At 34.7% G+C, this 144,179-nt stretch overlaps 2 protein-coding genes and 1 long non-coding RNA gene across 3 annotated transcripts; all 3 read left to right on the top strand.

The window, feature by feature from the left end:
- Nucleotides 1–42,492: 42,492 nt before the first annotated feature.
- LOC114750552 (hydroquinone glucosyltransferase-like) lies at nucleotides 42,493–120,543 on the top strand. The gene is made up of 2 exons (XM_028939146.1): nucleotides 42,493–42,864; nucleotides 120,398–120,543. Exons 1-2 carry the CDS (start codon nucleotides 42,549–42,551, stop codon nucleotides 120,538–120,540), a joined length of 459 nt encoding a protein of 152 aa, XP_028794979.1. The 5' UTR covers nucleotides 42,493–42,548; the 3' UTR covers nucleotides 120,541–120,543.
- LOC114750553 (uncharacterized) lies at nucleotides 47,147–47,818 on the top strand. The gene is made up of 2 exons (XR_003740674.1): nucleotides 47,147–47,501; nucleotides 47,629–47,818. It is a non-coding gene; the product is annotated as an uncharacterized LOC114750553 (long non-coding RNA).
- Nucleotides 120,544–135,459: 14,916 nt separating the features above from the next.
- On the top strand, nucleotides 135,460–137,018 carry LOC114750549 (GDSL esterase/lipase At2g04020-like). The gene is made up of 4 exons (XM_028939142.1): nucleotides 135,460–135,694; nucleotides 136,279–136,403; nucleotides 136,669–136,905; nucleotides 136,995–137,018. Exons 1-4 carry the CDS (start codon nucleotides 135,460–135,462, stop codon nucleotides 137,016–137,018), a joined length of 621 nt encoding a protein of 206 aa, XP_028794975.1.
- Nucleotides 137,019–144,179: the final 7,161 nt, after the last annotated feature.

Genomic DNA, 144,179 nt, shown 5'->3' on the forward strand with positions numbered 1-144,179 from the left:
AAAGTATCAGAGAGAAACTCCATAAGAAAGAAATTCAATGTTTAATTCTATTTCATATAAAGGTGTACAAAATGATATGTGTTAAGAATTATTTATAGCCTCAATCCTAATTTTAGTAATTAAATGTAAAATATTCTGAAAATTTCAAAAATTAAATGCCAAGGTTTTGACATATTCTTGACTGAGAAATGATAACAATATCCTAAAAAGATAATAATAAGTAAAACAAATACAAGAAATAAAAAAAACATTGTAGATTCCCAAGGAGGAGTATTTACATAACAATATATATATACACACATACATATACATATACATACACATTTATATCTTCAATCTAGAATAGCAAAATATAGTAAGTATATTTAAACAAAATACACAATAGATCCCTTAACCTCCTCCACCTTTAAGCTCCAATAATCACAACTCCCTTGCCCTTAGAAATACTTGCTTTTGCTGTATACCATGAAAGAAGGGGTGAGATTCTAAAGAATTATTCGCTATTTAGCTTAACCACAAGCGCAAAGGTTGTAAGTAGTGTAAAAAGTATCGTTCCCTCTGAGATTAAGGACAAACGAGTTAAAAATCAAAATTGTGTTCATGATTAGGTTAAGTGAAATTAATGTATAAATATAGTTGTTTAATTAAGGTACTTGAAAATAAAGATAACAAAATCAAAGTTAAAAACTTGACTTTGGAACAAATGAGGTTATTTCTCACTATTGTGTTTTGCTATTTAGCTTAACCGCAAGCGCACGAGTCGTAAATAGTATAAAAAGTATTGTTCTCTCAGAGACTAAAGCCAGACGAGTTAAAAATCATCATGATGAGGTTAAGTGAAATTAATGTATAAATGAAATTATTTAAGGAAGGTACTTTGAAAATAACAGTTAAGATCCAAGTTAATAACTTGATTTTGAGACAAATAAGGATCTAAGATTATTTCTCATTTATAAAACTTGATTAGAAACTTCTTATCTAATTTTTTTAATGATAAATTAAATCAATTAAAGGTTCACAAGTATTAATTAAGCTTTCTCAAGTCAAAACCAAGTTTTGTAATCTTAATAAAATTTCACAATCTCTTATTTTTGTTGAAAAGATTACACGTTGAAAACTAAAATCCTTTTTGGACAATACTAGGTCAATAGATATATCTCTATTCTATCAACAAACCATCCATTTAATAGCATAAAATTCTGGTCTAGCATATTTTTACCCAAGTTTAAAGATTGATTTAACTTTCTCAAGCTTCAACTAATCAAACAAATCACTACAAGTGGTGGCCAATCGCAAGGAAGCACTAAACTCAAAGTAAAAACAACATAGCGTTATCCTTAATACTAAAGAGAGAGTTAAAACAAGTCTTAATCCATATAATAAATCAAAATAATCCTAAAACAACTGTTCTAGCTACACATGTTCAGCAAAGAGCCACAAATACAAGGGTATTTTGTAGCCATTATAGAAACAAAGGAGAAGAGAAGAAGAAAACCAGGGAAAATGAGAAAAGAAGCTCCAAATCTCTGGTAAACTTCAAGCCTAAAACTCCTAAGCATCAAACCCTCCAAACCCTAACAGAGAACTCCTCTAAACAAGTCCCTAAATCGATGTCTAGCCAAGAATCTTGAGTGTCTCCTTTTATATGCACTAAATTTTTAGTTACAATGCAAAATGCATCATTGTGTAGGGACAAGCACCGTGGCAATTGGCTCATCTGCTGTGGCGGGTTACACAAAGAGGGAAAATCTTTGAAAGGGATTACATGCTACGATGTATTTAGCTAGGTGCTATGGTGCTTAGTACAGAATGCCTCTAATTTCTTTCTCCTTCAGAGGCCGCGTGAATTACTTCAGGTGCCACAGCAGATTAAGCGTTCTTGGCATTCTTCACTTGGTTCTTTGATTATTGCTTGCTTTGCATCCATGATCTTCCTTTGATTAACCAAAGTAGGTTAAATATTACTCCTTGTTGTTCATCTTCTAGCTCTCACCACTTCTTACACCAAGAATTTTAGAAGCAATGCAAAAATAATCCCAAAATGTTAGAACAAATCAAACTTCATATTTTCAAGTCATATTTTCCAACTTTAAGGGAACAACCCTGCACAGTTAGCTTCCAGAACCTAAAAAAGGGGCTAAAATAAGCTAAATTGGTCAGAATTTTAAGAGGTTATCATATTGCGCTTCATAAAACTTTATTAGAAACTTTTCATTTAGTGTTTTAATGATAAGTTAAGTTAGTCCAAATTTCACAAACTTTGGTTAAGCTTTCTCAAGTCAAAACCAAGTTTTGTAATCTTAATAAAACTTCACAATCTCTTGCTTTTGTTGAAAAGATTACACTTTGAAAGCTGAAACCCTTTTTGGACAATGTTAGATCAATAGATATATCTCAATTCTATGAACAAACCATCCATTTAATAGAATAAACTTCTCTTCTAACATGTTTTTAATGATCTTGTTGAGCGGTACGAGGTTTCTGTTTTATCTCTTACTGCATCTTTTTCTGGAAATATTCAGATAAAATCAAGAGTTATGTCAACTTGGCCAGACGGAAATGATTTAATTCGAATGATCATAGCCCCTTATCTTGGATGTATGGATGGTATTGCCATATATGTACTAAATGCCATAGCCTCTTATCTTGGAATAAAAAGGAACTATATATTAAATTCTTAATTTTCTTCTATTACTTACTGATGATGGAGCTTCATTAAAATCCATTCCCTCTCCTTCCTTCTCCTCCATGCAATCTGTTCGCTTTTATAATTCGTTGAACAAAATGTATCCTTACAAGCCATCGCTAATGGTGGTTTTTGGTCATGGAAGCTTTGTTTTTTTTTTTTAATGGGTTAATATAAATTTTGGTCCTTCAAGTTCGCATGAATTGTGACTTTAGTCCATTGAGTTTCAAATTATAGGTTTTGGTCCTTTAAAGGGTAAAATAGTCCAAGTCTTTACTAAATTATATGGATAAATGTTTAAAATAAAAAAAAAACTTGAGGGTCCAAAATTTATGATTTAAAACTTGAGAAACCAAAATCAAAATGTAGACAAACTTACGGAACCAAAAATTGTATTAACTCTTTTTTTTCCCCTATCCTCTTCTGCAGCTTAAATTTGTCACACTTCTCTAATGTATTTTTTTCCTTCTTATTTTGTTATGATCAAATTCTACATAAAAAGAATGAAATTTTGATATCGTTTGGGAAAAGAATAGTATCATGAGTTTTATTTTTCTTCAAAGTAAAAATACTCCAAAGATTGGTGACGTGTTCCTTTTAATTTAGATGTAAATTCCTTGGACCATGAAAAAAATCGAAAAATGCTTCATTTTTTGCTCATCAGATATCAAATTTTCTCTTATTTCACATAGAATCTAATAATAAAAAGAAATTGTTCACCAAAAAAATAATAATAAAAAGAAATTAAAAAATATATGGAAAGTAGGAGAAAATTGAGGAGCAGCAGACACCCCAAACCGGTGGATTTTGATGTGTATATGGTCATCTCCCCCCCCCCCCCCAAAAAAAATCGATGGCGACGTGATGGTTCACGGTGGCTGCGCATATCGCATAATTCACCAGTACCCATCAAAGCAATTAGACAAAATAAAGCGAAACAAAACAAGAAAGAAAGAAAGAATGGAAGAAAGTAATGAGGGGTCAAATAATGCTACAATTGGAGGCATTCTGCTGATAAAGTGGAGATGCTTGTATATTTGTTAATTATTAATTGGGAACGAATATCTATCATATCTTCACTTGTTGCAATATTATATTGGTCAAGTAATAAGGAACAACTCCCAGCTCACGAGCTTAGTTCACATATCAAGAAAGCTCTAAGTCCATAGACACTGATATTAATTAATATGATTTTGATAGCCTTTCACGAACCGACATAACAATCAACATCAACCGGCAATTTATACTTTGAAATACTCTTACCAATTAAGCAATCTTCGAAGAATACCAATTGAGATAGTTAATAGTACCTCTTCTTAATATAATATATACTTAACTAATTTAAGTAGATTAAATAAAGTAGTTAAATTAGTTATTTATCAAAAATATGTGTTAGTTTTCTTAAAAAGTACCCTCTCAAATCATTTGGATTGAAACTATCCTGTGATTCAAACTCCTTTAACATGTATGCAATCAATAGGCTTAGTTTAGATAAATAAGAGGGGGACAAAAAGGATTTGGGTCTTATATTTAAAACCAAATTTAATTCCCTATTAGCTCTTATATTAAGAACTAGATATAATAATAAAAACTAGGATTAATATAATCTTTGGTCCCCCTAAATTTGTCTCCATTTTTGTTTTAGTCCCTCAAATTTCAAACCATAGGTTTTGGTCCTTCAAGAGGTAAAATGGTCCAAGTCTTTATTGGATTATAGAGACTAATGTTTTAAATGAAAATAAATTTAAGGGACCAAAGCTTATGATTTGAAACTTTAGAGATCAAAACCAAAATGAGGATAAACTTGAAAAACTAAATTTTCTATTAACCCTAAAAGCTATATTTACAACAATTTCCCAATTGAACCATATGTGTAAAGGTGTATATAATGTAGAGTCTCAAAGTTAAAAAGAAGCACCCCCTGAGGAAGCAACTAGCTGATTATTGATCTTCCATGGAGGAAAGAAGTCCTTGCATCGCCATGGTTCCATGCCCAGGTTTTGGCCATCTAATCCCACTCGTATAGCTTGCAAAATGACTTGTCATTCACCGTGCTCGCTTCCATGTCACTCTCTTCATCCCAACACTTGGCCCTCCCTCCAAAACTATGTATTCCATCCTTCAATCTCTCCCTCCTCATATAGATTTCACTATTCTTTCACAAGTGAATCAAAATGACATCCTTGAAAGTGCCGTCCATCGAGCAACACAAATCCATCATAATGTGATGTTGTCTCTTCTATTACTTTGAGATGCTTTGAGCTCATTGAATTCTTGAACTCTTTCAACCTCAAGTCATATGTTTACTATGCTTTAGGAGCAACTTTGTTGTATTTCTGCCTCAATTTTCCCTAACATGACCAAGATCACAATAGGGTTTCTACGGGCTTCTGAGAGCTATCACAACATTTGAAACTCCCAAGTCATAAAGCTTTCTTTTTCTTTCTAGCTTTAATGAAACTAAATAATTATAGAAAAATTAACTCATGGAACTTCATTTCTGCAAGTTGCATAGCCTTCTATGGCAGGGATCTCCCTAACATAGTTCAAGAAAGATCAAGTGAATCCTACAAAACAATTCTTCACATTTGTAAATGATTCAATTTTGTAGATGGTATCATAGTGAATAGCTTCTTAGAACTAGAATGAGAGGTAATAACCATTCTGCAAGAAAATTATAATCATAGAAACCCTACAGTTTATCCTTTGGGGCCTATTTTATAGATAGAATTGGCAACCACAAACGTGTTAAGCACAGATTGTTTAACATGGTTAAACAATCAGCCATAAAACTTAGTTCTATATGTCTCTTTTGGGAGTGGTGGAACACTGTCACATGACCAACTTCACTAACTCGCCTTAGGATTAGAGATGAATGGGCACAAGTTCTTGTGCATTGTGAGAGCTCCAAGTGAGTCTACTTCTTCAGATTATTTGATGGCAAAATAGGAGGACCCACTCGATTACTTGCCAAAAGGTTTTATTCAAAGAACCAAGGACAAAGGTTTTATGGTCCTAACATGGGCCCCACAAATCAAGTCTTGAGAAACAAGTCTGGTGGTGGGTTTTTGACTCAGGTTGGAACTCCACGCATAATGGTCTTTTCTATGGCAAGCCCATGATTGCACGACCGTTATTTCTAGAGCAGAAAATGAATGCCGTGTTGTTAGCTAAAGAATTGAAGATTGCTGTGAGGCCAAAGGAGAATGAAAATAATGATGATGATGATGATAGGATTGTGGTGGTTTCTAGAATTGTGAAGTGTATGATGGAAGGTGATGAAGGTAAAGAAATCAGCAGAAGAATACAAGTGTTTAAGGATACTACTGTTAAAGCGATGGGAGAAGATGGTTCTTCTATGAGGATGCTCAATAGTTTAGCGTTCAAAATTTTGAATTGAATAATCTTAATTAGTAGCAAAAGTAGAAAATGCAAGTCTTTAATTTTAATGTATTTTATTGTTAATTATATATTTTTGCTTACTGGCGTAAAGGTAAGGCTTTCTCATATAAGTAAGACTTGTGTCAGTCTCCAACAAAGTTGTAAGATTATATATATACTACCCCCAAAACTACTTAATGAATTTGAGTAGATTAAGAAAATTAGTTGAGTTAGTTATTTGTAACAAATATGAGTTAATTTTTCTAAACTGCACTTTTAATCATCACTACCTTGGGATGAAAATCCCTTAACATGTGTGATCTAACCCATAATGTAAACCCTTCCCCCCACACTTGAACGAAGCATTATCCTCAATGCTTGACCAAGTAGACAATTAAGCACAAGGGAAGAAAGGCAAAAAATAAGAACATAAAGGGGAAATTATTAAAATAAAAAATTACAAGCTAAAACTAGACTACTTTTTCCTACTGGTAAGCTCCTTCCCCTACACTTATCTCACTAACACATGCAACAATCACAATAAAGCAAAACATGGTAAACAAGATAGATAAAGGAAAGAAACAACCTGAGGCTGTGCCTATAGTGCAATCCTTGGTTTTAATTTTGAATTTAACCCAAGGTGTAAGCAAGACAGGACATATTCCAAGTGGCACCGTTACCGGGGAGCGAAAAAATTGGTTCCCTAGGTTAACTTGTGTCAATTCATTGTTGACTAGGGTTAAGAGCCTTTTTAGGTGGCATTTAGGCAATCTATTTGCATATTTATTCATAATATGAGTTTTTCATTCTACCTAGCATCAAAATTTTGAGAAATACAAACAAAAATCTTGATTTTCTTGCTTTTCATACTTGCATTCTTGCATATAAGTTCATACTTTGCATTTTGTATTGGCTCTCCATTAGTGTATTGCTGGTTTTTCTTACACCAATTGGTTTCTTGGCTTGGTTGCTACTGAATACTTAGTTGTGTTGCTTTAACTTGTGGTTTGATATCTTGTGAATGTGCAATTTCGGTTTTAAACCCATTTAGATGCACGCACCATCTCTCCAAGTCACTTATAATTGGTTTTGAAGGTGTTCACATTAGGAAATTGGTTTTGAACTCATTTACTCAAAGTTGATTTTTGACAGCTTAAAGTTTTGAAAAATTTTGGCTCAATACCTTCAATTTTGTTTCCAAGTTTTTTTTTTTTGCATGAAAAGTGTTTATATTCAAGTGTAGTTACCTTCTTGGAACTTGTTTTGATTGGTTTAGAACTTTAGTTGCTAGAAAAATTCAAGTTGGCATCTAATCTAAAACATTTTCTGAATTTTCCTTGTTACTATTGGTGGTTCTATGAAATCCATCGTGGCACTTGTCTCCAACACATAGAAAATTTATTTCTGTGAAAGAGGACACGGGTCTTTGGTTCATCCACTGCAACACATCCTCTCTGTGAAAAGTACTGTGGTGCCTTTGCAAATCTGTCGTGGTGCCTGCACTGTTTTTAAAAAAATCTTTTTCTTTTTCATTCATTCTTGTCCATACACCTACACACACATGCCACACATACCTTACATCTTATGCATATTTTCACACACTTGCATCCATCACATCTCATCTTTTTACTTGACTCTGTGTGCTTTTCAAGTCAATTTTGTTTTCTTCTATTTTGATTTGATTTACTCTCTTGCATGCCCTAAAAGACCAAACTTGGACCCTATAACCCTAAGATTGAAAAGAGTTTGAGGAAGATAAGAAGAGCAAAGAGAGCTGAGGGGACAAGTGAGGTAATAGTTAAAGAAGAAAATATCTCTCTAGAGTCTAGTTTTTGTCGTAGTGAGAGTGAATCAGTTGACGAAGAGATAATGGTCGACATCCCACCCAATCTACCCAACCCTAACCCTAATGGTAACCAACTTAGAAATGGTGGTAATGGAGGAAATGGAGAGCATAAGAGAGTTGGAGAGAATAATGGCAATCATAGTAGAAGAACTATTAGGGAAGCTTTGACGTAAACTTTGAAATTAAATGTTTATTGATTAACTCACTTTTAAAGTTTTATGGCTTGTCAGGAGAAGATCCATACCTCCATTTGCAATCTCTTTCTATGGTGTGTTAGAGTATGAAGCCCATGGGAGCATCACTAGACCAAGTCTCATGGAAGGTCTTTCATTTATCATTGGAAGAAAAAGCTAGAGAATGGTATATGAGTCTTCCAAGACATGTGGTAGGTGCTTATCACAATTAGGGGAACTTAAGGAAAGCGTTTTTGAAGAAATACTTTCCGGCTTCTCGTACTTCATTAATGAGAAAAGAGATCTATTCAGCCAAACAAGACTATGATGAGTCACTGATGACTACTAGAATAGATTTCAAGATCTTCTTTCAAGATGCCTGCACCATCAGATACCGGAGGAACAATGGTGCAATATTTTTATGATGGATTAAGAAATCAAGAGAAGGGTATGCTAGATGCTGCATCAGGAGGGTCTTTAATTGACTTAACTACTCAAGAGGTATGGGACTTAATTAAGAAAATAGCCTTGAATCACCAACAATATGGGACTAGAGATGCAAGAACTATGTAAGAACTAGGACTTTCAACCGCACATGCTAAGAGAATTAATTCTCTAGAAGCCAAGGTGGATTCTCTCCAATCCAAGATTACATCTCATCTCTCTTTAATCACTACTAAATTGAAGAATTTGAGTGTTTAAAGGACTCCTTCCACTTCTCAAGCTTTAGTTGCTCCAAGTTGTGACACTTGTGGATTTGTTATGCATGTTAGTAGCTTATGCCCTAACACGCTTGAAGAGGTATTCGTTGTCTTTCAAGGGAGACCAAACCATGATCTAAAATCGAATCCCTACTCTAACACCTACAATGAAGAATGAAAGGCCAATCCAAATTTCAGATGGAGCAATAAGGACAACAATAATAACTTGAAGGGAGTACTTCTAGAGCCATGGTTCATCAAGAGCAGTATTCTAGAGATGATGATAAGCTTGGTCAAATTCTCAAAGGCATTTAAGTGATGAATGGTAATATCTCAAAGAATAAAGTTAGATCTGAAGTTAAATAATTGCCCTTAATTTGTCGCTTTGGGGTTACTCCGAAGATTAACTGAATTAATGCAATATAGTGCATAATCTGGGTCGTATTCACTTTGAGGAGCTGAAAACGAAATTAAATCCTAGTAAATAAATGCAAGTTACCTAAACTATAAAAAGGATTTTTAATTTGAAAATTGCTCATTAAATGCCATGAATTAAATTGAAATTAAAGTACTTTCTTTTTTTATTTTTTTAATATAAGAAATGATTAAAATGAATGAGGATGAAAGAAATAGAAATGAAACACATGAATAACAATGATAATAATCAATCCTCTAATTCAACAATACATGCAATCCTCACTCCAAAAGACACGAGAGTTAAAATAATGAATTTAGAATTATAATTAAGCTTTTAATCCAACAACCGAGCCATCTCGAATTGCCACAAAATATTTTCCTAAAATCCCAACTTACTAACTGTAACCAGAATAGTAAAATGGGATTAAGGATGATAAAACCCAGTGCTTAATTAGAACTCTTAAATCCAAAACAACAGAATTAAAGTTAGTAAGAGACAATATGATCCAATATTCCAAGCCATCTCAGAAAATCACAATATATTAGCTCTAAAATCAATACAAATGTCATAACCACGACATCATAATTGAAATCAAAGCTATAAACAGTCCAATGTCAAATGCTAAACAATAATCCAACCACAATAATCTCCAAATATAATCAGATTTAACAATAAAAATTTTCCAATAATCAAAATAACCATCCTAAGACCTAGGAATTGTTAAACAATTATTGGATAGGAAATTAAAGTAATTAACCTTTCCTTTGATGATCCAAGCTCCTGCTAATATTGCTGAATTAGAGAATTATTAAGTTCTAGCCACGGTTTGCCATAAAAAATGCCACAATCAATACTCTATTGCAAGCTTCCATGGAAGAACACTGTTCACACTAAATTCTTCACGCGCTGGCACTCTGTTTTCTACTGCTGCTTGTCGTTGGTTCTGTCACACTGAGGAGAAGAAACAAAGAAGTTGACGATGATGGATAGAGAGGAGGAATATGCTGCCACTTTGTTCATCTGCATCTGCCTTGCTTATCTGGTCCTTCTCGCCGCCAAGCTCCTTCCTCCCTGCGCCCACTCTATTTACGTTGCTCAACTCTCTTGTGCTCGCGTCTCTCCACCAAGATGATGATAATAGTAGGTTATTAATAGTGCGTTTTGCTCCCCTTTTTTAATTATTTTTTTATCATCTTTTTTCTTTTTTTCTTTTTCTATATTTTAATTTTAATTTTTAAATTTTCCTAAAACCTACAAATAAAATTCAAGAATAAGGTAGCATTAATTGTCCTCAAAAATCAATTACTCATAATTAAACCAAAATATGATAATTTTGCCCCTATAAAATAATAATTCAAAATAAAATATGTAAAATCAATTAATAATCAATTAAGGCCAAAAGGACTAATTAAGTTGACAAAACCCATATAAAAGATATCAAAATATATAAAAAATAATAATTTAGTTTGTCAACTCCCCCACATTTAGCCTTTTGCACTCCTGGGAAAAACATCAATAAAGAGGAATCTAATAAAGAGACTCAATGCAAGCAAATATAAAATCAACTAAGCATGAATGTGCAATTAACTCAAGCAACCTTTATTCCTAATCAATCAACAATCACAGAATACTTTATTGCAGAGAAATTAATACAAGAACATAGTAGGATAAAGGAAGAGAAACATAATAAAGCTCACATATAGGGTACAAGTGTTTCACTCATCTCTCAAATGGGAAAAATTTCACTCAATCCACCTAGATTAGCACCTACCATAAGCTTGTAGAGATTCTAATATCTCCACCACTAGCATACCTTAGACTCATAATCAATGGGACTTGAAGGGTTGTAATGTCAGAAAGCAAGGCCAAATGAATGAAATAGACTAACAAGTGAAATGCATGAGTAATAAAGTATCAACTCAATGTGAGCTTAAGTACAATCATGAAAGAATACCAAAGTGTAGATTTTAAACTTTTGAAATAGAAATCCTTGCTCTTCAAACCACCATTGAATGCCTTATTTCAAATTTTATTCTTTTGTTGCAACTTATTTTTTTTCCTATAACTTTCTTTCTTTGGTTTTTTCCATACATTTTCTTCTCTTTATTGCCTTTTTCTATTTCTCTTTTTTTTTGTCCTCTTTTTTTTGTCTTTCTCCTTTTTTTTATTTTTTGTTTTTTTTGGGGCATCCAAACCCACAAAGGCAAAGATAGAGACATTAATGATGCACTTTTCAAAATGAAAAACCAAATGTAACTCATGCAAAACACTTACTAAAAAGCAATGAATAGAATGAAAGTGAAGGCTCAAAAGGGTGAACAAAGGTTAAATGAAGTGGTTTGTGTTTGGGTAAAGGTTTAGAAATGAATGCCTCTATCATCTTCATAAGTGTAGGTATTATGCAGTCTTGAAAAAGAATCTAGACAAGTTCTAGAGGTTAACCAAAACTAGGTGAAAATCACACAAGATGAGAAAGAATACATGGCTCAAAAATCCTTCCATCAAGGCTTTCTCCAAGATGTTTCCTCCTTAAGGTCAAGCTATGAAACAAGGTTAATAACACTGTACCAAAGGCATTTTACTATGCTAACCAACTAAGAACAGAAATCACTCAAGTCAAATGCCATCAAACTCAGCCATGCAACATTCACAAGCATTGTGCAAAAGGATTTTAAAAGAGATGCCCAAGGATTACAAAAGTCAAGTCAGCAACAAAGAAAATAACAACTCACCCATATATTAGTGCAGAACAGTAAGGTGAATGAAAACAGGAGGACACAGAAACCAACAACAAAATTCCTAAGCAAGAATTACTCTCAAATCATGCGATGCAATTCAAAAATCAACTAATAAGGCAGGAAATAGGAGCAAATCCAAAGGCAAAGTTTTTTTTTTAAAAATTAGCTTAACAACCCAACAACAATCCCTCGGCACACTTGATCAATACATTATCTTCAATGTAAGAAAACAACATTATCCTAAACTCTCAGGTAAAGTGGAAGTTGTGAAGTCTGATTTGAAATCGAAGCACAACACATCACTATCACAAAGATAAGAGAATGGAGAGATAAGATAAGATAATGTGGAATGAAAATGGATAAGTAGAAATCAAGTGATCAAAAGAGATGACAGAATCAAGAGGAAACAAAACAAACAACTACTAAACAGAAATAAACAGCTACAACTACAACTACTAGAGAAGTTCCCTCCCCCACACTTACTCCTAACCATCTTAGTAAACAGATATCACCAGCAATATAATAGAAAGTAAAAAGAGTAGGGTGGAAGGAAACAACCATGTAATCAGGGAGGTCTTTGATCCTCGTGGTAGTGCTTCAGCAAATGGCTATTGGCTTGTGAAGTTATACTAGTCTCCTCATCTATGAGCTCTACCGTGCTAAAGGGATATAGTTTAGTAACTCTAAATGGACCCTCCCACTTGGTGACAAACATCCTGAATATCAGCTTCAGCCAGGCTTTAAACTTTAGAACCTTATCACCTTCATGAAACTGCTTCCTCAGAATATGTTTGTCATGAATCATTTTCAATTTATCCTTGTATATTTTGGCATTGTCATAGGACTCAAGTCGTATTTCTTTAAGTTCTTGGAATTACATCTTCTGATTAACCAGTGAAGATTCAAGATCTGCATCACATGCCCTAATTGTCCAATAAGATTTGTGCTTGATTTCCATAGGCAGAAGGCAAGCTTTGCCATAGAGCAACTGGAAGGGAGACATGCCTATAGAGGTATTGTAGGTAGTCTTGTAAGCCCAAAGAGCTTCCTCAAGCCTTTCGCTCCAATCCTTATAGGATGGTTTCATAATCTTCTCAAGTATTTTCTTCACTTTCCAGTTAGAGACTTCAGCTAACCCGTTCATTTGAGGGTGATAAGGGGTGGCAAGCTTATGATTGACTCTATATTTAGCTAATAGAGACTTGATGGTCCTGTTGTAGAAGTGTGTTCCTTGGCCACTGATAATTGCTCTTAGAATGTCGTACCTACAAAAGATATGAGAACGTAAAAACTTGGCAACAATAGAAGTATCATCTTTTCTAGTTGGCATTGCTTCTACCCATTAAGACACATAATCTACTGTAAGTAATATGTATGAAAACCCAAAAGACGAAGGAAAGGGAACCATAAAGTCCATGCCCCACACATCAAAGATTTCACAAAAATGCATAGGTCTTAGAGGCATCTCATACTTCCTACCCAAACCTTTGACACTTATCACAAGACTTGCAGAAAGAATAAGCATCCTTAAATAGAGAAGGCCAATAAAAACCATACTCTAAAACCCTCCGGCAGTCCTATTAGCACTAAAATGTCCCCGCAAGATAAATAATGTGCAAAGGCAAGGATAGAGTGGATCTCATTATCTAGAACCTAGCATCTGATGATTTGGTCACCGTATTGCTTTCACAGGATTGGAGCATCCCATATATAGTATCTTGCCTCCCTTTTCAGCTTATCAATATGAAATTTAGACATAGAAGGAGGCACAAGGTCAGTGACAAGATAATTAACTATATCAGAGTACCAAGGCTCATGAATAGCCAAGGCAAAAAGTGCAGAATTAGGAAATAAGTCAATAACAAGATCAAAAGAGTCAACTCCCTATATGCCTTTAGGTAACCGATTAAGGTGGTCAGCTATATGATTCTCTGCTCTAGCTCTATCTCTGATCTCGATATCAAACTCCTGTAGCAACAAAGCCCATCTCAGTAGTCCAGGTTTAGAATAAGGCTTCTTAAATAGGTAACGAACCGCTACATGATCTGTAAAAAGAACCAGTTGAGAGTTTATTAGATATTGTTTAAATTTATCTAAAGCAAAAATAATAGCAAACAGTTCCTTCTTTGTGGTGGTGTAATTGACTTGAGCGGAATCAAGCATCTTGGAGGCATATGCGATGACTCTAAACTGTTTCTGCTCCTTCTGTCCAAGCATGGCACCTACTGCAAAGTTAAAAGCATCACAAGACAACTCCAAATGTAAATTCCAGTTAGGTGCAGTGAGAATAGGAGGTGAAACAAGCATAGATTTCAAAGTGTCAAAAGCATGTCTACACTTGTCATCAAATTTAAATTCAACATCCTTTTTCAACAAGGTAGAAAGAGGCAAAGCAACTTTACTAAAATCCTTAATAAAACGTCGATAGAAACCTGCATGCCCTAAGAAAGACCTTAGATCCTTTAAACAAGTAGGATAAGGAAGGAATGAAATAACTTTAATTTTGGCCCTATCAACCTTAATCCTTTTTTAAGAGATGAGGTGACCTAAGACTATCCCTTTATCAACCATGAAATGACACTTTTTAAAGTTTAAAACCAATTTCTTATCGATACACCTCTCAAAAGCCTGCTCTAAGCTATTCAAGCACTCATCAAAACTCTCACTATAAACAGTGAAGTCATCCATAAAAACCTCCATGTTCTACTCTAAAAGACCACTAAATATTGTTATCATGCACCATTGAAAAGTGCCTAGAGCGTTACACAACTCAAATGGCATCTTTTGATAAGCAAAGCTACCAAAAGGGCATGTAAAAGTAGTTTTGTCTTGATCTTCAGAAGTAATGGGCACTTGAAAATAGCCAGAAAAATCGTCCAGAAAACAATAGTGAGACTTTCCTGAAATTCTTTCCAACATTTGACTTATAAAAGGTAATGTAAAAGCGGTCCTTCCTCGTGGTATCATTCAACTTCCTATAATCTATACACACTCTCCAAGCATTTTGAACCCTAGTTGGAATCAGTTCATCATTTTCATTCCTCACTACTGTCATACTTCTCTTCTTTGGTACTACTTGTATCGGACTTACCCACTCGCTGTCTGATATGGGATAGATGATCCCAGTACTCAACAGTTTAGAGACTTCCTTCTTAACCACATCCAGAATTAGAGGATTCAGTCTCATCTGTGGTTGCCTAACTGGTTCAGACCCTTTATTTAAAAGGATCCTATATGTGCAAAATGAGGGATTAATCCTTAGAATGTCCCCTAAAGACCATCCTATAGCCCTTTTATGACTCTTCAACACAGAAATCAATCTTTCTTCTTCAGAACTACTCAAAGAACTGTAAATAATGTAAGGAATTGAAAGACACGCAGCGGAAAATAACTTCAAAATTTTCTAATCCCTTGCCCAGATCTACCGATTGTGTTTAAGTCAAGTAGTAAGAGGTGTTACCTACGGTATTCGAATCGTTGGTGGCTCGGGGATTCTGACGTTCGGGATGCCTATGCTCTCCTTTTGTTCATGAGAAGTCGACAACTCAGATTAGCTTCCTCTACCGGTATCCACACGAACAGCGTTCCAATCACAAACGACGTGCTAGCGCCTCTTGTCCTTCTAGGGCTTTTCCAAGATTTTGTCCTCACCGTTTTTATTTTGGCCGTTTCTTATCTGCAAACCTTTTGCTTTCACATGCCTTTTTTTAACCCTAGCTCCTAAATATCAAATATATAGGATGCTATCGGTATTATGAAGGATATTAGATTTCAGAATTAATCCTAAATTAATTCTGAAATTAATACAATATCATATATTGCGTAATCTGATAAGAAATCAATTAAATAAATATGGTTTATAAATTAAATCCGTCCCACAGATTTAACTCACCTATCCATTTAATTCAAAATAAAGATATGACGGAATTATATTTGATTTATTCTAATAAATCAAATTTGAGATATTTTATTATACCTTATCAATTAAAAAGTGATGTACATTTAATTTATCCTTATAAATCAAATCTTATAAATATCTCTTATATCATATAATATATATACGCGAATTTATATATATATACACGTCCACCCTAGATTATTCATTGAATTTGGACATATCTTAGATTCAATAAATCTGGACATCATAGCTCGTGTTGGGCTATTTTGTGTGCGACCCTGTAGGCCCATATAAAGTTGGCAGTGGGCCATTCACTATAATGACTCACAAGTCATAAGCGGTCTCTAACAAGACATCACGACTACCCAAATCATATGAGGATCGATGAACGATGTAACCTTTCATACAACCATATCACGTCCCTTTTGTCACACGACATTTTGGTCATGGATGAGGCATGGAGAACGTCATCCTCCTATTCCTGACCGTTACTTTCTCGATCCCTGAGTAGTCTGAGTATAGAAATGGAACTACCTTTCCATTATAGTATGGCCATACATTTCTCAGACTCACTCATCGGGGGGCCCAGTTGTAACATCCTAATTTTTAGGCCTATAAGTATCAGAAATAGCCTGAATGAGATAGGCTACCAGACCCCTTTTTAGTAGAGGTCCTAAAGATGAGAAAGAAAGTTAAAGCAGTTTTAGGGACTAAACTGCAAAATGAAAGTTTTAAGGGGCTAAAGGGTAATCAAAGTTAGAGGCTCCAGTAAAGTCTCAAAGGCCCAGAAAGAGAAAAGAGGCTAGATACAGACCAAAGGTTAAGTTAGAAGCCTTAAAGAGATTGTTTTATGAGGTTGAGCCTAAGCAGGGGTAAAACCGTAAATTCAGAAAGTTACAGACATCAGGGGTAAAAATGGAAAGTACTTAGAAAATTCTAAGAAAATCCCAGAAAATGGGAAATAATATTCTAAGACTCTTTTGTGAAGAGAGATGACGAAAATACCCCTGAGGTAACTTAAAAGGAATTTATAAGTTTATGGCTCAATTTGAGATGTAGAGGTAGATTTAATTGTTTGAGTCATAAGAAAGCCTCAGAAAATTATGGTAAAATGGGAATATATGATCTAAGAGACTATAGAAAATTATAAAATTAGTCTCATCCCCAGAAGACTAGCAAAATAGCTTTAAGAATACTTAAAAGCCAGTTGTGTCGAAAAAGGGCATTTTAAAGAATGATTTTTAAGTGGGGTTACAGGTTGAGTTATGACCTGAGAAAATTCACAGATTTTCTCTAGAATATGAGGAATTTTATGATATTTTTGGATGAATTTTTGGAGCTCTGGATTGAATAAAATGCTCCAGTCAAATATTAAATAATTTTGTTCCCCTAAATAGGAGACAAAACCAAAGAAAATATCTAAGAGCCATTATGACGATGCTGAGTCAGCATGCTGAGTCATCAAGCGTAATCATGACACCGACGAGTCATCATGCTGAGTCATCAAGCGTAATCATGACACCTACGAGTCATCATGCTGAGTCACTAGAAGATATTTATGGACAGCATAAAAATCAAAACGCAGTATGGGAATATTTTAGACAGTCTTTTGTCTACCCGTTATAGTGAAATCTCTACTGCATGACTCAGTAAGGTTAAGTAGCCCGTCAGTAGAGCTAATTATTTTTCCCTCTGCTCCTCTAAGGTGGCACCATATATGTACTTATTAAGATGAGAAAATAGTGTCAGAACATGTCCTGGTGGTACAGAGTAAGTCAAGACCCGAAAAGTATCCGATACGGTGCAAGATTGGCTTGATAGGTGGAGAAATAATTAAGAAAATATTTTTACACGAATTTTCCATTTATTTTCTCCCTATTTTAATGCCATAAATGATGAAAGGACATGAAAGTGACAAGTGTACGGTTAGATGAGAAAAAGAAAATATTACGTGTACGGCTAGATGGAAGACACGTGTACGGTCGGATGCAAGACACGTGTGCGGTCGGATTAAAGACATGTGGCTTGATGATGTAAGCATAATGTCATCATGATGAGGTAAGCATGGTGTCATAGGACACTTGTCACCGTAAGATCAAAAAGAGAAAATGGACGGTCCAGATCGAGCCACGTATTTTTAAGATCAATGGTCCAGATTCAGTCTGTTTTTCTATAAATACCCCCTCCCCTCCCTACCATTTCGTCCAAGCATAAGGAATCCATGGGGAAGCTCTTGAAAAATGGTTTTTAGAGAGAGAAAGAAGAGGGAGAAAGAAAGGCCAAGTGGTTCCAGGCCAGATCAAGCTCTAAAACAAGGTATGTGATGGTTATAGCACCTAATTTTATGCCTATTTCGGATTAGTTACTGTGCGTATCTGATTCTGAAATTTTTCATGCTTAAAGTACACTCTGTGAGATTTAAATCCATAGGTAGAACACTTCATTTGGATATGTGTACGATTTATGGTGATTTTTCAAAGTTAGGGTTTGAAATCTGGAAACAGTGTTGAACTTTTGGAAGAGTTTCGAGTTCCGTACAGTTCCGGTACTGTTCGGTGTAGAACTGGTTCCTGAAACTATTTTTCCTTTAAATTTAACTTAAGGATATTCCAGTGAGACTTGGAAGCACTCAATTTGGATTTTTCTAGAATTAATTATGAATTTTCAAAGTTGAGCAAAAATTCTGGAAATTCTGCGTGAACAGTACCCGCGAACCAAAATTTCCAGATTTGGTATTCTTGAATCTAAGGCGATCTAAAGTGGTCTTAATTGAAATGGATCTTAAGGATGGGAAATGATAAGATTTATATTATAAAAGTTAGAAAGAAAATCCTAAGACTAAGAGAAAGGGTTGAAGTTCAAGAAAGCTAGTCTTGAACTTTATGTCATCTAATGGTCCTAATGGATTGTGTGATCATTATGGTTATGTTTAGGACCTTTGGAACATCCAAGAGGATGTTTGGTGATGTTGAACAAATGCCCACATGGTTGGAAAGTCAAGGGAGTCAAAGGAAAAGTGAGAGGAAAGCTTGAGGTGCAAGGTAGTGAACTTACCTATACTGTGTGCTTGATATGTATGCTTGCATGATGTGATTGTGTTGCCATGATGTGACTAAGCTATGATGAAATGTTTGCAAAGTTATGTTTGCAAGTTTATGTTATGTTTTGCCTTGGCAATATGTTATGGAAGCATGAAATGCTTTAGCTTACTTTCCATGGCATTTATGTGTTAATGTTATAACATGTCATGCATGCTTATGGGTAGTGTTTGCTACTGAGATTCTCCCGAATCTCATCCCTCCTTAACCAACCATTTAGGTCAATCAATGATGAGCAATAATGGCATGAGAAGCAAGGAGAAGTAAGCGGAGAATTATTCTTGTTAATGGATAAGACTGTTGATGAATGTATAATTCTCCTATTATATAATTTATGTTATGGATGCCTATGATGCCATGTATTTAATTGTAATGTTTACGGCATAAATGAAAATGTATGAGAATGAATGGGAAAGAGTAATCCCAAGTTATGTATGTCAAAGAAATAAAAAGAATTATAGTAAAGAGATGTTAAGGGATAAAACGTAGGTCCTGGAGTAGTGAGTTTGTAGCTCCAGTTTGACCTATCAAACGAGTGAGTTAGGTCATAAGACTTGGCAAGCAAAGAGATCTAATGTGTCTCTTTAAAATGAGGGGTAGTTTGCCCGATTCCGATAACCGAGAAGAAAGTTATGCCTTTCCAAAGTTAGGCAAAAATACAGTAAAATCCGAAAATGACCAAATGAACAGTAACTTTTTCAAAGGAAATTGAGCTCGAATTTCAAGGCAATCAGTTCAGAAACTATTTTTCCTCAAAATTTTATCCAAAGAGCTTTCTGTAGAACTTGGAATCACTCAATTTCAATTTTTCTACAATTAGTTATGATTTTTTGAAGTTTGTCACATTTTAAGGTGACAATGAATAGTAACCCGTAAATGAAAATTTTCAAACTTGATTTTTCATCAATTGTAGCCTTCAAAAGTGATTCCAAATGCTTCCACAAGGAAAGTTAATTGATTTAAACATGAGGTGTTACACCAGTAATATCTCTCTACGAATGTGAGGGACAAATTCCATCTTAACCATTCACATTCCTCCATATGAAAAACCACTAAGCCTGAACATAGTCTTTATGATCACTCGGTCAAAAGTGACTTTTGACTAGGTCAAAGCTGAGCGTTTCTCATGTAGGAATCCATGATAATCTCAGGTCAAAGGGCACAGTGACATGGTTTGTATATGGGAGAAGCTTATGACTTAACTCGTGCAGCTCTCTCATAGCGGGTCAGTCCAACACCTTGTACTCTTACATGTGCCTATGACTTTGATTTATATCTCTATACATCTTCAAAGTCATACTGGTCTTATTTCATCTCTGCTCCCACATAGATGACCGACTAGAGACATTTAGGATAAAATCATGAGTTATCCAAGGATAGTCATCACAGTAAACATGCAAATAATATGATAACATAATTAAGAAATTCATATATCAACAATGTTCATAACACTATGATTGGCCCCTAGGGCACAATTTCCAACATCCTCCCACTTGCACTAGGTACAATCATTAATTTGTCTAGTTCCCATTGACCTAACATGATGCTCATGCTTTGCCTGTATAAGCGGCTTTGTTAGAGGATCAGCAACATTGTCTTCTCCTGCTACTTTGCATATTTTTATATCACCTCTATCGTTGATTTCTCTGATGAGATGAAATCGCCTGAATATATGCTTGGTTCTTTGATGTGACCTAGGCTCTTTGGCCTATGCAATGGCACTGCTGTTGTCACAGAACAAAGTTATTAGATCTGAGATGGTAGGTATCACCCCAAGTTTAGTAATGAACTTCCTAATCCAAACGACTTCCTTAGCTGCATTAGATGCTGCTATATACTTAGCTTCCATTGCAGAATCCGCTATAGTGCCCTGCTTAGAGCTCTTCTAGCTTACTGCTCCATTATTCAGGAGGAATATGTATCCCGATTGCGATTTAAAGTTATCCTGGTCAGTTTGGAAACTTGCATCTATGTAATCAGTTACACAGAGCTCATCATCCAATCCACCATAGACCAAGAATAAGTCCTTAGTCCTTCTTAAGTACTTAAGGATATTCTTGACAGCAGTCCAATGGCCCTCACCAGGGTCCTGTTGATATATGCTAGTCATACTTAAGGCAAATGAGACATCCGGTCGAGTACATAACATAGCGTACATGATAGATCCTATGGCTGAGGCATATGGAACCTTACTCATACGACCTCGCTGATCAGGTGTACTAGGACACAAATCCTTGCTGAGGTGAATACCATGAGACATGGGTATGAAACCCCTCTTTGATTCCTGCATACTAAACCTATGCAGTATTTTGTCTATGTATGTGCTCTGACTAAGTCCTAGAAGTCTTTTAGATCTATCTCTATAGATCCTAATTCCTAGGATGTAGGTGGCTTCACCCAAGTCTTTCATTGAGAAAGACTTTCCTAACCAAGACTTGACAATCTACAAGGTAGGAATGTCATTCCCAATAAGTAAGATGTCATCGACATAGAGTACCAAAAACACAACTGTGCTCCCACTAACCTTCTTGTACACATAAGGTTCATCAATATTTTGAAGAAATCCAAACCCTTTGACTACTTCATCAAAACGATGATTCCAACTCCGAGATGCTTGCTTCAATCCATAAATGGACCTTTGAAGCTTGCACACCTTACCAGAGTCCTCAAAACGCACAAACCCTTCAGGTTGTGTCATGTACACATCCTCAAGGAGCTTTCCATTAAGGAAGGCTGTCTTGACGTCCATCTGCCATATTTCATAGTCATAATATGCTGCAATGGCAAGGAGGATTCTGATTGACTTGGCCATTGCAATCGAGGAAAAAGTCTCATCATAGTCTACACCATGAGTTTGAGCAAATCCTTTTACAACCAGTCATGCCTTGAAGACATTTACATTGCCATCCATGTCGGTTTTCTCCTTAAAAACCCACTTGCACCCGACGATTTTTACACCTTCAGGCGGGTCGACTAAGGTCCAAACCTGATTGTCGTACATGGATTGCATCTTAGACTTCATGGCATTAAGCAATTTTTCAGAGTTTGGTCCCACTATAGCTTCTTGATAGGTAGTCAGCTCATTATGCTCAATGAGCAACACATCACGATTGTCAAAAATCAGAAATCCATATCTCTGAGGTTGAAGCCGTGTCCTATTAGATCTCCGTGGACCTTGTGTGACTTGAGGAGTTTCAACAACTTGTTGTGAGTTATCTCTGTTTTCCATCTGTAGTTTTGTGGAGTCTTGTGGCTCTCGAACTTCTTCGAGATGTACCTTGCTCCCACTGGTTCTTTTAGAGATAAATTCTTGTTCGAGAAAGATACCATTTCTGACAACAAACACTTTGTTATCGGCGGGGTTGTAGACATAGTATCCCTTGGTTTCCTTAGGATATCCCACAAAAAGGCACTTTGAGGATTTGGGTGCTAATTTATCTGAGGCTTGTTGCTTAACATAGACCTCACATCCCCAAATCTTGAGAAAAGACAAACTAGGTTTACTCCCAGTCCATATCTCATACGGAGTCTTTTCAATTGCCTTCGATGGAACACGATTCAGTGTGAAAGTAGCTATCTCTAGGGCATGGCCCCAAAAGGATGGTGGAAGATCTGTTCGACTTATCATGGATCGAACCATATCTAATAGTGTTTGATTTCTCCATTTAGAAATGCCATTCCATTGTGGTGTTCCTGGAGGAGTCAATTGTGAGACTATCCCACAACTCCTAAGATGATCAATGAACTCTTGGCTCAAATATTCACCACCCCGATCAGATTGAAGGGCTTTAATTGTGTTGCCAAGCTGGTTTTGTACTTCATTTTGAAATATCTTGAACATTTCAAAAGATTCATATTTATGTTTCATTAGATAGATGTACCCATATCTACTAAAATCATCTATGAATGTGATGAAGTATGAATAACCTCCTCTGGCATTTGTATTCATCGATCCACACACATCTGTATGTATGAGGCCCAACAAATCAGTGGCCCTCTCACTGTGCCCAGTGAAAGGTGACTTTGTCATCTTTCTTAACAAGCAAGACTCGCAAGTATCATATGATTCAAAATCAAATGAGTTGAGAAATCCATCTTGATGGAGTTTAGAAATACGTTTCTCATTTATGTGGCCCAGACGACAGTGCCAGAGGTATGTCGGATTCAAATCGTTTGGTTTGACCCTTTTGGTGGTTATGTTACAGATATTTCCATGATTGAGTTGTTTCAAATTCAATATATAATGATCAACATGCAAATCACCATGAGCACAGAAAACATCATTACGATAAATAGAACATCTACCATTCCCAGCAATGGAAGTATAACCTTCCTTATCCAAATAAGAAAGAGAAACAATGTTACTACTCAAAGCAAATAGCAATTGTTCAAAACTAACAAAAGCCCAGTAGGCAGAACTAATTCATAAGTGCCTATAGCTAAAGCAGCAACCCTTGCTCTATTTCTAACTCGTAGGTCAACTTCACCCTTCTTCAGCTTCCTACTGTCCTTTAGACCCTGCACATTTGTACAAATGTGTGAACCACATGCGGTATCTAATACCCATGTAGTGGAAGTAGAAATATGAATGTCTATAACATAAATACCTGAAGTGATAGCCCCGCTATCCTTCTTGTTCTTTTTCAGATCTTCGAGGTAGAGTTTGCAATTCCTCTTCCAATGACCAGGTTCATTGCAGAAGAAGCAGACTCCTTCCTTTGGAGGCTTTGCCTTCTTTGGTACAGGCTTGGTTTTAGGCTTGCCTGACTCTTTGGTCTTACCAGATGAGCCATGACTTTTCCCTTTGCCCTTGCCTTTCTTCTTCATACCCTTTCCTTTCTGAACCATCAAAACAGTACTGGGCTTCTTCTTAACAGTCGGCTCAGCAGTTTTAAGCATCCCATGCAGTTCAGAAATAGATTTCTCCATGTTGTTCATGTTGTAGTTCATGACAAACTGGTCATAACTTTCTGGGAGTGAGTTCAAGATCAAATCCGTAGCTAACTCCTGGATCATGGGAAATCCAAGCCTCACAAGGTAATCAATGTACCCTTTCATCTTTAAGACATGAGCACTGACTGATGCACCTTCAGCCATCTTGCAGGAATGTAAGGCCTTAGTGGTCTCATACCTCTCTTGCCTTGCCTGTTGCTAGAACATTTCCTTGAGATGGACAATCATCTCATAAGCCTCCATATGTTCCAGATCTCTTTGGAGCTCTGGAACCATGGTGGCAAGCATCAAGCATCCCACATCGATAGAGTCTTTTTTATGCTTTGTGTAAGCATCTCTCTGAGCTCTAGGAGCATTGGCTGCTAGCTCCTCAAGAATGGGTTGATCTAGGACATGTGCCTTTCTTCCTTGCTTGAGAACAATTCTCAAGTTCCTAAACCAGTCAAGAAAGTTTGTCCCATTGAGTTTGTCCTTCTCAAGGACAGATCGCAACGATAATGTAGCAGTATTACTAGTCGTCATGATTCTACAATTAAAATATGTAATTGAATTAGCAATCTCCCACTAAATATACAACCCTCAATGTAATAATTAGTGGGCTAAGAACCATATTTGGCTTAAACTTAAGTTCGCTTTGGCAGGATGCTTAAAATTAAGTTATTTAGGTAGGTAACACCTTTACCAATTACATCAAATGTAACTCTTAGATGTTCATGGGATTATATCATCATATGATCCGGTATGTTTTAATCCCATCTAATGCCTTGAGACCCAAAACTGTTTTGTTAATCTAAATTAAGTCAAACAATAACAAACATATGTGAGTAGCACCATTACTCTTGCTTATCTCCCCAAGATAACTCAAATGCACCCACTTTGGTGGAGTCTACAAGTGAGCGATTGAGGTTTTGACAAGTGTTCATTAATTGACGACATTATGACTTAAGATTTCATTTAGAGGGCTTAATTAACTATCTGGTTTACAAGAATGCATGTATCGTGGTTGTATCTTATATAAGTAATATGCATATAAAATATACATGTAGTGATATAATCATAAGATGCATGATTTTAAACGTGACACAATATGGCTCACATATCCTAAGTCCCCTCAAGCCAATGAGAGGAGCTCTCTAATAAGAAAAAGAAAAATTACATAAAGAAACCTCGTTTTAACATTCGAGGGGAATGACATGAGAAGAGAATGTACATCGAGAGTAAATAGAGGAAGGCATGACACGCAGGCCGTATTTAGAAAAATTACAGCACTTGTAATCTAGAGCCATATTGTTCACCATACCCAAACATTCAAGAATCAAGATTCATATTATGTGAAGGGCAATAAATGTTACAAAACTAAAACATTCATGCACCAAGAAAGGCAGTATATGTTACGATTAAGTCGCGCTACGACCAGGTAGCCACGGCGGTCCCGCTATATGTCATACATGACCGATCAAAATCAAGAATTCCAATTCAGTTTCAATTTGGATTCCCTATATGTCATACATAATTGCACACATATCTTCGCACAATGATTATGCAATATGCATGTTCAATTCGAATTATAGAAATAACTAGTCATACATCACATGTATCAACAATCAAACTTAACTTAAACACAAAACGGCACGGCTCTGATACCACTGTAAAGAATTGAAAGACACGCAGTGGAAAATAACTTTAAAATTTTCCAATCCCTTGCCCGGATCTATCGATTGTGTTTAAGTCAAGTAGTAAGAGGTGTTACCTACGGTATTCGAATTGTTGGTGGCTCGGGGATTCTGACGTTCGGGATGCCTATGCTCTCCTTTTGTTCGTGAGAAGTCGACAACTCAAATTAGCTTCCTCTACCGGTATCCACACGAACAGCGTTCCAATCACAAACGACGTGCTAGCGCCTCTTGTCCTTCTATGGCTTTTCTGAGATTTCGTCCTCACCGTTTCTATTTTGGCCGTTTCTTATCTGCAAACCTTTTGCTTTCACACGCCTTTTTTTAACCCTAGCTCCTAAATATCAAATATATAGGATGCTATCGGTATTATGAAGGATATTAGATTTCAGAATTAATCCTAAATTAATTCTGAAATTAATACAATATCATATATTGCGTAATCTGATAAGAAATCAATTAAATAAATACGGTTTAAAATTAAATCCGTCCCATAGATTTAACTCACCTATCCATTTAATTCAAAATAAAGATATGACGGAATTATATTTGATTTATTCTAATAAATCAAATTTGAGATATTTTATTATACCTTATCAATTAAAAAGTGATATAGATTTAATTTATCCTTATAAATCAAATCTTATAAATATCTCTTATATCATATAATATATATATACGCGAATTTATATAGATATACACGTCCACCCTAGATTATTCATTGAATTTGGACATATCTTAGATTCAATAAATCTGGACATCATAGCTCGTGTTGGGCTATTTTGTGTGCGACCCTGTAGGCCCATATGAAGTTGGCAGTGGGCCATTTACTATAATGACTCACAAGTCATAAGCGGTCTCTAGCAAGACATCACGACTACCCAAATCATATGAGGATCGATGAACGATGTAACCTTTCATACAACCATATCACGTCCCTTTTGTCACACGACATTTTGGTCATGGATGAGGCATGGAGAACGTCATCCTCCTATTCCTGACCGTTACTTTCTCGATCCCTGAGTAGTCTGAGTATAGAAATGGAACTACCTTTCCATTATAGTATGGCCATACATTTCTCAGACTCACTCATCGAGGGGCCCAGTAATATCTCTCTACGAATGTGAGGGACAAATTCCATCTTGACCATTCACATTCCTCCATACGAAAAACCACTAAGCCTGAACATAGTCTTTATGATCACTCGGTCAAAAGTGACTTTTGACTAGGTCAAAGCTGAGCGTTTCTCATGTAGGAATCCATGATGATCTCAGGTCAAAGGGCACAGTGACATGGTTTGTATATGGGAGAAGCTTATGACTTAACCCATGCAGCTCTCTCATAGCGGGTCAGTCCAACACCTTGTACTCTTACATGTACCTATGACTTTGATTTATATCCCTATACATCTTCAAAGTCATATTGGTTTTATTTCATCTCTGCTCCCACAAAGATGACCGAACAAGGACATTTAGGATAAAATCATGAGTTATCTAAGGATAGTCATCACAGTAAACATGCAAATAATATGATAACATAATTAAGAAATTCATAAATCAACAATGTTTATAACACAATGATTGGCCCCTACAGCACAATTTCCAACAAATAATAACAGGCAATTTAGAATCAGCAACAAGAAAGACATATTTCAAATTAGGGGGAGGGGTTTCAGTTCTAAATCAGGAGGTTGCACAACAGAAGGAAATGATTCTTTTATGTCAAGTGCATTCAATGCAAATGGCATGTCCATGTGGGTTAGGTAAGGAGATATAAGCTCATCATGATGTGTATGTCCTCCACTTCCCAACTCAGTGCTATTCTTGGATGACCTACAAAAAGAAGGATTGGTATCAATTTTATCAATAGAAATATTAAGTAAATCACAAGAAAGACTAGGATTAGAAGTGACTAAGTCAGTAGCAAGCTTGTTGCTAGCCTCTTCTAATGTTCCAGCACCACTCAAAGGAGAAGCTACCAGTGTAGCTTGTGTAACAGCTCCTTTATCATCAGTACCTACAAAATCAACAAACTCGCCTTTCTCAAGGCTATCATCAAGTGTAATGTTCAAGGCAGAATCACAGTTAAGACAAGATGATGCATCAAAATCATGAGAGATGGAAAGGAGGCAATCAACTTCTAAATAGTTAACACACACCACGTCACGATAACATGAGCAAAAAGAAGAAGAATGAGGGGTAGATAAACAAGTAAATGCATCATCATGCTCAACAATCTTATCATACCAGTCATGTTTGTGCATCTTAGATTCATGCAAATCATCAACATCATTAACAACACAATCAATCAAATTAACACCCAAGTAAGAGCAATCTGCATAACCTTGACTCATAGCATCAAAAATGTTGAAGATAATCTGCTGGTCCCTAAAGCCCATGGTAATGACCCCGTCTTTCATATTAATTATGGTTTGGGCTATTCTAAGAAAAGGTCTTCCTAGAATCAAAGTGCTATCAACTTTAATCTCATCAGTCATATCTAGCACATAGAAGTCAACTAGGAACACAAGACCCTTCACTTGCACAAGAATGTCCTCAAGAAAGCCCTTAGGGTGTCTCACAGTCCTATCAGCTAAACTTAGCATAATACAGATGTCTTTTAAGGTATGAATACCCAAACTCTTATAAATAGAGGTAGGCATAACATTTATGACTACACCTAAGTCTAGTAAGGTGTGTGAAATATTTGTTTTGTCTACAGGGAATAGTGTAGGAACCCGGGTCTTTACACTTAATAGGTAGCTGTGGCTTGAAGATAGCACTAACACTAGACCCCAGCTGGATTCTCTCACTATGCGTATACTTCCTCTTGTTTGTACATAGATCTTTCAGAAACTTAGCATACTTGGGCATCTTTTTAATCAAATCAAGTAATGGCACATTAACCTCAAGTTTGCTAAACATTTCAAAAAGTTCATCATTATCTTTCTTTTCAACAACTTTCTTACTCATGAGATATGAATGAGGAAAAGGCAAGTTAGAAATGTTTACCTCATTACCTTTAGAAGGTGATCCTTTCTCTATTGGCTCTTTGGATTGAATGAAGGTCTCTTGAGTAGCCTTGGGAATGTCTTGAGTGGTTTTAGAAGGAGGAGACTCAACTTCTATCTCTTTGTCAACCGGTTCTTCATCTTCTTCATCATCTTTGAATTGCACTTTCTTAGCGCCAATATCCTTACCGCTTCTCAATGTGATCGCATTCAAAGATTTAGGATTTATCACCATGTTGGAAGGCATTGAACCATTAGGCTTAACTTGCTGTTCACTCATATCGTTTGACAACTTGTAGCATAAGAAAGTCAAATTAGAGGTTTTGGTTTCCCATTGCTACATCCTATTCTCTAGGGTTGCAAATCTAGCTTCAGATTTAGCTTCAGACTTAGATATATGCTTAGTCATTGCCTTAATGCCCTTTAGTTCATCCTTAGACTGTGGTTGCTGTGAGGTAGACATGGCTCTAGAAGATTCTCCTTATAACCCTCCATAGTAAGATTGCCTTTGGAGAACCAGATTCCCTTGAAACCCTTCTTGAACCTGTCTATTATCACCTCCTCCCCATCAAAAATTTGGATGAGCTTTCCACCCTTCATTATATGTATTTGAGTATGGGTTTCATTGCTTAGATTGATTGGCCCTTCCTTGATACATTGTGGAAACTTCCTCATATCTATGAGGGCAAGCAATAGAGATGTGCATAATAGAGTTGCAATGCTCACAACTAGGTGTAGTCATCTCCATAGAATTAGGATTCCGAGTGTCAACAGGGGGAGTGTGAGATGCAAGCTTATTCAACTATGTAGTCAAAGCAGTAATTTGAGAAGTAAATGTGTCCAACTGAGGAATGTGGACTAAAGAAGGATTAGTATGCATTGTATTGACAATTTTAGACTCCCTGATGTTATACTGTTGATGGTTCAAGGCCATTTTCTTAATAAGTTCCCATGCCTCCTTAGCAGTTAAATCAATGAGAGAACCCCTAGAAGCAGCATCCAACTTCCCCTTGTCTTGGTTCTTAAGTCCATCATAAAAGTATTAGACTAACTGCTCATCTGGAATTTGATGGTGTGTACATCTACAAAGTAAGTCTTGAAAATGGTTCTAGTAGTCATAAAGTGACTCCTCATAGTCTTGCTTTGCAAAGTAGATTTCTTTTCCAATGTGGAAGTCCAGAAAGTAGGAAAATACTTCTCTAAGAATGCTTTTTTGAGGTTGTTCTAATTATGGTAGGCATCTGCCATATGCCTAGGCAAGCTCATGTACCATTCTCATGCTTTGCCCTCCAGAGACAAGTGGAATACCTTCAAAAGAACCTCATCCAGATTAGTCCTAATCGACTTCATCCTAGAACATACCATAGAGAGAGATCTCAGATGATTGTACGGGTTCCCACTTGTCAAACCATAGAATTTAGGCAAAGAATTAAGCAGTCGACCTTTAATCTCAAAATTGACATCAACATTAGGGCATGCAACATTAAAATGATCATAACTTGTATCAAAAGTAGTGGCTTCCCTAATGGTTCTTCTTTTAGGGTTACCTCCATTATTCTCTCCTACTCTATCATATTCCCCATTATGTCCATTATCCCTTTTGTCATTACCACCATTGTTGTTACCATTAGGATTGTTAACAATTTCCATTATGACACGTAAGTCAACCACCAAATCTAGACCAGTTGAAGTGTCTAGTTCAACCTCAGGATCACGAGACTCACTATATTCAATAGAGGACAAGTCAGACTCATGTGAAAGATTGTCCTCTTTAATTATAATCTTACTAGTCCTTTCTACCCCTTGGTCTTGTCTAACTTCCCTTAAAGAACTTTGAAGCTCAGGATTGGAAGGAACTAGGGTTTTAGTCCTACCCCTTCTTGGCATAAACAATCAATCAACCAGAAGCAAAGTGCAAAATTGACTTGCATAACAAGATTCAAACAAAAGCAGATGAATGCAATGAAATGCAAGTGTTTATATATGAGAATAAAAAAGAAAAGATCTAAATGAAAAAAGGAAATGAAATGTGCAACGAATAAAAGGATCTAAAGACTTCTTTTTTTTTTTTAAGTTTTCAGTGCAATTATATGATGCTAAGTGCTAAAACTATGCAATACTAACTAAAATGCAAATGAATAAAAAATCAAGACATTTAGTTGTATTTTTTTGAGAAATTTTCCGTGCAAATGAAAGAAATGCTATGAAAAACCAAAAACAAATGCAAACTACTAAAAAAATACAAAAAAATAACAAAAATGAAAACTAAAAAGGCTCAACAAATAAACTCCAATCAAGCTTACTTGACACTTAAATACTAGGGAACCAATTTTTTTTTGGCTCCCCAGCAACGGCACCACTTGAAATAATTACCCTTAATTTGTCGCTTTGAGGTTACTCCAAAGATTAACCGAATTAATACAATATAGTGCACAATCCGAGTCGTATTCACTTTAAGGAGTCAAAAATGAAATTAAATCCTAATAAATAAATGCAAGTAACCTAAACTATAAAAAGTATTTTTAATTTGAAAATTGCTAATTAAATGCCATGAATTAAATTGAAATACTTTCTTTTTTATTTTTTTTAATATAAGAAATGATTAAAATGAATGAAGATGAAAGAAATAGAAATGAAACACACGAATAACAATGATAATAATCAATCCTCTATTTCAACAATACAGGCAATCCTTACTCCAAAAGATACGAGAGTTAAAATAATGAATTTAGAATTATAATTAAGCTTTTAATCCAACAACCAAGCCACCTCGAATTGCTACAAAATATTTTCCTAAAATCCCAACTTACTGCAACCAGAATAGTAAAATGGGATTAAAGATGCTAAAACCCAGTGTTTAATTAGAACTCTTAAATCTGAAACAACAGAATTAAAGTTAGCAAGAGACAATATGATCCAAGATTCCAAACCATCTCAGAAAATCACAATATATTAACTCCAAAATCAATACAAATGTCATTACCACAACATCATAATTGAAATCAAAGCTATAAACAACTAAATATCAAATACTAAACAATAATCCAGCCATAATAATCTCCAAATATAATCAGATTTAATAATAAAAATTTTTCAATAATCAGAATAACTATCCTAAGATCTAGGAATTGTTAAAAAATTATTGGATAGGAAATTAAAGTAACTAAACTCCCCTTTGATGATCCGAGCTCCTGCCATTGTTGCTGAATTAGAGAATTATTAAGTTCTAGCCACAGTTTGCCATCAAAAATGCCACAATAAATACTCTATTGCAAGCTTCTATGGAAGAACATTGTTCACACTGAATTCTTCACACCGCTGGCACTCTGTTTTCTGTCGCTACTCATCACTGGTTCTGTCACGCTGAGGAGAAGAAACAGAGAAGTCGATGATGATGGATGGAGAGGAGGAACACGCCGCCACTCTGTTCGTCTACACCTGCCTCCCTAATCTAGTCCTTCTTGCCGCCAAGCTCCTTCCTCCCTGCACCCACTCTATTCACATTGCTCAACTCTCTCGTGCCCACATCTCTCCACCAAGATGATGATAATAGTAGGTTATTAGTGGTTGTATTTTGCTCCCCTTTTTTAATTATTTTTTATTATATTTTTTCTTTTTTTTTCTTTTTAAATTTTTATTTTTATTTTTAAATTTTTCAAAAACCTATAAACAAAATTCAAGAATAAGGTAGCATTAATTGTCCTAAAAAATCAATTACTCACAATTAAACCAAAATATGACAATTTTGCCCCTATAAAATAATAATTCAAAATAAAATATGTTAAATCAATTAACAATCAATTAAGGCCAAAAGGACTAATTAAGTTGACAAAACCCATATAAAAGATATCAAAATATATAAAAAAAATAATTGAGTTTGTCATGAAGCAAGATTTGCCTTTATTGAAAGCAAGATGGAGCTAATAGAAGTCAGGGCCAACAACCTTAATTCTTATGTCACTTAAGTAATCTAATAATGTGAGTGACCAACAAGCTCAAAATTTAGGAACTATGCCTTCCGACACTGTTATGAATCATAAGTTTGTGAATACCATATGTCTACGAAGTTGAAAGAAAGTTGGACCTATTCAAGACTTGAGTGATGACGAAGAGGTGGATGAAGAGATTGAGGTTGAAAATCTACCCAAGAGGTCAGAAAGCTCTAAGGAAATGAAGCTACTCAAAAAGAGTCTACTAAAGAGCACAAAATCAAGGAGAACAAGAACCAACCAGAGACAAGCACTCATGGAACCTTAAGCAATGAGGGTGAGGGGGTAAATCTCAATGAGCTCCCTTTTCCTCACTCTTACTTAAAGAGCATGAAAATTAATAATGAAAAACAAGATAATGAGTTCCTTGAAACATTTAGAAAAGTTAAAGTTAATATACCCTTGCTTGAACTGATTAAGAAGATCCCTAAGTATGCTAAATTTTTGAAAGAGTTGTTCACAAATAAGAGGAAGTTTAAACCTAATGAAAGAGTTCAGTTACCCTTAAGTGTGTCTATCTTGTTTAAACCACAACTCCTAATTAAGTGTCAAGACCCTGGTTCCTTTACTATACCTTATACTGTAAGTAGGACAACCATTCCTAAAGCTTTACTTGATTTAGGTGCTGTAATTAATGTTATGCCTAAATCAATGTATGAGTCTTTACAAATCAAAAGCCTTAAACCTACCACCATGATGCTTCAGTTAGCTGATAGGACTGTGAGGTATCCACATGGCTTCTTAGAGGATATTCTTGTGAAGGTAAAAGATTTAGTTATCCCTACCAACTTTTATGTTTTGGATATGCCTAATGAACAAGGTGGGGATAGGACTCTGATTTTGAGTAGACCCTTTCTTCGAACTGCTAATACCAATATTGACATGTAAAAAGGTTTTATCACTATGTCTGTTATGGATAAATTTGCATATTTTAATATGTATGAACAAATGAAACAACCGCATGAAGACTATTCTATGTGTGATGTTAACTTTGTTGACGGGTTGTTCGTAGATAAGCTTAATAATGTTAATGAGATGCATGTTTCATCCCCTATTTTTGATTCTGCTCCCCCTCCCTTTTAAATGGTAGTGACATGGGCTGTTCTACTATTCATCAATTAGATTACACCCTTTCTTCTCCATTTGATTATGTTATTATCGATGTTGCACTTGAGAAGTCTTCTACTAACCCTCATGAGCTCGAGAAAGGCTTTGTTTTTGATGATGTTGCAGGTGTTAGTAGAGCTGAAAAGACTTCTAAGGAAAAGAAATATTTCAACCTTTTTAGGGAGCTGCGTGCCCTGAATACTGTGCAGAGACCTGTTATAGTTCCAATTGTTATCCACCCACCATCTCTACACCCTCAAATGAGATAGCTTATCAAGAGACAGTGGTTGCTCCTATAGATAGCAAGAAAGTGGATTATGAGGAAGAGAGCAAAGAGCCTACATCTCTCAAGCTCTGTTCTAAGGAGAAGAAGAAAATTAAGATACCCTCTGCCACTTTCTCTCCTCTCTCCATTGACCACTACAAGGTCACTAATTTGGTTTATGAAGACCCTTTCCTATCAACTCCTGAGGAGGCTGTGAAGATTAAAGCTGGTGTTGAGGTATGGGGTCTACTATCTACTTATCAAATGCCAAAAGCTGAGAAAAGGGCCAAATGGATGAAGTTCAGTCAACATGCCAGCATGGGAAGGTTGTGATAAAGGATGCTGAAGGCTAGTTCTTCCAAGTCAAAAAGGAGCACCGTCGTTTCTTCAAGGAGAGCTATCAGCCTCCATGACACCTCAGGTCGCTTCTTTGCTTTACCTATCTTGTTTACTATGTTTTGCTTTGTTTTGATTGATTTGATTGTTGCATGTGTTAATGAGATAAGTATGGGGGGAGGAGCTTACCAGTAGGAAAAAGTAATGTAGTTTTAGCTTGTAGTTTTTTATTTTAATAATTTCCCCTTTATGTTCTTGTCTTTTGCCTTTCTTCCCTTGTGCTTAATTATCTACTTGGTTAAGCATTGAGGACAATGCTTTGTTCAAGTATGGGGGGAAGGGTTTACATTATGGATTGTATTATGACTTGAGTTTTGTTGAAAATTTAGTGTTTTCTTAAAAAAAAATCCTAAAATTTTGGCTTCTTGTTGTGCTTTATTAGTGATATTTATGCCAATTTTTGTGAAAATTCTTAGCTTAACTCTTTGTCACTTGAATTTTTGTACTCTCATCTTTTTTTATTTGAAAATATTTTCAACTTTGATATTAATATTCTTGGGAATTTGCATATGTTTTAAGTGGATTGTCATAACTTTATTGATTGTATTCCTTTAGTTAGTATTAGAAGTGGATTGATAAATGCATTGTGATTAATGTTTTATGCATTTGGACTTGTGTATGAGCTCTTGAGATTTTTTGTCACACCTCTTTTTATATACCATTACACATCAATTGGAATTATTATAAGTCGTTTCGTAATATTTTCGGATGGAAAATTTGAAATCCAACATTTTACTGTTCATCCTGTCCATATACTGTTCATCCGAAAATGGGCCAACTTTGAAAATTCATAACTAAATCTAGAAAACTTGAAACAAAGTGGTTCTAATTTTCACATGAAACTTGCTAAGAGTTATATGGAGGAAAAATAATCATTAGATCCAATTTCATCCATAATAATTCCAGGAAATTCATCAAAGTGTACTATTTATTTGGTAAATTTTCAAATTTTCAGTATTTTTGGCCAACTTTGGAAGGGCATAACTCTTAGCACACAACTCCAAATTTAATGAATTACCTCTTTTTTTTTAAAAAAAATGAGATCTATTTTTATGTAAAATTTCATGTCCAAAATCCAACAATTGCTCATTATTTTATGTGTCATAAGTTTGACACTTTTTAGAAAATTTCTATCCCCTAATTACCATTTTCTTGATTTATTTTCCCTTTTTCCTTCAACCACATTCCTTCCACAATGCCTCAAGCATAATTCCAACATTGGAAAATGGAATAAAAATATAATTTGCATCAAAATGTCATCCATAACTTATCATAAAATCAACATAAAGTTTGGTACACTTGATACAAGTTTCTAACGTAACATAATATTCATAAAGCCATTTCATGCCAAGGCCAATTCTCTCCCTTGCTCCATGCTTGGTCCACTTCCTAATTAGGGCATAAAATAACATAGGAGGAATGAGATTTCAAAAAAATCTCAGTAGCATATGAATTATAATTATCATGTAAATCAATGCAAGTTTAATTGTGAAATGTCATGCAATCTAAACCATTCCCAACTCATAGGAATTCACACCAAATATCATGCAAGGAGAGGAACATCATATTATCCAAATTGACATACCACAAGCATTTGGCCAAAGCATAACCAATATCAATCAAACAATCAAGGTCACCACAAAATTCCTCCAATCGAAATAACAACAATCACAACAAACAAGCAAGATAAACAATCAAATTATAATTCAAAGCTACCTTTGCAAAGCTTGTCCAATTAATTCCTCCAAGGAGCAATGCTTCTCCTTAATTCCCTCTCTCAATGCCTATTAAACCAAGTATAATCAGAGGCCATATTAATCACAAAACAACTTAATTCCAATACTTAAACATTAACTCAACAATTTCCCTCCTTTTTCTTTGATTTTTAACAAATTGATTCCTTCTTTAGAATCAACCATCTCATAACTCAATCCTACACAATTTTTCATGAGGAATCTAATGGTGAAATCAGATTTTTTGAAAATCACATTCCTTCCCCATGAACTCCTCTTGGCCGAATGGGGGGTATTTATTTTCCAAAAATTCTATTTTTAATTCCAATGATTTTAAACACTTTCCAATAACATATCCCTACACAAAAACATGTTTTAAAGGCATTGGAATCATCAAATCAAGCAACATCAATCAGCTCTTGCATGAATAGTGCTGGCCGAAATTCTCCTCTTAAACCCTAACCTTGATTTCATCCATCAATCCATACATCACTTAATCTTACTTATTCTACTTGATTATTAAGGTTTCTATCCTTTCCTAAGCATCACACATCCCAACCGAATTTTGACAAAATTTTCAGCATTTTTCCAAGCCAAAATCTAGGGATATTGATGCTTAGACATACCTTAGTGTTTTCTTGAAGTAAGTTGGATGATTCATTACCTAAAACACCTTAGAATTTTCATGCAAGGGTGCTGGATGAACAATGGCAGAGTCTCCTCTTCTTTTTCCCAATTTTCCAACATTTTTCATGTATTTTCTGGGGGGTATTTATAGAAAAAATCCATCTTCCCTCTCCCTGCTGATTTGGCTGAATTAAGGGACACCTCAAGAGTCTAGGTGGAAGCCATCATGTGTGGGAATGATCAGATTTGAACATGTGGCCTTGCACTAGATTTTTCCAAGCATTTTCTCTTGATTTTCACTTTTTATTTAATAAAAATAAAGGAATCTGGAAAGTGCACGAAATTGGGCCTTTAATGGGTCTATTGTGGGCCCCACAAATGGTTTGGTCTGGCCTAAAAAGATGACCCACAAACCAAATCACTATCTCAAACCAATTAGAAACTTTATCGGTTACTATTCACTAGTAACATTCCACAATTTTTTTAGACCTCCAAAAATTTATTTCTCTTCATAATAATTTACCTTTTAATATGAGAATATGATATAAAAATTTTCAGAAGTTTTCACCACCTCTAGGTATTTATTTTGAATTTTCTCTGATTAGGCATCTATCAGTGTCATTGCGGGAAAATAAATTCCCTAAAATTAATTCCTAAGTTTTCAAGGCCTAAAAATAATTTTATAAATTCAAATAAACATTTATATGAATTTTCATCAACCTCTAGCTAATTTAAATAATTATTTTCCTTCATTTTGCTAATAATTTCTCGAAAAACCTCTATCTACAAGAAATTCCGTAATAATTTATTTTTACCAAAATTCCACCTTTCAGGCCTCAACCAAGTTTCCAAAACCTCTACTCTATACTTTTCCCATTTTTCAGGGATTTTCTGAAATTTTTCTCAAATTTTTTTGTTACCCTTCCTAGGCTGATGATTATGAAAATGTCAGTTCAGACCTCATCGGGGTTTCATATCAAAAGTTTTTTCATCTCCTCATCTAGTTCCTACATTGACCCTCATCCCAAGTTTTGATCCTTTATTGCCAGATAAAATTTTTTGGGATGTGACAGTTTTAACCCTTGTTGGAAGGTTGATTTGAGCCTTAATTTCTTTTCTTAGAGAGTCATCCACTTAGTTCGATTATCCTCCAGAACTTGTTCTGGTTCTTAGTTGAGGCTTTGTATGCATTGTTAGAGTGAGCATGATAGAGGCATTCCTTTCACTACCCTACATCCCAAACACAAACCCACAATATTAATATCCATTACTAACCACTTGAGCCTTCTTCTTTTCTCAAAGTTCCAAGCATGCATAGTATATTTAAGTTTCTAACAACACCTTACTAGTACATGTGTGATGTTGATATTTTTTTTTCTACATGGGTTTAGAATTGCCAAAGTTAATTGGAAAAAAAAGAGAGAGAAAAGAAATAAAAAAAGGGCAAAGAAAAAGAAGAAAACGTTGAGAAAAGCCAAGAAGAAGAAGAAGAAGAAGAAGAAGAAGAAGAAGAAGGCTAGAAATAAAAATGATACCAAGGAATAAAATTTTGAAATAAGGCAATTCATTGGTAGTTTTGAAGATCAAAGTTTATGATTGAAGAGAAATTAAGTAAGTATTAGTTTGAAAATCATCTTTGAATGCTTGGTGCTTTGTCATTTATTTCATTCTACGTTCATCCCATTTAGGCCTTTTATCCATCACTTCACCCTTTAAAGCCCTCTTGACTCACTATATCTTAGCATGTGTAGTGGAGATTTTAGAAGTTCAACAAGCCTATGGTAAGATGTTGACTAAGTGGATCTGAGAGAAATTAACCCCAATTTGGTAAGTTGAGTGAAGCAGTTCAATCCTTTGAGAACTCTCTCTTTTGCTCATCCACATTATCTCAATTGTATTCTATGTTAATTTCTTTGCATTGTCTTTACCACTACTTTGCTTTCTTAAGAGATTTGATCAATGAGATTATGACCGTTCATTTGAAATATGTATGGATGGATTCTCATTTGTCTTAATACCATTCTTGATTTTATTGTCTTTGTCTTTGTCCAGGAGTAAAAAGGTTTAAGTGTGCGGGAGTTGATCTAACCCATTTATTATATATTGTATTATATCATTTCATGGGTTATTATGGGTTATTATGAGCATAATTGTGCATATTTGTGTCTAATATAGTTTAGATGCCTTTGCATAGAGTAATGTCTTTTGGGTCAAAATTGTCATAATTAGTGATTAATTATTATTAATTAATTTCTAGGACAATTGATACTTCATTTAGACTAATTTTGATTGCATGACACAAGAAAAATGGAGCCAAGATCAAAGAATAAAGAACAACACAGCACTAAATGGATCCGCTGTGGCGCCTGGCACATTTTTGAACCTGTGCATTTTACTTATAAGATCTGACTCTGAATGGTTTATCCACTCAAAATCCAACCTAGACCCAGCCAGAACACCTGAAAAATAAGGCATTTTTCAAAAACCTAGCTACATTCACTTATACACAACCTCTCCCATTCATTTTCTCTCGTCCTCTTCACTCTCCTTCACAAAATCTCCATCTTTTTCCATTTCTCCTTCATTTTCCACCATGGGTAGCCCGAAATTACTACTGGTTGTGGTGCTTCTTGTTCCAATACGTGGCTAAGTGTCTGCTCTCTTGAAGATGGTTCAATTGGCATGAGTTCCAAGAGCTTTAAAGGGGAGTTAGCTTCATCCATAGTTCTAGTTATTTATTTATGAATTCCTAGGTCTTAGGATTTGTAAATTGGGGATGAACTATTTTGATTATAGTTGTAATCAATTCTGAATGATTATCTTGTGTATTGGATTAGTTAATGTTGAATTTGAGCTTCAATATATGTGGTTACATATATGTTTCTATGCAACTCTTTTGATACCCTCTTTCTTTCATGGTATTGTTTGATTGTTGAGTTAATCTGGGCTTGCATTGAACTAAGTGCATTAATTAATCCTAATACACTCACTAAGTGAGCTTAATAGGATCTTATGAGATGAGTGGCTATTGATTAAGATCCTAGATTTAAAAGGTTCTTTAAGGTTTTTCCTTTAGAAAACTTGGTGATTTTTACTTCCAAAATCATTTTGAACTATGATTGCCAAAGGTCCATTTTCAAGAGGTTCTATCACCTGTTTCAACACTTGTTTCCCATCCATTCCATCCTAATTTCCCAAAAATCCAAAATATATTTACATTGCATTCTATTTCAATTAATAGTTTTAATGAAAACCCCCAACTTTTCCTTAGTCAATTTTGTATTTTCATGGCATTTAGTTAACTTAGGATCAATAATTAAGGCTCCAACAAGTGAAACAACCTGAAGTTGTGTTTATAGTACAATCCTTGGTTTTAATTTTGAATTTGACCCCAAGGTGTAAGCAAGACAGGTCATATTTCAATGTGTAATTAATAATGATACTTTAGACAATGAATTATAAATTTGAAAAATGAAGTAAATTGAGATATTATATTTAATACTAGATCTAATCTCCAACTAACGATTATATTAAGTATCGAGGGTAGTGTGTGTATATTTGTATGGTCCCTAGGCACCCTTCGCATAAGCATGAGCACATAATTTCTTTATTATACATTCAAAATCAAAAGAACACATGTTTGAGCACTATTACAGTCGAGGTAAAATTAAAGAGATTAACATTAAAAAATTTAAAAATAATCTGAGTAACAGATGGTACCCTCATTGGTTGATTAGCATAAAGAATCTATCAAATTTGCAATATTTTAAACATAAATCAGTTTGATTATAAATGTTTTTCGTAGATTTTCATCTTATTCAAACATCCACGCTCAAGTATATTTTTCATCCTATCAAATTCAAACAGAGCTTGTCATAAACTGTACGCGTGCCAACAGTATTTCATTTGTCTTCATCCAAGAAAATACGCTTGAGGAAATTCAAGCATTTGAGGATTTCAAATGAAAGAGATCCATTGTTTAGATGTTAAAGAGATCTATAATTAAAACTTGTACTTTAATGTGTGTGGATGTCTACGTATGACATTTAATAAATTCAGCACAAAATTAAACAAAGTTATATTTGAAATTTTCAATTTCCAGTTTTAAATTATGTATAATCACTTTTAAATTTTAAATTATATAATATACATAAAAATTTTAAAATTATAATTCTTAAATAATTTTTTTCATATATACTTCAATATTTTCACATATCTCTCCTGAAAAAAAAATTCACGTATATTAAAAAATGTTTAGAGTTAAGTTGGATTTCTACTTCTACATTATTTTTAAGCGAAATGGTCAGCTTCAATTTTTTCCCCCATTAGTGAATAAAAAATTATACATAAGACCTTAAAAGATTACATATAGTTGACTAATTAAAAAAAATCATTAACAATTAAACTTAAACTGACTAGTATGCATCTATATCTACCACTCTGTGTGTAAGTCACTTGTAGGAGAAATGTTTATTCCTAAATAAGTCATTTGTTCGGTAATTAATCACTTTTTTTTCCAATTTCACCTTTATTCAATACAATAAAAAAAATATGTGAGAGAAAATGTACAGCATATATTTTATACCCTATCTTTAATGCGGACAATGTGGAAAATTTTATCAATTTAATACATTCCATTGTATGGGAGAATGGGGTACAAGTGACTTACATACCACTAAATTTGTTCCTATATACAAGTCATTTGTAGGAAAAAAATTGTTCCTAAATATAAGTCACTTGTAGGGTAATTAATGATCTTTTTTCAAATTCAGTCCTATTAAATACAATAAAGAAAATAGGTTAGAGAAAATGTACAACGCATTTTTTCAACACCATTTTTCTTTAATGGAGGCTAAGTGTGTGAAAATTGTATCAATTTAATGCGTTATTAACAAGAATGAGATACTAATGAGTTATGTCTATGGGAGTAGAGTGGTCCTCCCTCTAGTCCTTATTATAAGAATCAGCAAATTAATTCACTTATACTAACAAAACTAATTAAAAGTATTAAATTTGTCATAAAATTTAAGTAATTTTCAATATTACTCTCATTAATTGTATTAGATTAATTTTTATTCTCCACTATACCCATGTTAAATACAAGCATATAAAAAAAAATATTTAATACTCGTTCAAACTATTAAAAAGTCTTTTGTAAAAACGATCAAGAATTTCTTTTAGAAGGGCTTCTATAATAAGCACAAGAGGGAGCGCGTTAATTAAAAGACCACAATAACCTATTCCTATGTATCTATAGATAGATCTACGGCATTTAAGACTTCGAGCAAACGACGAAGCCGACATTAAAATTAAAACTGATTTAATTTAATGATTTGACCGCTATTTTTTAACCCTCATTTTGTATGATTCCAGTGTACATTATTTCTTTTAAGTGAGCTGCTTATTAACTATTTTCAGCTAATAAGCTTCATATATTAAGTTTGTCAGATAGGGGTTTGATTTTGAGGTATGCCATGACAGTTAGATAGACTTGCAGGTATCGTGGGATACGTGTTAGATTATGATTTACAAACGTGTATATATATATGTATGTATACGTATATATAGGAATGAAGTATTTTCATACTTTCACTTTTTCTTTTGTTTCCTTCCCAAGTACCTATCAAGCTACCGAACTGTCCAATTTCCATGGAGAAAAGAAATCCTTGCATCATCATGGTTCCATGTCCAGGGTTTAGTCATTTAATACCTCTGACTGAGTTTGCAAAGCGACTCGTTGTTCACCTCCCTCATTTCCACTTCACTTTCCTTGTCCCCACACTCGGTCCTCCCTCCCATCTGCACTTTCCATCCTCCAATCTCTTCCACCGCGCATAGACTTCACTATTCTTGAACATGTCGACCAAAACGACATCCCTCGAAACGCCCTGCACCCACCAACAAAAATGCATGACTGTAAAACTCGCTCTTCTGTCACTTCGTCAAGCTTTGAGCTCATTGAGTTTCCAGGCTCAGCTTGTTGCTCTCATTGCCAATGTATTCTCAGTGGATGCCTTAGAGATTGCAAAGCAGTTCAACCTCAAATCATACGTTTACTTTCCCATGTCTGTTACTTCCTTGTGTTTCTGCATCAAGTTTCCCGAACTTGATGAGGATCAAGAGATGGTTTCTGCTGGATTTCGAGAGTTATCACAACCTTTGAAACTTCCAGGTTACCAATCTTCTTGTTCTTGTTTAATTTCTTTTTTTCCTTTTGCCTCTTTGATTCTTGTGAACTTTAGTTCTGTGAACTGGTTGGGTAAATGAAAAATGTAAAATGAATGTTAAAGAGCTAATAATTACTTCATTCAGGTTGCGTACCATTAAATGGCAAGGATCTGTTCGACACAGTTCAAGAAAGATCAAGTGAATCCTACAAAACAGCTCTTTATATATGTAAGCGATTGCATTTAGCAGATGGTATGATAGTGAATAGCTTCCTAGATCTGGAACAAGGGGCAATAACATCACTACAAGAAAGTAATCATAAATAACCTCCCATTTATCCAGTGGGGCCCATTTGGAAGACCGAGTCAATTACCATAAACGAGTCAACCTCAAAGTGTTTAAAATGGTTAGACAATCAGCAGAAGAACTCTGTTTTGCATGTCTCTTTTGGGAGTGGAGGAACACTAACACATGACCAGCTTCCCGAGCTAGCCTTCGGGTTAGAAATGAGTGGCCACAAGTTTTTGTGGGTTGTGAGGGCTCCAAGCGGGTCTACTAGTTCGGCTTATTTAAATTCACAAAACGAGAACCCTCTTGACCATATGCCAAAATTTTGAGACACTGCTCTACCGGTGGGTTTTTGACTCATTGTAGTTGGAACTCCACATTAGAGAGTGTGCTCTATCAAATTTGCAATATTCTAAACATAAATCAGTTTGATTATAAATGTTTTTCATGGATTGTCGTCTTATTCAAACACATGTAGTACGCGCAAGTGTATTTTTCATCCTATCAAATTCAAACAGAGGTTGTCATAAACTGTACGCGTGCCAACAGTATTTCATTTTTCTTCATCCAAGGACATATGCTTGAGGAAATTCAAGCATTTGAGAATTTCAAATTAAAGAGATCCATTGTTTAGATGTTAAAGAGATCTATAATTAAAAATTATACTTTAATGCGTGTGTGTCTGTGTATGACATTTAATAAATTCACCACAAAATTAAACAAAGTTATATTTGAAATTTTCAATTTTCAAATTTTATTTTTAAATTATGTATCACTTTTAAATTTTAAATTATAATATACATAAAAATTTTAAAATTATAATTCTTAAACAATTTTTTTCATATATACTTCAATATTTTCACAAATCTCTCCTGAAAAAAATATTCACATATGTGAAAAATGTTTAGAGTTAAGTTGGATTTCTACTTCTATACTATTTTTAAGAGAAATGGTCGGCTTCAGTTTTTTCCCCCCTTAGTGAATAAAAAAATTATACATAAGGCCCCAAAAGATTACATGGAATTTACTAATTAAAAAATCATTAACAATTAAGCTCAAACTGACTAGTATGCATCTATATCTGCCACTCTATTACTATGTGTAAGTTACGCATAGGAGAAATGTTTATTCCTAAATAAGTTATTTTGTAGGTAATCAATCACCTTTTTTCCAATTTCACCTTTTTTTAATACAATACAGAAAATAGGTGGGAGAAAATGTACATCATATATTTTATACCCTATCTTTAATAGGGACAATGTGAAAATTTTTATCAATTTAATACATTGTGTCGTGCGGGAAAATGGGGTACAAATGTTTTACATACCACTAAATTTGTTCCTATATACAAGCCATTTTAGGAAAAAAAAAATTTTTTCTAAATATAAGTCACTTATAGGGTACTTAATTAATAATTTTTTTTCCAAATTCATCCCTATTGAATACAACAAAGAAAATAGGTTAGAGAAAATGTACGGCGTATTTTTTTCAGCACCATTTTTGTTTAATAGAGGCTTAGTGTGTGAAATTTTATCAACTTAATGCATTCTTAACGAGAATGGGATACAAATGAGTTATATCTATGGGAGTAAGGTGGTCCTCTCTCTAGTTCTTTTTATAAGAATTAATTAATTAATTCACATATACTAATAAAACTAGTTAAAAATATTAAATATGTCTAAGTGATTTCTAATATTACTTTCATTAATTATACTAGATTAATTTTTATTCTCCGCTGTACCCTCGTTAACTATGAGCATATATCAAAAAAATTATTTAATACTCATTCACGCTATTAAAAGGTTTTATAAAAATGATTACGAATTTCTGACTTCTATAATAAGTACAAGAGGGAGCGCGTTAATCAAAAGAGCGCGTTAATCTATGTATGCATCTACGGCATTTATGGCTTCGTGCAACGGACGAAGCCGACATTAAAAACTGATTTAATTTAATGATTTGACCGCTATTCCCCCCGCCCCCCCTCTCATTTTGTATGATTCCAGTGTGTATTCTCTTTCTTTGAAGTGAGCTGCTTATATTAACTATTTTCAGCTAATAAGCTTCATATATTGTAAGTTTGTCAGATAAGCCATGACTGTTAGATAGACTTGCAGATATCGTGGCACACGTGTTAGATTATTATTTACATAAATATATATATATGTATATGTATATATAGCAATGAAGTATTTTCATACTTTCACTTTTTCTTCTTCTTTCGTTTGTTTCCTTCCCAAGTACCCATCAAGCTACCGAACCGTCAACTTTTCATGGAGAAAAGAAATCCTTGCATCGTCATGGTTCCATGTCCAGGGTTTAGTCATCTAGTACCCCTCATTGAGTTTGCACAACGACTCGTCGTTCACCTCCCTTCCTTCCACTTCACTTTCCTCATCCCCACACCTGGTCCTCCCTCCCCATCTGCACTTTCTATTGAAGTTCAACTGCCCTTAATTGTCGCTTTGGGGTTACTCCAAAAATTAACCGAATTAATGCAATATAGTGCAAAACTCGGGTCGTTTCACTTTGAGGAGCCGAAAACGAAATTAAACCCTAGTAAATAAATGCAAGTAACCTAAACTATAAAAAGAGATTTTTGATTTTGAAAAGCTGTTAATTAAATACTACGAATCAAATTGAAATTAAAATATTTTTTTTTGTTTTTATATAAAAGTGATTAAAATGAATGGAAATTAAAGAAATGAAAATGAGACACACAAATAACACTGATAAAAATCAATCCTCCAATTCAACAACGCAGGCAATCATCACTCTAAAAGATGTGGGAGTTAAAAACAATGAATTAAGAATTATAACTAAGCTTTTGATCCAACAACCGAGCCACCTCGAGTTGCCACAAAATATTTTCTTAAAATCCCAACTTACTAACTGCAACCAGAATAGTAAAATGGGATTAAGGATGCTTAAAACCAATGCTTAATTAGAACTCTTAAATCCAAAATAATAGAATTAAAGCTAGCAAGAGACTATATGATCCAAAATTCCAAGCCACCTTAGAAAATCACAATATATTAATTCCAAAATCAATATAAATGTCATAACCACAACATTATAATTGAAATCAAAACTATAAACAGCCCAATGTCAAATACTAAGCAATAATTCAGTCACAATAATCTCCAAATATAATCAGATTAAGCAATACAAGATTTTCTAATAATCAGAATAACTATCCTAAGACCTAGGAATTGTTAAACAATTATTAGACAGGAAATTAAAGTAACTAAACTCCCCTTTGATGATGTAAGCTCCTGCCATTATTGTTGAATTAGAGAATTGTGAAGCTAGCCACGGTTTGCCATCAAAAGTGCCATAATCAGAGCTCTGTTACGGTTTGCCATTGCGTCCCCTGCTGTGGAGAAGGAGAAGAAGATGATGGATAGTCCTCCCTCCGTGTTGCTCTGTTTTTTTTCTTCTCAGCCACCGCCCAGCGTCTTCTCCCGTTCGTGCTTCGGTCTCCGCCTGGTTCAGCCGCTGTCTGCGTGTATCAGCTCTCTCCATTCGGCGTGCTCTCAGCTCGTGTATCTCCGCACCGCCAGCCAGCTCGCTTGCGTCTCTCCTCCTGGTTCGTTCTCTCCCGTTCTCGTTCGGCCGCCTGCTCTGTTTTTCGTTCTGTCTCCTTCGGCCTCTCTTGCGTGCGTGTGTTCGGCGTCTTCGTTTCCAGCTGATGATGATTATTAGGCTGGGGCAAAACGCAACGTTTTGCCCCAGCTTATTATTATTTATTTTTCTTTTCTTTTAATTTAATTCTTTTTCTTTTTTTTCTTTTTTTCTTTTTTTATTTATTTTTGAATCTTCCAAGAACCTGCAAGCAAAATTCAAGAATAAGGTAGCATTAATTGTCCTTAAAAATCAATTAATCATAATTAAATCAAAATATGACAATTTTGCCCCTATAAAATAATAATTCAAAATAAAACAAAATAAATTAATTAAGGCAAAAAGGGACCAATTGAGTTTGTCATCTATCCTCCAATCTCTTCCACCGCACATAGACTTCACTATTCTTCAACATGTCGACCAAAACGACATCCCTCGAAACGCCCTCCACCCTGCGACAAAAATGCATCAGACTGTAAAACTCTCTTCCATCACTTCGTCTAGTTTTGAGCTCGTTGAGTTTCCTTACTCTGCTTGTTGCTATCGTTGCCGATGTATTCTCAGTGGATGCGTTAGAAATTGCAAAGCAGTTCCACCTCAAGTCATACGTTTGCTTTCCCATGTCTATCACTTCCCTCGGTTTCTGCCTCAAGTTTCCCGAACTTGATGAGGATCATGAGCTGGTTTCTACTGGATTTCGAGACTTATCACAATCTTTGAAACTTCCAGGTTACCAATCTTCTTCTTCTTCTTCTTGTTTCTTTTTTTCTTTTGCCTCTTTGGTTCTTTTGAATTTGTTGGGTAAATGGAGAATATTGTAAAATGAATGTTGAAGAGATATAATTGCTTCATGCAGGTTGCGTAGTACATGGCAAAGATCTATTCGATACCATTCACGAAAGATCCAGTGAATCCTACAAAACAATTCTTTACATATGTAAGCGATTGTAGTTAGCAGATGGTATGATAGTGAATAGCTTCCTAGATCTTGAACGAGAGGCAATAACATCACTACAATAAAGTAATCATAAATACCCTCCCATTTATCCAGTGGGGCCCACTTTGAAGACCGAGTCAACTAACGTAAACGAGTCAATCTCAGAGTGTTTAAAATGGTTAGACAATCAGCCAAAGAACTCTGTTTTGTATGTCTCTCTTGGGAGTGGAGGAACACTAACATTTGACCAGCTTCACAAGCTAACCTTGGGGTTGGAAATGAGTTGTCATAAGTTCGTATGGGTTGTGAGGGCTCCAAGTGGGTCTAATAGTTCAACTTATTTGAATTCACAAAATGAGAACCCTTTTGACTATATGCCAAAAGGGTCTATCCAAAGAACCACAGGCCAAGGTTTTGTGGTCCCATCATGGGCCCCGCAAATCGAAATTTTGAGACACAACTCTACTGGTGGGTTTTTGACTCATTGTGGTTGGAACTCCACATTTGAGAGTGTGGTCTGTGACAAGCCAATGATTGTTTGGCCCTTATTTGCATAGCAGAGAATGAATGCAGTGTTGCTAATTGAGAAGCCTAAGGTTGCCGTGTGGCCGAAAGTTGATGAGAATAAGAATGGGATTATGGTGAAAGAAGAAGTTGCAAGGGTTGTGAAGTTGATGATCAGGAAGGCAATGAAATTTGTAGAAGAGTTCAAGTGTTTCAGGATGCTGCTACTAAAGCACTTGGTGAAGATGGTTCATCTGCTCGAACAATCTCTGAGTTAGCTCATGAGTTGAACTATATGGGTGACATGTAGAAAACTAATGACTTTTCACTAATGTCACCCAAAATTTCTATGCTTGCTATTGTGGTATTTCCCAAAAAAGGGGTATTTACTCCATTAGATATTGAACAATTTCATGTTTTTTTATAGATGATAATAAAGTTAGAAAAGAGTTGTTTGGATAAGTTAAACAATTTATAAGGCTTCAGAAGACAAATCAAGACTAGATCATTGGCCACTCAAAACGGCAGAGGAGGAGATGGCTATATTTAACCATTAATTTTTCTCCTTCGTCAACCATTAATTCTCTCCCCCCCCCCCTCCCAGGAACCGTTAGATTTAATCTTTTTCTATTTTTATTTTTTAAAATAATTATTTTTTGGGTATGGAATCTAAAATAAAAATAATCTCTTAACATCACTTTATTAAAAAATAATTTTATTTATTCAGACACAATTAACTAAAAAATCTCATCTGGACTCTTCAAATTTGAACGGTCTCGATAGGATGAGCTTTGGATGCTCATCCTAAAGATGAGCACTCTAAATCAGTTCCTTTCACACCTATCTCCTATTCTCATGCGGTAATAATAGATCCTATGTAATTAATTACTGTGCTCTAGTTAAAAATAATAATAATTACTGTGCTATCATCATGGTGAATTTCCCTATATTCAAACAAAATCTAGGCTTGTTATAATACCAGATCCCATGACTAATATTAACATTCAGTTCGTTTTGCTATTTTATATGAGGCTAACAAATTATCCATTTCCTCAAAACAAATTCCCAAAACTTTCAAAATGCGTTATTATTATCTATCACAAATACGACGTTTACCAATTCAACTCTCTTTATCTATTTTTGGCTTCCTTTGCCAAAAATATTCATACCCCTCTCTCTATATATACTTATGATACTCCATTCATCAATTCCACTGGTGATTGATTAATTAAAGAGCTCCCATATTCGAAGCAGAAAGATATGAAAAATTCAATAAAGCTGATGTTGTTTCTGTCTTTCTGCTTCGTTTCAAACCAAGCTTTGCTTGCCAATGCCTCTGTGCCAGCATTGTACGTGTTCGGTGATTCCTATCTTGATCCTGGAAACAACATGCATTTGAACACACCAGCACAGGCTAATAGGTGGCCTTATGGAATTGATTTTCATAATATAAGGGGTCGTTTCACCAATGGAAGAAATATGGCTGACTTTATCGGTATGTTTCTTGATTAATTTGTGGTTTAATTATATACTTTTTCTTAGTTATAATTTGCCTTAACTTTGAATCAGATCCATGTAGTTTATTTTGTTTAAACCGGGCCTTCAATAGTTTGATCCGTTATGGGCATCTATCTTTGAGTTTGAAAACCGTTGATTGAGATAGACTATAAGGACCTGCGGATTAATTGTTTCTTGCGTTAATTATTAACATGTTTTGAGCTATTGTAAACAACTCAAATTAAATTCTCTTTATCTTTTGGTTATGATCATGCATTCTTTTAAAAGAGAGGGCTATAATAATAAAAAGATAATTATGTGCCGAGCTCTTACATCTTATGTCTTCGAATGAATTGAATAAGCCACTAGCTAGGTTCAAATGTTGTCAAGAGAATTGAACCATGAGTATCTATCTATCTATCTATCTATCTAGTTTAACTATGAAATCTTGTAATACCCGGTAATGTCAAAATGGGTCGGGTTAGGCAACTAAATGACTATCCAATTGATACTTAATACTATGAAACTGATAGTGGAGGGGCACTATAAACGGTATAGGGAAAGATGCAAATGGAGTTTCACAAACAAATTATTCATAGAATTTCTTAACATCTCATTTATGCAATATACGTTATCCTGAAACTGAAACTCAACCTTTTTGTTTTCTACCTTTGTAATTTAATTATTTTAATGACAATAATTGTGGATGCACCTTTCACAGTTCTTTGGAACTAAACATTGATGTTTTATCAGGGAGAATAACAATATAGGTAGTTTTACTAAAAAATTTAATGTGAAATCAGTATTTAGTAAATGTCACACCTTACTTATATAGTACCTTAGCATTCATTTAGAACCATTCCAGACCATGTTGGATGGTTTTACACCTAAAAATTTCAATTTGAATGTTAATTTTCGGAAAATTACTGTTCACTGTCCAATTTTCAGATTACAGGTCCAACTTTGAAAAATCATAACTAATTCTAGAAAAATCGTATGGAGGTGTTCCAAAATTCTACAGAAAGATCTTTCAATGCTCTTTAAGGGAAAAATATTCAAATGAACTCACCCTCACTTAAAACGTACAGTTTATTGGATTAAGATTACTATTCGTTTGGTAAAATCTGGACTTTTCAGATTCTCCGCCTTAACTTTGAAAATTCATATCTCTTCGTATACACATCCAAATGAGGTGATTCACCACTCGTTTTAAAGCTTGGGATATGCAATATAAGTATACCAAATTTCGTAACTTAACTCATTCATATGATAGGTCAAACTGAAGCTCAAAACTAACTACTCCATGACCTACGTTTTATCCCTTAACATCTCTTTACTTTAATTCTTTTTATTTCTTTGGCATACCTAACATGGACTTACTTTTTCTCATTCATGCTCATACATTCCTATACATGCCATAAGCTTTATAATTAAATACATGGCATTCACAACATAATCATAACATAGGAGAATTATACATTGAATATTAGTATCAATCATTAGCATCAATAATTCTCCACTTCTTCTCCTTGCTTCTCATGCCATTAGTGCCCATCATTGATTGACCTAAATGGTTGGTTACGAAGAGGCGAGATTCGGGGGAATCTCAGTAGCAAACATTACCATACACATATACAAGATGGATGCTAGTGTATGGTATGTAGTTTTTCATAAACTTAAGTTAACTAGTGACATGCCATCATGCTTTATGCTTGGTATAAAAATGCATGGCCATGGGAACATATTAAAAATAGTATTTCCAGCAACAATCATCATGTCACAACATCATTCAAACAACAAATACAAACCAACACATGAGCATACCATGTCAAGCACATAAAGGGTAAGTTCACTACCTTGCACCTCAAGCTTTCCTCTTACTTTTCCTTTGACTCTCTTGACTTTCCAACCATGTGGGCATTCGGTCAATATCACCAAATATCCTCTTGGATGTTCCAAAGGTCCTAAACATAACCATAATGATCACACAATCCATTAGGACCATTAGATTACATAAAGTTCAAGACTAGCTTTCTTGAACCTCAACCCTTTCTCTTAGTCTTAGGGTTTTCTTTCTAACTTTTCTAGTATAAATCTTATCATTTCCCATTCTTAAGATCTATTTCTTGTCAATTAGGACCACTTTAGATGGCCTTAGATTCAAGAATACCAAATCTGAAAATTTTGGTTCACGGGTACTGTTCACGTAGAAACTCCAGAATTTTTGCTCAACTTTGAAAATTTATAATTAAATCTAGAAAAATCCAAATTGAGTGCTTCCAAGTCTCCTTAAGTTAAATTTAAATGAAAAATAGTTTTAGGAACCAATTCTACGCCGAACAGTACTGGAATTGTACAGAACTCGAAACTCTTCCAAAAGTTCAACACTGTTTCCAGATTTCAAACCCTAACTTTGAAAAATCACCATAAATCGTACACATATCCAAATGAATTTTTCTACCCATGGATTTAAAGCTTACAGAGTTTACTTTAAGCATGCAAAATTTTAGAATCAGATATACACAGTAACTAATTCGAAATAGGTATCAAATCAGATGCTATAGCCACCACATACCTTGATCTTGAAGCTTGAACTTAGGTGGACTTTCTCTCACTAGAAATAGCTCTTTCTCTCTCTAGATGCAAGGGAAATAGAGTTTCTCCTCGTGTTCATCAGCTTGGCCGAATTGGGGGGAAGAAGAGTGCCTATTTATAGCCAAAAAGTTGGCTTGAATGGACCAAAATGCCCTTGGTAGCTAGAAGAAGGAGTAAGGGCAATTTTGGAAGTTCAAGTGGACTTTTGCATCATCATTGCATCACCTTATTATATCATCCTTGCATCATGCTTCTAGAAGAGGCCATGTGTCGTAAAAATGGTGGAGGAGAAGGAAGATTAGATCATAACCGTCGGATCTAAACATAGCCCTTAAGTTTTCTCCTATTTTACTTGACCCACATTTTTCTGACTTTTTTTTATGGCCTTCCAGGGTTCAGAAAATTCTTCTGTCTACTCCATAAATTACCCTTCATTCTAGAGAGTATCTATGAATTTTCTCAGGCCATAACACTTCCTCTAAGCCTTGTATAAAAATCATTTACTAAAATACCCTTTTATCGGTATAAAATGCTCTTTAATTTATTAAAGCCATTCCACTGGCCTTTTGGTTGCAGGACTAATTTTATAAATTAGTATAACCTTTCAACCAATTAATCCTTATTTTTACATACATTTTTTAAGTCTCTTGCTATTTTAAATAATTACCTCAAACAGTGTACTTTTTACTGGTCATAACTTCATAAATTCCATTTAAGCTATCTCAGGGGTATTTTCATCTTTTCTCTTCATAGAAGAGTCTTAGAATATTATTTCCCATTTTTTGGGATTTTTTTGGAATTTTCTGTACACTCTTCCATTTTTGCCCTTGCTGGTCATAACTTTTTGAATTTACAGTTTAGTCTTTGCTTGGACTTAACTTCATATAATCCTCTCTTTGAGGCTTCTAACTTAACCTTTGGCCTATATCTAGTCTCTTTTCTCTCTCTAGGCCTTCGAGACTTTATTGGAGTCTCTGACCTTGATTATACTGAAACCCCTGAAAAACTTTTACTTTACAGTTTAGTCCCTGAAACTGCTTTGACTTCCTTTCTCATCTTTGGGACTTCTGCTCAAAAAGGGTCCGGTAGCCTATCCAATTCAAGCTACTTTTGATGGTTCTAGGCCCAAAAGTCTGGATGTTACAGTAAACTTGTCAACATTAGATACTTAAATCTTATATTTTATTGTCCAAATCATATATAAGAAAAATCATTTCCAAAAATTAAGAAAAAAAGATGATTTTTTTTTTTACAATAGAAGAGGAGGAATATAATAAAATATTTTTCAGTAGTATCAACCATTTTAATGTGTTATCCTGTGCATCGCATAGGGGAGAAGGTTCTAGTTTTCATAATAGCCAGTATTTGTTTGTAATTGTTGCAAATTTCCTCTTAGTATTAATCCAAACATATATATAGTCGAAACATTGGCCTAAATATAATAAAAATTTCAATATTTTTAACCTTTAATTGCATATATTATCCAAATAATAGAACACCTATGATGTTTGTATTTATCCATACAGCATCTTACTTGGACTTACCATTTCCTCCTGCATACTTAAACCTCTCGGATTCTGAAAGAAGTCAGACTACAACAGGAATATCTTATGCATCTGCATCATGCGGGATCTTAAACACAACTGGAGCGGTAAGAAATTAAATTGAAATGACTATTCTTATCTCATTACCAATTTTAATATTATATATATCTATCTAGTAAAAAACAGTTTCCTTATATTTATTAGATCAAGTTCATAAGTAAATTTATAAGTGCACATATGCATTCAAACAACTAATCATAGTAAAATAACAAGTGTGATTGGGAAACTTGATCTAACAAATATGAGTAATTTGATCTAATTTTTTTCGTATATTAAATGTCTGTTGATAATGAATTTTTTTTTTTTTTTTATGTTGAAGGGAGAATGCTTAACATTAGCAAAACAAGTAGGATGCTTCACATCAACTGTGAAAAATGATCTTCCACAAGCAATAAAGGATCAAGAGAAGTTGCAAGATCACTTGGCCAATTCCCTATACCTTGTCTTTATTGGGAATAACGATTACCACGATGCTATGAGTCACAACGTCAGCAACAAATTCAGTCCAGACAAGTATGCAGATATCCTTCTTGATGAAGTCACAAAACATATCAAGGTAAACTAATTATAAGTTATCTTGATTTTTGCTTTATGTAAAATATTAAAGTTTATTGAACTTTAATAACTTTGGTATTATTATGCGAACGGCAAAAGTGCACTTTAGTTCTTTAAATTTATACAAAGTTTAGTTTTAATTTATCCTCTTAATTTTAAAAATATATTTTCAGTCCTCTAATACTAACATTGTTAGTTTCCAGTGATATGTCAGCATTGAACTTAATATACCAGCATAATCTAATAATGCTTTTGTTAATATTTAAAATTTCAATGTCTGCATTTTTTGTTAACATTGTTAGGGTTAAAGGACTTAAAAGACGCTTCATGCATAAAATCAAGGGATCAAAATAAAAGCTTATTATGTGAAGTTTAAGGATTAAAGGTGCGCTTTTTCCTTATGCAAACATTGATGTTGTATACTTGTATCGTTAGATTCTAAGTTATTGTTTATAAACAACATGACTCAAATTTCATTTGAATGTCTATTCACAGACACTTTACGATCTGGGAGCAAGAAAATTTGTAGTTTCGGGCATTTCACGTTGCCAGCCTCATAATTATACAAAAGACTGCAAATCAAGATACTTCGCAGACAAACTTCCTCAAAGGTTGCAAGAGTTACGTTGTACACTCTCCGGTTCACTATTTACAGTATACGATGTCGTCAAGGTGTACAAAAAGATCACTGATAATCCACAAAAATATGGTAAGCATAGTTATTTTACTTAAGGCTTGCCATCATTTTTAATCTCTAAAATTTGATCTCCGTTCAGTTTTAGTCCCTAAAACTTGAAACCAGTGGTTTTGGTCCTTGAAACCAGAAGCCGAAAATCAGCAGGCAGATCAAAATGAAGTCAAATTTCAAGGATTAAAACTATTGGTTTTATGCTTTATGAACTGAAATCAAAATGAGATCAAATTTTAGTAACTAAAAATTATGTTAACCCTTTATTTAATTAGACCATTATTTAGATGCTGAACTCCTTTTACAATATAAAATACTCTTCTTTGAATTGTTTCACAGGGTTCACAAATATTCAGGATCCTTGTTTCCCGGAAGCTCGATCTCTCTGTAAAGATAGGAAGAAGTATCTCAGATTTGATCAATATAGTCATGAAACTGAAGCCGCATATGAGATTGCTTCAAAGGATTGCTTCTATGGACAAGCTTGTTCTCCTTACAGTATTTTGGAGCTAGCCAAGGCACCAATCATCAGTCACCATTAATAAATTGACATTGTAACAATGTGATTCAACATTATTGAAAGTGTTCTTTTCGATTTTTCAGCTCGTTTGAAATGTGAATGCAATTTTCTGAACTTTCTGAATTTTTCAAAATTATGCTTATATTATAAGTTAAGAGTTCATGAAATTCATGGAGAAGCATTACGTAAGGAAAAGTAGAATCATACATTAGATAACAATATATATAAGATGATTTGTTCTATTAAAAAGAGTTCCGACTAAATCAATTATAATAATTGCAAGTTTTAGTGGTCCACTATCAACCAGAGAGTTGAATTTTACACGAATACAACTCATGAATTCATGAAAGGATATCAAATTAGTTTGTCTAGTTTGGTAAAAAAAAATTGGCTCATAATCTGTAAGGCTGTGAGACTAAATCCCTATACTAATATGAAAATCTTGTTGATGGGTTATTTGTAAGTATATATTGTAATATCTTGAATTTCAAGGTGTTAAAAAAATCGGGGGAGAATGATAAAGAAATAATTATTAAAATTATTTAATGCCTAAGAAAATTAGTGAAAATTTATGAATATTAATTTTGAGAGTTTAGGATATTATGAAATGGTTAATTTCTCCAAAAAGTGGCTTACACATTTTGAAGGATAATTTTGGGAGTTAAAAGAACCTATTTTCTTGGAAAATTTTAGTAAAAAAATAGTTAGGAGATGATTTTTGACCCGAAATTTTTGTGGAAATTATTTTAAAGGTCACAAGAGCTATTGGATAAGGAAAATACATATGAATTAATTTTTGGATTCACTCCTTAATTTCAGGGGAATAAGAAATAAGAAATAATTAAGGGCAAAATGGTCCATTGACTTATGTGCATAGCCCACACATGTTGCCTCATCCTTATAACCATCAGAATTCATTTCCCTTCCCCGTTTCATTACTGCCCGAGTCTTAAAACAAAGAGAGAGACCAGAGGAAAACGAGAGCTCGACAAAGAAGTGCCGGAGGTGGTGATCGGAGGTATTTGGGTCACATGCAAACCGATTAATCTTGCAAGATGAGCCTCCTGATCATTCTCCTACCCTTTTCTTTTTCATTTTCGGTGTGGTTTGGCTGTAATGGAGGACAGAGAGTGTTGAATGGTGAGAGAAAGTGAAGGAAAAAGAGGAGAACCGATGGGTTCATGTTATATGGCAAGATTGAAGTATATGATACTGGTTTTTAAGCTTGCATGTCAATATTGCCTCTGTTTCATGAATCTTCCAATAGAGCATGTCATTTCTGGGTTGATAGGCATCGGGTTTGAGGTATTAGGAGAGAGGAAACGTGTATTATATGAACATGAAGTTGCATGTTGATCTTATCCTTCATTTAGTGGATCTGTGAAATATGACCTGTCTTGCTTACACCTTGGGGTCAAATTCAAAATTAAAACCAAGGATTGTACTATAGGCATAACCTCGGGTCGTTTCACTTATTGGAGCCTTAATTATTGATCCTAAGTTAACTAAATGCCATAAAAATGCAAATTGACTAGAGAAGAGTTGGGGGTTTTCATTAAAACTATTAATTGAGATAAAATGCAATGTAAATATATTTTTGGATTTTTGGGAAATTAGGATGAAATGGATGGGAAACAAGTGTTGAAACAGTTGATAAAACCTCTTGAAAATGGACCTTTGGCAATCATAGTTCAAAATGATTTTGGGATTAAAAATCACCAAGTTTTCTAGAGGAAAAACCTTAAAGAACCCTTTAGGTCTAGGATCTTAATCAATGACCACCAATCTCATAAGATCCTATTAAGCTCACTTAGTGTGTGTATTAAGATTAATTAATGCACTTGGTTTAATGCAAGCCTAGATTAACTCAACAATCATACAATACCATGCCAGAAAGAGAGTATCAAAAGAGTTGCATAGAAACATATATGTAACCACATATATTGAAGCTCAAATTCAACATTAACTAATCCAATACACAAGATAATCATCAAGAATCGATTACAACCATAATCAAAACAGTTCAGCCCCAATTTACAAATCCTAAGACCTAGAAATTCATAAATAAACAACTAGAACTATGGATGAAGCTAACTCCCCTTTGAAGCTCTTGGAACTCATGCCAATCAAACATCTTCAAGAGTTGAAGAACCCCTAGCCCTCCATAACTCCAAGCATTGCTCCAACCAGCAGCAACAGTCGAATCTCCATCGAAGAAGAGGTTAGGGATGGATTAAAGGGAAAGATGATGGAATGTAATGAAGAATTGATGGAAGGAGGAGATGAGAGGATGATTCGGCCAAAGAAAGGTGAGGAGAGTCCGAATGAGGCTTCCCTAGGTTGAAACTTAGCTTATACTGGCTACTAGAGGTGGTTTTGGATCGAGTTGAAGCTTAGGGATCCGAATCAGAATGCTGAAATTGCGACTTTTGCAATTCTGACAAATCCACCACGGTGGATGGTACTTTTCAGCCAAAAGGCAAAGCTTCATTTACTCAGGGCTTTTAGTGCAATTTCTTGAATTCTGGGGCCCTTTTCTGCGATTAATTCGATCTTTTACTGCCTTTAATGTTGGGACTAAAGTGTGATTTCCAAATTTGTCCAAATTTCTCCCAAAGTACCTACAAGGAAAATCATACATAATGTAGCATCAATTATCCTAGAAATCAATTAATAATAATTAATCTCCAATTATGACAATTTTGCCCCTACTATGCACTAATTCAAGGTAAGGCACTTTAATATAAATTAAGCACAATAAACACTAAAAGAGCTACTAACTATGATAAAAACCCTTAAAATGATATAAAAAGACAATGAAGAATTGGGTTCAATCAATTCCCCCACACTTAAACCTTTGTACTCCTAGACAAAGGCAATACAAAACCAAGGCAAGAGAATAGCATTGATACAAATGGGAACCGCTATGAATTCAAAGTAAGAAAGCAGTAGTGCCATTAACCCAACTCTTTGAACAAGCAATCATAGTGATCCAAGTTAATAAGAAGGGATTAAAGTAGAGTACAATCAACGCAATGGGAATGAGTAAAAGAGAAAACACTCAAGATATAAATTGTTTCACTCTACTCACCAAGTTGGGGTAATTCTCTCTCAAATCCACTTAATCAACCACTTAACCATAAGCTTGTTAAAATCCTACCTCTCCACTCTTAATGCATGAATGCAATGATCAAGGGGACTTTTGAGGTTATGATGAATGGAAAGAGCTAAATGGAATGACATGAAGTGAAAAGATACAAAGCGATAAAGCACCAAGCATGATCAGAAAGGGCTTCCAACTAACATTTACTTTCTCTTGAACCACAACTTTGTTCTTCAAACCACCAATGAACTGCCTTATTTCAAAACTTTATTCTTTTGGTATCATTTTATTTTTATCTTTCTTTCTTTGGCTTTTCTCAACATTTTCTTCTATTTCTTTGCCTTTTTCTATTTCTTCTATTTCGTTTCCTTTTTCTTCATTTTTTTTATGGCAATTCCAAACCCAAGAAGACAAAGTTCAACAAATCATGAATGTAATAGTAAGATGTTGTTGAATACTTGGACATGTAATGCATGCTTTGGCACTTCAGAAAAGATGAAGGCTTAAACGGCTAGCAATGGATGAAATTGTGAGGGTTTATGTTTGGGATGTAGGGGTTTAGAAAAGAATGCCTCTATCATGCTCATCAAATCAATACAACTAAGTCTTGAATAAGGACTAAAACAAGTTCTACAAAGTAGAAGATGTAAGTGGATGCAACTCACTATGAATGGAAATTAGGCTCAAAGAATCTTCCAACAAGGTTAAATCTCAGATGCTCATGCACAAAGATTAATTGTACTCCAAATTAATCACAATACATTAACTCAATCACTATAAAAGCAAACTTGAAGAATTGTGACCAGTGAAACTAAAACAATCAACTTTAAACAAATAGCAATGCTCATGAGTATCAATACAAGTTCAAAAACAGCTACCAAAGTCCAAGAATACGCAAATTCAAGTGTAAGTTAATTGAAGCAAAAATTTTCAAAAATTTTGACTCAAAATCTTCAAATTAAGTTCAAAAATCAATCAAAATTTTGAAAATTTTTAGAAAACCAGATTTTTCAATAAACACAGAAAAACACAACACAATTATTGAATATCAATCCCTCACCCACACTTAAATCTTGCATTGTCCCCAATACAAAACTCAAGTGTAACCCTAAAAAAGAGAAACCAAAACCAAAAAGGGAGGAAAGAAAAGAAAAGAAAATAAACTACTTTTACTACTAACTATGTCCCTCCCCACACTTATCTCACAAAACAAGCAAATCATTCAAAGGATAAGAGTTAAGGAAGGAAAGGGATAACCTTGAGGATGAAACCTCTTTAGACTCTCGTAGGAGAAGTTCTCATCCTGGATGAGAAACATGTATTTCTTCAGTGTGCTCACTTCTCCTTCATTGATCTTCCATGGTAGTAGTGGCGAGGGTCCTGTAAGCAAGCAGAACCAATAGCAATACCACATCCAAAAATAGGAACATAAAGAGAATCAAAATGAAATAAAGATAGTTTAGAAGTTAATCTCTCAAAGTAACTATCACAACCAAAAAAGTCAATAGCACTCCCATCAGTAGGGGTCAAACTTTTATTTAAATTTTTAAAACACTCAAGCTCATATGAAGTGGAAGCTGAAGAATCCAACTGACAGTTGTTGGAGTACAGTACATCACTATCACATTCACAAGAGGTAGTGTTTGAAGGGGGAGAAAAGGAAGAACAAAAAGATCTATGCATACTACTATTTACAATGCAAAATAAATCAGGAGGCAAATCACAAGAAAGAATTAGATGAAAAGATTCATTTTTATTTACAAATTTATCTTTCAAAATTTTTGAATCTTTCCAAAGTAATTCATTAGAAGCATGAAACTCAATGGGATTTTTAGAAAGATAATTTTTAAGGCTATGGTTAAATTGACATTTCTCTATAAGATCATCATCCAAGCAATTCACATAAATATTATGCTTTATATTTGCAGCACTTCAGTACTAGAAGGTGATGCACACACTTTACCAAGGTTCTGCTCTTACCACTTAACAAGTATATCATTTTTGTTATCAATACAATCCATGTATATAGTATGAACATTGCAAGAACAAGATAAAGATTCATTCAAATCAAAATCAGTTTCACCATCCAATCTACCACTAAGAAGAGGAGCATGTTTTTCACACAAAGCAGCAATGACAATGCAAGCAACATCATCAACTAAACAACTACTATTAGAAGTGTTCAAGTGAGAATTTTTATTTTGAAACATATAAGGGGATTCAATTATGATTTCCTCATCCACCTTATCATCACTCACATTATCAATTACTTCAACAGGAAAAGTAGTTATAACACAAGAGTTAATCTCCTCAAGAAGAGGAGCAATACTACCTGATGTAGGGCAGAAGTCCTTGTGAGTTTGTAGATGTTCTTACTGTATCTGGGCCTCTTGTACAAGTGAATCTGGACACTTCAATTCATCTTTCCTAATCTTAGACTCAATTTATGCTATATCACTCAAGAACTTGCTTAATGTACTCTGACATTCTTTTAACTCTTCCTCTAATTCCTTAGAGATTCCAGATATCTCTATCTCTGCAAGTAATCCATGGTAGTATGAATTCAAGCGACCATACGCTTCCTTTAAAAATCGTATCTGGTCATTTTTAGGAATAGTGAGAAATGGGTCAAGTTCACTAAATTGATGTTCATGAGATTGGGAAAGGATTGGTACATGGATTGGGACGAGGTTTGGTGGTAGTGGTCATATAGTGAAGAAGGTGGTTCAAAAGAGGAATTATGTGGTAAGAATAGTTCAAGGTATGAAGAGGGATGTAGATGGAATGATGGTGATGGTTCATGAAATGGATGGTGAGATGAGGAAGTGTATCGGTGGTAGGGTTCATGTGATGGAATGCTTAGCTCATGATATGGATGATGTGATGAAAAGTGTTCAAAATTTGGATTGTATAGTGGAGATGATAAGTCATAATGTTGTCCTAATGATGGATGTTGGTTTGGGTGTGAATGGAATGAAGATGTATGGTAAGGGGAATGTGGAGGATCATTCATCCGATCATAGCCATGGTTATGGTGAGGATAGGGAGTATCATGTCCTTGATAAGTCCCACCATGTTCTTTATGATCAAAATGTGCCTGAAAGAGATCCAGTTCTTGTTGTATAGCATTAAATCTTTGAGAGAAATCATCACCCATCACAAGATTGTCACCTATAAAAAAGGAAGGGTGATTAGATGGACCTAAGTTATTATTAAACCAAGCTATAAGAAAGCTAAACAATTAATTCCTAAAGAGGTTTTAAGTTTAACCTAAAAAGAACCAGGGTAAGAAGCAAATTTTTTTTTTTAAAAAACTAGACTCTAGAGAGATATTTTCTTCTTCAACTATTACCTCACTTGTCCCCTCAGCTCTCTTTTCTTTTCTTATCTTCCTTAAACTCTTTTCAATCTTAGGGTTATAGGGTACAAGTTTGGTCTTTCAGGGCATACAAGAGAGTAACTCAAATCAAAATAGAAGAAAACAAAATTGACTTGAAAAACACACAAAGCCAAGTAAAAAGATGAGATGTGATGGATGCAAGTGTGTGAAAATATGTATAAGATGTATGGTATGGGTGGTAAGTGTGTGTATGAGGTGTGTGGACAAGAATAAATGAAAAAGAAAAAGATTTTTTGTTTAAAACAGTGAAGGAGCCACGGCGGATTTGCAAAGGCGCTGTGGTACCTTTGACAGAGAGGATGTGCTGCGGTGGATGAACCAAAGAGCCACGACCTCTTTCATAGAAACAAATATTTTATGTGCTGGAGACAGGCACTGCGGCGGATTTGAAGAGGCGCCACGGCAGATTTCATAGAACCACCAACAGTAATAGCGAAAATTTAGAAAAAGTGTCAGATTAGATGCCAACTTGAATTTTTCTAGCAACCAAAGTTCTAAACCAATCAAAATAAGTTCCAAGTTAAATACACTTGAATATGAATACTTTTCATACAAAAACCCTTGGAAACAAAATTGAAGGTATTAAACCAAAATTTTTCTCTATACACTCCAAAGCTTTAAGTTGTCAAAATCAACTTTGAGCAAATGAGTTCAAAACCAATTTCCTAATGTGAACACCTTCAAAACCAATTATAAGTGACTTGGAGAGACGGTGTGTGCATCTAAATGGATTTAAAACCAAAATTGCACATTCACAAAATATCACACCACAAGTTAAAGCAACACCGCCAACTATTCAGCAACAACCAAGCCAAGAAACCAATTGGTGCAAGAAAAACCAATCAATACACCAATGGAGAGCCAATGCAAAATGAAAAGTATGCAAAGTAAGAAAATCAGGATTTTTGTTTTGTATTTCTTAAAATTTTGATGCTAGGTAGAATGAAAAACCTATATTATGAATAAATATGATAATAGACTACGTAAATGCAACCTAAAAAGACTCTTAACCCTAGTCAACAATGAGTTGACACAAGTTAACCTAGGGAACCAATTTTTTGGCTCCCCGGCAACGGCGCCACTTGAAATATGACCTGTCTTGCTTACACCTTGGGGTCAAATTTAAAATTAAAACCAAGGACTGTACTATAGGCACAACCTCGGGTCGTTTCACTTGTTGAAGCCTTAATTATTGATCTTAAGTTAACTAAATGCCATGAAAATGCAAATTGACTAAGGAAGAGTTGGGGGTTTTCATTAAAACTATTAATTGAGATAAAATGCAATGTAAATATATTTTTGGATTTTTGGGAAATTAGGATGGAATGGATGGGAAACAAGTGTTGAAACAATTGATAAAACCTCTCGAAAATGGACCTTTGGCAATCATAGTTCAAAATGATTTTGGGATTAAAAATCACCAAGTTTTCTAAAGGAAAAACCTTAAAGAACCCTTTAGGTCTAGGATCTTAATCAATGACCACCCATCTCATAAGATCCTATTAAGCTCACTTAGTGTGTGTATTAAGATTAATTAATGCACTTGGTTTAATGCAAGCCTAGATTAACTCAACAATCATACAATACCATGCCAGAAAGAGAGTATCAAAAGAGTTGCATAGAAACATATATGTAACCACATATATTGAAGCTCAAATTCAACATTAACTAATCCAATACACAAGATAATCATCCAGAATCGATTACAACCATAATCAAAACAGTTCAGCCCCAATTTACAAATCCTAAGACCTAGAAATTCATAAATAAACAACTAGAACTATGGATGAAGCTAACTCCCCTTTGAAGCTCTTGGAACTCATGCCAATCAACCATCTTCAAGAGTTGAAGAACCCCTAGCCCTCCATAACTCTAAGCATTGCTCCAACCAGCAGCAACCGTCAAATCTCCATCGAAGAAGAGGTTATGGATGGATTAAAGGGAAAGATGATGAAATGTAATGAAGAATTGATTGAAGGAGGAGAGATGAGAGGATGATTCAGCCAAAGAAAGGTGAGGAGAGTCCGAATGAGGCTTCCCTAGGTTGAAACTCAGCTTATACTGGCTACTAGAGGTGGTTTTAGGTCGGGTTGAAGCTTAGGGATCCGAATCAGAATGCTGAAATTGTGACTTCTGCAATTCTGACAAATCCGCCACGGCGGATGGTACTTTTCAGCCAAAACACAAAGCTTCATTTACTCAGGGCCTCTGGTGTAATTTCTTCAATTCTGGGGCCCTTTTCTGCGATTAATTCAGTCTTTTACTGCCTTTAATGTTAGGACTAAAGTGTGATTTCCAAATTTGCCCAAATTTCTCCCAAAGTACCTCCAAGGAAAATCATACATAATGTAGCATCAATTATCCTAGAAATCAATTAATAACAATTAATCTCCAATTATGACAATTTTGCCCCTACTATGCACTAATTCAAGGTAAGGCACTTTAATATAAATTAAGCACAATAAAAATTAAAAGAGCTACTAACTATGATAAAAATCCTTAAAATGATATGAAAAGAAAATGAAGAATTGGGTTCAATCAATCTGTTAATGGTTGGGAGTAGGATCTGAATTTTCTCTCCCTTATGCTTGCTGTTATTGCTGTTGAGGGAGATTAGGGAATGAATTAAAAGGCAATATTTGTATAAAGATATAGATATATTTGTTAGTTGCTGCAAATGAAGGTATGGGTTCAACCGAAAAGAAATGATATATATATATAAGTTATGCATGTGTATTGTTGCTGTCAAGAGAGGCCTAATTGGTTCATGAAATATTAAAATACTGAGGTTGGTTGGATGTATTTGAGTTTCTAGTTTATGACTCTTAAGCAAGAATTTATATTTATGAAAGAATGAGTTTTGGCTTCTAAACATGGGAACTAAAATTTTGGAATGTTAGGAAGAACTTAAAGTGATTAAGTTTTGAATAAAGGATGTTTTAAGTTATATTTAGAAGCAGTAAAATGATGATTTAATTATTATTCTAAGGTGGAAAATTTCCACATTTGAGTGAGGAGCTGAATAGAGAAATTATATTTGAGTTTCATGGGGATTGTCATTGAAAGATGGGTGATTAAATCCTATTAAATATGTGTGTGTGAATCTGGAAAATTTCCAGGTTTGGAGTAAAAGTTATGTGTGGTAGAGGAAGTTACATATATACATATGTGTGTGTGTGTGTGTGTACATATATAACTATATTTGCTGATCGAATTGGGGGATATGAATCTGGTGACAGAGCTTTGAAATATGAAACTGAAGCTTTGTGTGTGTGTGTGTATGGGTATATGCTTGGTGTTGAATTTGAAGTAAGGGAAACTATATATATCTATATGTGTGTGTGTAAGATTAGGAAATCTAAGACTTTATTAAAATTGTTGATGATGCTCTCTTAGATCAAGTGATTGTTCAAGTTATTTAGACCAAGTTAGAGACCGAAAATAAAGCTTTGGAGGATTAAATATGAATAGGTCTTAGAGGTTGTAATTATTGAGGTTCCAAGAAATTTTTGAAAGTTTTTAAGATAGAGTTGTAAATGATAAATTAAGGAATTGTGGCGGAATGAATTGGAAGGTGTATCTTAAATCTGGAAATTAATTGAGAGGTCCTGTTTAAAGAGTTAGAAGATTCAACTATTAATGATTTTGTACTTATCTAGAATTATGTTAAATAAATGTATGGTTTCATAAAAGTGGCTAACGTGGAATTTCCAGATTTCACAAAGATGTAACGGGGAGAAATATGTGTGTGCGCGCGCACACACACACACACACATTCTCAAAGTTTTTAAGAGGGAAATAAAGATGAGTTGAAGTAAGGAAGGAAAATTTTCAAAGAGAATAGTTTGCGTAAAAAATATTGTTTAGGATGACCAACTATTAAATAAAAGGAATAGAGTTCATTAATAGGTCAAGAGAAGTTATGTTTTGATAATAAAAGCTAAATGCACTAAGCATTGACCCTTTTATATATGTAACCATATTATAGGATTCGATATCTGCACGAGCCCGCCAAGAAAGCAAGTAAGGAAGAAATCTAGACAAGGTAAACCAAAAGAAGGACCTCTAGCTAGTGACTCTTTTCCTTATATACTTATGTAATAATTTTGCATGTCTATTTGTGTCATAGTGCCTATATTCTTTAATGAATATGTGGTGGATACATTCTGTGATGAATGATTGTGATGGATGATTCGAAATGTTTTTATGCTTGGATTGATAGGCATTGTGCAAGAAAACAAAGAGGAGCACAAAATCCTTAAAGAGGCCGAATTGAATACTTGAGTAAGAGGTAGCATTGAACTCATTTGAATGCTTTCTTACTTGTTTAAATGTGTTTGTGTTATTTGATTTATGTTGCCATCATGTGATTAAGCAAATTATGTGATTATATATGGAATTCTATGTTGAATATGCCTTGGAAATATGTTATGAAGAATGGTATAATGGCTTGATTAATTGCTCTCTTTCCATGGCCAATGATATGCACATAAAATGTTGCATGATAATGTTATTTTCATGATGACATAGCACATTTTTACATAGCTTGATTAGCATAATAATTATGACTCATTGCTACTGAGATTTCTATGAAATCTCATTCCTTTATGTTCAAATATTCATCAACTAGGGGTTGGACTAAGCAAAGACAAAAGAAAGGAGATCATTTTAGGAGATAACTGATTGTTATGCCTCTTGGAACAATGCTTATAATTATTATGAATCGTTAAGAATTATTGTGAATTATGTGGGATTAATGGATTGATTGAGCATAAATTGTCTACATTATTTGATGATATTTTCGAGGTTGTTACACTTCTTAGCTCCTTTTAGTGATAGTTGTGCTTAATTAAGTTTGAGAGTCTTTGCTTTGAATTAGTATAGTTTAAGGGTAAAATTGTCATATTTATTCATTAATTGCATTCAATTGATTTTTAGGACAATCGATACCTCAAACCATTGCTTTTCATTGCATGACACTCAAGAAGTAAAGCCAAGAGTGAAGACCAAGAAAGTGCAGCATATAAGATGGATAAAATCAATACTGCTAGACTTCGCCACGGCCAACTTATGCCTTCGCCGTAGTGAAACTAGGAATATCACCAGAAGACCTCTCGGGAAAGGTTCGCCACGGCCACAAGCATGGCAAAGCCACAACATCAAGCAATATACCTCTCGAGCTTTGTTCGCCATAGCTAAGTCATTATTTCACAGCAGCGAACTCTTCAAATCAGTAACCTAGACTCGAACCATTTTCAAAAATTTCGCTTACCCTTTCATGCAAACCGACCCAGTACACCTCACTATTGGTTTAGAAACCCTATTTTGGGGCAAGTGACATCATTCACAAAAACACACAGCCTCTATATTCATCTACTCTCACTCACTTTCTCTCATATAACCCTAATTTCTTCTATTTTTTTCATTGTCAAACCTCCACCATGGCTAGCTTAGATTTATTCCCAGTTTTGAAGCTTTAGAGTGCTATGTGTGGCTAGGTGTTTCTCTGCCTCTTGAAGGTGTAGCGATGACTTTAGTTCAATGAGCTAAGAAGAGGAGTATTTTAATCCATGGTTTAGCTACAAATTTATGAATTCCCTAGGTCTAGGGTTTGTAATTTATAGTTGACCCACTTGATTAAAGTTGTAATCAGATTTAGATATTTATTATGTGCAGTTGGATTGGTTTATATAGAACTTTGAGCTTAAATATATGTAGTTTCATATATGTCTAGTTGTGATCTTTTTGATACTCTCTAGTCTTGCGTGGTTGTGTTTGATATTGAGTTGATTTTGGATTGCATTTGATCTGTTGCATTGGCTAATCCTTTTGCACACACTAAGAGCACTTCACAGGATCTTAAGAAATGGAGTACTATTGATTAAGATCCTGGACTTAAAGAGTACTTTAAGGTTTATCATTTTGAAACTTAGTGATTCGTACTCCCACAAAAATCAATTTCAAACTATGATAGCCAGAACTCACTTTCACGAGGATTCTATCACTGTTTAATCACATGTTTTTCATCATTCTGTTTTTTCATATCCCTAAAATCCAAAAATACTTTTACAATGCAATTTAGTTCAATTAATGTTTTTAAAAATCAAAACCCCCTTTTCCTAATTAGTTTGCATTGCATGGCATATAAGTTAGCTTAAGACCATTCATTTTAGGCTTTGATTAAGTGAATGAGCCGGGGTTGCACCCTATAGTGCAATCCTTGGATAAAATTTTGACTTAACCTCTAAGGGCTAGGAAAAGGTTTTGAATCATGTATTAATGACCAAAGTGATATGTATGTGATTATATCATTAAGAAATCATGTGTTGGTATGAGTTATGTGATCAAAATGGTCATATGAAATGAAAAGAGAAGAATAACTAAGAATTGCATAAAAGGGGATAAAAGTTGACTTTTAAGGGAAAGTTTGATCATACAAAATTCTATGCAAATGGGTGATAATTTGACTAAAACTTGGTAGGCTTATAGATCATATTTTTAGCTTTAAAACAAGTGGTATTTCATTAAATTTGGAGTTTTGTATAAAGAGTTATGCCCTCTCAAAGTTGGGCATAAATTCTAGAAAATTAAAAAAATGATAATATGAACAGTACCACTTTATGTGAAATCTGGACACCAATTGTAACATCTCGATTTTTGGGCCTAGAAGTACTAGAAATAACCTGAATAGGATAGGCTACCAGACCCCTTTTTAGTAGAGGTCCTAAAGATGAGAAAGGAAGTTAAAGCAGTTTCAGGGACTAAACTGCAAAGTAAAAGTTTTAAGGGGTAAAGGGTAATCAAAGTTAGAGGCTCCAGTAAAGTCTCAAAAGCCCAGAAAGAGAAAAGAGGCTAGATACAAACCAAATGTTAAGTTAGAAGCCTCAAAGAGATGGTTTTATGAGGTTGAGCCTAAGCAGGGGTAAAACCGTAAATTCAGAAAGTTATGGCCATCAAGAGTTAAAATAGAAAGTACTTAGAAAATTTTAAGAAAATCCCAGAAAATGGAAAATAATATTCTAAGGCTCTTTTGTGAAGAGAGATGATGAAAATACCCCTGAGGTAACTTTAAAGGAATTTATAAGTTTATGGCTCAGTTTGAGATATAGAGGTAGATTTAATTGTTTGAGTCATAAGGAAACCTCAAAAAATTATGGTAAAATAGGAATGTATGATCTAAGGGACTGTAGAAAATTATAAAATTAGTCTCATCCTCAGAAGACCAGCAAAATGGCTTTAAGAATACTTAAAAGCCAGTTGTGCCGAAAAAGGACATTTTAAAGAATGATTTTTAAGTGGGGCTACAGGTTGAGTTATGACCTGAGAAAATTCACAGATTTTCTCTAGAATATGAGGGATTTTATGATATTTTTGGATGAATTTTTGGAGCTCTGGATTGAATAAAATGCTCCAATCAAATATTAAATAATTTTGTCCCCTAAATAGGAGACAAAACCAAAGAAAATATCTAAGGGCCATCATGACGATGCTGAGTCACCAAGCGTAATCATGACACCTACGAGTCATCATGCTGAGTCACCAAGCGTAATTATGACACCTACGAGTCATCATGCTGAGTTAGCAGAAGATATTTATGGACAACATAAAAATCAGAATGCAGTATGGGAATATTTTAGACAGTTCTTTGTCTACCCGTTATAGTGAAATCTCTACTGCGTGACTCAGTAAGGTGAAGTAGCCTGTCAGCAAAGCTAATTATTTTCATCTATGCTCCTCTAAGATGGTGCCATATGTGTACCTTTTATTGGCCAGAATTTTAAGAAGAAGTTGTCCCGGTGATACAGGGTAAGTTAGGACCCGAAAAATATTCGATACGGTGCAAGATTGGCTTGATAAGTGGAGAAATAATTAAGGAAATATTTTTACACGAATTTTCCATTTATTTCCTCCCTATTTTAATGCCAAGTTGATGAATGGGCATGAAAGGAATTCTTCAAGTTGTTAGAAGAATCTAGAGTAATCAAGAAGAGTATAGAAGAACCTAGAGGGAACTAGAAATCTCTAGAAGCATCTACAAGCTTCTTGAAGTCATGACTCACCAAGACACTTGTCATCTTCATAGGCTATGTTGCTTAAGATGTGTACACATGGAAAGGTGGTTGAATGGAGGGCTCGGATGAGCTCTTATTCAAGAAGGGCATGTATGGCATTATGGAAAGTATGAAGCCTATAAATACCCCCCATCCATAGTTCATTTTCGTGCAAGACCATTTTAAGAGGGGAAACTCTTGCAAAATCAAAACTAGAGAGAGAAAGAAGAGAATTCTAGAGAGGGGAAGTGACTTGGAACCAAGGTAAGGCTTCCAAACTTCTCTATGTTGGTTTATGGTAGTTATATGTTGATTTTATGATAGTTTGATGATGATGGGAAGTCATTTTCCTAAGGGGAAGTGCTGCCCAAATTTTATCAAAATGATAGGGAATAATTTTACAAAGCTAGAACATCAATCCAAAATTAAGAGAAGAGGGTTAGGTTCAAGAAGGTTAATCTTGAACTTTATATAATCTCTTAGTTCTAATGGATTGTATGACCCATGTGATTATATTTAGGACCTTGGAACATCCAAGAGGATGTTTGATGATGTTGACCAAAAGCCCTTGTGGTTGGGAAGTCAAGGGAATCAAAAGAAAAGCAAGAGAAAAGCTTGAGGTGCAAGGTAGTGAACTTACCCTTTATGTGCTTGATGTGGTATGCTCATGTGTTGGTTTGTATTTGTTGTTTGAATGATGTTGTGACATGATGATTGTTGCTAGAAATGCTGTTTTTAATATGTTTTCCATGGCCATGCATTTTTATACCAAGCATAAAGCATGATGGCATGTCACTAGTTAACTTAAGTTTATGAAAAACTACATACCATACACTAGCATCCATCTTGTGCATGTATGTGATAATGTTTTCTACTGAGATTCTCCCGAATCTCACCTATTTGTAACCAACCATTTAAGTCAATCAACGATGGGCAGTAATAGCATGAGAAGTAAGAAGAAGTAAGCGGAGAATTATTCTTGTTAATGGATGAGACTGTTGATGAATGTATGATTCTCCTATTTTGTAAACTATGTTATGGATGCCAATGATACCATGTATTTAATTATAATGTTTATGGCATGAATAGAAATGTATGATAATGAATAGGAAAGAGTAATCCCAAGTTATGTATGTCAAAGAAATAAAAAGAATTAAAGTAAAGAGTAGTTAAGGGGCAGAACGTAGGTCCTGGGGTAGTGAGTTTGTAGCTCCAGTTTGACCTAGCAAATGAATGAGTTTAGCCACAAGATTTGGCATACTTATAGTACACATCCCAAGATTTAAAATGAGAGGTAGATCACCTCAATTGGACATGTACACAAGGAGATACGAATTTTCAAAGTTGAGGCACAGAATCTCAAAGTTCCAGATTTTACCAAATGAACAGTAATCTTTATTGATTAAACTGTACGAATTGGGAAAGGATAAGTCCAATTGGGTATTTTTCTCTTAAAGAGATTTCAAAGAGCTTTCAGTATAATTTTAGAACACCTCAATACAATTTTTTTAGAATTAGTTATTTAGTTATGATTTTTCAAAGTTGAACCTATAATATGAAATTTAAACAGTGAATAGTAACTTGAGTAATTATGTTGAAATTTTTAATTCACGGGCTTGTGTCGTGATCCGCTTGAACCATAACACTTCTAAACGTATACTTTGAGGGGCTAAAGGTAGGATGTTTCACCAATGAGTATTTTTCCCTTAAAGATCATATTAAGAGCTTTAAATAGAACTTAAAACCACTTCATTTCAACTTTTCTAGAATTAGTTATGATTTTTTCAAAGTTTGGCCTTGATTAGGGATACAATGAATAGTAACCCAAATTTATGAAATTTTAAAGTTCAAAATTTTTCAACTTAAGGCTATAAGAAATGATTCTAAATAGTTCCAATTGAGACAAAAATGTGGTCTAAAAGTAAGGTGTGATATTTTTGATATCAGAGCAAAGATTCTAGATTGTTGTTTGTTACATTGTGTTGCTGGTTGTTATATGATTAGAATTAGAATTGTGTGATGTGTGTGTGTGTGTGTGGATTCAGTATTATGAAATGATTTAAGTGTAGGACTAGAAATGGCATGTTGTTAGGATAACAAGTCAGGGGGTACCATAAATCAGAGAATGCCAAGAGAAGATTTACCTGACTGGTGGTTTCTATGATGGCTAATGCTAGAAGAGGACCCTGCAATTCCTCTATAATATTATGATAAGCCCGAGGATAGGGCAAAGTCTAGCATAGCCTCCAACAGAGTTAGGAAAGGAGAGCTACAAGATGATGCTCAAAGTACAGTTAGACCTAAACCCAACCTTGACAAGGTAGGTCCAAGTAGTTTAAGGCCAGGCCCATGGATGAAGCAGGCCCTAGTGACATCACAGTAAAAAACTTACCAATCAAGAAAAAGCCATTTCTAGTTAAGAAAGATTTCAAAAATTATGATGACATATTTAGGAAGCTAATAGAGATAGAAAGGCATATTGACAGGTTGTAGAACCAGTATACTTCCATCTATTTGGACTACTTCTACTATGTTAGACTGCTGCATAACGAGGTAGTTAAGGAGAACCCCTTGAACACAGATGCAATCTTATGGGGGCAAGTACTGATAAACTCACTACCCAAGATCCATATGTGGTAAATTGAGGTCCAGAGGATTTGTGATAGTCCAGATCTTCGTACCTTCGACTAGATACTAGACGACCTGAAGAACTTTGTTCCCTCCACATTTCCTTTTTCTTTTGTGCCTTGACATGGATGATTGTATATGTTATGTGGTTATGACTGGTTGACTATGACTGTTGCAATAACTGTGCTAAACTATTGTAAATAGTTAAGTTAATATATAAAGTATCTTTTGCATATCAATAATGTCCTTGTTCCTTTTTGTAGTTAAAAAGATAAAGTAAAATGGTAAAAACAAGATGTAGAACCCGTTCATGGGAAGCATCTACTAGACTCCCTGCTAACTCTATTCAAACTATAATGAATAGGCTAGAGGAACAACAGTAAACTATGCAAGAGATACAAGCTGCACAAGTCTGCTAAGAACATAATTGGGATGCTACTATAGCTACAGCAATAATAGCACAGCTGTAACAATCCATATGAGGAGCAGCCGAGGCAGCCCAACCAGTCTAATAACCCTAGCAACCTCAGGTAGGGATTGTTGAACAGGCACAACTCGCAGTAGAGCCTAATAATCTATAGCAATGGATAGTATGTTTTGGCAAGCACCATCCCCTATCTTTTGAGGAAACTCTGGACGTAATGTTCAAAGTTTTATTTTGAGTTTTATAGCCCTTTAACTCTGTTTTTTGAGGATAGTTAGTGCTTAAGCTTGAATCTTGTTGTTTGGTTTGGGATTAAAGTAAGTTGGAGGAACAGGTGAACAATCCCTCTAAGGATTTGTTCACCACATCCAACTGAGGAGTTCAGGGAGAGTTTATTCTCAGAAAGGCTTCACCACAGCAAAGTTAGATGGATGCCGCAGTGAAGTTGTTTTAGTGAGCGAGGTTTCCCTCTCAGGAACGTCTCATCGCGACGAAGTGAGAGGGATGCCGTAGCGAAGGTTTTCTATGAGCAAGAGTTTCCTCTTGAGAAACTCTCACTTCGGTGAAGATGGGAGTTTGTCGTGGCAAAGTCTAGTTTTCACGTGAGTAAATCCCTCTCAGGATTAGTTCACTACAACCAAGTTTTTGGGTTCACCATGGCAAAAGTCTCTCTGTATAAATTTACAGGAGGGGGTCTGATATGTAAAAATTTAAATTTCTGAAGGTGGGAGTTGGAGCTCTACTAGGGTTTCAAATTTTTAGCTTGGAGGAGGTACTTCTAAGGATCCATTGCCTCAAGTAAGTGATTTTAACCTCTAATCTACTCTTTCTCTTGGAATTTTTGAGGATTCTATAGTGAAACCCTAGAGCTTTTCTAGGTTTTGTTGGAATTGAGGTTTTTGACTGATTGTTTTGAGTTTGAATGATTGTTATGGGTTAGTCTAAGTGTTTAATTAGTGTAGTTTTCTTGGGCTTGGAGATTTTAAAGTTTTGAAGTTAGGGTTTATAGAAAGTAGAGGTTTATGGTTTAGGATAACAATGTGAAGGTTGAATTTGAGTTTTGTGATTTGGGCTATGATAATGTCAGTTAAATTGAATGTTTAATTGGTTTAGAATGTTGTTAGGACTTGATTTGTTCTCTTTAGACGTTTCGATGTGAAATTCCCAGAGTAGCTCTTTGAGATTTTGAATCCTACTTGATGCTTGGAAGGGAAGTAATTTTATAATGGACTCTTGTGACTTTGGAGCATTGCGATGATGGTTAGGCCCTTTGGAGTTAGGTAGAGTTTTGGTTGAGGTTAGGAATTTTGTGTCCCTAAGTGTTGTTTTGGCCACATTATTAGTTCAAAAACTAATACATGATGGTTGTGTGCTTGTGTGCTTGTGTGCTTGTGTAGACTAGTTATAAGTCTTGTTGGTACACGGGGCAGGTGGTTTGTTAATCCTTGCTTAGGTAAGAGGTAACCATTTTCCAATTCTTTATACATGCTATCATGGTATTATGAGTAGTTTTGTTATTTTCTCACTCTAAGTAACAATTTATGATCTAAATGTATTTTATACATTAAAAAGAAAAATTTATCTTATGAGGTTTTGTTTGATGTTGAATGTTTTGGGAAATTTGGAAGTTATGCCACCTATTTAAGTACTTTTGAGATGTGGACTTACTCTTTGGTAAAATGCTTTAGCATGATTCATGTGTTGGGAAATGGTAAGAGACATGGTTAATACTACCACATGGTAAACCCTCTACTAATGCATGATGGTTGGTCTTTTACGTCCCCCATAGTGAGGAATAGGCCTTTTGGCTCCTTATGTCCCCTATAGTGAGGGATAGGCTGGTTGTGACTCTTGAAAATCTCCCAAAGTGAGGGATATGGTTGATGGGTTACATCATTACACTTGCATGAGTTTTGTGGCTGACGTTTATGAGATTACATGTTAATTACCCCGCTTGACACCTCACAAGCACCTACTAGTCTATACTTTGAATTGGAAATCTTAGTTATTGGGACTTTAGTCTCACCATATGGTTTAAAATGTTTTCAGGTAAAGGTTCTAGGCATACACCGCCAAGAAGGGACGCAGAGGCTTAAGGTACTTTAGCAGTAATTCCTCTGGCTTGTGCACTATGTATTGTTGGACTATATATCGCTACTCATAGGGCAATTTAGAAAATATTTTTTTGATATAGTAGTAGTGTAAACTGGAGACACTTTTGATTCCTTATTTGGTTGGCCAAAGCTCATTTCTTATGTTTTATGAAACTTTGTTTTATGTTATTGGAAAACAATTGGATGGGCTCATGTTTGATATCTTTTGTTACCTAAGCCGGAGGCTCGGAGGCCCAATAGATTCAAATGAATGGTTTGGTTACATGCAATAGATTTTTGGGTTTCGGCCCACAGGTTTTGATGTAGTTTCAAATGTATGTGAATTTCTTTTCTACTATGGTATTTTTTTAAGATGGTTTTCCTTTTATACAATAATAGTGGTTTTATGATGAGTTTTATACACGTATTTGAGAGGGAAGTTTACAAATTGGTACTCAGAAATAGTCCTTTCCACTTTTGCTCATATTAACTCTTTTCAATCATTTTGTTCTTCTAGTGGCAATATATATACTTCATACATACCTTCCTTGTTTGTTTGTGTTTTCTTTCTTTCCTGTACTAATGAGGGCTTCCATCCTTAGTTGGGAAGAGGAGGAATGGTAAGGACACACTAGACAAACCTAGGTGGTAGCAAGCCGCCTCAAGAAAATGAGGCCTTTTTTAGGCAAATAAGAGAGATGATGACGGCGGTGGTAGATGAAAGATTAGGAAAGTTTGAAGAGGACTTCATGAGGAATCAACAAGAGTCAGTTAATGAGGAGGACCAAGGAAATGATGTGACCATAGAGGCACACGGTGAAAGAGGACCAAGAGAAGGTGAAAAGGGGCTTAGAGGTAGTAACCGAGCTGGAGACATACCTTATAAGGAGGAGATACTTCAAGTGGAGTGATCTGCCCTCCATTACTAAATGACATCACCAAGGCATGGAGAGAGGTGCATCGTCATGATCCTCTAAAATTCGAGGAAATTTTAGAATCGTCAAATACAGAGAAATAGATCGAGCGGATGGAGACCATTTTTACTACCATTCCTTGTCTTTCTCCACTCATGGTACAAGTAGAGGTCACCTATCTTATAGAGCAAGCAAGGCATTGGTGGGATAGTACAAGAACTTCTGATATATCTCAGTTGGACTAGGATACCTTCAAGCAGATGTTCTATGATCACTTCTTTCTAAAGGAGTTGTAGATGGAAAAGCAATTCCTATTTTACTCCTTGAAACAGGAGGAGATGCACGAGGATCAGTTTATCACGAGGTTTATTGATATGGTGAAGTATGTGCCCAGGCAGACAAGAGATCATTCATTCTATCTAGCTCAATAGTTGATGAACTGCACAAGGCCAGAGTTGAAACAGCAATTAGCCCTGTTGGAAGTCAATACTTTTAAAGAGATGTGTGTGAAGCTGCGAATTGTAGCTAGATAGACCAGAGAGGTGGCAGAGGAAAGGAGGGCTGAAAACCAAGCTAGAGCAACCTGTTATCCTAAACCCACTAGAGGAGTAGGAAAAAGACATTAGTTTAGCTCAGGTAGCTCGGGAAACTCAAGAAGGAACAAGAATCAAGGACAGAATCAGAGATCAAATGCCTAGAGGAGTTTTATACAGAGGCGTCAGAATTAGAATAATCAGGCTAGTGGGGGATAAAGCACCTGCCAGGATTCTTTAGTGACCACCCCAAGTGTTACTAGATCGTGCCCCAGATACAGGGGTAGGCACGTGGGGTAGTGCTGGGAGTGCTTCTAGTGCCACAGATGGGCACATATTGCCAGAAACTATCTAGAGAGCCAGCCAATACCTCTAGTTGGTCGTTCTACTGTTCCAGGACTCGTTTACGCCATGACCAATGAAGAGGCTTCTACATACCCAAACTTGATTTGAGGTAACATTCTACTCTAGGGACATGTTATTTCTGCTTTATTTGACTCGGGTGCTACACATTCCTTTATTTTTATGGATTGTGTACAGAAGTTGAAATTGCCTATGGTTGAGGCACTGTATGATTTGAGAGTATCTACTCCTGCGGGAGTCACTGTCGTAATTACAAAAGCATGCCTAAGGCGTGCAATTTAATTTGAAAATCAAGACTCTAACATAGATTTGTTTTGTCTACCTTTAAAAGGTATTGATGTGATTATTGGCATGAATTGGTTAATGGCCAATGGTGCAATTCTCATTGTAAAAGGAGGTTAGTGATGATTCCAGTAGGTGTGCTATGAAACATCCTACCTTTAACCCCTCAGAGTACGCGTTTGGAAGCGTTGTGGTTCAAGCGATTTACAAAACAAGTCCGTAGATTGAACTTTATGATTGCTCAAAGTTGGACTAAAAATTTAAAATTTACCAGTAAACAGCAAAAAGTGTCACACCTCTCTTTATAACCCATTATACATCAATTAGAACCAGTATAAGTCGTTTTGTAACACGTCCGGTTGAAAATTTTAAAATTTAGGATTCACTGTTCATCCTGTCCGTACACTGTTCATCCGAAAATAGGCTAACTTTGAAAATTCATAACCAATTCTAGAAAAATCAAAACAATGTGGTTCCAATTTTCACACAAAGCTTGCGAAGAGTTCTATGGAGGAAAAATAATCACTAGGTCCAAATCCATCCATAATAATTCCAGGAAATTTGTCAAGGTGCACTGTTTATTTGGTAAATTTTTGAATTTTCAATATTTTTGCCCAACTTTGGAAGGGCATAACTCTTAGCAAAAAATTCCAAATTTAATAAATTACCACTTATTTTAGAGTTAAAAATGAGATCTATTTGCCTATAAAATTTTATGCTCAAACTCCAACAATTGCTCATTATTTTATGTGCCACAAATTCGACACTTTTTATAGAATTTCTATCCCCTAATTACCATTTTCTTGATTTATTTCCTCTTTTTCCTTCAACCACATTCCTTCCACAATACCTCAAGCATAATTCCAACATTGGAACATGGAATAACAATATGATTTACATCAAAATATCATCCATAACTTAATACAACCATAACATAAAGTTCATTACACATTGCATAACAATTCACCATAATACAATGTTCATAAAACTCCTTTATCCTAAGATCAACTTCTTTCCTTGCTCCATACTTAGTCCACTTCCTAATTAGTGCATAAAATAACATAGGAGGAATGAGATTTCAAAGAAATCTCAGTAGCATATGAATAATTATCATGTAAATAAATGCAAGTTTAATTGTGACATGTCATGCAATACAAACCATTCCCAACTCACAGGAATTCACACCAAATAATATGCAAGGAGAGGAACATCATGTTATCCACATTGACATATCACAAAGCATTTGGCCAGAGCATAACCAATGTCAATTAAACAATCAAATCACCACGTAGTTCCTCCAATCCAAGCAAGTAACAAATCACAACAAATAAGCAAGATAAACAATCAAATTATAATTCAAAGCTACCTTTGTAAAGCTTGTCCAATTAATTCCTCCAATGAGCAATGCTTCTCTTTAATTTCTCTTCTCAATGCCTATTAAACCAAGCATAAACATAGGCCATATTAATCACAAAACAACTTGGTTCCAACACTTTAACATTAACTTAACAATTCCCCCCCCCCTTTTCTTTGATTTTTAACAAATTGATTCCTTCTTTAGAATTAATAATCTCATGACTCAATCCTACATAATTTTTCATGAGGAACCCAATGGTGTAATCAGATTTTTAAAAATCACACTCCTTCCCCAGGAACTCCTCTTGGCAGAATGGGGGTATTTATATTTCAAAAATTCCGTTTTTGATTCCAATGATTTTAAACACTTTCCTACAACATATCCCTACACAAAAACATGTTTTAAAGCCATTGGAATCATCAAATCAATGAAAAAACAATTAGCTCCTGCATAAACAATGCTGGCCAAAATTTTCTCTTTAAACCCTAGCCTTGATTTCATCCAAAAATCAATCCATACATCACTTAATCTTGCTTATTCCACTTGATTATTAAGGTTTCTATCCTTTTCTAAGCATCACACATCCCAACCAAATTTTGGCAGAATTTCCAGCATTTTTCCAAGCCAATATCTTAATCCAATCAATGTAAAACTTAGGGATAATGATGCTTAGACATACCTTAATGTTTTCTTGAAGTAAGTTGGATTATTCCTTACCTAAAACACCTTAAGATTTTTGAAAAATAGAGCTAGATGAATAGTGACAGAGTCTCCCCTTATTTTCTCAATTTTCTAACATTTTGTTTGTATTTTCTAAGGAGGTATATATAGAAAATTCAAGTCTACCCCTTCCCCTTCAATTTGACAAAATTGGACACCTAATAAGGTGTATGTGGCAGCCATCAAGTGTCCAAAATATTCAGATCACTCCATGTGGCTTTTCTCTAGATTTTTCCACAAAAATATCTCTTAATTTCACATTTTATTTAATAAAAATGGAAGGACCTGAAAGGTGCACGAAATTAGGCCTTTAATGAGTCCATTATGGGTCCCACAAATGGTTTGGGTAGGCCCAAAAAGCTGGCCTGCAAACCAAATCATTATTCCAAACCAATTTGAAACTTTATCGGTTAATATTCACTAGTAACATTCCATAATTTTTTCAGGCCTCCAAAAATTTATTTCTCTTCATGATAATTCACCTTTTAATATGAGAATATGATGTGAAAATTTTCATAATTGTTCGCTACCTCTAGGTATTTATTCTGAATTTTCTCTGATTAGGCATTTATTGGTGTTACTGTGGGAAAATAAATTCCCTAAAATTGATTCCTGAAGTTTTAAGGCCTAAAACCAATTTTATAAATTCAAAAAAAAAATTAGATGATTTATCCATCATTCTCCCAAATTTATTGAGGCCTCTAACTAATTAAAATAATTGTTTTCCTTTAATTTCCCAATAATTTCCTGAAAAACCTCCATTTACGGGAAATTCCATAATAATTCATTTTCACAGAAATTCTACCCTTTGGGCCTCAACCAAGTTTCCAAAACTTCCAATTTACACTTTTCTCATTTTTCAGGAATTTTCTAGAATTTTTCTCAAATTTTCCTGTTTTGCTCTTCCTAGACCGATCATTACAACAATGCCAGCCCGAACCTTATCGAGGTTTCACATAAAAGGTTGTTTCATTTTCCCTTCTAGCTCCTACATTGACCCTCATTCCAATTTTTGATTCCCTATAACCAGGTGAAAATTCTTGGGATATGACAATGCTATGTGTTGAGATGTCTGGTGGTCCAGTTCTTTTATCTGTTGCCCAAGTGGATAAGGTAGTGAAAAAGGAATGTCAGGCTTTCATTGTCTTCTTTTCGATTAGTGGGAATGAAGCAAGAGGATGTGGTGAGGCAATACCCAGAGGTGTTTCCAGATGAGGTTGCAAGATTACCTCCAAAGCAGGAGGTGGAGTTCTCTATAGATTTGGTCTCGGGAACCATCCTAATTTCAAAGGCTCCGTATAGAATGTCTCCTTCAGAACTGGTAGAATTGAAAATTTGGAAAAGGGATTTATCCGACCAAGTGTGTTGCTGTGGGGATCACCAGTTTTTATTTGTAAGAAAGAAAGATGGTAGCTTGAGGTTGTGTATTGACTACCAGCAATTAAATAAGGTTATGATCAAGAACAAGCACCTGTTGCCTAGAGTTGATGATTTGTTGGACCAGCTAGTTGGAGCATCAGTTTTCTCTAAGATTGACCTGAGGTCAGGATACTATCAGTCGAGGGTGCGAGCAGAGGACATTCCAAAAATGTCCTTTTGGACTCGTTATGGACACTATGAGTTCTGGTGATGCCTTTTGGACTAACAAATGCTCCATCCATCTTTACGAACTAGATGAATAAGATCTTTCAACCCTATTTGGACAGATTTGTGGTAGTGTTTATCGATGACATATTGATTTATTTTAAAAGTGAAGAAGAACATGGAGAGCATCTCCACATCGCACTACAGATTTTAAGGGACCATCAGTTGTATGCTAAACTATCAAAGTATGAGTTTTGGCTAAAGAAAGTGAAGTTCTTAGGTCATATGGTGTCGGCTCAGGGAGTAGTATTGGATCTTGACAACGTAGACGTATGACTTAAGTGGGAAGTCCCTAGATCAGTTACTGAGGTACGGAGCTTTATAAGATTAGCTAGCTACTATTGAATGTTTATTCAAGGTTTTTCTTAAATTGCTATGCCATAGACTAAGTTAACCAAAAAGGATCAACCATTTATTTGGACAGAGAAATGTGAAGCAACATTGCAAGAGTTGAAGACCAGGTTAACTACAGCCCCAGTGCTTACTCTTCCAACCCCCGAAGTACCATATGTTCCATACACCGATACATCACTAAAGGGATTAGGTTGTGTGCTAATGCAAAACAATAAGGTAGTGGTATACGCTTCTAGGCAACTGAGGCCACATGAAGAAAACTACCCCACCCATGATTTGGAGCTAGCAGGAGTGGTTTTTGCACTAAAGATTTGGAGGCATTATCTGTATGGCTCCTAGTTCAAAGTTTTCTGCGACTATAAAAGTTTGAAGTACTTGGTGGATCAAAAAGAGTTGAACAACAACAAGCACTGTTGGATGGAGTTCTTGAAAGACTATGATTTTAAAATTAAATACCATCCTAGAAAGGCCAATGTGGTAGTAGATGCTTTGAGTAGAAAAGCGGTGCATGTGTTCCATATGAGTTTAAAGGAACTGTTCTTGCTTAAGGAATTATTAGATATTCCAATTTTGCCGTCGGGATAGGCTACTCTATGTGCAGTGCTTGGGGATTATGAATTCTATCAGGACTTTCGAGCAACTCAATAGGAAGACGATTAGCTAGTAAGGATTTGGGTTGAACTGGAAAATGGCCCAGTGCAGGACTATGAATTTGGAGATATGGGCATCCTTAAGTATAAGAACTGGATTTGTGTTCCCTATGATGAGAATATTAAGTGAACTATCCTAGAGGTGGCTCATCGAAGACGTTACGCCATCCACTCTGGTGTAACTAAGATGTACCATGACCTAAAGTAGTAGCATTTGTGGCCCAACATGAAGAAGGAGGTAGCTAACTTTGTACTTCGATGTTTGACTTGTCAGAAAGTCAAAATAGAGCATAAAAGGCCTGAAGGTTTGTTGCAAGGATTAGAAATCCCTCAATGGAAGTAGGACAGCATCTCTATGGATTTCATTATAGGTTTACCGAGGACACCCGATGGTTATGACCCTATTTGGGTGGTGGTGGATAGACTGACGAAATCTGCTCACTTTTTACCATATAAGGTCAATTATACTTTGGAGAGGATGGCCAAGTTGTACATGGATAAGATTGTCAGGCTTTATGGGGTTCTGTTGAGTGTAGTCTCAGACCGAGATCCGCGCTTTACTTCTAACTTTTGGAAATTGGTGAATACGGCTTTGGGTACTGAGTTGAAGTTCAGCACGACATACCACCTGCAGATTGATGGATAGACAGAGCGAACAATTCAGATATTGGAGGATATGTTAATGGCTTGTGCCATCAAATTCAAGGGAAGCTAGATTGATCACCTACCCTTAGCCAAGTTTGCCTACAATAGTAGTTACCACTTTAGTATCTAAGGGGCCCCTTAAAAGCACTCTACAGCTAGAAGTGTCGATTACCTCTTTGCTGGATGAAACTGAGTGAAAGAACGGTGTTAGGACCATACTTGGTGGATGCCACCATGAAGAAAATCGAGATCATTAAGTAGAAATTATTGACAGTTCAAAGTCAGCAAAAGAGTTATACTGATCAGAGGAGGTAACAGTTAGAATTTGGAGAAGATGACTATGTGTTTTTGAGGGTCATGCCTACTACTGGTATTGGGAGGTCCATTAAAGCAAAGAAGTTATCTCCTAGATTCCTTGGACCCTTTGAAATTTTGGAGGGAATTGGAGAAGTAGCCTATCGGGTTACTTTACCTCCGTACTTGTCCAATGTGCATAACGTATTCCATGTGTCCCAACTAAAGAAGTACTACCCTGATCTATCTCACATCCTAGAACCTGAGGTGGTGGAGTTGCATGACAATCTAACTTACTAGGCAGAATCAGAAAGAATTCTTGATGTGAAGGACAAACAATTGAGGAATAAGACCATTCGGTTGGTGAAAGTTTTATGAAAGGGGATGAGTCTTGGTGATGCCACCTGGGAGACGGAGGAGCAGATGCAACGCGAGTACCCCCTTTTGTTTTCTTAGTAAGTGTTTGGTGTTTGTTTGTGTGGTTTCTTGTGTGCTTGCTTGAATTTTAGGGACAAAATTCCTTAGTTGGGGAGAATTGTAATGTCCTGAGTTTTATTTTGAGTTTTAGTAGCCCCTTTAACTCTGATTTTTTAGGATAGTTAGTGTTTAAACTTGAATCTTGTTGTTTAGTTTAGGATTAAAGTAAGTTGGAGGAATAAGTGAACAATCCCTCTTGGGATTTGTTCGCCACAACAAACTAAGGAGTTTCGGGAGAGTTTCTTCTCGGGAAGCTTTTGCCACATGGCAAAGTTAAAGGGATGTCGTGGTGAAGTTGTTCTAGTGAGCGATGTTTCCCTCTTAGGAAGGTCTCCTTGCAGTGAAGGTTGTTTGTGAGCAAGAGTTTCCTCTTACTACAACAAAGATAGGAGTTTGCTGCCCCAAAGTTTGGTTTTCATTCAAGTAAATCCCTCTGGGGATTAATTTGCTGCGGCGAAAGTCCCCGTGTATAAATTAGTAGGAGGGGGTCTTATACATGAAAATTTAAATTTCCAAAGGTAGGAGTTGGAGCTGTGCTAGGGTTTCGAATTTTTAGCTTAGAGGAAGTGCTTCTAAGGGTCTATTGCCTCAAGTAAGTGATTTTAACCTCTAATCTACTCTTTCTCTTGGAATCTTTAAGGATTCTATAGTGAAACCCTAAAGCTTTTCTAGGTTTTGTTGAAACTGAGGTTTTTGATTGATTATTTTGAGTTTGAATGATTGTTATGGTTTAGTCTAAGTGTTTAATCGGTGTAGTTTTCTTGGGCTTGGAGATTTTGAAGTTTTGAAGTTAAGGTTTATAAAAAAATAGAGGTTTATGGTTGAGGATGATAATATGGAGGTTGAATTTGAGTTTTGTGATTTAGGCTATGATAATGTGGGTTAAATTGAATGTTTAATCAGTTTAGAATGTTGTTAGGACTTGATTTATTCTCTTTGGACATTTGGGAGTGAAATTGCTAGAGTGGGTCTTTGAGGTTTTGAATTCTGATTGATGCTTGGAAGGGAAGTAATGTTATAATGGACTCTTGTGACTTTAGAGTGTTGCTATGATGGTTAGGCCTTTTGGAGTTGGGTAGAGTTTTGGTTGAGGCTAGGAATTTTGTGTTCCCAAGTATTGTTTTGGCCACATTGTTAGCTTAAAAACTAATACATGGTGGTTGTGTGTTTGTGTGCTTGTGTAGACTAGTTACAAGTCTTGTTGGTGCACAAGGCATTGTTAATGGTTTGTTAATCCTTGCTCAAGCGAGAGGTAACCACTTTTCAATCCTTTATACATGCTATCATGGTATTGTGAGTAGTTTTGTTATTTTCTCACTCCGAGTAACAATTTATGATCTAAATGTATTTTATATATTGAAAAGGAAAATTTGCTTTATGGGGTTTTGGTTTGATGTTGAATGTTTTGGGAAATTTGGAAGTTATGCCACCCAATGAAGTACTTTTAAGATGTGGACTTAATTTTTGGCAAAATGCTTTAGCATAATTCATGTGTTAGGAAATAGTGAGAGACATAGTTGATACTACCATATGGTAAGGCCTCCATTAATGCATGATGGTTGGCTCTTTATGTCCCCCATAGTAAGGGATAGGCTTTTTGGCTCCTTACATCTCTCATAGTAAGGGATAGGCCGGTTACGGCTCTTAAAAATCCCCCAAAGTGAGGGATATGGTTAATGCGTTGCTTCGTTGCACTTTATGAGTTTTACAGCTAACGTTTATGAGATTACATGTTAATTGCCCCACTTGATGCCTGACGAGCACCTACTAGTCCATACTTTGAATTGGAAATCTTGGTTACTGGGACTTTAGTCTCACCTCATGGTTTAAAATGTTTTTAGGTGAAGGTTCTAGGCGTGTGCCACCAGGAAGGGACGCAGAGGCTTGAGCTACTTTAGTAGTAATGCCTCTGGCCTATGCACTATGTATTATTGGACTGTATATTGCCACTCATAGAGCCATTTTGAAAATATTTTTTTGATATAGTGGTAGTGTAAATTGGAGAGACTTTTGATTCCTTACTTGGTTGGCCGGAGGCCATTCTTATGTTTTATGAAACTTTGGTTTATGTTATAGGAAAACAATTGGATGGGCTCATGTTTGATACCTTTTGTTACCCAAGCTGGCGGTTCAGAGGCATAATAGATTTAAATGAATGGTTTGGTTGCATGCAACAGATTTTTGGGTTTTGGCCCATGGGTTTCAATGTTAGTTTCAAATGTATACGAATTTCTTTTCTAGCTACTATGGTAGTTTATTGTAACGGTTTTCCTTTTCTACCATAGTAATGGTTTTATGATGAGTTTTATACACATATTTGAGAGGGAAGTTTACACTGGATATACAAGTGGCCTAGGATTGGATAACTCTACTTGAGAAGATTGTTCAAATTCTCGAGTGTTCATTGGAATACTTGAGTAAGAGGTAGCATCGAACTCATAATTTGAATGCTTTCTTGCTTGTTTAAATATGTTTGTGTTAATTGATTTATGTTGCTATGATGTGATTGAGCAAATTATGTGACTGTTTCTTATAATAAATGATGGAGGGAGTATTTATCTATCTATCATATTTTTTTCAAAATGCTTTCATATAAAAGTGATGTAAGACAGTGAAGGGGAAAGGAGAGGGGGAAGAATAGCAGACATACAAAGAATCAGAGAGAAACTCCGAGAGAAAGAAATTCAATGTTTAATTCTATTTCATATAAAGGTGTACAAAATGATATGTGTTGAGAATTATTTATAGCCTCAATCCTAATTTTAGCGATTAAATGTAAAATATTCTAAAAATTTCAAAAATTAAATGCCAAGGTTCTAACATATTCTCAGCTGAAAAAAGATAACAGTATCCTAAAAAGATAATAATAAGTAAAACGAATACAAGAAATAAAAAAGAACATTGTAGATTCCCTAAACTCCCCAAACTCCTCCTTATGGAGGAATATTTACATAACAGTATATATATACACACACACATATACATACACATTTATATCTTCCATCTAGAATAGCAAAATATAGTAAGTATATTTAAACAAAATACATAAGAAATCCCTCAACCTCTTCTAGCTTTAAGCTCTACCAATCACAACTCCCTTGCCCTTAGAAATACTTGCTTTTGCTGTATACCATGAAAAAAGGGGTTGTTAGTGGTAGTCTCACCTAAGAGGGGAGTGAATTGGGTGAGTTATAAAAATTTTGTGAATTAAAAATAGTAAGCTAAACAGAAACAGAGAGCGTAAGTTAGAGCGATTTTATCATAGAGAGTAGACACAAAATTTATACTGGTTCAGTCTCAACAACTTGACCTACGTCCAGTCCTCAGAATACCTCTAAGTATTTCACTAAGTTCCAAGATTAATTGGACCTTCGGTGCCATAGTAAATCAATTGATTCACTCAATCCCTCCCCCTTACTGCCCGTAAGGTTACAGACCCACTCAAGAGTCCATACTCTTGAGTTTTACTTAGAAAGTGGTTAAAGGTTATATGTAAAACTCTCTTACAGAGTAAATGGATGAGAAACACTGAAGCCCAGTATAAACAACAACAGAGTATTGAATGCAACAGTAAGTTATTTGCAAAAGGTAGCTCGCGTATTCAATTATATGCATTCAATACTTCTTCATGCCTTTTATAGTTGAGGAAGTTTAATAACCATTAGACGGAAAAGCTTCTAGTTGTTGAGGGTTCAGTTGCATGTTTTCCCAGTTGCAATGGTATTCGCCATTTAATGCTTCTGACATGGTAGGCTACAGGCTACTAAATAATCGTTGGATAACGATTGAACTTTCTTTGTAATCTGTAACAATACTTCAGTCTAATAAGTGTTTCCTCCAAAATGATATTCAGGAATATAACTAATAAAATGATAGTAATATTCTTATGTTAAGAGAGAAGTAAATCAATCAGACATCAGATCCAATAACTAGAAACTAAACAACCTTGATTGAAGACATGTTCGATAACCGGTTTATCGATTACGTTATCAATTAATTAAGATGAAAGATTTGAGACAGATAACTATATTTATCGATCATGTTATGGATTAACAAATGATCGATCCAGTGATCGATAAATGGGTAGATTAACTTCGAAAAGAACATGCAGAAGTGTCCATTATGGATTAACAAATGATCGATCCAGTGATCGATAAATACTTACCAAAACTTGTGTCCATTGTCTGTCAGTTGTTCGATCATTGGATCATCAATCAATTGATTAATAACTTTCTGCAAGCTTTTTCACAAGATAGTGTTAACGATGATGGATTAAGTGATTGATCAAGACCTTCAAATAGATTTATCTATCAAGTTATTGATTAATATTTCTGCAAAGTTATCAGTTTACATATGAACTTTATCTATCAAGTGATCGATAAATCCTTGATCGATCAGGTGATCAATCAATTTACTAAAACATAAATTCCTTAATTTGTTATCATCAAAACCTTAAATCTAACATTCTCCTCCTTTTTGATGATGACAAAACACAGGTGTAAAATTAATCATATATCATTAGTTAACAGTGTAATTCTAATCACAAAATCAGTAAAATTTGCAACAAATAAGAAAACTGACAAAAATACACTATTGATAATGGATAACAGGTAAATACCAGAATTCAAATACTAGAATTCAAATTACATATTAGACGTACACGAATCATAACATAGCAGAAAGCATAAAGACATGAAGCACAAATAATAACTAAACAGATTAAAGACATGAAACACAAATAATAACTAAACAGATTTCTTCTCTCTTTTTTCGTTAGTATCAGAAGGTGGGTAAGGCAAGATGATTGAGATGGGAAGAGGAAGAATGGATGGAAGTAGCATAGAGGGAGTAGACCGAGGGACCATGATAAGAGCTAAGGTAGTAGGAGGAGGAGTGGGAGAGGTGGAAGGTGTAGATGGTGAAGAAGAAATAGGAGAAGTGGATATAGGTGATGTAGGTGGTTCTGGTTGAGGATGAGGAGGAGATGGTGGGTGTGAAAGTAGGTCTTTAAAATTGAAGGAAGTGCTTGGTACTGAGAAATTGTTACAGAGAGAGGTCACCATCTGTTTTAAGTCTCTGTTTTCTCTTTCAACATAATCAAACCTCTGTGAGACTTCTTTTTCATAAACTACCATAGCTTGGCGATGAAGATCCCAAATTTTAGAAAGGCCATCAAATTTCTTGTCTCATATTTCCCCATAGTCCTTGGTCGTGGCATATAATCTTTTCTCATACTCTTATAGCTCAGTTTGGAAAATATTTCGAATAGAGCTGCCATAAAATGAGAGACCTGAGGTTTGAGAGGGCTCTGTAGAGGATTTAGCTTCATCTTGGCCCTTTGAAGCACTTGTTATTGGTTGCTTTCCTTTCTCCTTTCTTGCCAATTTCTGGGAAGATAAAAAAGGCACAAGCATCTTCATCTTGTCGAACTGGTTAATTCCAAATGCAGGAACTTTTACTTTAACTTCCCCAGGCTCGAATGGTGCAATGTTGTGTGCTTAGAGGAAGTATGTTACCAGTTGAGGATAGGGGATGGGAGTGGATTTGGATTTATTAAGGGTAAAATCCTTCATCTCACTATAAATCAAGGCTCCAATGATCTTCTCTTCATTGATTATCCTCGCTAACAGTAGGTAGTCATCCTGATTTAGGTGTGAGAAATTGCCGGACTTATTCACCATGCTCCTCGAATAAATATAGTGGATTATTTTATAATAATCACACATTTATTTCGGAGGGAAGTTCAGCTGTCCTAGGAAACTATCACTCTGCATCAAAACCTTATATGCTTTTATCTCATTCATATCCCCTCTTTTGACATATTCAGGATTTCCCAGGAGCTCATTTATCTTGGCAGAAGTGAGGGTAATGGTTCTGCCTCTAAGTCGTGTTGTGAAATAATTATTCACTAAATTATCTTGGTCATCATACTCTTTTATAGAGTCTATATTGCAATAAAATCTTTTGACCACCTTAGGGCAGTATTCACCACCAATACTCAACCAGTTAGAATAGTGTGCCAGAGGGTTACTCAAGTCTAACTTAATTTTCTCATTCCTTTTCAGATTGTCCAAATCTACTGAGACCACAAGACAGAACTTTCTAGTTGTGAAATCAGCTTTGAATTTTCATAAGCTCACATCTTGATCTAAGTTTCCAATCAATAACTCAGATGCTTCAGAATGTATACCTTGGCTAGAAGATTGTTGAGGCACTCTCTCATCCGTTCTCTGTTTCTTGTGCCTTAGTTGTTTAGATATAGGAGCTCATAATGCAGCCTCCACAACTTTCTAAACTGAAGCTTCATCATCAAATTCTGTTTCTGAATCTTCGATCAGAGCTGTTAGTTTGGACTTTGAGCGTGGAGATCATCTCTGTGGCATAGGTTGCCCAGCTCCTTCGACTTGGCCCTCTCTTATTCTCAGTACCCCCTTTTTCTTTGAATGATCTTGCCTTACTTTGGGTCTATATCTTTTCTTCATTCCGGAGTGGCAATATCTCTGGACTGGGTTTACTTTTCTGTGTTTTCTTCTTGGTCACTTCCAGGCTATTTGAATCTCACCATTTCTTGTTGTACCAAGGGATTCTGAGGATTTGATCGGTGAAAAGAGTGTTTGAAGGGTACAGTGGAGAACAAGGAAGCTTAAGGAGTGATTTCAAGTGGAAAGGGAACATCAATTGAATAGAATAGTGAGTTTTGGACCATTATGTAAGAACAGGGGAACGGTTTATCAAGTTAGGGCTGCGATAGCTAACAGGGTTTTTTCAAAAATTGAACATTATAAACACTAAATTTATTGATCAAGTTATGGATTAATGAATGATCGATCATGTATTCAATAAATAATAAGAATATAGAAGAATACTAAAGGCAATTATCGATCAAGTTAACAAGCAATGAATCATTGATTCGATAAATGTTAAGTAAAAATGTGTATCTGGCTTGCTTTATCGATCATTTAATTGATTAACAATTTATCAATAAGCTTTTCAATAATTCTTAAACATTTATTGGTCTTAACTGTGATTTTACGTTGTTGTTGATTGATGTGTTGATCGATAATTGAGTGATCAATCAGCTTATCGATGACATTCCTTCCAACTTCTTCCTTTTGCTTCATATACCTCATTTATCGATCAGTTGATCAATGAATCAACCCTTCCTTGTAGCATGATTATCGATGTCTTCATCAATCATTCCATACTTTGTTTCCCTCTAGTGTTCTTTGACGAAACAAAGCTTCTTACAAAACAAATTTCTATACACTCTGATCTTAAGTTAGTCTCTTAATCATCAAAAACTTTAAATCTAAAGACTTAAATTAGAGAGATAATGAGAAATTTCTTACAGCTCATTGGGATTTACCATTCCTCATTCTCTTCTGAAGTAATTGAACTTCTGTTGATCAAGGGGCTTCATAAAAATATTTGCTATTTGATACTTAGTGGGGATGAATTCTACTTTTACATCTTTCTTTTGAACATGGTCTCGAATAAAATGATGTTTGACATCAATATGCTTGGTTCGAGCATGGTGAACTGGATTCTTGGATAGGCTTATTGTGCTCGTGCTGTCACACAGAATTGGAATCTCCTTCAAGTTGATTCCCAAATCTTGTAGTTGCTACTTTAGCCATAGAATTTATGCACAATAGCTGGCAATGGCAACATATTCAGATTCTGTGGAGGATATTGCCACAGTATTCTGCTTTTTTCTCGACCACGAGACAAGGCATCCTCCCAGGAATTGACATTGTCCACTGGTACTCTTTCTGTCTGTCTTATAACCTCTATGATCAGCATCTGAGTATCCCATTAGATATTTTGCTCCTTTCTTTAGATACCAGATTCCCAAATTTTGTGTTCTGACAAGATATCTGAGGATTTGCTTGACGGCTTCTTCATATGATTCCTTGGGAGCTAATTGATATCTTGCACACATTCCCACACTAAATTGAATATCTGGTCTGCTTGTCGTGAGATAGAGTAATAACCTAATCATTCCTCTATACTTGGTTAGATTTACGTCCTTACCGTTCTCATCTGCATCTAGTGAAATGGTTGATCTCATAGGAGTCTTTACACTTTTAGCATTTTCTAATCCATATTTCTTGAGTAACTCCTTGAAATACTTCATATGGGATATGAATATGCCATTTTTCTTTTGCTTGGTTTGCAATCCCAGAAAAAAAATTTAGTTCTCCCATCATCGACATTTCGAACTCACCCTGTATTAACTTAGCTCCAAAAATAATGTCATCCATGTAAATTTGAACAATCAAAAGTTCCTTTCTACTTCTTTTAATGAAAAGTATAGCATCCACTTTGCCTCTTTCAAAGCCTTTTTCTATCAGGAAATTGCTAAGGCATTCGTACCACATCTAGGAGCTTGTTTTAAACCATATAAAGCCTTTTTCAATTTGTAAACGTGATCAGGAAACTTTGAATCTTTGAAAACAGGAGGCTGTTTGATAAAAACTTCTTCCAAAATATAACTGTTCAAAAATGTACTTTTAGCATCCATTTGGTATAATTTAAAATTCTTGATGCAAGCAAAGGTTAAGAATACTCCTATGGCCTCCAACCTAGCTAGTGGAGCATATGTTTCCTCATAATCAATTCCTTCTTCCTGATTATAGCCTTTAGCTACTAATCTGGCTTTGTTCCTGACGATTTGTGCAAATTCTTCGAGTTTATTTTTGAATACCTATTTGGTGCCTATAACTGGATGGTCAGTAGGTCTGGGTACCAATTCCCAAATTTGATTCCTCTCAAATTGGTTAAGTTCTTCTTGCATTACGACTATCCAGAACTCATCGGATAGAGCCTCGTCAACATTGGTTGGTTTAATATGTAAAATGAATGCAAAGAAACACACTTTATTGAATACTTGTCTCCCGGTTTTGACCCATTTATTGACTTCACCAATGACTTATTCTAAAGGGTGATTCCTATTATGTCTCCAAGCTTTAGGCTATTCTTAATTTTCTTGTGAAAGAGGTTCATTTGAATCAACCTTGTTTTCTAAAAACTCTTCGGAAAGTACTTTGTTTGAAGATTTGTTCAAATTCAAGTTTTTAAAATTTTGAATGATCTCAACATCATCATCTAGAGGCTTTGAAATCAACTCAGTTTCAGCAAACACAGCATGTATTGACTCTTCAATAGTGAAGGTATGTTTGTTAAAAGCTCTATAAGCTTTGCTATGATTAGAGTAACCAAGAAATAAACCTTCATCAGCTTTAGGATCGAATTTACCGAGGTTTTCTTTATTGTTTTGGTGAATTTAGCACCTACTACCGAAGATCTTTAGATGAGCCAGATTAGGCTTTCTTCCTTTATATAGTTCGTACGGAGTTTTTCTGAGCAGTGTTCTTATGCAAGCTCTATTGGAGATGTAGCATGTCGTGCTCATTGCTTTGGCCCAGAACACTTGTGAAATTCCTTTCTCATTTAGTATTGCTTTTGCCATTTCCGTGAGCACTCTGTTCTTTCTTTCCACTACTCCATTTTGTTGGGGAGTTCTAGATGCTGAGAAGTTGTGATCAATCCCATGCTCTTCACAATAGTCCATGAATTCATTGTTCTCGAATTCTCCTCCACAGTTAGACTTGATTGACATGATAGAAATACCTTTCTCATTTTGGACCTTTTTGGCAAAAATGATAAATGCATTAAATATCTCATCATTAGAGGAAAGAAACAGAGTCCAGGTGAATTTCAAATAGTCATTAACTATCACAAGAGTATACAAGTTTCTATCGAAACTTTTGACTCTTGACGGACCAACCAAATCCATATGAAGCATTTGGAGTGGCCTTTCGGTTGAGACTATCTTCTTTGATTTAAATGAGGACTTTGTTTGTTTACCCTTCTAACAGGCATCGCAAATAATATCATGTTCATATTGAATTTTAGGTAAACTAATGACCAAGTCCCTTTTTGTTAATTTTGAAAGTTGATTCATGTTAATATGTGCAAGTCGTTTATGCCAAAGCCAACTTTCCTCCTTTTTGCTAATAAAAAAATTTTCATAAGATTTTGAATCAATTTGAATAGCATAACGATTACCGTCCCATGGAGCTCTCAACTTTACGTTCAATTCTTCCTTCTTTAGTGGCAAGTCATCTTTGCTTATGACTAAGCATTCCTCTGAATCGAAGATTACCCAGTTGTTTTTGTCAGTACTTTGACTTACATTGAGCAGGTTGTGATATAAGCCTTCTATGTAGTAGACATCTTCAACCTTCATTCCTTTGCCACTTCCTATTTTTCCAATTCCAGTAATTCTCCCAGATTGATTGCCACTAAAGCTCTCTTTGCCTCCTTCCCTTGGTTTGAGTGATGTGAACTTCTCGGTATCAGCTGTTATATGTCTGGAGCATCCACTATTGATGTACCATTTGTTTGTTTTGGATGCTTTGAGACATACCTGCAATAACACAATCATGTTTTAAGCACTCATATCTTCTTGGGTCCTTTTTGGTTAGTATGAATTGTCCTAGGCATATAAGTACCTTTGGGCACCCATTTTAATGTGCTATAGGTTCCTTTCTTCTTGTGATAGCAAGAAGAGGCTGTATGACCTTTACGGTTGCAATAACAACATAATGCAAAAGGGTTAGAGGAATGAATAGCACTTTTAAAGAACGTAAGATACAATCAACCACCACTTTTCTTCTTTCCTTTCATCTTATCTTGAACAGGATCATATCTTATTCTGGTTTTATCCATTGAACACCATTGAGCTCCCAGAATCACCTTAAGCATTTCACTGCCCTTAGTGAATTCTTCCAAGGTTCTTGTGAAGTCCTCGGCTTTTCTTCTATTTTGCTCACATTCCGTACGTACTGGAGGTGGAGTTGTGCTATCTTTCTGCTTCGCTTGCTGTTCCTCCAGAAGCTTTTTTTTTTCTTGTAGCTTACCAACTCCTTTGCAATTCCTACTAATTCTGAATGTAATGCATTGTATTCAGATTGAAATTCATCATATGAGGGTTCAAAAGTGATTACCTTACTTGTCTCTGTATCTTCATCTTCCTGAGCCACAAGACAAATGTTGGTGGTTTCTTCATTGTCGCTTTCTTCTTCTTTTGAGGAACTATCTCCCCAGATTGACATGACAAAGGCTTTCTTCTTTCAGAACTTTTCTTTCTTCTTTTCTTTGTCCTTCATCTTGGATAGCTGAGGACACTCTACTTTGATGTGCCCCGGCTTTTTGCATTCGAAGGGGATGATTGGTTCTTTTAGCTCATTATGAGATGTGGATGTTTTACTTTTTGATTGAAACCTCTTTCTGGCTTTGTTTCTATAGAATTTCTTGAACCTTCTGCCGATAAGACCCATTTCATCATCTTCCAGATCCTCTTCGTCATCATCTTCACTCTCTTGAGTTCTGAGAGTAATGCCTTTACGATTCTTCTCGTTCATTTCCTTTTTGTATTTCTGATTGCTCTCATACTCTACCAAACTCCCAAACAGAGCTGTGACAGAGCCAATTGATTCTCCCTTTGTTTCCTCGATGGCTTTTTTTTTTTGCTCCCATTCTTTGGTGAGACCACTTAAGATTTTTCTCACTTGATCCTCTTAACTATACTTCTTTCCAATTGCAGTAAGATGATTGATAAGGTGTGAAAATCTGACTTCTATGTCTCTGATGCTTTCTTTATACTTCATTCTGAATAATTCAAACTCTGTGGTAACAGTGTTGATTCTACTTTGTTTGATGCCTGTTATTATTTTGTGAGCAATCACCAATGCCTCCCACATTTCTTTTGCAATTTCTAGACTGGAAACTTGAAAATACTCCCTTTGGCTTAGCGCACAGGTTAGTATATTGATAGCTTTATCATTCAGTGTCACTAGCCTCTTGTCTTCTTCATCGAACTCACTGGGACTCTTATGAATTTGTTGACCGTCTATGGTTTTCATTGGGATGTAATTCCCATGTTCAATCATGTCGCAAAATCTGTATTATGTAGCTTTGATAAAGATCTTCATTCTCATCTTCTACAAGGTGTAGTTTTCTCCATTGAAGCCAGATAGCTTTGACGTTGAACATCCTTCGGGTAGCACGCTGTCTCTAAAACCTACCATTAGATTTCTCTTTGAACTGTTAAGTCTTTGCTGAAAAGACCTGCTCTGATGCCAAATGTTAGTGGCAGTCTCATCCAAGAGTGAGTTGAATTGGGTGAGTTATAAAAATTTTACGAATTTAAAGCAGTAAGCTAAACAGAAACAAAGAGTGTAAGTTAGAGCGATTTCACCGTAAAGAGTAGACACAGAATTTATACCGGTTCGGTCTCAACCACTTGATGTAACATCCTAAGTTTTATCGGGTTTTAATAGCCTCTTTTTGGTTGATTTTGAGGATAGATTAGTGATTTAATGTTGATTTTAGTGTTCGGGTTGGAATTGAGGTATGTTGGAGGAATATGTGAATAGACCCTCGCCACGGCGAACCGGGAGTTCCAGAGGGGATTGTCTTTCAGGAAGGTTTGGCCGCGGTGAAGTCATAGGGACGCCGCAGCGAAGTAGTTCAGGTGAGCGAGGTTTCCCTCTCGGGAAGGTCTCGCCGCGGCGAAGGTAGGGGTATACCGCGGCGAAGGTTTTCTGGGCGAGCGAGAGTTTCCTCTCGGGAAGCTTTCACCACGGCAAAGTCAGGCTTTCAGGCGAGTAATCCCTCTCGGGATTAATTTCCCGCTGTGAAGTTTTAGGTTCGCCGCGATGAAAGATGCAGAATCTATATAGTCGCGGGAGGGTTTGTTGGTGCAAAAATTAGAAAATCTGAAGGAAGAGAGAGAGGCTCTGCTAAGGTTTCAGATTTTTGGCTTGGAGGGGGCATTTCTAAGGATCCATTACCTCAAGTAAGTGATCTTAACCTCTAATTTACTTTCTTTCTTGGAATTTCTGAGGATTTATGGTGAAACCATAGTGTTTTCTAGGTTGTTATGGAATTGAGGTTTTTGACCGATTGTTTTGAGTTTAATTGATTGCTTTGGGTTAGTCTAAGTATTTAATCAGTGTAGTTTTCTTGGATTTGAAAAACTTTGAGTTTTTGAAATTAGGGTTTATGGAAATGGGAGGTTTGTGATTGAGGATGATAATGTAGAGGTTGATTTTGAGTTTTGTGATTTGGATTATGTTAAGGAGGGTTAAATTGGATGTTTAATCGGTTTAGAATGTTGTTAAGACTTCTATTGTTCAAATGGGATGTTTGGGTATTGAATTCCTATAGTGGGTCCTTGAGGTTATGAGTTTTAATTGATGTTTAGAAAGGAATTAAGGTTTTAAATGGATTTTATGACCTTGGAGTGTTGCCTTGATGGTTATAGCCTTTGAGTTGGGTAGAGTTTGATTGGAGTTAGGAATTTTGTGTCCCCAATTGTTGTTTTGGCCACATTATTAGTGAAAGCTAATACATAGTGGTTGTGTGTTTGTGTGCTTGTGTAGACCGGTTGTGAACCTTGTTGGTGCACGGGGCCGATTGTCGGTTTGTTATTCCTTACTCAGGCAAGAGGTAACCACTTTCCAATCCTTTGTACATGCTTTTGTGGTATTGTGAGTGGATTTATGTTTTGTGCTTCGAGTAACAACTGTGTTCAAAGTGTATATTGTATATTAAAAAGGAAAACCGTCTTATGGGGTTTAAATTGATATTGATTGAATTTGTAACTTGTGAAAGATAGGCCACTGAAAGAAGTTAATTGTGAAATGATTATTTACTCTTTGATTACGGTTTGAGCATGATGCATGAATTGGGAATTGGTGAGAGTTTTGATTATTACTACCACGTGGTAAGGCCTCCATTAATGTATGATGGCTGGCTCTTTACGTCCCCCATAGTGAGGGATAGGCCTTTTGGCTCCCTACGTCCCCCAGAGTGAGGGATAGGCTTTTTATGGCTCCTTACATCCCCTATAGTGAGGGATAGGCCGGGTTCGGCTCTTAAAAATCCCCCAAAGTGAGGGATATGGTTGATGGGATTGCATCATTGCAATTGCATGACTTGTGTGGCTATCATTTATCATATTACTTGTGAACTGCCCTACTTGACACCTCACCAGCACCTATTTAGTAGTACCTTGAATTGGAAAGATTGGTTACTGGGACGTTTGTCTCACCCCGTGGTTTACAATGTTTTCAGGTGAAGGTTCCGGGCGTGTGCCATCGGGAAGAGACGTAGAGGCTTGAGCTTGGTTAGCTTTAGGCCTCTAGCCCTTATAACAACCTTCCCGAAAGACAATCCCCCCTGGAACTCCCGGTTCGCCGCGGTGAACGAACATACCCTGTGAGGGATCTGTTCACCTATTCCTCTAATATACCTCAATTCCAACCCGAACACCAAGATCAACATTAAATCACTAATCTATCCTCAAAATCAACCAAAAAGAGGCTATTAAAACCCGATAAAACTTGGGATGTTACAATTCTCCCCAACTAAGGAATTTTGTCCCCAAAATTCAAGCAATCACATAAAACACCACATAAACAAACACAAAACACTTACTAAGAAAACAAACGAGGGTAATCGCGTCGCATCCTTTCCTCTGTCTCCCAGGTGGCATCACCAGGACTCATGCCCTTCCAGAAGACTTTCACCAATCGAATGGTCTTATTCCTCAACTATTTGTCCTTCACATCAAGGATTCTTTCCGGTTCAGCCTGGTAAGTTAGATTGTCATCCAGCAACAGTGCTCATAACAAACTATACAGTTCAGGCTTGAGTTTGGTTAGCTTTAGGCCTCTAGCCCTTGTAATTACCCAAAAACGGCGTTTAGAACTCGTTATGGGCACTATGAATTTTTAGTGATGCCGTTTGGTTTGATGAATGCACCTACGATATTCATGGACTACATGAATAGGATTTTTCGTCCTTACTTGGATCAATTTGTGGTCATATTCATTGATGACATCTTAGTGTACTCCAAGTCTCCAGAAGAGCATGAGGAGCATTTGAGGATTGTCCTAAATACCTTGAAAGAGAAATAGCTGGTGGCTAAACTTAGTAAGTATGAGTTTTGGCTCCAGGAAGTCTAATTTCTTGGCCATGTGATTTCCCGAGAAGGAGTGGCTGTCGACCCTAGTAAGATTGAGCAGTACTCAACTGGGAGAGACCCAAGACGGTGACTGAGATCAGAAGTTTCCTCAGACTAGCAGGGTATTACAGAAGATTCATCCAGGACTTTTCTCGAATTGCTCTCCCGCTGACCAAGTTAACCAGGAAGAACCAACCATTCTTGTAGGATGAGAAGAGTAAGGCTAGTTTTCAGGAGCTGAAGAGGAAGCTCACTTCTACTCCCGTACTCATACTTCCTGATCCTTCACAACCGTATGTGGTTCATACAGATGTTAGTTATAACATCCAGACTTTTGGGTCTAGAAGCATCAAAAGTAGCCTGAATTGGATAAGCTACCAGACCCTTTTTAAGCAGAAGTCCCAAAGATGAGAAAGGAAGTCAAAGCAATTTCAGGGATTAAACTGCAAAGTAAAAGTTTTTCAGGGACTTCAGTATAATAAAGGTCAGAGACTCCAGTAAAGTCTCGAAGGCCTAGAGAGAGAAAAGAGACTAGATATAGGCCAAAGGTTAAGTTAGAAGCCTCAAAGAGAGGATTATATGAAGTTAAGTCCAAGCAGGGACTAAACTGTAAATTCAAAAAGTTATGACCAGCAAGGGTAAAAATGGAAGAGTATACAGAGAATTCCAAGAAAATCACAGAAAATGGGAAATAATATTCTAAGGCTCTTCTGTGAAGAGAAAATATGAAAATACCCCTGAAGCAGCTTCAATGGAATTTATGAGGTTATTGCCGGTAAAAAGTATACCATTTGAGGTAATTATTTAAAATAGCAAGAGACCTCAAAAATGTATACAAAAGTGAGGTTAAATGGTTGGAAGGTTATACTAATTTATAAAATTAGTCCCGTAACCAAAACGCCAGTGGAGTAGCTTTAATGAATTAAAGAGTTGGTTTTGCCGATAAAAGGGTATTTTAGTAAATGAATTTTATGCAAGGCTTAAAGGAAATGTTATGGCCTAAGAAAATTCATAGATACTCTTTAGAATTAAAGGGAATTTATGGACCTGATAGAAAATAATTACAGAGGCCAGAGCACTGTAATTATAGAAAAGAAGTTAAACCCGGAATAAAAGTGCACCGATAAAGTGTTAATCAGAGTCTTGCACTTTACTTGGCCCACAAGTCGCCACTTGTCAAGCCTTTAATGGATGGTAATTAAAGCTTTCCAAGTGTCAAGTTACCAATGGAGAGGATCTTGACTTTGGAATGTAATTATATTATGAATTAAGTTAATTAAGAGAGAGGTTTCAAGAAGACTTAGGCATTTGACACTTAGACTTTCATTAAATGTGGTAGATGAGATATTTTGAGAGCACTAAGTAGCTCATCTCTCCCCTAAATCAGATGGGAATTTCGTCCAAGGCAAAGAGGAGAGGAAAAGAGAGGGTTTTGGAAGGAGAACCAAGGAAAGCTATCAACTTTGGTCATCAATCAAGGATTCAAGGTGAGATCTTGGTTCTAGATGTGTTCTTGTCTAGTTTTCCTTCTCTTTTAAGATTGAAAAATCTGTTTTCTCTCCCTTTTGATGGCTGGTCAAAATGGTTGATGAGCGGGGAAGGGAGTTTGGTTGTTAGATCTTGCTAGAACACCTCAAAATATGGTAGATCCAAGTGGATCTATGTGAAAATTGGAAGAATTACGTGCTGATTTGATACCTATTTAGAATTAGTTACTGTTCATATCTGGTTCTAAAATTTGGTATGCTTAAAGTAAACTCTGTGAGCTTTAAATCCATGGGTAGAACACTTCATTTGGATATGTGTACGATTTATGGTGATTTTTCAAAGTTAGGGTTTGAAATCTGGAAATAGTGTTGAACCTTTGAGAGAGTGTCGAGTTCCGTACAATTTCGGTACTGTTCGGCATAGAATTGGTTCCTAAAACTATTTTTCCCTTAAATTTAACTTAAGTAGCTTTCATTGAGACTTGGAAACACTCAATTTGGATTTTTTTAGATTTAAATATGAATTTTCCAAGTTGAGCAAAAATTCTGGAGTTTCTGCGTGAACAGTACCCGCGAACCAAAATTTCCAGATTTGGTATTCTTGAATCTAAGGCCATCTAAAGTGGTCTTAATTGACAAGAAATAGATCTTAAGGATGGGAAATGATAAGATTTATATTAGAAAAGTTAGAAAGAAAACCCTAAGACTAAGAGAAAGGGTTGAGGTTCAAGAAAGCTAGTCTTGAACTTTATGCAATATAATGGTCCTAATGGATTCTGTGATCATTATGGTTATGTTTATGACCTTTGGAACATCCAAGAGGATGTTTGTTGATGTTGACCGAATGCCCACATGGTTGGAAAGTCAAGGGAGTCAAAGGAAAAGTAAGAGGAAAGCTTGAGGTGCAAGGTAGTGAACTTACCCTCTATGTGCTTGACATGGTATGCTCATGTGTTGGTTTGTATTTGTTGTTTGAATGATGTTGTGACATGATGATTGTTGCTAGAAATTCTGTTTTTAATATATTCCCTTGGCCATGCATTTTTATACCAAGCATAAAGCATGATGGTATGTCACTAGTTAACTTAAGTTTATGAAAAACTACATACCATACACTAGCATCCATCTTGTGCATGTATGTGGTAATGTTTGCTACTAAGATTCCCCCGAATCTCACCCCTACCTAACCAACCATTTAGGTCAATCAATGATGGGCACTAATGGCATAAGAAGCAAGGAGAAGAAGTGGAGAATTATTGATGCTAATGATTGATATTATTATTCAATGTATAATTCTCCTATATTATGACTTATGTTGTGAATGCCATGTATTTAATTATAAAGCTCATGGTGTGTATAGGAATGTATGAGCATGAATGGAAAAAAGTAAGCTCATGTTAGGTATGCCAAAGAAATAAAAAGAATTAAAGTAAAGAGACGTTAAGGGATAAAACGTAGGTCATGGAGCAGTTAGTTTTGAGTTTCAGTTTGACCTACCATATGAATGAGTTAAGCTACGAAATTTGGTATACTTATAGTGCACATCCCAAGATTTAAAATGAGTGGTGAATCACCTTATTTGGATGTGTATACGAAGAGATATGAATTTTCAAAGTCAACGCAGAGAATCTGGAAAGTCCAGATTTTGCCAAATGAATAGTAACCTTAATCCAATAAACTGTATGTTTTCAGTGAGGGTGAGTTCAGTTGAATATTTTTCCCTTAAAGAGCGTTGAAAGAGCTTTTTATAGAATTTTGGAACACCTCCATACAACTTTTCTAGCATTAGTTATGATTTTTTAAAGTTGGACCTGTAATCTGAAAACTGGACAGTGAACAGTATTTTTCCGAAAATTAACGTCCAAATTGAAATTTTCAAGTGTAAGACCATCCAACATGGTCTGGAATGGTTTTAAATGAATGCTAAGGTACTATATAAGTAAGGTGTGACACTAGCAAGCAGGGACTGGGATGTGTGCTTATGCAACAAGGGCGGGTAGTAGCCTACGCCTCACGCCAGTTGAAATCTCATGAGGAGAAGTACCCGACCCACGACCTGGAGTTGGCAACGATAGTTTATGCACTGAAGATATGGAGACACTATCTGTATGGAGCAACCGTAGAATTGTTTTGTGACCATAAAAGCCTCAAGTACCTTCATGACCAGAAAGAGCTGAATATGAGACAACGAAGGTGGATGGACTTACTCAAAGATTATGATTTTCAAATTAAGTACCATCCAGGCAAAGCGAATGTAATCGCGGATGCCTTAAGCAGAAAGACAGTACAGGTAGCATCGCTGATGATCAGAGAGCAGAAGCTGGTAGAGGATTTCAGAGATTGGGGTCCTCTTATCAGATGCAGTTAGTAGAAAGAAATAGAGGTAAAACCAGTTTATAGCCCTGCTTAAAGATCAAATCAGAGAAGCATAGTCACAAGACTAGCTAGCGAAAATTCTCAAGGAGAAGCTGTCTAGAGGCGAGAGTAAGAATTTTAAAATTTCTGAGGAGGGGATACTGAAGTTTAAAGGAAGAACCTACGTTCCCCAAGTGTCGGAACTCAGAAAAGAGATACTGGCAGAAGCCCATAAGAGCAAATATACTCTTCATCCAGGAATGACCAAGATGTACCATGATGTTAAAGAACTCTTCTGGTGGCCTGGAATGAAGAAGGATATCACAGAATATGTGACAAAGTGTCTTACTTGCCAGAAGGTGAAGGTAGAACACCAGAAACCTGCAAGAGAGTTGCAACCCCTGGATATCCCTGAGTGGAAATGGGACAGTATATCCATGGACTTTATAGTGGGGTTACCGATGACAGCAGCGAAACATGATGCAATATGGGTGATAATAGACCGTCTGATAAGTCCGCACATTTTCTCAGTATGAATGTGAAGGATTATCCAGAGAAGTTAGCGAGACTTTACATCAAGGAGATTGTTAGTCTGCATGGTGTTCCAAGCAGTATTGTTTCGGACCGAGACCCAAGATTTACTTCGAAGTTTTGGAGGTTCTTACAGAAAGAGATGGACACCATTCTCAGATTTAGTACAGCCTACCATCCCCAGACGGAAAGAACAATTCAGACATTGGAGGATATGTTACGTGCCTGTGTATTGGATTTTGGCGGCAATTGGAATACATCCTTACCGTTAATTGAATTTGCCTACAATAACAGTTTCCATTCAAGTATTCAAATGGCACCTTACGAGGCATTGTATGGGAGAAAGTGCATATCTCCCTTATGCTGAATAGAGCTTAGTGAAAGAAGTTCTCTTGGTCCTGACATGGTGGATCAGACTTCCTGACAGATAAAGGCTATTCAGCAAAGGCTTCTAACGGCTCAAAGTAGACAAAAGAGTTATGCAGATACGAGAAGGAGACCGTTAGAATTTGATGTTGGTGATCACGTTTTCCTCAAAGTGTCACCAACAATGGGAGTCGGTCGATCTTTAAAGACTAAGAAGCTCAGTCCAAAGTATGTTGGACCATTTCAGATCCTATCTAAAGCTGGACCAATGGCCTACAAGTTGGCTCTTCCCCCGAAGTTAAGTCAGATTCATGATGTTTTCCATGTCTCCCAACTAAAGAAGTACCATCCAGATCCCACGCATGTCATAAGCTATGATGACATTGCGCTTCGGGATAATCTATCTTTTGAGGTTAGACCAGAACGAATCATTGATCAGAAGACCAAGTAGCTGAGGAACAAGCAGATTCCCCTGGTCAAAGTGGTCTGGAAGGGTCTTTCCTTTGAAGAAGCCACATGGGAGATGGAAGCTGAGATGAAGGAAAAGTACCCAAAGCTTTTCCATTAAGGTATGCTTTAAATTTCGAGGACGAAATTTATTTAGGGGGGAGAAATGTCACATCAAGCATTAGGGTAATTAGAGATAAGAAATATTCTCAAATTATTAAAGATTAAAAATAATAAGGAAAAGTCAAAGGATTTTGGTGGAAAGTAATTACAGTAATTTTCCAAGCCAATTATAGGAAATTGAATAGTTAAGGCAAATTGGTCAAATGTAAATAAGGAAAAATATTTTCGAGCCTTCAAAAATTAAGGAAAAATAGGGATAATATCCTTTGAGAGTTATATAAAATTATAAAGTTGGTTTTATGACCAAATTACCCTTAGAGAAATTATGAGAGAATTTAAGGGTGATTTAGGCCAACTAAGGGATTTTATTTGGGAAATTCCAAATAAATATTTTAGGAGGAATAAAATCCCAAGAAAATTTCTATGAGATCCCAAGGAATTATAAGGAATTATGGAATTAAATGGAGACCCTCAAGTGTCCAAGATTTTTCCAAATAAATGTGAAAAGTGGAAAAATCCCTAAAGGGAAGGAAATTAATTTTCCTTTACATTTAAATATTAGGATATTAATTTTGAGACAAAGAGGGCAATTTGGGAAGATAATAATGAGGAGAATAAATTAAGGATCTGATAGAAAATAATTATAGAGACTAAGTTATTGTAATTATAGAAAAGAAGTAAAACTCAGAGCCTAAAGTATACCGATAAAGCAAGATTAGTGTCTTGCAAATCCAAGGGATCCTATTGAGCCATGTGTCAAGCTCTTGAAGGAGAAGATTTGAACTAGCCAAGTGTCATTCCATAAATGGAGAGGATTTTGACTTTAGTAAATAATTTCATTTGGAATTATGTTAATTAGGAAAGAGGAATCAAGACCTAGTAGGGTAATGACACTTGGATTATGATTAAAGAGGGTGGTTGAGATATTTTTAGCCATTAATCAGCTCTTCCCTCCCCATTTTTAGATGCTCATTTTGTCCAAGGGAGAAAAATAGAAAAAAAGAGAGAGTTTGAGAGGAAACAAGGAGAAAGGGAGCACCTTTGATCATCCAAGCAAGGTTTCAAGATTAGATCTTAGTTCTAGAGGTGTTCTTACTTTGTTTTCTTTCCTTTTTATGGATAAAAATCTGTCTCCTCCCTCTCTTAATGTGGACCGAACTGATTAATAAAAAGGGTAAAGAAGTTTTGATCATCACACATGCTAAGACATAACAACACAAGCTAGATCCTAGTGTTTGCAAGTGAGTTTAAGTGGTTTTAAAGCATTTTTCATGGTTGTTGTTGTGAGAGTTCTTTTCGGCCAAGTGAAGAACTGGACCCTAGGATGAGTTTTTCATTGTTTTAAGGCTTCCATGATGCTTAAAATGAAGAATGGTGTAGGGTAGACTAAAAGGAACAAGTGTTGGAAGCTTAAAAAACAAAGCTGAAAATTTTGGGTCAAAACCCTCTTTGGTTCGGTCAGTTTGTTGCTGGAAGAAGCAGTTTTATTTTTATAAATCTAAGCCCATTTTTGGAATCTACATGAAAAAACATGTAGGGTTAGGTCAAGGTGTGATTTTTAGGGTTAAAGAGAACCAAATACAAAAATAGTGAACAAAGGAGGGAGCTTTATGGTTCAAGAATCATTTTGATGTATGTCCTTGCTTTTTCATGGTTGGATAATGATTATGGCTGCCCTTTTTGATGGATTACATGGTTAGGGTTTGATATTTGTCAAGGAAAAGAGGAGAAGGAAGAAAAGCTAAGACTTTTGGAGCAAGGTAGTAAGTTAAACCTAGCTACTACCACTAACTAGCATTGTTGATTATTGTATGGTTAATTACTATTATTGTGGTTGAGCTTTCTTGATTGTTATATCGCTGCTCTTTATAGAATCTTGTTTTGGCCTTTGCATATTTGAGTTTGCCAAATGATAAGCATGTTAGTTCACCAATAGTAGCTAATGTGACCATGCATAATAATGATGCTTGCCTGGTGCTCTAGTTGGTTAATTTGTTACTGGGATTTCCAAAAATCTCATCCCCCAAAAATAATGTAACATTTTATGGCCTGAATCCTCCAAGGGAAATCTACAGATTGAAGGCTAATTTGTGGGGTTTAGCCACAAAATTCGTGAGCTCATTTTGGTTATGTAAATATTAAACTAACAGTGCTGGAAGCACACTGACACTGACTGGTTCACATGACTTTTTGATTATGCTCCTGAACGCGTTTAGTCATGAAATTTGGTATGATGAAATATAACGTCCTGATCTACAATTTGATAGCTAATACGTTAAAAATGGCCTAGTATACGATTTATAATGATTTTTCAAAGTTACAGGTCAGAATCTGGGAACCAGGGTTTTTGGCAAATGGACAGTGTTTCTTTCTCAAAAACCTGACACTTTCTCATAAGGAATTGGACAATGATATTATTTTTCCTTGAAAGAGGACTTAAAGAGCTTTAAGTATAATTTTGAACCACCCCAATTGGAGTTTTGAAGAATAAGTTATGAATTTTTGAAGTTGGGCCATAAAAACTGGATTTATACCCGATGAACAGTAAAAATCCGAAAATTACCGTTTTTATGGGGAAAAAATGAGCCCAAGACCATCCAATGTGGTCTAAAATGATTTTGAAAGGAACCTAAATCAATATAATAGTAAGGTGTGACACACTCAAGAGTCCACACTCTTGAGTTTCACTCAAAAAGTGATTAAAGATGATATGTAAAACTCTCTCACAGAGTAAATGGATGAGAAACACTAAAGCCCAGTACAAACAAGAACATAGTATTGAATGTAACAGTAAGTTATTTGCAAGAAGGTAGCTCGCGCATTCAATTCTATGCATTCAATGCTTCTTCGTGCCTTTTATAGTTGAGGAAGTTTAATAACCGTTAACGAAAGAGCTTCTAGCTGTTGAGGGTTTGGTTGCGTGTTTTCCCAATTGCAACGGTATTCGCCATTTAATGCTTCTCACATGGTAGGCTACAAGCTACTGAATAATTGTTGGATAACCGTTGAACTTTCTTTATAATCTGTAACAATACTTTAATCTAATAAGTTTTTCCTGTAGAATGATATTCAGGAACTGATAAAATGATAGTAATATTCTTATGTTAAGAGAGAAGTAAATCAATCAGACATCAGATCCAATAACTAGAAACTGAATTATGTTCGATAACTAGTTTATCGATTACGTTATCGATTAATTAAGATGAAAGATTTAAGACAGATAACTATATTTATCGATCATGTTATGGATTAACAAATGATCGATCCAGTGATTGATAAATGGGCAAATTAACTTCGGAAAGAACATGTAGGAAAAAAATGGCTCAAGGTCATCTATGATTTTGAAACTCTTAAAATAGAGTATTAAGATAATCATCAAGGCTGAGAAAAGCTCGAAGAGAAATATTCAGAATATTCTTAAATCTCACTGTTGCCTCTGTTATGAAAAGAGCTGGATTATTGATCGAGTAAGTGATTGGAAAGTATTTGATCGATCAATTTATCAATAAAGTAAGAGAGAATTTGATTTTCAAAGTATATTGATCGAATAATTTATCGATAAATGGATGATAGTAAAGTTGATAGATAAAATGCAGTTTGACAAAGATTTCCATAAAGAGCATAAATCCTAAAATGATCAAGTGAGTGATCGATCATAGACTTATCGACCAGGTGATCGATAATGATGTAGTGGAGAAGTTTAGTTCAAAATCCTAGAAGCAAGTTTGATCGATCACGTTATGTGAAAGCAGAAAATTCAATGGAGTGGATGATCGATCAGTTTATCGATAAATTGATGATCGATCAATTTATTGATAAATTAATTTAAACTCTAAAAAAATATCAATAAGCAAGTGAAATATTATGCAATGTTAGAATAGGTTATCAATAAAGCGGTGATCGATAAAGCAATCGATAAATGGTGATTAAACAAAATACAACAAGAGTGGGAAGTTTTACCATTTATCTGTCTTCTTATCAATAACTCATTTATCGATCAAGTGATCGATAAATACTTACCAAAACTTGTGTCCATTATCTGTCAATTGTTTGATCATTAGATTTTTGATCAATTGATCGATAACTTTCTGCAAGCTTCTTCACAAGATAGTGTTAACGATGATTGATCAAGTGATCGATCAACACATTCAAATAGATTTATCTATCAAGTTATCGATTAACATTTCTGCAAGGTTATCAATTTACATATGAACTTTATCTATCAAGTGATCGATAAATCCTTGATCGATCAATTTACTAAAACATAGATTTCTTAATTTGTTATCATCAAAACCTTAAATCTAACAGGGGTGAGATTCTAAAGAATTATTCGCTATTTAGCTTAACCATGAGCATAAAGGTTGCAAGTAGTGTAAAAAGTGTCGTTCCCTCTGAGATTAAGGACAGACAAGTTAAAAATCAAAATTGTGTTCATGATTATGTTAAGTGAAATTAAGGTATAGATATAGTTGTTTAGTTAAGTACTTGAAAATAAAGATAAAAGATCAAAGTTAAAAACTTGACTTTAGGACAAATGAGGTTATTTCTCACTATTGTGTTTGCTATTTAGCTTAATCGCAGGCGCATGAGTTATAACTAGTATAAAAAGTATCATTCTCTCAGAGACTAAGGCCAAATGAGTTAAAAATCATCATGATTAGGTTAAGTGAAATTAATGTATAAATGAAATTATTTAAGGAAAGTACTTTGAAAACAATAGTTGAGATCCAAGTTAGAAACCTGATTTTGAGACAAATAAGGATCTAGGTTTATTTCTCACTATTATACTTCATAAAACTTGATTAGAAACTTCTCATCTAATGTTTTAATGATAAATTAAGTCAGCTAAAGGTTCACAAATATTAATTAAGCTTTTTTAAGTCAAAATCAAATTTTGTAATCTTAATAAAATTTCACAATCTCTTACTTTTGTTGAAAAGATTACACTTTGAAAACTAAAATCCTTTTTAGACAATGCTAGGTCAATAGATATATCTCTATTCTATCAACAAACCATCCATTTAATAGCATAAAATTCCGGTCTAGCATATTTTTACCCAAGTTTAAAGATTGATTTAACTTTCTCAAGCTTCAACTAATCAAACAAATCACTAGAAGTGGTAGCCAATCACAAGAAAGCACTAAGCTCAAAGTAAAAACAATATAACATTATCATTAATACTAAAGAGAGAGTTAAAACAAGTCTTAACCCATACAATAAATCAAAATAATCCTAGCATGACTACTCTAGCCACACATGTTCAGCAAAGAGCCACAAATACGAGGGTATTTCATAGCCATTACAGAAATAAAGGAAAAGAGAAGAAGAAAACCAAGGAAAATGAGAAAAGAAGCTCCAAATCTCTTGTAAACTTCAAGCCTAAAACTCCTAAGTCTCAAAACCTTAAAACCCTAACAGAGAATCCTCCAAACAAGTCCCCAAATCAATGTCTGGCTAAGAATCTCGAGTTTCTGCTTTTATATGCACTAAATTTTTAGTTACAATGCAAAATGCATCATTACATAGGGACAGGCACCATATAATCGGCAGGCTGTGACAGGCTAGCCCCCAACCCACTAAACCTACCACTTTTTTTTTTATAATCTTTCATTTATAGTTCAATTTTCATGTTACATGTCTAAACAAAAAATATTTTAAAAAATAAGCATATTGTATTTGTGATAAAAATTTAACAATTACAATCAAACATATGACAATATTTATTACGGCAAAAAAGTGTTTTAGAGAAACATGGTGAATGAACTTTTAAAGAGCATGATGTTTGCTGAGAATTAAGAAAGTTGGGAAGCTGGAGAAGTTAATTTGTTGGTCATCAAGTTTATTTTGGATGTTTTATTTATATTTTGTTAGCCATGTGAGGCTATGCTTTCATACATAATTATATATAATTATGTAAAGTACTTATAGGTTGTATTTACCTCGATAAAGAGGAAAGTAATGGCTCTATTGCTAGTAGGTAAGTGCCATCACCTTTAATGGCTGTATGACGGTAGGTAAATATTTAGCTATTGATATGGCATTAAATATTAACGGTTTAGAAGCAGCTCATCGATATCTGAGCTAGGAATTATTAGATGTTTGAATTACTAAACAAATAATTCTGTAAGTTTTTTCAAAAACTTTAAAAAATTTTAGAAAATCAAATTCCTAATACAGGATTGATCCCCTATGTTTTAGAGAAGTTTTAATAAAGTTTAAGAAAAATATTCTTTTCTCCTAGGATCAAACCTGGCTTAGTGGTTCAACAACTAACTAGTTAACATTTATGATATAGTTGAAGTTGGTGTTACAATTACTTTTATAATTAATTATTTAGATGATTGGTATGATATTATTTTACATTGCAAAGCTGCCTCTGGTAACAACAACAAAAACTACAAAGCCGCCATTTTTTGATGATTTTTTTAGTCTTACCTCGTCTTATATTCGCCTTCATTTATAAGGAACTCTTTCAAAATTTTACTTCGTTGAGGATAGATTCGTCACAGCATTACTTTAAACATTGATGGATTGGTTCACTGTCTTTAAAATTAAAAATAATTGGTTGATAAAGGTGCATAATAATGCATTTCACTTCCTTTTTATTGGCGTTTGTCTGTGCCTAGTGAATTGTATTTATTTACTTCCATCCATCAATAAATGCAAATAGTATTTTCAGTATTTTTATTTTTAAAGCATTAAATAGTAAAATCGAAAAGTTTTTAAATTTTAAGGCAAAGTATTACAAATTCCTCTTAAATAGCATGGGAGGAGTAAAAGTGAAACATCCTTACTTTAACCCCTCAGAGTATACATTTGGAAGTGTTATGATTCAAGCGATTTACAAAATAAGCCCGTAGATTGAACTTTGTGATTGGTTCTCGGGTTACTGTTTACTGATTAAATTCCATATTTTTCAGTGCAACTTTAAGAATTCGTATCTCTTAGTATACACATCTAATTACATATTGCTCCACTATCCCAATACCAATTCCTTGCCTTGATCCATGCTTGGTCTACTTTCTAATTAGTGCATAAAATGACATAGGAGGAATGAGATTTCAAAGAAATCTCAGTAGCATATGAATTATAATTTTCATGTAAATCATTGCAAGTTAATTGTGATATGTCATGCAATCCAATTCATTCCCAACTCATAGGAATTCATGCCAAATATAATGCAAGGAAAGGAACATTATATCATCCACATTGACATACCACAAAGTATTTGGCCAAAGCATAACCAATGTCAATCAACAATCAAAGTCACCACAAAATTCCTCCAAATCCAAGCAACAACAAATCACAACAAACAAGCAAGATAAACAATCAAATTATAATTCAAAGCTACCTTTACAAAGCTTGTCCAACTAATTCCTCCAAGGAGCAATGCTTCTTCTTAATTCCTCCTCTCAATGCCTATTAAACCAAGCATAAACATAGGCCATATTAATCACAAGACAACTTAGTTCCAACACTTTAACATTACTTAACAATTTCCCCCCTTTTGTCTTTTTCCACATCCATTCCATAATGTACCATGCATAATTCCAACATTAGGGAATGAGAATAAAGTATAATACACATCATAATATCATTCATAACTAGATACAACCATTACATGCGATTCAATACAATGATTAACATCGCTAATTATGTAATTAATGTTGTTATGTTATGTTGTGTTGTGTAAGGTATCAATAGCAAAATGAAACATCCTTACTTTAACCCCTCAAAGTATGCATTTGGAAGCGTTACGGTTCAAGCGGATCATGACACAAGCCCATGGATTTAAAATTTCAACATAATTACTTGGGTTACTATTCATTTGGTAAAATCTGGAACTTTCCGATTCCGTGCCTTAATTTTGAAAATTCGTATCTCCTTGTATACACATCCAATTGAGATGTTCTACCTATCATTTTAAAGCTTGAGATGTGTACAACATGTCTACCAAACTTCATGGCTTAACTCTTTCATTTGATAGGTCAAACTGGAGCTGGAAGTTAACTGCTCCTATACCTATATTTTATTCATTAGACAATTCTTACTTTAATTCTCCCTTCATTTGAACATGCAACAACTAGCCTTATGAATTCCCATTCATTCATATATCTTTCCATTCATGCCATAAACATTCTAAACAAATAGATTACATCATTGGCATTCATATACATAATTTACACAATAGGAGAATTATACATTAACCAATAGCTTCAATCATTGACACGAATAATTCTCCACTTTCTTCTCCTTGCTTCTCATACTCTCCTTCATGCATGCCTTCTCTTTATCATTTAACCTACTATGGTTGGTTAAGAGAGGGTGAGATTCGGGAGAATCTCAGTAGCAAATAATAACCACCCAAACATACATGGCAAGCTTGGCATATATAACATGCTTGCAACTTAACATCTTTATAACGTAATGACATGTTTGGCAATCATCATGTATTTATCATAAAACACATAGGCCTATGGCATATTTCAAACACATTCACAATCATAACACACATGAGTTCATAAAATCATATAATATAGAAACATATCATACATGCAAGCAAATACCAAGCACATAAGAGTAAGGTCAAGTTTGCTACCTTGTGTCCTTAAGCTTTCTTCTTACTCCTTTTTTGTTTCCAACCATTAAGGTTGCTTCCTCAACCACATCTAAACCTTGGCTTGGATACCTCAAGATCCTAATCATAGCCACAAGGGTCATATTACTCATTAGGACCAAGAATTACACAATATGGAAGACTTATGTCCTTAAATTTAATCCCTTTTTCCTTAATTTATCATGTAGTGTTTTAGCTTTGTAAAAATTGTTCCCTTAAGACAATCCTACACAATTTTACCCAAAGAATCAAAATATGAGCTTAGATTCATCAAACTCCAATTCCTTCCCCTGGTTCTAGGCCAAAAACGAAATCTGCCACTAAATTTTCAGTTTTGATTTCAATGCTTCCAACTTCATTCTTTCATCTTATCCCTACACAATTTTTCATTTTAAACACATTGGAAGCATAAAAATCATCAAAATCACATCCTAGGAACAAGAACCAGGTCTTACCAAAACATTTCCTCAAGTTACACAATCATGAAATTCAACCAATTTCAGCATAAACCCACTTGATTCGTATTTCTTTCAAGCCTTTAAACATTATTCTAACATCAATTTTATCTCCTCTCACATTTAACAATTTCGTGCAGCACCTCCCCTAAGGGTTTCAAGCTCCCAAAAATCATTAAAATCCATAACTAAGCTCAACAACAACAAGAGTAGTGAAAACTACATCAAAAACCATAAACATACCTTGTTTTAGAGCTTGTTCTTGCATGAGACCACTTGGCCTTTCCTTCTCCCTCTTCTTTCTCTCTCTAGAAATCATTTCTCTAGAGCTTCCCCAAGGTTTCCATGAGCTTAGGATGAAATCAGAGAGAGGGGAGGGGTATTTATAGAAAACAAGACCGAATCCAGGCCGTTGATCTTAAAAATGTGCGGCTTGATCTGGACCGTCCATTTTCTCTTATAATCTTATGGTGACAAGTGTCCTATAACATCATGCTTACCTCATTATGACGACATCATGCTTATATCATCAATCCACATGCTTTTAATCCAACTGTACACGTGTCTTGCATCCAAAAGTACATGTAATACCTTCTTTTCCTATCACACCGTACACTTGTCTCTTCCATTTTCCTTCATCATTAAGGTATTAAAATAGGGAGGAAATTAATATAAATTCATGCAAAATACAACCCTTAGGCATTCCTCCACCTATCTTGCCATTCTACACCGTGTAGGGTACTTTTTGGGATCCTGACTTTCCCAAGACTACTGGGACATGTTGTGGCACCATTTTCTCTCCTCAAATAAATCCACATGACATTATATAACATACCCAAAAACAGAGTGATGCTCTTCCCTTGTTCTTCCATTAAAATAATTAAAATAATTAATAATATTTATTTTGGAGTGATCTTGACTGAATTCTTTCTACCGATCCACAACTCCGAGAATCTATCCTCGGGTACCAATACTATTCATTCATCACGGGGAATTCCTCTAATTTTTCTTAAGTCAAAAGTCAACCTCTAGACATTTGACTTTGACTTTTCCCGGATAGTATATAAATAGGCTTTAAATTCAATTAAAGCCAATCTCTTTACTTTCTAGGGACGGAATTATTTTTAAAACCTGTGATAATTTCTCAACTATTTTCCCCCATTTTGTTTCAATTATCTGAGGCCTCCCTATACTTTAAATAATTCATTTTTAATAATATTCAAAATCAGTCAAAACCCTAGGAATTCCACAAATTCCTTCTAGGGGCATTTTCATCATTTTTAGCCTCATACAGGCCTCTGAACCTTATTCCTATTTTTTTGGAATTTTTATGAAGTGTTCAAGCCTTAACCTATCATTTTCCATTTTCTAGGATTTTTCTGAGATTTTCAGGCATAATTTAGTTTTACCCTTACCAGCCCGAAACTTTACGAAATTACAATTTTGTCTCTAGTTTGGCTTAACCTCAAAATTCACCTCATTGAGGCCTCCAACATAACTTTTGGCCTACATTTATCTCTATTCTCATTCCTGGGCCCTGAGATTTCTTCTGAGTCTCTAACTTCCTCTTTTCTCAGTCTCAGAAAATTTTTCTTTTGCGATTTAGTCCCTAAGAATCCCTTTGTCCGTCTAGGGAACCTCTAGGACCTCTGCCAAAAGGGGTCTGGTAGTCTACCCAATTCAAACTAATTTTAGTGCTTCTAGACCCAAAATTCGGGATGTTACAAAAAGCATTTATTGGATGAAATTTCATTGACTAATTTATAGTTGACACTTTTAGTGCCTAATAATAAATGGCATATGAAATACTCCTTCTTGTCCTTATTATAAGAGTCCTTCTAGAGGAATTTTTTATAAGACCCTATGATAGTTTCAATGGATATTAAAGTTTTTTATATACCCATATTTAATAAGGGTAGTGAGAGAATATAAATTAATCTGATGTTAGAATTTAGTATAATTAATAAGAAAAATATTAAAAATTACTTGAATTTTATGACATTCATTGATTTTAACTAATTGCATGGGTATGTGTGAATTAGTTAAAAGGTTCTTATGATATGCACTAAAGGGAGCATTTTTAGTTTCAGTTGAAAAAACAATTAAGGATTTATATTTCCAACTCCATCACATCCGCATGCACCGACCATCTATACTAACTTTTCTTTGAGAAGCCTAGGAAATTGTGTTGACTTATTTAAACAGATAACTGATGATATTAGCAAATGACATTATAAACAACGCGGTTTATTTAATAATTATTCTTATGGTCTTATTTATAAATTACTTTTAAGCTATTGGTATGTTACTTAAATCAATAAAAATCTTAAACCTCATTAACTAATCAGCTTTAAAATTTAACAACTTTCATGAAAGAAATTTAATAATATGATTATTTAATTTGATTAAATAAAATCTTTCCTATCTGCCTTATACTAATAGGATATAAGATTATGCCTATAAACCTCATAATATTGTAATGATTTTGTTTTTACCATATCATTTGCTGATATTATCAGTTACATCCAATTTCTCTCCTATTTAATTAAGTCAACAATTTACTAGAGGCTTCTCGAAGAAAAGCGGATAAATGTTCACCAACAATATACTAGTAATGCAAAAAGGAACAAAAGCATTTAATGGGTATAATGAATATGAAGTTTCATCCAGCAATGCATAAGCAAGACTAAGAGTTAGCGGAAAAAGAGTGAGAGTTTTAAATAAAATATAAATTATAGAATATTTTCCGTTTCAGCTGAAAACAATAAAGGATTTATATTTCCAATCCCCCCACTAACTTTTCTTCAAGAAGCCTAGGAAATTGTTGACTGATTTAAAGAGAAATTGAATATAACTGATGATATTAGCAAGTGATGACATCGTATTACAAGATTTATAGGCATAGCAACTGTTAAACGGCTCATTACAATATGTATAAAATAAAATAAGATAATTCTAAAGAAAACTATATTTTCATTAATTTACCAGATAACTCCTATATTTAAAATTATATATATTGGTCTCGAAGTTAAGAGGAAGCATATGAAAGAATCCATAGACCATCAATTATCGATGGAGAAAAGAAATCCCAGCATCGCCGTGGTTCCATGTCTAGGCTTCGACCATCTAATCCCACTCATAGAGCTTGCAAACGACTTGTCATTCATCTTCCTCATGTCCATGTCAATCTCTTCATCCCAACCCTTGGCCCTCCCTCCACAACCACCTATTCCATCCTTCAATCACTTCCTCCCCACATAGATTGCACTATTCTTCCACAAGTGAATCAAAACGACATCCCTCATACTGCCATCCATCCAGCTACACAAATGCATCGTACTGTCATGCTATCTCTTTGTTCACTTCATGATGCTTTGAGCTCATTAAAATCTCAAACTCGAATTGTTGCTATGATTGCCGATTTCTTCCCAATGGATGTATTACAAATTGTGAAGCAGTTCAACCTCAAATCATATATTTACTATTTTGGAGGAGCTAGGACATTGTGTTTCTACCTTAATTTTCCCCAACTTGACAACGATCACGACACTGTTTCCACAGGTTTTCAGGAACTATCACAACCTTTGAAACTCCCAGGTTATAAAGCTCTCTCTTCTTCTTTAATGGAACTAATTAATAGCTTTATTAGAGATTTTTTTTAAGCCTGAAATCTATCAGAAGTTAACTGATGGGACTTCTTTTCAGGTTGCATAGCTTTTCATGGAAAGGATCTTCCTGACACAGTTCAGGAAAGATCAAGTGAATCTTACAAAACAGTTCTCCACATATGTAAACGGTTTGATTTTGCTAATGGGATCATAGTGAATAGCTTCCAAGAATTGGAGCGAGAGGTAATAACGGCTCTACAAGAAAGTAATATTAAACTCCCACCTGTTTATCCATTGGGCCCTATTTTGCGAATCGAAGTAATTAAGCAAAACGAGTCAGACTCGAAGTGTTTAACATGGTTGGACAATCAACCATGAAACTCAGTTCTATACGTCTCTTTTGGAAGTGGTGGAACACTGTCAGTTAAACAACTTCACGAACTTGCTTTAGGGTTGGAGATGAGTGGCCACAAGTTCTTGTGGGTAGCGAGAGCTCCAAGCGAGTCTGTTTCTTTGGATTATTTAACTGTAAAAAAGGAGGGCCCGCTTGATTATTTGCCAAAACGGTTTATTGAAAGAACCAAAGATCAAGGGCTTGTGGTCCCATCATGGACCCCACAGATCCAAGTCTTGACACATGAGTCCACTGGTGGGTTTTTGACTCAGTGGTTGGATCTCCACCCTTGAAAGTATACTCTATAGGAAGCCAAAGATTGCATGGACACTATTTGCAGAGCAAAGAATGAACGTTGTGTTTATAACTGAGGAGTTGGAGATTGCTTTAAGGCCAAAAGAGAATGAAAATAATAATGGAATTGTGGAGTAAGAGGAAGTTTGTAAAATTGTGAAGAGACTAATGGAAGGTGAGGAAGGGAAAGAAATGGGCAGAAGAATTCAGGTTCACAAGGATGCTGCTGTTAAAGCTCTTAGTGAAGATGGTTCCTCTACTAAGACCCTCGTTTTCCTATCTCTTGAATGGGAAAGTTAGGAGTGGCAAGTGGAAAAATACGAGCCTGGAATGATTTTAATGATCACTTTGAGCAGTACGAGGTTTCTGTTTTATCTTTTACTGCATCTTTTTTCTGGAAATATTCATATAAAGTCAAGAGTTATGTCAACTTGGCCAGACGGAAATGATTTAATTCGAATGATCATAGCCCCTATCTTGGATGCATGGATGCTATTGCTATATATGTACTAAATGCCATAGCCTCTTATCTTGGAATAAAAAGGGACTATATATTAAATTCTTAATTTTCTTCTATTACTTACTTATGATCGAGCTTCTTTAAAATCCATTCCCTCTCCTTCCTTCTCTTCCATGTAATCTTTTCGCCTTTATAATTCGTTGAACAAAATTTATCTTACAAGCCATCGCTAATGGTGGTTTTTGGACATGGAAGCTTTGTTTTTTTTTTTTTATGGGTTAATATAAATTTTGATTCTTCTAGTTCTCATGAACTGTGGCTTTAGTCCATCAAGTTTCAAATTATAGGTTTTGGTTCTTTAAAAGGTAAAATGGTCCAAGTCTTTACTAAATTATATGGATAAATGTTTAAGATAAAAAGAAACCTGAGCGACCAAAATTTATGATTTAAAACTTGAGAGACCAAAATCAAAATGAGGACAAACTTATGGAACCAAAAATTATATTAACTCTTTTTTTTCCTATCCTCTTCTGCAGCTTAAATTTGTCACACTTCTCTAATGTTTTTTTTCCCCTTCTTATTTTGTTATGATCAAATTCTACATAAAAAGAATGAAATTTTGATATCTTTTGGGAAAAGAATAGTATCATCAGTTTTATTTTATTTTTCAAAGTAAAAATACTCCAAAGATTGGTGACGTGTTCCTTTTAATTTAGATGCAAATTCCTTGGACCATGAAAAAAATCGAAAAATGCTTCAATTTTTGCTCATCAGATATCAAATTTTCTCTTATTTTACATAGAATCTAATAATAAAAAGAAATTAAAAAAATATATGGAAAGTAGGAGAAAATTGAGGAGCAGCAGACACCCCAAACCGGTGGATTTTGATGTGTTTATGGTCATCTGCCCCCTCCATCGATGGTGACGTGATGGTTCACGATGGCTGCGCATATCGCATAATTCATCAGTACCCATCAAAGCAATTAGACAAAATAAAGCGAAACAAAACAAGAAACAAAGAATGGAAGAAAGTAATGAAGGGTCCAATAATGCTACAATTGGAGGCATTCTTCTGATAAAGTAGAGATGCTTGTATATTTGTTAATTATTAATCGGGAAGGAATATCTATCATATCTTCACTTGTTGCAATATTATATTGGTCAAGTAATAAGGAACAACTCCCGGCTCACGAGCTTCACATATCGGGAAAGCTCGAAGTCCATAGTTACTGATATTAATTAATATGATTTTGATGGCCTTTCACAAACCGACATAACAATCCACATCAACTAGCAATTTTTACATTGAAATACTCTTACTAATTAAGCAAGCTTAGAAGAATACTAATTGAGATAGTTAATAGTACCTCTTCTTAATATAATATATATTTAACTAATTTAAGTAGATTAAATAAAGTAGTTAAATTAGTTATTTATCAAAAATATGTGTTAGTTTTCTTAAAAAAATACCCTCTCAAATCATTTGGATTGAAACTATCCTTTGATTTAAACTCCCTTAACATGTATGCAATCAATAGGCTTAGTTTAGATAAATAAGGGAAGACAAAATGGATTGGGATCTTATATTTAAAACCAAATTTAATTCCCTATTAGCTCTTATATTAAGGACAAATATAATAATAAAAACTAGGGTTAATATAATCTTTGGTCTCTCAAATTTGTTCTCATTTTGGTTTTAGTCCATCAAATTTCAAACCATAGGTTTTGGTCCTTCAAGAGATAAAATGGTCCAAGTCTTTATTGGATTATGGAGACTAATGTTTTAAATGAAAAGAAATTTAAGAGGCCAAAACTTACTATTTGAAACTTCAAAGACCAAAACCAAAATGAGGATAAACTTGAAAAACTAAATTTTGTATTAACCCTAAAAGCTATATTTTCAACAATTTCCCAGTTGAACCATATGTGTAAAGGTGTATATCATGTAGAGTCTCAAAGTTGAAAAGAAGCACTCTGTGATGAAGCAACCAGCTGATTATCGATCTTCCATGGAGAAAAGAAGTCCTTGCATTGCCATGGTTCCATCCCTAGGTTTGGGCCATCTAATCCCACTCGTACAGCTTGCAAAATGACTTGTCGTTCACCTTGCTCGCTTCCATGTCACTCTCTTCATCCCAACACTTGGGCCTCCCTCCAAAACTACGTATTCCATCCTTCAATCTCTCCCTCCTCATATAGATTTTACTATTCTTCCACAAGTGAATCAAAATGACATCCCTAAAAGTGCCGTCCATCCAACAACACAAATCCATCATACCATGATGCTGTCTCTTCCATCACTTTAAGATGTTTTGAGCTCTTTGAATTCTTGAACTCACCTTGTTGCTATGATCACAGATTTGCTGTCAGTGGATGCGTTAGAAATTTCCAAGCAATTCAACCTCAAGTCACATGTTTACTATGCTTCGAGAGCAACTTCATTGTGTCTCGGCTCAATTTCCCGAACATGACCAAGATCACAACAAGGTTTCTACGGGCTTCTGAGAGCTATCACAACCTTTGAAACTCCCAAGTCACAAAGCTTTCTTTTTCTTTCCTGCTTTAATTAAACTAAATAACTATCAAAAATTAACTCATGGAACTTCATTTCTACAGGTTGCATAGCCTTTCATGGCAAGGATCTCCCTGACATAGTTCAAGAAAGATCAAGTGAATCCTACAAAACAATTCTTCACATTTGTAAACGATTCAATTTTGTAGATGGTATCATAGTGAATAGCTTCTTAGAACTAGAATGAGAGGTAATAACCATTCTGCAAGAAAATTATAATCATAAATACCCTACAGTTTATCCTTTGGGGCCCATTTTATAGATAGAATTGGCAACCACAAATGTGTTAACCACAGATTGCTTAACATGGTTAAACAATCAGCCACAAAACTTAGTTCTATATGTTTCTTTTGGGAGTGTTGGAACACTGTCACATGACCAACTTCACCAACTCGCCTTAGGATTAGAGATGAGTGGGCACAAGTTCTTGTGCGTTGTGAGAGCACCAAGTGAGTTTGCTTCTTCAGTTTATTTTGAGGGCAAAATAGGAGGACCCACTTGATTACTTGCCAAAAGGTTTTATTCAAAGAACCAAGGATCAAGGTTTTGTGGTCCCATCATGGGCCCCACAAATCCAAGTCTTGAGACACAAGTCTGTTGGTGGGTTTTTGACTCAGGTTGGAACTACATGCTTAACGGTGTTTTCTATGGCAAGCCCAAGATTGCACGGCCACTATTTGCAGAGCAGAAAATGAACGCAGTGTTGTTAGCCGAAGAATTGAAGATTGCTGTGAGGCCAAAGGAGAATGAAAATGGTGGGATTATAGTGGTTTCTAGAATTGTGAAGTGTGTGATGGAAGGTGACGAAGGTAAAGAAAGCAGCAGAAGAATCCAAATGTTTAAGGATGCTGCTGTTAAAGCGATGGGAGAAGATGGTTCTTCTATGAGGATGCTCAATAGTTTAGCGTTCGAAATTTTGAATTGAATAATCTTAATTAGTAGCAAAAGTAGAAAAATGTAAGTCTTTAATTTTAATGTATTTTATTGTTAATTACATATTTTTGCTTAGTGGCGTAAAGATAAGGCTTTCTCATATAAGTAAGACTTGTGTCAATCTCCAACAAAGTTGTAAGATTATATATACATTGCCCCCAGAACTACTTAACTAATTTGAGTAGATTAAGAAAATTAGTTAAGTTAGTTATTTGTAACAAATATAAGTTAATTTTTCTAAACTGCACTTTTAATCATGACTACCTTGGGATGAAAATCCCTTGACATGTGTATTTAATAAGGATACTTTAGAGAATAAATTACAAATTTGGGAAATGAAGTATATTAAGATATTATATTTAAAACCAAATCTAATCTCCAAGTAACCATTATATTAAGTATCGAGGGTAGCATGTGTATATGTGTATGGTCCCTAGGCACCCTTCGCATAAGCATGCGCACATAATTTCTTTATTCTACATTCAAAATCAAAAGAACACATGTTTGAGCACTGTTACAGTTGAGGTAAAATTAAAGAGATTAATATTTAAAAAATTTAAAAATAATCTGAGTAATAGATGGTAGCCTCCTTGGTTGATTAGCATAAAGAATCCATCAAATTTGCAATATTTTAAACCATAAGTCAGTTTGATTATAAATGTTTTTCGTGGATTGTCATCTTATTCAAACATTCACGCGCAAGTATATTTTTCATCCTATCAAATTCGAACAGAGCTTGTCATAAACTGTACGCGTGCCAACAGTATTTCATTTTTCTTCATCCAAGAACATACGCTTGAGGAAATTCAAGCATTTGATGATTTCAAATTAAAGAGATCCATTGTTTAGATGTTAAAGAGATCTATAATTAAAACTTATACTTTAATGTGTGTGTATGTCTATGTATGACATTTAATAAATTCACCACAAAATTAAACAAAGTTATATTTGAAATTTTCAATTTTGATTTTTAAATATGTATAATCACTTTTAAATTTTAAATTATATAATATACATAAAAATTTTAAAATTATAATTCTTAAATAATGTTTAGAGTTAAGTTGGATTTCTACTTCTATATTATTTTTAAGCGAAATGGTCAGCTTCAGTTTTTTCCCCCATTAGTGAATAAAAAAATTATACATAAGGCCCTAAAAGATTACATATAGTTGACTAATTAAAAAAATCATTAACAATTAAACTCAAACCGACTAGTATGCATCTATATCTACCACTCTGTGTGTAAGTCACTTGTAGGAGAAATGTTTATTCTTAAATAAGTCATTTGTTCGGTAATCAATCACTTTTGTTTTCCAATTTCACCTTTATTCAATACAATAAAAAAAATGTGAGAGAAAATGTACAGCATATATTTTATACCCTATCTTTAATACGGACAATGTGGAAAATTTTATCAATTTAATACATTCCGTTGTATGGGAGAATGGGGTACAAGTGACTTACATACTGCAACACCTGACTTTCTAATACTAATAGGGTCATTTTAATGTCTGTGAATCACAAACGCCAGGTTTCCGACCAAGGAAAAGATAGGGAAGTTTTTTTTTTCCCCCTTCAATATTAGAATCCGTCGATCAAACGTTTCAAACCTTTAGAATAACTGACGAGTGATCCACCATCAACCTTGCTTTCAACTTAATCTATTATTACCTAGAATGATTTCATACTGTACAATCTCATAATATTATATTAAAAAATATAGCAACCATCTTGGTTGACAACACATACTTGCATGTGGCAGTGCTCTCCTCTTTATGAAATATACAAAATAATATTTACATAATGCAAGTAATAGTTACTTGCCCATATAAGATATATAATAGAATAAATAATAACTTATCAAGATATTTTGCTGCATAGGTACAGAATATAATAGGCATCTCTGCTCTTCAACCAGCTTACCTTCTTCTTAAATAACCTTCTTATCCTTTAAACTACTAGCCTTCACTGTTCATCATAAATGGGAGGGTGAGATTCTAAAGAATTCCTATAGTAGTAATTTTTATCAAACAAATGTGCAGATTACATAAAGCATGCAAAACAAGCCAAAGTGAAACATAACCTTGCAAGCTAATGCAGTTAAGCATTTATGCACAATGACAGATAGACAAACTGAATAAATAATACGCAAATAATTGGCTGATACTGCCCCATGTCTATCAGCTACACGTGATCACGACTAAATAATCTATGCAAGGAAATAAGGATTACATATTCTCATGCTTTAAACAGCAATATGACACAAACAGATATGCAGCAATCATGCACAAGTGTAAAGTAGAAAAGAACTATTACCGGGTCTGCTTCCCTCCAAATAAAACCTTACCATTCTCCTTTCTTCCTGCTTCTTGGTGAGCTTGAGAATATATCAAAACCTATCATGTTTGTAAGGGTAGATCAATATTTGATCCAACTGTAATTCATAAATTCAATAACTCTCTTTAAATCTCAAATCTTCTTTAATCTCTACCCTTACATAACAGTTGGTCATCCTGGACAATTTTTCTTATTCAAACTATTCTCTTTGGAACGCTTCCTTCCTTAATTATCTCAACCCATACAATTACTTTACTTAGTAACTGGTCATCTTGGTCAAATATAATATATATATATATATATATATATATTATACACTTATAATCACACCAATTGATTTTATTTCATTTTTCCAAAATAATACTATAAGCTCTAGCTCTAAGCTTTTATTCACAATTAACTTAATACTTATTATTTAAATCCAAGCTAAGCAATTCAACCTCTATACATCCTTCAATCACCTTAATTTTAAATTTACAGTCCTTAAACAACCATTCTCAAATTCTATTAATTACAACTTTTATCCCATATTAATCTTTGGCTGTGTCATTAAAAGTTTCCCTGATGTGTACCTTTGAAATAATTTATAAATATCATGGTTATTAATCTACCTGTTAAAAATTTCCAACCACCATTTGGAAACCTCAATCATACCTCAAATCAACAATATGGAGTCCCTATTTAAATAACCTAAAATCATAACTGATTATAAACCATATTTTTAATCCCTTTATTCTCCTTCAATTTCATTCTTAATCTCTTTATAATTCAAACACCGAAACCAATATTACATCAACAATCCAAGCTTGTCATCCTATCTTGATCTCTCATTTTCTCTTTCCCACAAACATCTAAATATTTCATTTGCTCATATTTATTCAAAACCAAACAGTGACTCTTTAGCTAATTAACTCACCCTTTCTTCCCTATTTAAATGTCATTTCCATGAACCCATAACTCTATTCTTCTTTAATCTCCCTCGGTCTCAAATCCATTTCACCCATACCACCTCCTATTTCCACTATCTTACATGCTATACTCTCAAGTGTCATAACAGCTAACATCCACCGGTATATATATATATATATGTGTGTGTGTGTGTGTGTGTGTGTGTGTGTGTATGTAAGTTTCAGTTTGTTCTTCCCTTTTTATTCGGCCACCGCCTAGCCTATAAATATATCAATAATAACTCCACGGTTACAACCTTTCCTCAATTACTTTCAGACCCAAAACACCTATACCCGTGGACACACACACACATATAAAATCATGCCTAAACTTCCTCCCAAATAACCATTTCAATTTCAATGTTTTCCACTCCATAATTCTCACGGCTTTCCCATATATATATACACACACACACTCCAAAATCTCTGTTCCGCCTAACCAAAAATTAAGCACTCACTCTCATGCAACAACAAATAATGCAACTACATGCTTCTACCTAAATAACATAGCGTCTCCACCAACAACCATAGTCTCTGTTTTTGACAGCAATAACAGAGGAAGAACAAAGCATATATAACTACCAAAAACATACTCCTATAACTAAGTGCCTGTTTGGCAGAGCTTATTTTGGGCAATAAGCAGCTTATTTTGAGGAAAAGCTCAATTGAAAAATTTCATCCTGTTTGGCACAGCTTGTAAGGCATCGAGCTTGAGGGTTAAAAGCTATGGAAACGTACGATTGAAAATAAGCTCAGGAAGGGAGCTTATTTGAAGAAGCTTATGGACCGTTATTCTCTTTTTATTTTTCTCTCTGATAACCAAAAAATATCTCTGATGCTAAGACCCTAAGATGTCGTCAGAAATCTTCATTGTGCCACCATTGGAAATCTGAGGATGAGAATCTTGATTTTGTTGATGATACTCCCAAAGACAGCGACGAGAGCAAGAATCACAACACTCCATTTGCAAAAGTTGTTGGCTATAGAAACGGATTGAACCCCTGCAAGAGATGGAGAAGCAATCTGAAAATCGTTGATTCTGCGAATTACAAGAACTCCCAAAGCAATCGTTGATTGGAGTCTTCTTCGTACTCAGATGAACTTCCATGGTTACTTCGGACGCAAAAGAAAATTAGAGAGAGAAGAGAGGGGAACTGGAACCGAAGCAGGAGGATATGATCGAACAAAATTTTTTTTGGGAAAATCACTAACAGGTCCCACAGAAGGTAATTTATTACTCTGAGGTCCCACAAATGTCAAAATCATTAACAGGTCCCAAGGGACCTCAAAGTAATATTTTCGTTTTGTAAAATGACATTACTACCCCTCATATTCCAGATTCACATTTGCTCTGTCATTACGATTTACAACCTCAGCAGCGACTATTAACAACCTAATGAGAGGGCGTTAACAACCCTAGCAGTATCCGTTAACAACTTACTTTATAGAATTATATAACCTCTACATAAGAGTAAATTATAACCAAATAATATAATACAACAACTTTAACACTAAAATGGGAAGCTTTTTGATATCATTAAGAATTTTAACTAGATCCAATAGGATTATAGTAATATTTTAATGCGAAGATCCATTTACAACCTCAATAGCGACTATTAACAACCGAATGAGAAGGCATTAACAACCTAAGCAGTATCCGTTAACAACTTACTTTATAGAATATATAACCTCCGCATAAGAGTAAATTATAACCAAATAGTATAATACAACAACTTTAATACTAAAATGGGAAGCTTTTTGATATCATTAAGAATTTTAACTAAACCCAATAGGATTATAGCAACATTTTAATGCGAAGATTCATTTACAACCTCAATGGTGAGTATTAATAACCTAAAGAGAACTGTTGACAATCTAGGCAGTATCTATTAACAATTGACTTTATAGGATAATATAACCTCTAACAACTATATAAGATTAACTTTAAGACTATTTAGTTATAGTTTAGTTAGTTATAGTTAGAAGTTATATTATCCGATAAAGTTAGTTGTTAACAGACACTACTATGGTTGTTAACAATTCTCCTTAGGTTATTAATACTTACTGTTAAGGTTGTAAATGGATTTTCGCATTAAAATGTTGCTATAATCCTATTGGATTTGGTTAAAATTCTTAATGATATCAAAAAGCTTCCCATTTTAGTATTAAAGTTATTGTATTATACTATTTGATTATAATTTACTCTTACGTGGAGGTTATATAATTCTATAAAGTAAATTGTTAACGGATACTGCTTAGGTTGTTAATGCCTTCTCATTCGGTTGTTAATAGTCGCTATTGAGGTTGTAAATGGATCTTCGCATTAAAATATTACTATAATCCTATTGGATTTAGTTAAAATTCTTAATGATATCAAAAAACTTCCCATTTTAGTGTTAAAGTTGTTGTATTATACTATTTGGTTATAATTTACTCTTATGCAGAGGTTATATAATTCTATAAAGTAAGTTGTTAACGGCTACTGCTTAGGTTGTTAATGCCCTCTCATTCGGTTGTTAATAATCGCTGTTGAGATTGTAAATGGATATTCGAATTAAAATATTACTATAATCCTATTGGATCTAGTTAAAATTCTTAATGATATCAAAAAGCTTCCCATTTTAGTGTTAAAGTTGTTGTATTATATTATTTGGTTATAATTTACTCTTATGTAGAGGTTATATAATTCTATAAAGTAAGTTGTTAACGGATACTGCTAGGGTTGTTAACGCCCTCTCATTAGGTTGTTAATAGTCGTTGCTGAGGTTGTAAATCGTAATGACAGAGCAAATGTGAATCTGGAATATGAGGGGCAGTAATGTCATTTTACAAAACGAAAATATTACTCTGAGGTCCCTTGGGACCTGTCAGTGATTTTGACATTTCATGGGACCTCAGAGTAATAAATTATCTTCTGTGGGACCTATTAGTGATTTTCCTTTTTTTTTTATGTTTTATTTTAGTTTTAGATTTTCTTATGTTTGTTATGATTACAATAATTTTTTACAATTTTTTAAATATTTTAAAATTTAATTTACTTATTAAATTTCACTTCTTCATATTAAATTAATTTAAATTCATTATATTATCTTAATTTATTTTTATCATATATTGGTTATATTTAAAATATTTTTTATGATTTCTCTGAAATTTCAAAATTTAATTCACTCATTAAATTTCACTTCTTTATATCAAATTAATTTAAATTTATTGTATTATGTAAAATTATTTTCTTAATAATATTTCATTATTGATCAAAACTCATACCCATTTTGGTAATTTTACAGACAAACTTACTTTTACTGAATTATAATCCAAACAACCTTTTACCAATCTCACTTATACAAACTAATTTTTTTAAATTTCAATCCAAACACAATTCAGCTTATCTAATTTAGTTTTTACCCAACTTCAAATCTCCATAAGCTACTTTTTCAATAAGCTATTTTTTTAATAGCTGATCCAAACGAATCCTAAATAAACTAGAACCAAAGCTTAGCTTTGTAGAGATGAACGCCCCTATTCGATTAACTTAAAAAACAGAGCAACCATTCGGGAATATATATGCTTACATATACATACCTACATACACCTACTCCCTCTCACTAGTTTCATAACTTGACAGCACGGAGGACCAGTCAAGCATTTGACCTTGAAAAATCACCACCCAGATTTGGACACACACACAAACCGAATAGGAATGCAGAGGCAAAGAAAGGGACATGCAAGCTCAAAAACTACCACTACCCACTTCAGTCTTGTCGTGGAATAAGAGTTCACCGGTCCTCTTCCTCTTTTCTTCAATTTCTCTCACTACCCACACTTTCTTACTCAACCATTGCAGCTAAATCTAAAGACAGATGGAAAGAAATAAAGATGGAAGAGTAATTAGGAGGTTTACCCAAGCTCAAAACAGTGATTGCATGTCAGGTTCTTAATCTCCTGTGGTCTCTCGCCGGTGACGCACCGCTGGTCCCTCTCACTCGCGCTTTCTCTCTATTCTCTACGGAAAGCAGAAATGAACTGAAGGAGGTGCATCATGCATGAGTGATATGATGGTTAAAAGGGCAAGGCACACGTGTGAGGTGTGGGAGATTCTTGGACCAGTTTGCCCCTCTATCATATTTATTCCTCAAAGTTTATCCTTCTCTTATTTTTCTAAAATATAAAATATATCCAGAAATTAAACCAAAATATCTTATATGGATTTTCCTTATCCATTAGCTTCTTTGACCCATATAATAGATTTTCTAAAAATTCTGGATCAAAAGTCAATTCCTAATTATTTTTCTTGAATTTTTCAAGAAAATAGCCATTCACTCTAGAAATTAATCCTTAACCCATTTTAAGGATTTTATGCCTCAAATAACTCCTTTACCTTCACAACTGGTTATCCTAAAATTTTCAGATTAAATATAAATCTCTAAGCATTTTTCCATAATTTTCTGAGAAAATAAGCCATTTTCCTCTTAAAATTATCTATTAAAATTATTTAAGCCATTTTTGGGGAAATAAATTTTCCGAAATATCTCTAAACTTGAAAATCAATATTCCATAATTTTTTCCAATTTTATTTGGCTATTAAATAATTTTAATAAATTTTCTCTTTTCTTCTCATCTTGAGTCAGAAAATTCGGGATGTTACACATTCCACTAAATTTGTTCCTATATACAAGTCACTTGTAGAAAAAAATTGCTCCTAAATATAAGTCACTTGTAGAGTAATTAATGACTTTTTTTCAAATTCAGTCCTATTAAATACAATAAAGAAAATAGGTTAGAGAAAATGGACAACGCATTTTTTCAACACCATTTTTCTTTAACGGAGGCTAAGTGTGTGAAAATTGTATCAACTTAATGCATTATTAACAAGAATGAGATACTAATGAGTTATATCTATGGAAGTAGAGTGGTCCTCCCTCTAGTCCTTATTATAAGAATCAGCAAATTAATTCACTTATAATAACAAAACTAATTAAAAGTATTAAATTTGTCATAAATTTAAGTAATTTTCAATATTACTCTCATTAATTATATTATATTAATTTTTATTCTTCACTATATCCATGTTAAATATAAGCATATTAAAAAAAATTATTTAATACTCGTTCAACCTATTAAAAATTTTTATATAAAAATGATTAAGAATTTCTTTTAGAAGGGGCTTCTATAATAAGTACAAGAGGGAGCACGTTAATTAAAAGACCACAATAACCTATTCCTATGTATCTATAGATAGATCTACGGCATTTAAGACCTCGTGCAAAGGACGAAGCCTACACTAAAAACTGATTTAATTTAATGATTTGACCGCTATTTTTTAATCCTCATTTTGTATGATTCCAGTGTACATTCTTTCTTTTAAGTGAGCTGCTTATTAACTATTTTCAGCTAATAAGCTTCATATATTAAGTTTGTCAGATAGGAGTTTGATTTTAAGGTAAGCCATGACAGTTATCGTGGCACACGTGTTAGATTATGATTTACAATATATATATATATACGTATATATAGCAATGAAGTATTTTCATACTTTCACTTTTTCTTCTTTCATTTGTTTCCACCTCACTTTCCTTGTCCCCATACTCGGTCCTCCCTCCCATCTGCACTTTCCATCCTCCAATCTCTTCCACCGCACATAGACTTCACTATTCTTCAACACGTTGACCAAAACGACATCCCTCGAAACGCCCTGCACCCAGCAACAAAAATGCATCAGACTGTAAAACTCTCTTCCGTCACTTCGTCAAGCTTTGAGCTCGCTGAGTTTCCATGCTTAGCTTGTTGCTCTCATTGCCAATGTATTCTCAGTGGATGCCTTAGAGATTGCAAAGCAGTTCAACCTCAAATCATACGTTTACTTTCCCATGTCTGTTACTTCCTTGTGTTTCTGCCTCAAGTTTCCCGCACTTGATGAGGATCATGAGATTTCTACTGGATTTGGAGACTTATCACAACCTTTGAAACTTCCAGGTTACCAATCTTCTTGTTCTTGTTTAATTTCTTTTTTTTCTTTTGCCTCTTTGATTCTTGAGAACTTTAGTTCTGTGAACTGGTTGGGTAAATGAAAAATGTAAAATAAATGTTAAAGAGCTAATAATTACTTCATTAGGTTGCGTACCATTAAATGGCAAGGATCTGTTCGACACAGTTCAAGAAAGATCAAGTGAATCCTACAAAACAGTTCTTTATATATGTAAGCGATTGCATTTAGTAGATGGTATGATGGTGAATAGCTTCCTAGATCTGGAACGAGGGGCAATAACATCACTACAAGAAAATAATCATAAATACCCCTCCCATTTATCCAGTGGGGCACATTTGGAAGACCGAGTCAACTACCATAAACGAGTCAACCTCAAAGTGTTTAAAATGGTTAGACAATCAGCAGAAGAACTCTATTTTGTATATCTCTTTAGGGAGTGGAGGAACACTAACACATGACCAGCTTCACGAGCTAGCCTTTGGGTCAGAAATGAGTGGCCATAAGTTCTTGTGGGTTGTGAGCGCTCCAAGCGGGTCTACTAGTTCGGCTTATTTAAATTCACAAAATGAGAACCCTCTCGACCACGTACCAAAAGGGTTTATTGAAAGAACCAAAGGCCAAGGCTTTGTGGTCCCATCATGGGCCCCACAAATCGAAATTTTGAGACACTACTCTATCGGTGGGTTTTTGACTCGTTGTGGTTAGAACTCCTTATAACATCCTGAATTTTCTGAATCAGGATGAGTAGAAAAGAGAAAATTTATTAAGATTATTTAATAGCCCAATTACAATTGGGGAAAATTATAAAATATTTATTTGCAAGGTCTAGAAATATTTTGAAAAATTTCATTTCCCAAAAAGTGGCTTAAATAATTTTAAAGCTATTTTCATAGCAAAATGGGTTATTTCTTAGAAAATTCTAAGAAAAATATTTAGAGTTTTCTAATTAACTAGGAAATTTTAGGAAAATTATTTTATGAGGTAAAGAAGTTATTTGAGGCATAAAATCCTTAAAATGGGTTAATGATTAATTTTTGGAATTAAGAGTTATTTTCTTAGAAAATTCAAGGAAAATAGTTATGAGTTAATTTTTGACCCAAACTTTTTAGGGAAATTATTTTAAGGGTCACAAAAGCTAATGGATAAGGAAAATCCATATAAAACATGGTGGAGTAATTTCTGTGTTTATTCTCTTGGTTCAGAAAAATATAGAAAGGATCAAAGTGAAGATAAGGTTTATTGTGAAGGGCAAAATGGTCAAGACAATCAGCCACATGCACACCCACGTGTTGCTCCCCATCCTTGTAACCATCAGAATTCATTTTCTTTCCCATTTCATTACTGCCCGAGTCTTGAAACAGAGAGAGAAGGAGGGCGAGGCAAGAAGAGCATGGCGGGGCTGGAGGAGCGATCGGAGGTGTTTGAGTTACATGCAAGCCGATTAATCAAGCAAGGTGAGTCTCCTAATCACTCTTCCATTGTTGTTTTCTGCATTTGGTGGCTGAATATGAAGTTGATGATGGGTTTGCCTTCGGGTTTAGAGAGAGAAAGTGGAGAGTTGGGGTATCAAGTTGCAGAAATTGTATACTAGGACTAGAATGGAGTGTGTAGTTGTGATTTTAAGGTCTTCATGTCCCTCTCTACACCTCTGTCATGTGACTCCGAAACTGCGGCTGAGTTTTTGAAGCTACGGATGTTGGGTTCTAAAGTTCTAGGAAGAAAGAGATTTGATGTTGATATATATGCATGTAAATGAGGCTGCTTTAGTTTGCATGGTGTTTTTTTGGTCTGCATGTGCTGATTTCTACTGCCTGTTGATCTTTGCTTCGGGTTTTTGGCTATCCGAATCTGGGTTGTCAAAGAATTTTAAGGATAGGAAGGAAAATGGTTGGAAGTTGTTAGAAGCTTGAATATAGTTGTCATGGGATTGCATGTCATGTTTTCTGCACGTTAAATATTAAGTTCGTCTGTTTTTCAAGGCTGAAACAGGTAATAAAAGCATTGGAAATGGCTTTGTATTTCATTGGTGTCGGTGTCGGGCTCTATGGAATTTGAAGAGCAAAAGGTGAGGTGTTAATAGATTAATGGCCATCAGGTTATATATTTATAATTTGCAAATTTTAGTAGTTTATTTGTGGCGCTTTTGAAGCGAGAATTTTGGGGGTTATATAAGTGAATATATATGAATTTGATTGTTGTGTGTGCTGACCGTGGAAGTTGGGGATGGAGAATGTTGAATCTGAAATTGTTTTTCACGAGGAGGTTAGGCTGTGGGGTTTAATGGAAGGAGTGATTAAAACATAATTGATATATTTATATATGTTTGTTACGCGTGTTTGTGTGTTGACTGGAGATACATAGACATAGAAATCTGGAAGCTCTAGATTGAGAACATAATTATATTGAGCGTTTTTGGGAGTTAAATGATAGCTAGGAATTTAGGTGTTAATAAAGTTATTGAGAATGTTACTGAGGCTATGGGAAGCTTAGAGATTAAATGATTGAATTTAGTATTTATTGCGATATCCAGTTACTAAGTAAAGTAATATTATGTGTTCAGATAAGGAAGGAGGTGTTCCAAAGAGAATAGTTTGAATAAGAAAAATTGTCCAGGATGACCAACTATTATGTAAGGGTAGAGATTAAAGAAGATTTGGGATTTAAAGAGAGTTATTTAATTTATGAATTATAGTTGGATCAAATATTGATCTACCCTTACGAATATGATAGGTTTTGATATCTGCTCAAACTCACAAAGGAAACAAAAGAAGAAGAAATTTGTAAGGTTTGGTTTGGAGGGAAGCTAACCAGGTAGTAGTTCTTTCCTACTTTACACTTGTGTATGATTGCTGCATGCCTGTTTGTGCCATATTGCTGTTTAAAGCATAAGAACATGTAATCCTTATTTCCTTGCATAGATTATTTAGCCGTGATCACTTGTAGCTGATAGACATGGGGCAGTATATGCCAATTATTTGCGCATTATTTATTCAGCTTGTCTATCAGTCATTGCGCATAAATACTTAACTGCATTAGCTTGCAAGGTTATATTCCACTTTGGCTTGTTTTGCATGCTTTGTGTAATCTACACATTTGTTTGATGGAAATTACTACTACCGGAATTCTTTAGAATCTCACCCTCCCATTCATGATGAACAGCAAAGGCTAGTAGCTCGAAGGATAAGAAGGATGTTTAAGAAGAAGGTGAGCTGGTTGAAGAGCATAGATGCTTGCTATATTATGTACTTATGAAGTAGAATATTTTGATAAGTTAATATTTGTACTATTGTATATGTTATATGGGCAAGTAACTCTACTTGCTTTATGTAAATGTTATTTTGTATACTTTATAAGGAGGCAAGCACTGCCTGGTGTAGGTATGTGCTATCAACCAAGATGGTTGCTATATTTTTAATATAATATTATAAGATTGTACAGTATGAAATCATTCTATGTGATAATAGATTAAGTTAAAAGTAGGGTTGATTGTGGATCACTCGTCAGTTATTCTAAATGTTTGAAATATTTGATTGACAGATTCCAATATTGAAGGGGAAAAAAATTTTCTTGTCTTTTCCCAGGTCAAAAACCTGGTGTTAATTATTCACAGACGTTAAAATGATCCTTATTAGTATATAGAAAGTTAGGTGTTACACTCCACATTAGAGAGCGTGCTCTATGGAAAGCCAATGATTGTTTGGCCATTATTTGCAGAGCAGAGAATGAATGCAGTGTTGCTAACTGAGAAGTTTAAGGTTGCCATGTGGCCGAAAGTTGATGAGAATAAGAATGGGATTATAATGAAAGAGGAAGTTGCAAGGGTTGTGAAGTTGATAATGGAAGATGATCAGGAAGGCAATGAAATTCGTAGAAGAGTTCAAGTGTTTCAGGACGCTGCTGCTAAAGCACTTGGTGAAGGTGGTTCATCTGCTCGAACAATCTCTAAGTTAGCTCATGAGTTGAAATATATGGGTGACATGTAGAAAACTAATGACTTTTCACTAATGTCACCCAAAATTTATATGCTTGCTATTGTGGTTTTTCCAAAAAAAGGGGTATTTACTCCATTAGATATTGAACAATTTCATGTTTTTGATAGATGATAATAAAGTTAGGAAAGAGTTGTTTGGGTAAATTAAACAATTTATAAGGCTTCAGAAGACAAATCAAGACTAGATCATTGGTCACTCAAAACAGCAGAGGAGGAGATGGCTATATTTAACCATTCATTTTTCTCCTTCTTCAACCATTAACTCTCCCCTTCACACGGGGACCCGTTAGATTTAATATTTTCCTATTTTTATTTTTTAAAATAATTATTTTTATGGGTATAGAATCTAAAATAAAAATAATCTCTTAACCATCACTTTATTAAAAAATAATTTTATTTATTCAGACATAATTAATTAAAAAATATCATATGGACTCTTCAAATTTAAACGGTCCTGCATGAGAGGATAAGCTTTGGATGCTCATCCTGAAGATGAGCACTCTAAATCAGTTCCTTTCACACCTATCTCCTATTCTCATGCGGTAATAATAGATCCTACGTAATTAGTTAATGTGCTGTCATCATGGTGAATTTTCCTATATTCAAACAAAATCTAGGCTTGTTATAATACCAGATCCCATGACTAATATTAACATTCAGTTCGTTTTGCTATTTTATATGAGGCTAACAAATTATCCGTTCCCTCAAAACAAATTCCCAAAACTTCCAAAATGCGTTATTATTATCTATCACAAATACGACGTTTACCAATTCAACTCTCTTTATCTATTTTTGGCTTCCTTTGCCAAAAATATTCATACCCCTCTCTCTATATATACTTATGATACTCCATTCATCAATTCCACTGGTGATTGATTAATTAAAAAGCTCCCATACTCGAAGCAGAAAGATATGGAAAATTCAATAAAGCTGATGTTGTTTCTGTCTTTCTGCTTCGTTTCAAACCAAGCTTTGCTTGCAAATGCCTCTGTGCCAGCATTGTATGTGTTTGGTGATTCCCATCTTGATTCTGGAAACAACATGCATTTGAACACACCAGCAAAGCCTAATAGGTGGCCTTATGCAATTGATTTTCATAATATAAGGGGTCGTTTCACCAATGGAAGAAATATGGCTGACTTTATCGGTATGTTTCTTGATTAATTTGTGGTTTAAATACTTTTTCTTAGTTATAATTTGCCTCAACTTTGAATCAGATCCATTTAGTTTATTTTGTTTAAACCGGGCCTTCAATAGTTTGATCCGTTATGGGCATCCATCTTTGAGTTTGAAAACCGTTGATTGAGATAGACTATACGACCTGCGGATTAATTGTTTCCTTAGTTAATTATTAACATGTTTTGAACTATTGTAAACAACTCAAATTAAATTCTCTCTATCTTTTGGTTATGATCATGCATTTTTTTAAAAGAGAGGGCTATAATAATGAAAAGATAATCATGTGCCGAGCTCTTACATCTTATGTCTTCGAATGAATTGAATAAGCCACTAGCTAGGTTCTAATGTTGTCAAGAGAATTGAACCATGAGTATTTTCATAATAGCCAGTATTTGTTTGTAATTGTTGCAAATTTCCTCGTAGTATTAATACAAACATATATATAGTTGAAACATTGGCCTAAATATAATAATTATTTCAATGTTTTTAACCTTTAATTGCATATATTATCCAAATATAGAACACTTATCATGTTTGTATTTATCCATACAGCATCTTACTTGGACTTACCATTTCCTCCTGCATACTTAAACCTCTCGGATTCTGAAAGAAGTCAGACTACAACAGGAATATCTTATGCATCTGCATCATGCGGGATCTTAAACACAACTGGAGCGGTAAGAAATTAAATTGAAATGACTATTCTTATTTCATTACCAATTTTAATATTATATATCTATATAGTAAAGAACAGTCTCCTTATATTTATTAGATCAAGTTCATAAGTAAATTTATAAGTGCACATGTGCATTCAAACAACTAATCATAGTAAAATAACAAGTGTGATTGGGAAACTTGATCTAACAAATATGAGTAACTTGATCTAATTTTTGTCGTATATTAAATGTCCTTTAATAATGAATTTTTTTTCCCATGTTGAAGGGAGAATGCTTAACATTAGCAAAACAAGTAGGATGCTTCACATCAACTGTGAAAAATGATCTTCCACAAGCAATAAAGGATCAAGAGAAGTTGCAAGATCACTTGGCCAATTCCCTATACCTTGTCTTTATTGGGAATAACGATTACCACGATGCTATGAGTCACAACGTCAGCAACAAATTCAGTCCAGACAAGTATGCAGATATCCTTCTTGATGAAGTCACAAAACATATCAAGGTAAACTAATTATAAGTTATCTTGATTTTTGCTTTATGTAAAATAGAGTTTATTAAACTTTAATAACTTTTGTATTATTATGCAAACAGCAAAAGTGCACTTTAGTTCTTTAAATTTATACAAAGTTTAGTTTTAATTTATCCTCTTAATTTTAAAAATGTATTTTCAGTCCTCTAATTCTAACATTGTTAGTTCCCAGTGATATGTCAGCATTGAACTTAATATACCAGCATAATCTAATAATGCTTTTGTTAATATTTAAACTTTCAATGTCTGCATTTTTTGTTAACATTGTTAGGGTTAAAGGACTTAAAAGACACTTTATGCATAAAATTAAGGGATCAAAATAAAAGCTTATTATGTGAAGTTTAAGGATTAAAGGTGCGTTTTGCCTTATGCAAACATTGATGTTGTATACCTGCATCGTTAGATTCCAAGTTATTGTTTATAAACAACATGACTCAAATTTCATTTGAATGTCTATTCACAGACACTTTACGATCTGGGAGCAAGAAAATTTGTAGTTTCGGGCATTTCACGTTGCCAGCCTCATAATTATACAAAAGACTGCAAATCAAGATACTTCGCAGACAAACTTCCTCAAAGGTTGCAAGAGTTACGTGTACACTCTCCGGTTCACTATTTACAGTATACGATGTCGTCAATGTGTACAAAAAGATCACTGATAATCCACAAAAATATGGTAAGCATAGTTATTTTATTTAAGGCTTGCTATCATTTTTAATCTCTAAAATTTGATCTCCTTTCAGTTTTAGTCCCTAAAACTTGAAACCAGTGGTTTTGGTGCTTGAAACCAGAAGCCGAAAATCAGCAGGCAGATCAAAATGAAGTCAAATTTCAAGGACTAAAACTATTGGTTTTATGTTTTATGAACTGAAATCAAAATGAGATCAAATTTGAGTAACTAAAAATTATGTTAACCCTTTATTTAATTAGACCGTTATTTAGATGCTGAACTCCTTTTACAATATAAAATACTCTTCTTTGAATTGTTTCACAGGGTTCACAAACATTCAGGATCCTTGTTACCCGGAAGGTCGATCTCTCTGTAAAGATAGGAAAAAGTATCTCAGATTTGATCAATATAGCCATGAAACTGAAGCCGCATATGAGATTGCTTCAAAGGATTGCTTCTATGGACAAGCTTGTTCTCCTTACAGTATTTTGGAGCTAGCCAAGGCACCAATCATCAGTCACCATTAATAAATTGAGATTGTAACAATGTCATTCAACATTATTGAAAGTGTTCTTTTCGATTTTTCAGCTGGTTTGAAATGTGAATGCAATTTTCTGAACTTTCTGAATTTTTCAAATTATGCTTATATTATAAGTTAAGAGTTCATGAAATTCATGGAGAAGCATTACGTAACGAAAAGTAGCATTATACATTAGATAATATATATAACATGATACGTTCTATTAAAAAGAGTTCTGACTAAATCAATTATAATAATTGAAAGTTTTAGTGGTCCCCTATCAACCAGAGAGTTGAATTTTACACGAATACAACTTATGAAGTCATGAAAAGATATCAAATTAGTTTGTCTAGTTTGGTAAAAAAAATTGGCTCATAATCTATAAGGTTGTGAGGTTAAATTCCTATACTAATGTGAAAATCTTGTTGATGGATTATTTGTAAGTATATATCAAAAGCTCTATTTAAGTCTTGAGGCATATCTTAATCCTGGGAGCTCTCAGGAACTAATTCACCTTTTTTTTTTGTTTTTACTAAACACATATATCCTTCTATTAAAGATTAATTTATTTGAGATGCTATATATCTAGAAGGAAAAAAAAATACATCAAGTTAATTGGATCAATTGAATAGTGTTATCATAAGTATTCATATGGTACCCAATGAAACAGCTTAATGTTAATGCGGGCTTGGATTGTGAAGATGGTACTAATGGACCGTATTTACTTTGGACTTAGAATGGAGGGATAAGGCCGAAGTAAAGATATGAACACATAAATGTCTAACAATTCTGTGACTACCCCACGTTTGTGTTTCCCGTTCTTAATTCTTTAGCTTTAATTTGGAGTTAATTTTGTAAGATAATTACACATGGCATGGACATCATTTTTATTAAAATTTATTAAAATTGATCAATTTTTTTAAAAAATCATACAATAAGTTTTTTAGCTTTTGGAAATTAAATTTATTTTAATTAGAAGAATCTAATTTAATTTCATAGTTAACTTTTTTATCTTGATCATATGATACGTGGTTTGAATGGACGTTTCTGTCTTTTATTTTATATACAAATTACACGGGTAATTAAAAGGAGTTAGTAAATAAAAAGTGGAATATGTCACTTATTCGAGAACACCGAACCACTTTCCCTTGGTAATTTTGTTTCATTACTTGTTTGCAAGAAATGGTTTGACTTCTGTTGCTTTGGAAATTTCTGTGACAATTGATATGTAAGATGTGGGACTGAGTTTTCTTGGCAAATGAATAACTCAAAACATTAAAAAGTATGCTGCTTCATGCAACCTCCAACGCTTTTATTACCATTAGATCGGATCAAAATATAATTTATTTCATTCATTCATAAGATTCAAATAATTAACTAGGCACAAGTATAATTCTGTTTGGGACACTGTCAGGCATTAAATGTAGGTATTTTTTTTTTAATGGAGATTTGAAATGTAGGTATTTTTTTTAGCAGAGATTTGAACCTTGTTTCATCATATTGTGAGAAACTAACTATTTCCACTAAACCCAACCTCATTGGTAAATAATTAGCCTTTAATCAAACATTCAAACATTTAACTTGTTACTTATATGTATGGAGATTCAAACATTTAGATTGCAACTATTTTTCCATGATAGTGAAATAAGGAAAATAGCAAGGACATTAATTAACAATTAAAATAACCCTTCAAATTTATAAGTTGTTGGGTACGAAGGTAAATTGCAAAAGCAAAGCCTATAATAAAAGGATAATAATGTATCAATACTAAAAAAAGGAAAATTTGAGGATAAATCCCCATTTAACAAATTAATTGGGGTATGTGATCTGAAATGCATGAAGCCTTGAGGTCCTTGAGAGACAATAATTTTGAGGGGGCCTAAGGAGCAAATTAACATTAGGGAAGGTGAGTTGCACATTTGGGAAGATCAGTTGCATATTAAGAATTTGCACATTAGGAAATGTGAGTTGCATATTACAGAAAGTCACTTGCATATCAGAAAGGTGAGTTGCATATGAGAAAGGTCACTTGAATATCGGGAGGGTTCTTACCTATTGGGGAAGGTCACTTGCATATTAGGAATTTTCACATTCGGGATGCTGAGTTGCCTGTATGAGAAGGTCACTTGCATATTGGAATTTGCACATTAGGAAAGGTGAGTTGCATATTTACAAAGGTCATTTGCATATTATATTTGGGAAGGTTATGTTGCATATCTAGGAAGGTCACTTACATAATGGGGATTTGCAGAATAGTAAAGATGAGGTGCATATGTGGGAAGGTCATCAACAAACTCCCAACATGCAAGTGACTTTTCCAAATATGCAACATACCTTCCCTAATGTAATTTGATCCTTTCCTCTTTTCAAACTTATTGTCACTAAAGATCTCCCAATTAATTTGTCAAATGGGAATTTATCTCTAATTTTCCCCCCAAAAAAAGTCATATTGATTGTCTTGTGTCAAGTCGACTTTTGAGAAAAATATAAAGTATAAAAAATGTAAAATTCTACTTTATTATATTGTAACTATAAGTTTTAGATGTTAAAAGTTATTCGGTATATAACATTCAAGAAAGGAAAAATAAAAAGACGAATAAAGAAACAATGTAACAAGCACATGCACTTATATACGGAAATTCCATACAGGACTTGTCCATACATGTGTAGATTTGAAAGTAGTGACCAGTGATTATTTAATAATGGCTAATTATGAAATACTATTTAATTATATTTAAGGGTCAATACCATCTTCAATCCCTAAACTTTGAATTTGTTTTGGCTTTGAGAACAGTAGTTTTAGTCCTTAAAATTTGACTATTTTGGTCCCCAAAACAAGGTTTAAATGACCAAAACCATTAGTTTGTTTCGAAATTCACATACATGTCAAATTTTAATGACTAACGACAATATTCGCTCTATATATATTCAATTATGATTGATGATTGGCCTAAACCTCTTGCACCACATGGGTTTGTCATTCATGATGAACTTAGCTTCATTCTGATTCCCCAACACTGCCACTGGAATGTACGAATACATGAATATGACTTTGGCATACTTTGGTCGATTCTCATCAACATTTCGCGGATGAAACACCCTCTCAATGCATGGACCAAACCTGCTGAAGATTGATTGCCACAAAATGCAACAAACACAAATAATTAATAGAATTCATCATATTTGTTTTAATTACTTTCTAATCAATATATATGGTGAAAATTCGGGGCCACTGCCAATCATAGCATATCAAACTTCTCGTGGACAAGAAATTCCCACAAAGTCATTGTGCAAAATTTTTTCAAAACAGACTACTACGGAAAAAATATAGTTGTGGCGTGCTTATTTCTTGAAGGTTGTAGCGTTTCAAAAACGCTATATACTTTTCTTTGCTACGAAAAAAGATGTAGCGCTTTATAATATGGAGGTTGGAAATGGGAGGGGAATTAACTTTTGTAGGGACAGGCATTTGGAATACATGAACTGCTCTGTGAATGAAATGGGGAGCTTAAATAATGGAGATCGGAATTTTGCGAGCTTTAGACTCTAATTTCTGAGGAAAGAAGAGAGCTCAGCATTAAAAGCGGTTCTCCCACCAAATGAGAAGAATGGAAAGGATCAAGTTAATTAAATGGGGATGTGATATGGAAGAAGATATGCAGATGGAAGGGTCCTAGAAGGATACAAGAACTCATGAGGCTTGCAGAACACGACAGACTACTTGACAGATGAAAGAAGTCATTTGTTGGGGGATCTGGTTTGGGTGCTCAATCCTGAGGTGAGATCTGGACTGTTCCATCCAAGAATAATTTTAACGGTTCAGATTTAAAATTTTCAACTGATGACAATAAAATCTATTTTTTTTTAAAAAAAACCAACAGTTAAGTGATTGTTTTTATTTTAGACTATGTACCCAATAAAATAATTTTTTCAAAAGGATTTTAAAAAAAGAAATCTAAATGGTTTAATTGGATCTAAATCGTGTAAGTGATGAGTACCGAAACTCAATCCAATCCTGGTTCAGGTACTTGTTTTAGATGTAGTAGAGAGAAGAGGAGAAACTACTAAACGTTCTAGGAGATTGCGGCTCAGATTTCTATCAAATTCAAGGGCTGGATTGGTTCAGGTGGAATCTCTGCCAGAATGATGAAGTATCGGACACTTCATAAGTTTTAGTATCTCTTATAAAAAAACACATTGTCACGAAAAAATTTTGTTATATTCAGGACGGGAGGAAGTAATATTTTGGATAAAAATATATGTAACTTCATTCTGTATTTCAATTTTTTATTTAAGAAGTCGACGGCATCTTCACACCAAAAAAGGTGGATATATGTTACTCCATTGCAGATAACACACATGGAGAAATAGGATTTTATCTTTTCTTGCTTGTGTGTTTTGAAATCTTTGTCCTTCCTGTACAGAATCTAAATCACAAGCATCACTATGTTACTGCTGCTATATAAACAGTGAAGAAATGAGACTACAAAAAGGGAAAATTTGAGGAAATTAATTAAAAGAAGCACTTACAGATTGAAGAACTGTAAAATCTCATGTTCAGAGAGAGGAAGGCCTTGAGCAAAAGTCAGAAAAAGACCCCTCTCTTCCTCAGGTGCTCGATCCCTCACTGGATCCCATTCTCTTGCGAAAGGATTCAATTTGGAACCTGCAACCCCATTTCTGGGTTTTGCATGAGAAATTTCACCCTGGTTCGCTTTCTTGGATCGCAAACCAACTGAATTCATCATCATTTCCAGTCTGGTTTTGGCCTTTTCTGAGTGTGTGTGTGTGAGAGAGAGAGAGAGAATTGATGGGGAAAATGGAAATGAGCTAGGGTTTATATTGAAACAGTAACGAGTTGGGAGAACGAATTAAATGATAAAATTTTCAATTTCTATTCACACTATAAATGCATTCATTGAACAGAAAACCAGTGGCGTCTGCTTTTACTATACTGCTGGCTGTTTTAGGTTTTTTTTTTTTTTTTTTGGGTGGGGGGATTTTAGGCTCTAATTTGAATGCGCTAATTTGACATCTGTAAGTAATATAAAAACTCTAATAAGTTATACTAGTCATAAAATATATAAATAGTTCAGCTCATTTTAGCTTACATATAACATGGAAAACCATCTTAGTTTTTTCTACCAAGTTTGGTTAACTCATCAGTGTGTGTCAATTACAATAAGAATAGCTTTTTAATTTCCCCTTGGCCATAGGGTTAGTTATAATATGGCTTGCACTTTTAACATTGTATAGATTTGAAGGTTTTTTTTTCCCTTGTTTTACACAACTAATGCAAGTTCCAAGTTAAATATGAAATCTTAAAAAAAAAAAACCCCATGTTCATGCCTAATAAATAATGTTACTTGTTAGGATTTTATATTACACATAATATATTATATAAAGAAAAATAACCTCCTTATGTCATTTAGTTTTGTTAGTTTTGTTACGTTTTTAGACATCATGAACGTTTAAAGTTAATCAGCATGTTTAATTACAACAAGATCACAACTTGAATGAGTTGTAAATTATTCAGTAATATTAATTATATGAGTCCACATATATATATGATCATCAAATAAAAGAACTATCAGATAATATACATAGCCATCAGAAATATTGATGTAATTCTCGCACTTAATTGCCCTCACTTCATTACCTAAATAACTCTGATGGTATGACTTACTTTAAGAACAATAAATTAGTTTTATGACTTCAAATCAATGAGTAATAAATGATATATATGCATACAACTCAAGATTTATAAAATTATACGCAATTAACACTTACAATACAATATCATTTTGGTTAATTAGTTACATATGAATTTATAATTTGGATAGTCCATCCATCCCTATGTATAGGTACATTTGTAAATTTTATTTAGAAAATTTTGAATATTCAAAATATAAGTCACTTCATAAAATTTAGGTACTAACATACACAATTCGTTCCAATTCTTGTTTGTCAAGTAAGAGGTGATGATGAAGAAAAATATTATATGAGATATAACTAAGAGGTGATTACAATTTTAATTTTAAAAATTAAAGTAATGGT

This window comes from Neltuma alba, unplaced genomic scaffold, assembly GCF_004799145.2.
Source record: "Neltuma alba isolate B1F8T4 unplaced genomic scaffold, ASM479914v2 tig00006518_pilon, whole genome shotgun sequence".
Classification (NCBI taxonomy): Eukaryota; Viridiplantae; Streptophyta; class Magnoliopsida; order Fabales; family Fabaceae; genus Neltuma; species Neltuma alba.

Coding starts and splice junctions, on each gene's coding strand:
- LOC114750552 (XM_028939146.1), top strand. CDS start 42,549: ATGTCGACCAAAACGACATCCCTCGAAACGCCCTGCACCCACCAACAA. Junction 42,865..120,397: donor ACAACCTTTGAAACTTCCAG/GTTACCAATCTT, acceptor TCATTTCTACAG/GTTGCATAGCCTTTCATGGC.
- LOC114750549 (XM_028939142.1), top strand. CDS start 135,460: ATGGAAAATTCAATAAAGCTGATGTTGTTTCTGTCTTTCTGCTTCGTT. Junction 135,695..136,278: donor AAATATGGCTGACTTTATCG/GTATGTTTCTTG, acceptor TTATCCATACAG/CATCTTACTTGGACTTACCA. Junction 136,404..136,668: donor TCTTAAACACAACTGGAGCG/GTAAGAAATTAA, acceptor CCCATGTTGAAG/GGAGAATGCTTAACATTAGC.